This window comes from Halichoerus grypus, chromosome 10 (assembly GCF_964656455.1).
Source record: "Halichoerus grypus chromosome 10, mHalGry1.hap1.1, whole genome shotgun sequence".
NCBI classification, from domain to species: Eukaryota; Metazoa; Chordata; class Mammalia; order Carnivora; family Phocidae; genus Halichoerus; species Halichoerus grypus.
In genome coordinates, this window is record NC_135721.1 from 44,330,652 (window position 1) to 44,474,830 (window position 144,179).

The window sequence follows — 144,179 nt, forward strand, 5'->3', positions numbered from 1 at the left end:
TTCATAAAGTACTTCAGATTTCCTGTTGCTTAAATTGCAAAAAGTAAAACAAGGCAAAGTTAAATTAAAAAAGAACTGCTGAAATTTATATATATTTCTGCTGAAATACATATATATATATGTATTTATAAATATATATATATTTTTAGTTACAAGAGATAATACTACTAAAATATTCATATAAAATTACAAAAAGAATATAAAACTAAAACATATGAATCATGGTTTTAGCTGCTCAACTTCACATTTTAAAATTACTGTATTATAACTTAATGAAAAAATTAAGAAATTAGCATTCTTACAGTCTTCGTACCATTTTTGCCATCTACAGGTTTTGACTTTTCCTCATTATTTTTGTTTTTTAAGGTTTGTACCATTTTACATTCCACTCTGTAATCATACTTACCACAGATATTAAGGCAATTCTATATTCAGTTGTACCTAATTATACCCAGTTATACCCAGTCCTTTTATCCAGCTCCTCTATTTTTCAAATTATCCTGTTTTGACTCAGTATCTGTATTTTGTTGTTAGTATTTTTAAGAAGGCTTACAACTATTATGCTCTTTTATATACTACATGCTAAAGAATTCCCATACACATGAAGAGTAACCCCTTACATTTCTCTATTTGAACATTACAGGGATGGCTCCACTGTCTTTTGTTATTAATCTTTGACCTCAGCATCTCAGTTCATATTCCCTTGCTGGGTTTGGTTGATGACTGGTTTTATTAAGATGGACACTTTATCCCCTGAATTTAATTTGCTTCTGTTTTTATTAAACTTAAAAAAAGTTACTTGGATCATATGACCTCACTGATATGAGGAATTCTTAATCTCAGGAAACAAACTGAAGGTTGCTGGAGTGGTGGGGGGTGGGAGGGATGGGGAGGCTGGGTGATAGACATTGGGGAGGGTATGTGCTATGGTGAGCGCTGTGAATTGTGTAAGACTGTTGAATCACAGATCTGTACCTCTGAAACAAATAATGCAATATATGTTAAGAAAAAAAAAAAAGAAAAAGATAGCAGGAGGGGAAGAATGAAGGGGGGGAAATCGGAGGGGGAGACAAACCATGAGTGACGATGGACTCTGAAAAACAAACTGAGGGTTCTAGAGGGAAGGGGGGTGGGGGGATGGGTTAGCCTGGTGATGGGTATTAAAGAGGGCACGTTCTGCATGGAGCACTGGGTGTTATGCACAAATGATGAATCATGGAACACTACATCAAAAACTAATGATGTAATGTATGGTGATTAACATAAAAATAAAAAAAATTTTTAAAAAGTAACTTGGTTGGCATAATATTTTGACCACATTTTCTTTCCATCAGCACTCAGTACATACTGCTCCACCTACATCTGGCTTAGAAGTTGCTCTGGAGATGCCTATGCTTGGGAGATGTCTGTGTACTAATCATTCTCACTGGGTAATGACTTAATTTTCTGCCTTGATGCCTGATTTTCTTCTTCTTTTCCTCTCTGGATTTTAATAATTTAACTGGGTATTTATCAGTGCAAACTGGTCTGTATCAAGTTTCTTGTAACTTAATGCCCTATTGATGTGACTCTAGTTTTTTTGTTTTGTTGCTACTATATATTGGTATTTTTTAGGTGCCACTTGTTGGGTTCCTGATTTAGGAAAACCTATTTTTTTTTTGTTGTTGTTGGATCATGTCTATTGATGTAATCTCTAATATTTTTTATAGTAATTTCATGTCTATTATTATAATCTCACTGTGGCTAAGACAAGCATTCTTTCTATGTGAGTAATTCAATATTCAGTCTTAAACTGATAGAGTAGGCAGTTGGTTAGACATGAGCTAGAGGCAAGGATGGTGGTTAAGAGGTTACACATTAGAAGCCCGGGGGCACAACATCACACATTACAAGACTAGGAGCACAACATCCTGACTTTGTGGCTTCCAAGTCTCCTCAACATTCTGCCTGGTGGCTTGCAAGACCCTGGGGCTAAGAGACCAAGAGCCACAGGTGTAGAACGGACACTCTCCTCTTCCACCTCTGCCCCAGGGTAACCCCAAGACTCATTATAATGCATTTGCATTGCTGTGTAGCCCAAGTCCACCACCCCACTGCTATGGGAGAAGGCTGCCCTGATGGTTCTAGTACAAACTTTGTAGGGTCGAAAACTCCCCTTGCCAATCTGTGGGATGACTCCCCCAAATGACTGGAAGCAGCCTCCATTAGAGACCACCCTGTCCATGACCCAAGACTCCACTCAGATAAAAGGAAAGGACCCCTGTAGCCTGAGGGCAGCTGCCACCTCTGGGTCTGCTCTCCCACCTTGCGACTATGCTGTCCTCAATAAGTTACTTTGCTACTTTCCTTCTGGCTGTCTTATTTGAGTGCAGATCCTCACGTAAATCTTTTGGGGGGTAGTTCAAGAAACAAGACCTTCATTCACAGGACAAAGACTCTCCCACCAGTAAAAAAGCTAGGTCAGATCTGTTTTCCGGTGATTTGAAAACATTTATGGGTTCCAAGACGGTGTTCAATATTCAATTTAATTCTGTATCTTTGTAATATTCCTTCTCACTTCATACTGTTGATTTATGATCTTTTAGTTTCTTTTTACAAAATTATTCAGGTTTTTATCAATTTCTTCAAAAGAATGAAATGCTTGCAGGGGTGTATCTTCTTTCCTTTGGGTTATAATAAATTCCAAATGCACTGTTTATCACATTATTTTGCTATTTCCTTCTTTCCTTTTCTTCATTTTCTTAACCACCTTTTTTGGTATAATTTCTTAATCTTAAATTACTGTGTTTATCTTTTTCTCTGTAAAAGATATGCTAAAATCTTAAATTTCTGTGTTTATTTCTTTTCTCTGTAAGAGGTGTGCTAAAAGTCCATCTGTTTTATTGGTTTGATCAAAGTACTCGATCTCGGGTCTACTCATCTTTTCATTTCTCACTCCTACTCCCACCCATGGCCATCTCTCTCTTCTATTTGATCTTGTACAGTTTTTAAAATTTTGCACTTCTCTATTTTCTTCATATTGCCTATTTTCCCCTCCTTCCTTTCCATGAAAAGTTTCCTGGTCTTAATGGAAGTGAAATAAATACTTAAAGAGACATCTGTGCTCCTATGTTCACTGCAGCATTATTCACAACAGCCAATGAAAACAATGAAAACAACCTACATGTCACCTGACAGATGAATGGATAAATAAATTTCCTTAATGGAATATTATTAAGGTTTAAAAAGAAGGAGATCCTGCTATGTGCAACAACATGAATGAACCTGGAGGATATCACGTTAAGTAAAAAAAGCCAGACACAAAGAAAAATACTGTACAATCTCAATTATATGTGGAATCTAAAAAAGTTGATTCATAGAAGCAGAGTAAAACAGTGGTTACTAGGGGTGGAGAGCTGTTGGTCAAAGTATATAAAATTACAGTTACATAGGATGAGTAAGTTCTAGGAATTTAATGTACAACATGAAGACTACAGTTAAAATTGTATTACATACTAGAAATTTACTAAGAAAGTAGATTTCAGGTGTTCTTACCACACACACACACACACACACACACACACACACACACACAATGGTAACTATGTAACTATGTAAGGAGTCTTAAGTCATTGCATTAATCCCAATGTTGGTAATTATTATGGCTACGCTTACAACTCTAAAATCTGTATTAATTCATTTCTTTCCAACTTGAGGATCCAATATCCACTTTCTACTGATGTCCCCAGTTTTATGAAACCACGTGTCTCAGGTGCTACATAACTAAAATTATATATCATCTCAAAACCACATTTTTCTCCAGTCATGTTAGTCACTAGTATGCTTTCATCATCCATTTAATTTCTTATATTCAGTACAGTGCTGGCCATCCTCTGCCTATGCAATCAATAACAAAGTCCCCTGGATTCTACCTGGAATAACTCGAGACTTTATATATTTCTCTACATATACACTATCAAAACTCTAGTTTAACTCCACATAGGCTTTCACCTGAAATATTGCAATAGCCTCCTCATTTGCTTTTTTTTTTCAGACACAGTGTCTCTGTAAAGTTCATTCTCCTTATTGAAGCAAGAGAGATGTTCCAAAAATGGAAACTATATCATGCTATGTTTGGGTTTTCCTTTTGCTTTTATGTAAAGAAAAACCAAGCCATTCGCATGCCCACAAGATGTTCATTGCCTGACTACCATGGACTTGCCTCCCGAATCTCAGGGTAGCTTCTTCCTTGTTGCCTTTTCCAGTTACCTTTTTGTCTGTTACAATATGCTCTTTCCCCTCTTGAGATCTTTACATAGACCTTCTTTTGGTTTACAGTTCTCTTAAACCACACATACTTAACACACACCAAACTCAAACCCCTTTTCACTCCCATTCAGCAAGTTAAAGTCAATGCATTTGTCAAATCTTAACTTAAACCTCACATATTCAGAGAGCATTTTTCTGCCAATCCTCACTAGATGAGTTCTCATTATACTCTTACACAGCACACTCTGACTTCCATAAGTCATCACAGTTCTAGTTAAATGTAATATAAAAATATTTGTTTAGTGTCTGCTTCTTAATTTAGACTATGAGTTACTTAAGAGCAGGAACAATGTCATCCTCCTGGATATATTCTCAGTACAAAGAATAACATCTGGAAGGCAGGCATGCAATATGAATTTGTAGAATGAAGAAATACAAATTTAGTGTTTGATAGATAGCCATCATTTTCTTGCTTTTAGAAAGCAAGAATACCAGCAGTCTCTCTCTACCTTCTGGAAACTACCCTCTACTCTTACCCTAAGCAAAGGTCTAGCTTTTCCATTGCTGTAAAGGCCAATAATTAAGGCATTATTCTAGTGTTATTTGCCATAGCATTTTACTGTTATTTCAACAAATCAATACATTCTGGTATAATAAAGAATGCTGAATTAATTAATTTTCTATATAGACTTTAGGCAGTGGAAAAAGTCAATTTCTTGTAGTAAAAAAAAAGTGGGGGAGGGGGTATTATGGACATGGAAAGCTAGAAATATATGTCACTTCAATAGCTGAATAGTTATTTAGTTTTAAGTAAATGAAAATACATAACCCAATGGCTTAATTACTTAAAACACTTAAGGCAATTTCATTACTTTTCCTAATTTATTTATAATCAAGTTATTTGCAATCCAATTTTATTTAAAAGAAACACATCTAGGATTTTTCCTCTATCCAATACTATGCTTTATAAGATTTCATCTGGAGAAGATTATATATAACACTTATATATTAAGCCAAAATGAGCTCTACTCTCTCATTTTACTCATTTTCAGTTAAAAGCCATTTTTTTTGTTTTAATTTGATCAAATTGTTAACATTGGTTTCACATTCTCCAAATAGATTAACCTGGCATAAATAACATGTCTTTTAAATTAATGTTGCTTCAGTTAATGATAGAGACTATTAACAACTACAGTTTTCAAGAAGTGCCATTAGATAATGAATTGGTCATTTTCCTGGTCTTAGAAATGGTCTCAGGATGGCTTATCATGATGAAGGCAATGATGTCTTCTTAGAATGAGGACTGAAGAGTAATGACAATTTTTTGACAATAATAAAGACCCAGAAAAGAATTTATCTGTGGAAATATTAGGAATATAAAGAAAAACAGAAGCTCCAAATAGTGTAACAAGAAACTGTAACAACGGGTAAATTAGGAGGAGAAAAAAATCAAGGTTTCCCATGACTGTATAGTAAATCACTCATTGAGCAGAATTTATGACACCCTGTACTCCATTACTAACTCTTTCAAAAGGCAAAATAGTTTTCTTCTTAAATTTGGGGAAATTTTACATCTTTAAATTTTAAACTTAAATTTGTTTTTTCCTCTGACTTTTGTTTCATTAATAAAGGTAATGATAATTAAGTTGTCAATTTGTCTAGATTGGGTGTCATATATATATAAATTCTTATAGATGTGAATATTGCATATTGTATTTCTATCTAGAAATTGCATTATTTCTTTATCTAGACCCTAATTAAAGTATATAAGATGGTAGTGATATTAGGATGATAATAATGATAAGAGGTTAACATCCATAAAGCAAATACTATTGTTAAAATTTGTTCTAATATAGATACTAAATCATTTGATTCTTACAATAAGCCTATGGTAAAGGTACCATTATTATCCTCATTCTCTTACATGAACACCTAATTTCAAAGATTTGCCCAAGGTCAAGCAGCTGTTAAGTATACATACAAATACATTCATGTTCAATGAATATTTTTAAGTACCTATGCTGTGTCAGGTAATATGCTATATAAGTTCACACGCTCTTTTTATCCTCACAATACACCAGAGAGGGAGATAACATTTAATTCTGACTCTTCTAAAGAAGAAATTGGGATACAGAAACATTTAAGCAGCCTACCCAACAAAAACTAGAGCAACCTGAACCCTACATCCAGATTCCAAACCTGAATTCCTATTGCTATGCAACATTGTCTCCAGATATATCTCAAATAGTATTGGGTTTTCCAAGTGATAAAACACTAATTTTCACATTTTTGTCATACCGAGGTCATATTCAACAGTATTTAATGATCTACACAATGATCTTCTGCCCAATACATGCTAAAAGAAAGCAAAGGTTTTAGGTATGTTCATTGGGTAGGATCACTGCTATGTAATCTACAGGTTCGGAAAGAAAATATCTCTAATCATGATCTGGCATTTTATTTTTCAATATGCCACATACGTTGGCCTTAAGAAATCTGTTTTATAGCAAAGAATCAAAATGTTCTCTTTCAGTGTTTTGTTAGTTTGTTCTTTAGGCTTCAGATAGCTTTTGCAGTATAGCTGAAAAAGAGAATCATAATATTTGGGAGTAAAGTTGCTGAAGTGTCCAAACTACAACCCTGTGTTATTAATGAGCTGGCACTGAATTCAATAATTTGAGAAGTGGTTCTACCTGGGAAGGATTAGCTGAGACCAACTTTATCAGTCACTACACAGTCCCACATGTGCCTTATATTAACTGGAACTAAAGAGGAAAGTTAAAGGATTGTGGCATGGAATGGCAGAATCATGGAGTAAAAACAGCATGTGACTGAGAATTCCAATTCTGGTTCTACCTCTAACATGGTCTTGTAAACTCTCCAGTCTAAATTTCCTCAAAGGCTAAAATACAGGAATCAGAGTAGACTGTATTTAAGGTCAGTCATATCCTGCTTAACAAATTATGTTTCAATAGCAATGCCAATGTTATTGGAGATGATATGGCTAATTTCCATCCCTACAGCTTTAAATGAAAATGGACAAGTAATCTGACACATCTACGCTTCGGTTTTCTGGTATAGAACATGAGAAGTAAATCCAGTCTTTTGTATACTTCTTGATCAGTGCTGTCCAGTAGAAATATAACATGAACCATCACATGATTTTTAATTTTTTAGTAGCTACATTAAAAAAGTAAAAAGAGGTGAAATTAATTTTTATAAGATACTTAATTCAATATTATCATTTCAGCATATAATCAATATAAAAATACTGATGATATATTTTATATTCTTTTAATGACACTAAGTCTTTGATATATATTTTACATTATAGCTCATCACAATTCAGTCTAGCCACATTTGAAATGCTCATTAGCCACATGTGACTAGTGGCTACTAGTGGCTAGAATTAATTACATGATCTATCACAGGATGTGACAGAGATAATGATGCAGTTAGCATTATAATTGTTTTTATGATCTGCCTTATTTATACCTTTTACTACTATGGCATTTAACAGAAGAAAACACAAAAATAGAAATTATAACTACAAATTGGAGTTTACCATTTTAAATTAGACATGTTTATAATACCACTCCCTGAAAGTGAGGGGCAATACAGTAGAGAAGATGGAGGTTAGACTTTAAAATCTGAAAAACTTGAATCAAGGCCAATGTTCTTCACACAGGAGGTGCATACATGTATGCATATATTTGTGTGCATTCCTTTCATACCGTACTCCCTCTCTGAACTGTATTTCTCTCATCTGTAAAGTGAGAATAGCAACACTTTACATGTAGGAATGTTGTAATGATTGCCTGGCATATGAAAAATTCTCCTCAAATATGATTCTCTCCCCTCAGCATACTCTCTCATCTCTTATATTTGATTCAATCTTTGTCACTCTCTAGGATCTTATAGCTGCCTAAAGAGATACGAAGCATAGTTAAACAAGTATTATATCATAAAATTTAAGTACATTGGAACTTCGTTTCATAGAATTTAAATGCTGATGGGTGTCCTTTATTCATAAATAAAAATCCATGTAACTCCATTAACCAGCTAATTTTATGAACTGCCAGAGAAGTTAGCAGTAATAACATTGATACTGATGCTAATCCTTACCTATCATTGAATGTGTACATATCTATATCTATCTATCTACCTACCTATCTACCTACGTACCTACCTACGACTCCATATTGGGAATTTTGCAGACACTTCATTTGATTCATAAAAAATCATATGGTGATATGACTATTGTTTTTTCATTTTATTAACCTAGAAACTGAGTTTTACACTTTGTCAATTTGCTAAATAACAGGTCTGCCTCTAAGCCTGTGAAGTTTAAATTTTGTCATGTTGCCTCTCAACATCCAGACAAGAATTGCATCAAAGTATCTTACTTCCTCCTTGTATCACAGAATGCTGGGGGGAAGATAGCCTAAAAGTTCATTTTACTTCAATTACTTACTCAATAGGAGAATCTACCCTTCAACATTCTGGACATTTGGTGATCTAAGAAGAGACTAAAATTGTTTTGAAATCAAATGAGGAAGGTCTTGTACTAACAGGTATACAAATATTTTATAATGGTTACTGTCCTTTAAACAGTATGCTTGATACTTGTACATAGATATAAAATTAAGAAAATATATATGAACTTAAAACATGCTGAAGTTAGCATTTTGAGTCTGTGAGGATAAAATGGTTTTTTGATGCATGGCATCTCTTGCTGGAATAGTGAGCATTATTTGAACACTTCTGCTCAGTGGCTGGCATTTTCTATGCATTGTCTCATTTGACCTTGACAATGACCATAAGGTTTTAAGTATGAATATTATTTAAAATTTACAGGTCAGATGAACAGCTTGGAAAGGTTTAGTGACTTCCTCATTCTCATGCAGAGAAAAAATTGCAGAGCCCATGTCCATACCCAGATCTCTTTGATAATAGTATTTGTTTTTTTAAAAATCAGTAAGATTTCTCCCTAATGTCTTGAAGAGAAGTCTGACTGCCCCTTGATATATAACCTTTTATACACCACTTAATTTTCCGCTTCTTTTTTAAAATATAGTTTTGTTTCTCTTTCTCTCATCTTTTCCTCTTCACTATTCTTCTTGTATTTCTTCTCCTCCTTCTTTTTGTCCTTCCACTCAATCTTCTCCCTGAACATGACTGACCCCACTGGCCCCATCATTTCCTTTATCTCCTACAGAAATTAGGGGCTTTGGTGTTGATGGTGGTTGGTGTTAGCTGTGGATCCCTCCCTGACATCATAGCTATGGTTTTTTCTTTCTATATTGGTTTGCCTGAGATATAAATATGAAGTTTCTGGCATGAAGGTGGTATGGTAGATCGTATTTACCAAAAATGGCCACACATTTCTTTTCCAGCTCATATGTAAATCTAGAATCTTGGTGATTCCCCTAAAGAGGGGGAGTTTATTGTCCTCCCAATGAACCTCGATGGATTTTTCTCATTGTTCTATGAATACAATGTGGCATAAGTGACCATGTGTGACATCTGAGAACTGGTCTTAAAGTGCTACAGTTTCTGCCAGCCTCTCTCTATTGAGATATTAGCCTTTGAAGTCTTGAGCCACCAAATAAAAGTCCAGCTACCCTCAAGCTGCTGTCCTGGAGAGAACATGTGGAAAGAACAGCCAGCTAGAAAGGGGTTTCCTAGAGGGGCCTCAGCTTTTCCAGTTTAACTGGCTGATTTAATCTTCCCATAAGTGAGGCATTTACAGAGGCATAAGTGAGAGAGCCTTCAGATGAGCCCAGCCCTGTACTGAGTGCAAACACATGAAACCCTGAGTGATGACCACCTAGCTGAGCTCAGTCAACTTGAGAACTATGAGACATAAAAAAATAAAACGGTTGATATTTGTTTTAAATCACTAAGTTTGGAGTTGATTTTTTATGAACCAATAGATAACTGGAACATACAGTAATTTCCTAACACTCATGGTGGGATATGATTTTTAAAATATATATAAAATTCCTATTATCATTTCCATGGAAATTTAGGAGAAGTGGAGTTCTTTCATTTAAGGTCCAGATTTTGTACTATAAATCTCTCTGGTTTATTTTGCTAATTAGGTAAAAAAGCTACTGGTGCATTTTTCATCTGGCCGTCATTGAATGGTACTTTGCAGACTTTGCACAGCGCTCATGTGGTTTCATAATTAAGCTTTTTAAATTAATTAGGCCGATAAAAACAATTAAATCACAGAAAGACTTCCTGGGTCACTTGGTCCAAGTTCCTTCCCACATTAATAAAGTTTTCAGAGAGAAGGCAATGACCACCAAGTGTCAGTATGTTCAGGAGATTTCAAGGTCTGGGAAAGAGAATGAGGATTCTAAATTATGCCTCTTAAACTAATGAATTCTTCACAATTTTGGGGACCTGCCATGTATACTTTTTCACTAGAAAATAACGGCATAAAATATTGAAGACGAAAAGGTGATTTTTATAAACAAATGTTGTGTTCATGAAATCTAATGCAGTCATAAATTTATGTTTAAGTCAAAGATACTAAGGGAACAAACCTAACAGTTCTATTCTGCTTGGTGCAAAAGAGTAACTGTAAATGTTTTCTGACCCTGGCTAATGAATGGCGGGATTTCAACCTTTCACACAATGAGTGTTAAGTATCCCTTTTGCCCTTGATCTGCAGCTCCAACACTGCGCTTCCCACTGGACATTCACAAATAGAAGCCCTTGCATTTTCAATTATGCTTTGTCTGCTTATGCTGCTTTGTTCATACAAGTGTAGCACAAGGCCTGTTAAGTAATACTCAGGGAATGTTAGATGATGGTGATAGTTATGATAACAGCTATGATAATAATAGAGTGTTTTTCTTAAATCTTTAGTTTTAAGAGTATTGTTCATCTGGCTCTTTTTTTAAAATTTTTAAGATAGATGTTCAGAATTTATAGAAATTTCTCAAGCTGAAAGAGCCACTGATGTTCAGTGTACTTGATGCATATTGTATAGAAATACAAGTTTATACATCAAAATATAATAAATTATGTAATATATAAAATATATCAGTGGAAGTTTCCACTAAAAATAAACAACAATGAAGTGAAGAAAGAATGTGGCCTTCTTTAACTATAAATAAATTATAACTGAATAATGCAGTCCAAATTACACAGACAAAAATACCTTTTCCCAAGAAGAAAAAATATCTTTGAATACTGAAATAAGTACAGATATAGTTCCCAGGACTGTTAGGACATTCACAAAATTCCTGTTCATAATACAACCTTAATGATTGATAAATGTCCTTTCTTTGTCTATCATTTTTTATATCTATCAACTGAGATAATTAAAAGATCCAGTCTACTTTTCATTTCATTTCATTTCTAGCACATTTCCTTTATAGCAATATTCAAACAAACACCACACAGTACTAAAACTATACAAACTTATTTTAAAAGCCACTATAGTCTGCCTTCAGCTCAGGTCATGATCTCAGGGTCCTGGGGTTGAGCCCCCGGTCATCGGGCTCCGTCCTCAGGGGGAAGTCTGCTTCTCTCTCTCCCTCTGCCCCTCCCTACCCTCATGTGCATGTACACTCTCTCTCTCTCTCAAATAAATAAATAAAATCAAAAAAGAAAAGAAAAGAAAAGCTGAAACTCATCATATATCAAGAAAACTACAAAAAAAAAACAAGGTAAGTGCTAGCAAATGATGAATGTGATTAGCTGAATCCTTTGGTTTGACTCAAATCTTACCCCATACAATATATTGTATATTGTATAGAAAAAGGAATGCCTAATTCTTTTCACTTATTCCTCATCCCCACAATTTTCAATTAGACAATGCCTCTTTTAAAAGTCATTTTAAAATTCTAAAATTATTTTTTCATAAGATTTAAATCATCTATTTGGACCCTAATTTCTAATATTCTTTAAGCATCATATTTAACAATGGCTTAATTTCATTAAGTTATCTTAAAAATCAATGTTATTCTTAAGATTAATTTATGGATAGAATATTCAAATACTCAAGTGGTTCATTCCAAGTAACTTAGTCTAAAGGGGTCAAAATAAAGAATTATTGAATTGTTGATGTTTTCTAATTATTATTTGCTAAAGAGTAGAAGACATAAAAATAATTTTATCAAATGGTTGGGAATAATTCACTAGGTTAAAGAAAAACAGGGAAAGACAATCTAAGGACAATGACCTAGTTTCATCATTAAGAACAGTAACACTTACCAGACTATATAGAAGATAGTATAACCCTAGAAGATTTTCAGCCTCATGAATGAGAAAAAATGGTACCTGCTAATGTTTACATATGATGGACCCTAGTATCACCAGGGTCTGTGTGAGGATAAAATCGCTTACCAGGAAAACTGTGAAAATGAGTATAGTTGATTCTAAAGTTTATAAAGTCTAAATTTTAACTTCTATATTACTCAATGTTTTCTCCTGATCAGAATGTGTATATAGTAAAGAGGGAAAATGAAAATAGAGATATTTGATATGGAGAATGTCTAACTTCTAGATAAATAAACCATTCACTTATTTAACAAAGATTATTGAGAAACTGTTATGTACAAAAACTGCATTAGAATTTACTGAAATTACTTCTCTCTCCATTAACTGAACCCAAACATCCTAAAATTCATGACATTTTTTTCTTGAAAACATCTAATAGAGATCATTCTTTCATTTCCTGCCCTCCATGTTCTAGGATGAAGACAGAGTTTGCTTTTTATGTGAATTCAGAACATTAACCTATGACTACTGCTCAACATTCGTTCTTCTCTTCAAACCCAGACTGATTTTATTTATTCTAACTGGTGATCTCAACAATTTAGTCAATAACCACAATAACCTTCCTGTTTTCCTCTACATTCTACTCATAATTTCCTCAGCACACGTTGGTAACTCACTCTTCTTGACCTCATCATTATCCAAGTGGAAAATTCAGTAACAACGCATTATTCTTTTTCATCACATGCCATTTCTCCTCCACCTCAGCAAAACTTGGATCTGCTCAGCATGGCTATTTCTTACAAAACATCCTCCTTTCCTTTCCCTCATCCTCCACACTAACTGAAATTAGTTTTAACCTCATTGAACTCTTTATTTTCTAAATCCATCAGTTACAGTATAACCACAAATCCTTATATCTCAGCAATTTCTGGGGCTCTTATTTCAGTTCTGACCTCCTAGGTCTTTAGAACGTACTAAATCATAGATTTTCACAATGCCTGTCTTGATAATCTTCAGGTCTAGTGCAAGCTCACTTCTCATTTCAATGCCAAGCAGTAGTGTTCATGGCCATGAACCTTCTGACTATTTCACTTTGGAATCATGACATTTAACTTTATCTTTGCCCTTGCTGGTGCTCAGAAACGTTTTACTTCCTCCATCACAGAAAAAGCAGTAAATATAACTAATCAAAATGAAGGAATTGAATTAGCTCAATTAAACATTGGTATAGATGTTTGCCAAATTGGGCTAAAGTTTGGGCAAGGTGCAATGAGACAATTGATGATAAAGACAAAAATAAATACTTTAAACTGTCACACAATCTCTCTCCCACCTCATACAATCTCCAACTGAAATCAGGCTTTCTAATTGAATATATCATCCTCTTATTTTTTTTTAAAGATTTTATTTATTTATTTGACAGAGAGAGACACAGCGAGAGAGGGAACACAAGCAGGGGGAGCGGGAGAGGGAGAAGCAGGCTTCCCGCAGAGCAGGGAGCCCGATGTGGGGCTCGATCCCAGGACCCTGGGATCATGACCTGAGCCAAAGGCAGAGGCTTAACGACTGAGCCACGCAGGCGCCCCTATCATCCTTTTATTTATCATTAGAAAAATCCAAGCAGAATTAGATAAATTCTATCTGGAGCTATCATTTTATGCTAAATCACAAAGGCTGTGTTCTAAGAATAAGGATCTTAAGAACATGTTCTAGGATGAAGACAGAGTTTGCTTTTTATGTGAATTCAGAACATTAACCTATGACTACTACTCAACATTCTTCTCTTCAAACCCAGACTGATTTTATTTATTCTAACTGGTGATCTCAACAATTTAGTCAATAACCATGTAAGTGAAAGATACTGATCATTGGGGCAAGATGAAGACAGCTGTCTGCCAGGTAAAACAGGAAAGACAGAGCTAGTTAGAAAATTAACAAAAATATATACAGAAGTGATGATTAACCTCTCATATAGATGATGAATTATAAAATGAAATATTATTAAATACATATAAATATATCTGAATAAATACCTTCGTAACTACTATATACAAGAATATCCTGATAAAGAAAATTCAAAACTTTAAATAGGATTAATTACTAAGCAAAAACATGTGCACTCCTCCAAATGACACCACTTGTCTCATAGGTTAGTTTACCAAATTTTTAAGAAGTTGATAATCTTTTTATGCACTTTTTTAGGGAATGGAAAACAAGGGAATCTTCACACAACTATTGCATTTCAAGTATCCTAAGGTTCACTTTAATTGATTATATGAAAATATTTTTGAAATTATGATGCATCTTACAACTGATGTGATAAAAAAAAGCATTTGGTCAAAGTTTAAGTGACATGATTTCATTTTTAGTAGTAATAAAATAATGGTACATCTTACAATTAAATGACATCTTAGGTTCAATGAAATAATCATAGTGCTGTAAAAGCTAATATAATAATTACACCTGTATTTTCCTAATGTTATTCCTATTCCTGTTAGTTTGAAATTACTACACACTTAATGACTTTAAGCAACATGAATTTATTATCTTACAGTTCTGGAAGTCAGAATTCTGAAATGGGTTTCACTGAGTTACAATCAAGATTTCGGCACTTCTGCATTCCTTTATTAGAGAGTCTAGGGGAGAAGCCATTCCTTTGCTTTTTCTTTTTAAGATTTTATTTATTTATTTGAGAGAGAGAGAACATGCGTGCGAGTGCATGCATGAGTTGGGGAAGGTACAGAGGGCCAAGCCAACTCCCCATTGAGAGGGAAGCCCAATGCTCAGCTCAATCCCAGGACCCTGAGATCATGACCTGAGCCGAAGTCAGATGCTTATCAACTGAGCCACCCAGGTGCCCCCATTTCCTTGCCTTTTACAGCTTCTAGAGGCTGCCCACATTCCTTGGCTCCTGGCCCCCTTCCAACTTCAAAGCCTGCAATGCCTGGTTGAGTCTTTCTCACATATCACTCTAACACTGACTTTTCCACCTTTCTTTTCCATGTTTTAAATGCTTTGTGATTATATTGGGTCCACCTGGATCATTCAGGATAATTTTCCTGTCTTAAAGTCAGCTGATTAGCAAACTTAATTCCATCTGCAACCTTCATTCTCCCTTTCCCTGTGACATAATACAGGTACACGTTCTAGGTATTAAAACATTGGCATCTTTGTGGGATGCCTGAGTGGCTCAATTGGTTAAGCATCTGCCTTTGGCTCGGGTAATGGTCTCAGGATCCTGGGATTGAGCCCCATGGTCAGGCTCCACACTCAGTGGGGAGTCTGCTTCTCCCTCTACCTTTCTCTCTCTCTCTCTCAAGTGAATGAATAAACTCTTTAAAAGAAAAATGGGCATCTCTGGGGGAGCAATTATTTTGCCTACCACAACACCTAAATTAGATAACACTAGAATAAGAAAGTGTTGACTTGCACTGAACACAGGAGCAACATAGCAAATACAGTATTACAAATCAATTACAGAACTCTATAATATATATAATATCTATATATAGTTCACATTTATACATAATCATGAATGTGTGTGTGAATGTTATGTGTATATCATGACTAGTAAAGTTTATTCTGGAAATACAAGGATAGATCAAATAATAAAGTTTATCAATATAACATCACAATTAGAAGGTTCTCAAAACACATGGAAATTTAAATTGATTGAATCAATTTATTCAGTAAAACGTAACATGAATTCATAATTTTAAAATTTATACTTGCTAATTAAAGGAGGACACAGTTACTTTTATCAGAACTACTATATCAAGCAGCCTAATTTTAAAAGTGGTACAATGTGAAGAAACAAGAAGTGCGCATCTTAGAAGTGACAGAGTGCATTGCATGGGTAGATGTTCTTTTTACTTTTACTCTCTAAATTACACTAAGAGCTGGCAACAAGAATTTTTTTAATGCAGTAAAATGAATCTAGCATCAACCTAATAGCAAATATTCCACTTACGATGAAAACCTTAGTATAGAGAATCAGCAGCAAGGTAGATGTCTGCTCTCAAATCAGTTACTCAGTTTTAGTAATGCAATTACAAGAGAAAAAGAAATGAGATATAAGAAACAATAACTTTCAAAAATTACTGAAACCCACAAAATATACCCAAGTAATTGGAATGTTGTATTAGAATAATAGATAGGAAATATTACTATTTTAATGATGTCAGTTATTCCTATTTTTTTTGCAAATTCAATGTAATTTTTAAAAATTATCAAAACAAAAAAAGCAAAAAATTTATAAAAACAAGGAATTTCATGAAAACTAAAAAGTGATCCTAAAATTCAAATGGAAGAGGCAAGTTCCCAGATGAGCTAAGATAATTTTGAAGAAGAATACATCGAGAATGTATACCTTATCAATAGCAAGACTAATGATAGACATAATTGCACAGTTTGGTATTCTCACAGTGATAGACAAGTAGATCAGTGGAATAGAATTGTGAAATAAGAAACAGATTCACACAAGTATGGAAATAACATATGACAGGGCTGACGTTGCAAATCATTGGAGAAGGAAAGTGTAAATACCAAATTCTCCAGAAAGCACCATATTTAGGAGTGAAATCTTCAAATATTTCTACTAAAATCAAAAATGAGATGGGATGTAGGCTAAAACTGATTTTATTCAACACTATACTGTAGGATTTAGAGCCTTAAGAAAAGAGACTAAAGGATAGAGAAAAGATAAAAGAATTAAAAAGAAAGAAAACTCATTTAATAAGTAAATGATAAGATTTGCTGAACAAATAGTTTAAAAGTATGCATATTTTTAGAATGAATAATAAAATTCAGCAAATTTTCTATCAATATACAGCAAAATTTTAAGTTATAAAAGTTATAAGGCATCTTGCAATAAACATGATCAAATACGTGCAAGATTTACATGGCAAAGTTATTAAACTTTATTGAAAGATTTTAAAACATAAAACCAATGGACAGATTCACCATATCAGTGTTCAGGAAGACTCAGTGTAATAAAGATATTTATTCTCTCCAAATTTAATGTGATTTCAATCACAATCCACCAGAAGTTTTCATGTAAACTGATAAGCTAATTCTACAATGCATGAGAAGTGCCAAGAGGCAGAATTGCCATGATACCCCTGGCGACAAAACTGAGTTAAGGACACTTGCCATTTCAGTTCTCACAAACTTTACAAAAGTACAGTAATAAAAACTATGGTACTGATTTAAGTGATTACTTTAGAAATATACTAGAAAATAATAAGAAATGTAGATAAATATATACTTGTACATACACCCATATATGGGTATTAGTTACTGTTTCATTTAAAGTAACAAGAAATAGAAAATGTCTAACAGTAGATGTTTGCTTTAATAAATTATAATTACATGATATACAGAAATGCCATTTAAAATCAAGAGGTAGAAGAAAAGTTTTAAATCATAAGATATTGGCCATAATGTTTAATGAAAATATGATATTACTGCAGCGCATTTTTGAAATATTAAATGTGTGCATATCTCTATGTCCATATATCTATATAGCTATGCATAGAAATGACCAAAGATACACAAACTCAGACATGTACCCATTTTCATGTCTGTGTGGTGGGACTGAAGTGTTATGCGGGCTTTTAATCTACAAGATTACTTTGCAAGTGTTCTCTTTAAGTGCATTACTCTTTAATGAAAATTCTATTATTTTGATAAAACATTTAGTGTTATGGAAAAATGCTCAGACTTTAAATTAAAGCCTTCAAAATATTTGTAGACCAATATAGAGCTTGTTATTCAAAGTTTAATATAAGCAAAATTAAAATATGTATATGTACGTTGGAGTTTAATGTTCTTTTTATAGTTATTTTCTCTATGATAATTTTAACTTGTACATTTTTTTTATTTTCATGGTTACCGTAAATGAATATTACGGCAAATTTGGTCAAGAATACTTGTTGACTGCCTGACAAAACGGGCTGGGTGCATCTATTATCAGTGGGTTCTTTGTTCAGATGATATCTATAATGACTAGGTTCTGAGAGAAGAGGCAAAATGCACAAAGAGGGAGCAAAGGCAAGGAGGATGACCAAATGAGAAATGCCTAGTAAACACTACCACATAATTATGAAGTTTTCATTTTATAACAAAAAAGAAAAGCAATTATATATAGATCTGCTTGACCTCAAGAATTTTTTTTATACTTGCAACCACATATAGCTTAAACCTTAATCACATTCATAAAGCAGTTTCCTAGACTACTTTTAACACTTTAATGCTGTTACATTTCCCTTTGTGTAAAAGAAATTAAAAGCAATGTAAAATGCATGCAGTTCTTTTGGGCATAATAAAGTGAACTCATGAAGCTGAGCCTTATTTCTCTGTTTTGTGAACTCTGACCATTTTATCTAATGATAGCTCAACCCTACCCAGAATACTTTAACAGGATTTCCAGAGAACCACTCCTTTCCCACTTTGTGGTGGAATATCATGTGGCTTGGACTTAGACAAATAATTAAACTCCAACAGGAAACATTGGTAACATTTCAAGCTGTTTTGCATCATATGCCATGAACCTTTTCTCACTATTGGAAGAAAAATATTACCCAGATCAAATTTTGCTACTTGGAATAACCCTAAGTTTAGAGAAAGAAGTTTAACTGACTGAAAAAACAAACAAAAAATTCTAAGAAATATGAAGTCTCCAGTTTGCAATAAAAACCCTAAAGAATCCAAATCCTTGAAAATACGCAGCCACATTGCTTATCACTGCTGTACAGGCACAGGTCTTTTATCTCAGTCTCTAAGACTATTGCTCTATTTTTCGCCATCAGCTTTAGGAGATCCGTACATCATACTCTTCAGCTTCTGCCAGGTTTTCTGCTGAGCATAACAGTCCCTCTAAAACCACAGCTTGGTTATCTCACTTGCACTGCAGCCTTAGTAGTTCAAAGTCCTCTAATGTTACATATCAGTTTGCTTTGCACATCTCCGAGGTTAGGGAAATATTCACAGTTCCATGTCGTTACATTATTTTTAAATTCTTTCTCTGGTTCTTCTTTGAAGACAAAACAAAACACAGAAATCCACCCAAAATTTCTGTATTATGATTAAATTCCCTTTGCCACACTTTATCATAAAGCTTTACTGGCACTCTTCACCATTAAAAGACAAATGCACAGGTACATTATACCGCTGGGAGAAGGGGGACATAAGTAAGAGAGAATACCTCAAGTTTTAAATTAATTTAATACTTATTTCCATACTAATCTAATATTAATCTAACATAATCAAACTGGTGCTATGCCACATGTAGTAATATTCCTATTTCACAGGTAAGAAAACTGAGACTTAGATTTCATAAATGAGTCAAAGTGATGAATGGCACAGCTGGAACTTGAATCATTTTCTTAATTATCAATTGGTTATTATAATCATTAAATGAAATGATAGTGATATTTGGTGTCCGTGGCTCTCTCAAGATTGCCTGGTACCAAGCTAGCTGGGACTTGTGGCTCACTTTCTCCTCAACAGGGAGACCATTTCTCTTTATATAGGGCCAACCATTTTCTCTTTATATAGGGACACTAAGTGCCATACTAATATGAGGCTTCTTGCTTGTTCATGCTCTAAAAAGGCTGAGAAGCAAAGTCGACTGTAGGGACCTCTTCCCGGAGCATGACCCAGAGTACACTATACCCTGCCTTCATCCTGTCTCTCTGGTAGATGATGCCAGCTCAGGGGACTGACTCCATGTTCCACCTTGCTAACCCTCTGCTTTTGAGTTTCTTCAATAAAGTCAATTTCCTTCATCTTTTCTTTTCTGTGAGGTATGGTTTTTGCCTTTAATCCCCAGGACATAGCATGTGAAGAATTTGGTAAGTGCTTGGTGAATGCCGGCAGTGATTGTTGTTACTATTTGTTATCATTATCAGAATGAACTATCAATTTGATTTTTTTTTAAAGATTTTATGTACTTATTTAAGAGACAGAGGAGAAAGCACGAGTGGGAGGAGGGGCAAAGGTTCCAGGATAGGGACAAGCAGACTCCACACTGAGCACGCAGTCCAATGCAGGGCTCCATCCCATGACCCTGAGATCATGACCTGAGCCGAAATCAAGAGTTGGATGCTCAACCAACTGAGCCACTCAGGTGCCCCATTTTCCTAAGTTCTTTGACTGAGGAAGTCCTTCTTACCTTTCTCTCTCCAGAAAACTCCTATATCACCTTTAAAATAGTTGAAATTTCACATCCTCTCTGACTTCCCCAGGTGAATGTAGACACCCATTTTACATATGGCTATAGTGTGTCCTAAATATACTGCAATGTTATGTGTAAACACATGACTCCTCCACTAGGCTGTGAGCACCTTCAGGTAAACGTGCAAGGTGTTTCCATGAGGATTAGAAACAGAAACGTAGAAAGGCTGTCTCTAACCAATAAAATGTAAACATTTTTTTTTTCTTTTAGTCCATTAGTAATGTTATTTAACTATTTATCTGTAATGTTTTTTTCTGTATGTTACACAGTAGAAGCACCTAAGAGATAATTTATTGATGGCAGTGTGAATCTTCTCTTCTTATTGTTTTGAATTGTCCTAACAAAGATTTAATGTCATAAAACAGGGCTTTGTAGTTACTTTAAGGATGTCTCATGAAATTCTTTTTAGTGATCTTTCAGAATAAGTATCTTTTCCCCCAAAATACAAAAGCCAAGTCACTTTCTCTAAACTGGCAGCATCCTAGTGAAAAAATAATCACGTTTGGAATAATAAATATGGAATGTTTAGATCTGGGCATATGTTATGTTCATTGCCAAGGCCCTGGCACAGCATTTGTTATCATATTGATTTTCCTCAAATCCACTCACAACCCCAGTACTATCTGAAATATACTCCACCTCTTTGACAGAACAAAGAATTATTTCTAACTGATGGAAATCAGGTGGGAAAGCATTTGTCTTTTTATTATTCTGAATAAATATTTAGTGTTCTAAAGGAAGAAATTTAAAAAATAAAATGTATTGAGTAAACTGCTGAGTATCAGAAATCATCTTCAATTAGATGTTCAAGACAGATAAATGATAATATGTAAATAGTAGACAGCCCAGACTGACTGACAATCAGATAAAGGTTTTGGTATCTCAAATATCATGATCAGGATTGCCATTGGAATATGATTTTTTTTTAAATGGTGAAAAAAATCATGTTGGATTTTTCCAAAAGCAAAGTACAATACTCCTTTTACATGGTAGTTGCCTTTCTGAAAATTCACTGTATATTAAAACAATGCAAGAAACATTAATTACATTTATGTAATGGAGTTAAATTCCATTTGCACCTGTGAGTGAATTTTTCAAAGCTACACTTTCCTTCTGAATACAGCCCTCAGCCAGGGCACATGGTTTGGCTGGTCTTTGGCATTACTTGGTCCCTTGGCCAGGTATCCTTGTGCTGTAGACAAATATTTGCAGAGGTCCTTGTTTTAGCTTCTGAAAACAGTAAAAAATTTTTCATTTACTTCAAGACATTATAAAGTCTTTTTGTAGGCTGAAGACTATTTCATTATTTCTTACCATAGGCTAGAAAATTCTTCATTATGTAGGACTTTTCTGTTCACTGAAGAGCAACTAGCATCACTGACCACAGCAGATTTAACTTCAGTAGCTCCTATTCTTGCCAACTAAAATGGATACACAGGTCTCTAAAACACACTCTATAGGGTGGTAACACACCCACTGAGAACCACTGCTTTAATCTTCACTTCATTGGTCTTCAAATAGGAGAAACCATATTCTCATATTTGGCACACCTTTGATTTTATTAAGAATTCTCTGTTTTGCTTTCACTTGAGCCTCACAATATGCAGGTAACTGACAGAAGAGATGTTCTTATTCTCAATTTAAAGACAAGAACGAGAAAGTGATTTATCTAAGTTTGTATAACTAGAGAGTTTCAAAACCACGGTAAGATTCCTGTATCCTGAAGGGATATTTTCTTATGCAGTACTTCCTCTTCAGCATATATTCGGATCTAATCACCTTAACCAGAGATTTGAGTTCTTGGCTGACTAGAATCATTCTAAAGAATATTTTAAATTCAACTGTTCTCTTGTTTTAAGTCTTGTTCGTAAGTGTTTTAATCTGATCAACCTAGCTTGCTCCTTTAGAAGCGGATATTCTCCATTACTAATACTTGTTAGTGAAGCGAACTAATGCAGTGAAAACTGTTTTTATTTTTGGATTTCAAGGAAAAAGCAGCTGTAGCTGCTGCTTTGCATTTTGGCTGATGGAAAATGAGAATGCTTGATTTGATCTAGTTAGAGTAAGATTTATGACCCCATCCTTGTTTTAATTTCACAGTCCTCTTATGCCAAATTTTGCTTTAAAAATGTTTTCTCTCCCATATTTGGATTGGTTCATTGCTTACTCACTCCCCAGCAGGAATTAATTAATGTAATTATTTTTTCATTCACTCAACAGCTTTTTTTTTTAATTGCACTCCTCCTACGTAGCAAGCATTGTGCTGGAAAATAAGGATATACAATGACCAAGATATAGTCCCAGACTCCAAAGAAAGTGTGGTCTTTAGGAAAAGATAGAGGAGTAAATAGTAATAAGCAAAGAATGGGCATTCAACCTGGTTTGGGGAAGTTAAGAAAGACTTCTCAGAGGAAATGACATCTACCCTAAGACCATAACAATGTATCAGCTTTATCCTGATTAAGATGATGAAGGATATTTTTAATAAGATAAATTATTTGCAAAGGTGTAGTGTGTGCATCTGAGGGATTCCAATTAGTTCAGTAAGACTGAAAAGGAAGAGTGAGAGGTGAAGCTTAGACACTAAACTGGACCCATATCGTGACTGGTTTTATACACTATGTCAAGGAATTTAGGCTTCACCCTTAAGCCATGGTGACATGGATGTGAAATGGTCAGATTTTTGTTTTGTAAAAATCTGGCTGGCTGGATTGTGTAATGCAGAAGTTTGGGTTGGAGGAACAGGCCTAAAGGCCACTAAAATAATACACACAAGAGATGATAGTAGACTGACAGCAAGAGTCTTAGCAGATATTAGGAAGAGAGAAGCAACAGGATCTTGTGTTTGATGAGATGAAGGCTGGGCTGTGGGTAAGGGAGAAGGAAGAAAGAAAGGAAGAAAAACAGATTTTTGAAATGACTAACAAGATTGAGAGGGATACCTTTCCCTCACATAAGAAACCCAAGTAAAACTGGTAAGGTAAGTGTTGAGTTCAGTTTTGTTTACGTAAACTGAGTTTGAAGAATCTGGGTAACATTTAATGAGCAATATCCAGTAAACATTTACATGTAGGGCCATGGAGTCCAAGAGACAGGTCCTAGCTAGAGATGTAGTTTTGAGTCATCAGGGTGTAGAGAATATAAATCAAGGTTCATGAACTCAGTTATGAGCATGAGATTTAGACCCAAATGGCTTAGGTTCAATTCATGAGTCTCTTCTATTTTTGTGACCTTGTGCAAAGTACTTAACTTTTCTCTGTTTCAGTTGCTTCATCTGTAAAACATGCATTATATAATATCTACTTGATGGTTTTCTTGAGTTATTACTCATAATACATTAAATAGTACCTAGCTTATGGTAAGAATTTAAAACATTTCTTATGTACAAGAAATGTAGCTTTCTGTTTCTATAACTCTACTTTGGTTTATTTATATAACCCCAGTGTCCAGAACAGTGTGTGGCACATACTAAGGGCTCAATAAATAATTGTTAAAAAAATAAATAAGCTACTTTTTAATATGAAATTCCATTCTGGAAGGGTGGCAAAAACCTAATCTCTAGCACATCTCTCTCCAACTTCGTTGAGGAGACACTTACATTCCTTGGTGAGTATTTAGTACTACGACATCAAAGCAGAGGTGGTGCAAGACAATAGAAGCAATTAGTACTCCAGAATACGTGCCAGAAAGAATACATTGTCTGGTCTATCTTCCTGCCTGAGCTTTTTTCCATTGGGTTCCCATGAGACATATCTAGTTCTCACCCATATTACTCATTTGTTTATTATACAGCAAATATTAACTGATCATCTAATTATGTGCTTGACATGTTCTAGGAGCAGGGGAAATAGAGTGGAACAAGGTAAAGTTCCTGTCCCTGTGGAGCCCATGTTTATATGTCTCCGTCTATTAACATGGTCACTTTAGATTCAGAAGCTCCCTCTGCTACTCTGGTGTCATTTTGGTGTTGCATGGGGTACATGTGGCTGCTTCTGCAATATTCTGGCACCAGGAATCTTTGTAGGATTGTCCATGGGCCATCTGCCTGGAGGGATCAAGCAGACGTTTTCTCTTTCTGGATCATTCCACTCCTGCTGGTGTCATGCAGGGCCCTTCTACCCTCTCACAGGCTCCCCTGCAAATGACCTCTCCTCATCTTTCACTCATCCTTCCAACTGAGGAGACTTTTTTTAAAAATCCTAGTTGGAAAGAAGCACCAGTCTCTTCTCACTTGCTGCCCCAGGCATTTTTGTATATACTGAAAACACTCCCTAACTTTCTCCAAAGCTCTTCAAGAAGAAACCAAAGACTCACAGGCATATCTGCTGGCTGCCTACCACATCTCTTTTGAGGAAGCACACTAAGAGCCACGCTCTACCAGAGAGGGCATGAGGAGAACATTTAAAAAGACAAAATACACACGGCTTTATACATTAAAACATTATTCTGTCACAGACACGTAAATGACACCTTAAACCATAAAAGTGGATGAGATTATTACTTCATTAAAAATTCAGGTTTACCAAACCTCTCATGGAATTAAATTTACTTTTACTCATTTTTTTTTCTTAAAGGCTCATTTCCCTTAAGTTTTTCTTTATGCATTAAATGTCAATATTTCATCACTACAACTTTTAAAATATTTTTTCACTTACCTTTTCTTTCTTTAAGTTTTTCTTTATGCATTAAATGTCAATATTTCATCACTATAACTTTTAAAATATTTTTTCACTTACCTTTTCTTTCTTTAAGTTTTTCTTTATGCATTAAATGTCAATATTTCATCACTACAACTTTTAAAATATTTTTTCACTTACCTTTTCTTTAAGTTTTTCTTTATGCATTAAATGCCAATATTTCATCACTATAACTTTTAAAATATTTTTTCACTTACCTTTTCTTTCTTTCTTTTTTTTTTTTTTTCTTGAGAGTTTCACCTGGCCGGCAAAAAAGTTCTGGGATGAGCAACACCTCCGTGCCCTGCTGCCAGAGACTCCCCGTCCTTGAAGCCGCCAGGGTCTGGTCCATGCCACCTGCGAAGCAAACTCCAATCCTCCTGGACACGCCTTGCCTTCCCCCCTCAGAGTCACAGTGTGGTGGCGTCTCGCCTCAAGGGCCCGCCAGGTGTGGGGTCGCCGAGCTGCAGCCAAAAACCTGCGCAGGGTCGAGACTGCCCGAGGCCGGCACGGGGAGTGAAGTGCGCATGCGCCGGCTGCAAGCCTCTCGCCTACCCGGACGCCAAGGACCGACTTACTTCTTCGTTAAATCCCATACCAATATTCCCTTTAACATGACCAATTTTTCTTTTCCTGATGCCTTGTTTCCCCAGCCCCACTCCCAGGTTTTCCACTCATTGATAAGTTTGAGTAAGTTCAGTCACTTAGCAGGTGACTTTTTAAAGAGCGTTTAAAATTCTTAATCTCTCCATCCACTATTAGTGGATAGTCAAGCCAGATTCTGGCATTTGTTACAGTCTCAGGTTTCAGAAGGGTTTTTACTCCGCCCTGCCCCTAGAGTCATCATTGAAGAATGCCAAAGCAGCGTTCAAGATCTAGTCTTTAGGCTTTTCCTTTCATAAATGAGATAATTGAGGTCAGTAGGCTCGCCCAGAGTTCTAACCAGTCTTAGTGAAAGCTGGATCTACAACCCAGGGCCCCTGCTTCCCCTTGAGGATGAACTCCAATGGGCCAGAAAGTCACAGGTAAACTGACTGAAAATAAAATAACAAGTCTCCCTTTTGTGGCACATATCAAAATGATATCTAGATTAGCAAATCTTGAAATGTTAAAAAGAAAGAGAGCAATGTGAGTACAGTTATAGCAATGTTACCCCAAACTTCCAGCATATGTACTGAATCATAGTCACTTGGCAGAGGCAAACAGTATAGTGATGGTTTGTGGATGTATGGCGCTCACTCCCTGTTGGCACTGCTGTACTCATATAAATGCAATCCTCAAAAAACTTCCTGAGATTGATAATATTATTCTTCTCATTTTACAGACTAGCAAACTAAGGAGCAGAGAGGGTAAAAACAAGTTCAAGTTCACACACAAGCAAGGAATAGAGCTAGAATTTGAACTCAGACTGGTTCCAAGCAATCCTTCTATGTTCCACAATACCTCATCATAAGAGGGATTCATTTATAAAATGATACAAAAACTATACTATGTTTAATTGTATAAATTAAATATTTAATATTTTTATTTTAAATATTTTAAATTTTAAAATAATTTTAAATTTTTAATATTTTAAATATTTAAATATTTCAAATTAAAGATTCAGTCCCTGATGAGGAAATAATACAAAGTCTATTAAGCCACAATGCAACAGTTGTTACCAGCTAAGTTAATTGGTTATAAACTAATTTCTATTTCAGTGCTTGCTAAAGGAGGGGTGGTTAATAAATTAGACTTTTTTTTCTTCATTGTAGTCTTTTATTATCTAATTACACTAATGACAAATAAAGGTATTTGGAGGCTTTTTAAAAAGGTTTATGTCATCTAAGATATTTCAGACTTGTGGAATCCACTATTTAGGCATTTTGGTAGGAGACACGGTCATCCTATTCCACTAGCATAGACAGAAGCCAGACCCTGGCTATCTCTAGGGCATAGCCAAATGAGTTCGCTCATCCATGCATGCTTCATGCCTGGATGCTGAATGCTAAGAGAATGGCACAAAGAAACAAGGACAGTTCAATCCCTTGGTGGTGCTAGTGTTGACTTCTAGGTCTCTCCAATGGGATGCCTCTTCCTGCAGAGTGATTCTGGCTCTGTTCTTCCATTGTGCAGAGCTGCTACCCAATACCCTTCTAGGAAACACCTTTTCTGATTAGAGTAACTAGAGTCAATTTCTGTTGTTTGTAACCAAGAACTATGATTTGAACATTTGAATCCTTGCTTACTGAATAACTTCTGGTTTATAATATGTCCTTAGGACCTGTATATCTCACTGCTTGATATTCAGGGCTCAGGTGCTATGAAATATTGACTTTCTTTATTGTCATTTCAACAGTAAATATAAGATTTGTCATTTTCATGTATATATTTCCCAGAAGGTAGCTTTAGTATATCATAATATATTTCCACTTATCACCTTTATTCATGTCTTATTTCTTGGAAGTTGGTGAGGGCTCAGTCAAAGGGGAGTAGGGGGTGGGTTAGCCTGGTGATGGGTATTAAAGAAGGCACATATTGAATGGAGCACTGGGTGTTATACACGAACAATGAATCATGGAACACTACATCAAAAACTAATGATGTAATGTATGGTGATAGCATAATATAATAAAATTTAAAAAAGATAATAAAAATTGTTAGCTTAACTCAGACAAAACTGTTCAAGAATAAATAAACTATTTAAAAATAAGTCCTAAATTGAATCACTAAGTTCTATACCTGAAACTAATATTGTATTACGCTGTATGTTAACTATCTGGAACTTAAGTAAAAACTTGAAAAAAAAAAGTCTCAGCTAATGTTAGTTGGTAGAGATTTTTATTTATTTGCTTATTTTTTTTTAAAGATTTTATTTATTTATTCATGAGAGACAGAGAGAGAGAGAGAGAGGCAGAGGGAGAAGCAGGCTCCCCGCGGAGCAGGGAGCCGATGTGGGACTTGATCCCAGGACCCTGGGATCATGACCTGAGCCGAAGGCAGACGCTTAACCATCTGAGCCACCCAGGCGCCCTATTTGCTTATTTTTATTTTTAAAGAGAGACTATCCATGTACCTCAAAATCAGTTTTCCCCTAACATGTTTACCCCTATGTTATAGTCTCATGTTCATGCTTTCGCATGAATATCTTAAAAACAAAACAAAACAAAACAAAAAGGAAAGAAAAGTAAATACATTTAACCTTTTAACAAAAATGTCATAGCACTTGTTTATAGAATAAGATATTCTTGGGCACCTGGGTGGCTTAGTCGTTAAGCATCTGCCTTGGGCTCAGGTCATGATCCCAGGGTCCTGGGATTTAGTCCCACATCAGTCTCCCTGCTCAGCAGGCAGTGTGCTTCTCCCTCTGCCCCTTACCTTGTTCCTTGCTTGTGTGCTCTCTCTCTCTCTCTGTGTTTCTCTTTCAAATAAATAAGTAAAATCTTTAAAAAAAAAAAGGATATTCTTAAATTATCAAACAAATAATATTATCACACAAATTTTAAATTATCATATATCCAAAAAAAAAAAAAAAAACCCACACCCCATTCTGAGGGGAATCACTTCAAGTAGAAAAAGTGAAAGTCCAGAAAATTATTTCAGAATCTTGTTTCCTGTGGTGGCTTTACCTCATTTTATTTATATTTTTATTTTAATTTAGATCACCCAATAATTTAAAAATAATATGAGTTTTTAGAGTACACTGCCACATTCCCCCCTTTTTTTTCCTGGAGTAACAGTAAACATTCCTCTGCCCAAATTAATAATCCTGTCTAGGCTACACAAACAAAGAACCAGTAAAACATTAATTTTGTTTGATCTGTATAGATATTTCATTGAAAAACAAATTATGTCATCACAGTTCCATCTCAATAGGCATGAGGGGTCAAAATGTATTTCTTATTTTATGTTTGTGTCTTCTATTTTGACCTATATTTATCCTTATCTTGGTAATTGTTTTTCGTAATAGAAATTGCACTATGAATAGTCACATTTATAAACTTATTATGCTTAAATCTTAATACATATATTTCAGTTAAACTAATCCCATAATATTAGAGCTGTCATTTTTAAAAGTCTTTGTCATATATTTGCAATACCTGTTAGATTTTTAATATTACTAAAAAAGCAACTCAGGAATAAGTAAGACACTGAGATATGGTTGATATTTCACATGGGCTTTTCACCTTATTCTGGTGACAAAGACTTTCATCTCTCATTTATTCATGTATTCAACAAGCATTTAATGAGTTGCTTCTGTGCCAGGCTTTGTTCTATGCAATACCGTGAATAAACAAGTGTTGTGAAAATTTCATTTTAGTGGAGAGAGATCGAAAATAAATGATAAACATACAAATAAGTAAATAACAAGTTTACTAGGAGGTGATAAAAGCTATCAGGAGAAGGGGGTTAGAAGTGCATTGGGAAAATGAGCAGCTTGCATTTTAAACTGGGGTAGTAAGAGTTGAGTTCAATTGTAACTGAACCAACATGAGTTCACTCATGTTGTTCACCCATGTGTGTTAGAAATTGCACCAGGTTCAGTTGTCCACAAAGAAAATTTATTTGCAGCAAATAAGGAGATCACAGGGAATGACTTCCAAAGCCGTAACTCCCTGAGAGAGGGTGAATGGGTTCCTTTTGTTTAGGGTTAAGATGAATATTTAGGTAGGGAAGCCTTGTTATCGTATGTAGAGGAGGGAATAAGGTCACACATGCGCCTTAAGGAAACATGCCTATACATACATAGATGTTATGTAAATGAGGCTGGTGCTCCTCCTTGGATAGAGATTTTAGTATTATTTTGAAGTAAAGGTGACTGTAGGTCATTCCAGAGGTCACTCCATGGTCCATCTGCGCAGGTTCCAATCAGGTTTAGCTGAAAGGGTCTGGGTGATCTGGGCCAGTGGGAAGTCTTGTCAGGGCAATCCATCACCTGGGGGGTAGTTTTAGATTTCATCTGCCTAAGTTAAGAGGAAAGCCAAATGAAAATGTTAGGGGGAAATATAAGACAAAGGTTAGTGAGTACAAGCAGGTGCGCAGTAAAGGCCAGGCCTTGTAGTCTGGTGATACAATGAGAAGGTAAGATTTTAGTCTAATTTGAGTTAGTGCAGAATTAGATGTGGTGAGTATTTGAGTTAAGAGTAACTCAGCTCAGACAGAAGAAACAGGCTGTGCAAAAGCATGAGGGCATGAATATATGTGAAGACTAGTAAGGGGGCTGGTGTGGTAGAAGTGGAGTGAAGAAGAAGGAAAGATGAAGGGAGAGGTAATAGGCCAGATCACACAGAGTCGCTAGTGACATGATTGGACTTACTGATCTGGCTCAAGTTTCTAAAAGGAGACTTTGCATTGTGAGAATATATTTTTGGAGAAGAGGAATTCCGGGAGCAGCGAGACCAATGAAGAGGCTATTGCAGTAGTCCAAACGAGAGACGATAACTGGGCCAGGTGATGAAAAGTAATCAAATTGTGGACGTATTTTGAAGTTGGAGCCAAGAGGCTTTGCTGATCACTAACAGTGGGATGTGAGAGAGATGTCAACTCCAAGGTTTTTGGCCTGAGCAAGAAATAATACATCTTAGATACTTTTTAAGGGAAATAGATGTAGATATGTTACATTCATTTCAATAGCCATTTAATGTGCCATAGTATGGGTACATTATACTTTGTTTATCTGTTTTCTTACCAATGGACAGTTGGTTACTTTCTAACACCATAAATAACAATTCAATAAAAAGTTTTTAGGTAACGTTTAAATAATTCTGCAACCTTTAAAAGTACTTGCCACATTATCTTTATTTATACAGTTCCCGAGGAATATTTGAAACATGACTTAGTTTCTAATTAATAATTTTTCATTAGCTCCAAACAGAATTCACTGACCAAAATGTCCTTAATGTTTTCTTCATCTTGACTAATCCTTAGCCAGGTTTCTTCCCGGCTGTAGACACCTGGCTCCCCTTTTCTTAAAGCATTTATTTTAGAAAACTTGTCATTGCAAGTCTTTTCTCTACCTCACTGAGATGTAAATCATTTTTTTAAATCCAAACATTTATTGATCACAAATTATGTACCAACCATTTTGCTCAGTGTCTTCCATGTGTTACATCACTTAATTCTAAGGGAAAAAAAAGAAAATCCTGTGAGTTAGATACTAATATTACCCTCATGTAGAGATTGAGAAGCAGGATTATTTCTTGAGATGTAAATCTTTTTAAAAGCCTCTTGCCACTTTCACAACTCTGGAATGTCTTTCTCCTGGAAGAGCTAAGAACCATCTCTTTGAAATGTAATCATCAAGGAAACAGCACCCCTCCTCTCCCAGTCTCTGTGGTAGAGTATGAGCCTAAATTTGGTAGGGGCCATGCTTCACATTATAAAATCACTTCCTGCCTGAGGAAAGGAGAGAAGGTACTTTTCTTTTGAGTAGGGCCAATTAGTGGTTTATGATACCCTCATCCCAGCTTTTAAAATCTCCCCAGCCCTTTCAGTGGCATTGAATTCAAACTTTAGTTCTAGCCTCTCTTCCTTATTGCAATAGCTTTGATTAAAAACTTCAGTTATGCAAATCAAGACTACAATTAGATATCACCTTACACCTGTTAGGATGGCTATTATCAAAGAGACACGAAATAACAAATGCTGGCAAGGATGTGGAGAAAAGTAACCCCTATACTTTGTTGGTGGGAATGTATATTGGTATAATCATTATAGAAAACTGTATGGAGTTTCCCCCAAAATTAAAAATAGAACTACCATATGATCCAGCAATCCCATTTCTGAGTATGTATCAAAAGAAAACAAAAGCAGTATCTCAAAGACATATCTGCATCCCCATGTTCATCGCAGCATCATTTACAATAGCCAAGATACAGGAACAACCTAAGTGTCTGTTAACAAATGAATGGATAAAGAAATTGTATATATACATATATGTATATATTATAGATATACATATATATATATATTATATATATACATATATATGTGTATATGTAATATACAGTGTAATATGTGTGTGTGTGTGTAATATATGTGTGTGTGTGTGAAATATTATTCAGCCATAAAAAAGAAGAAAATCCTGCCATCTGTGAACAATATGGAAGAAACTGGAGGACATTATGCTAAGTGAAATAAAATAAATCAGAGAAAGACAAATACTGTATGATATCACTTATATATAAAATCTAAACAAACAAACAAAAGTTGAACTCATAGAAATAGAAAGTAGAATTGTAGTTGTCAGGGTCTGGGGGGTGGGGGAAATGGGGAGATAGTGGTCAAAAGTTACAAAATTTTAGTTAGAAGACAAATCCTGTGAGCCTCATGTACAGCATGGTAGCTATAGTTAATACTCCATTGTGTACATCAAATTTGCCATGAGAGTGGATCTTAAGTTTTCTCATTTAAAAAAGCAACCATATGGGATGGTAATACATTAATTTAATTAACTTGATTGTGGCAATCATTTCATAATGTATACATATATCAAATAATGACATTGTATACTTTAAATAAAAACAATTTTACTTGCCTATCATGCTTCATAATTCTGGGAAAATATTCAAAAAATAAAAACATCTTTGCCCGTTTAACTTTGTCCAGTGCAATCATACATTTCTCAAGGTCAAAGCTGAGAGCCTCTTCAGAAAGAAAACATTACCCTAAATAACAGCCTCCCTTGATCATTCCACTTTCCATCTTTTCCTGTGCCATCTCCAGAAAAATAATCGTATTGAATATCTTCATTAAAAAAGAATTATGAGTGTAGTATAATCTATGTTTATGGAGTTAAGAAGAGCCTTACATTATAAAGTTCCTCAAAAAAAAAAAAAAAAATCAGTGTCCAGAAATGATTATTCAGTAAATAGAGTGAGCCAGGATCAAAATTGCTGCTTCAAGAGTGGTAATTAATTAGCTTATTATTATTACTAATTCTCAATAATGTATATATCACTCCTGTGTTAATGCTTTGAAAATAAAGTTAAGAGTACCTGGAAATATTATTTAAATGTACTCTCAAACCATACTGCTCAAAAGTTAGCATTAACTCAGAGCATTAATATCCATACAGTTTACTCCACTATTTTGGTAATTGGAGAAAGAAACATACAAAATCTTTATATAAGCTCTGTACAGCTTTAAAAATATTAAATTTTATACCATAATAACTTAGGTCGTAGAAATTTTAACACAGTAGAAACCATCTACAACCATTGTTTAAAGGGAAACTGCTTCTTACTATTAAAGGTCATAAGAAATTTAAGTTTTATTCTTAATACTTAATGCACTGTACTACATTATAAAATATGGCAGCCCTATATATAATAAGTTGCTTTTAGATATTATTTACAAGTTTATTCTAAAACAGTGGTAACTAAAGTGACTCCTGTTTTAAATTTCACAGTACTTCATGTGCATATGAACATATTCTGTAATCTTCTTTAATTGTGAGAGGAAGAACTATTCACTAAGAAATAAAAAAATCCATAAAAAAGTATAAAATAAAAAAATTAGAGTTCCGGAAATGATTTTGTACCCAACTGGGTACTCTGTGCAACAGGCCAAGTAACATAATGTTAAAACCAAGGGGCCAAATTGCTTCTGCTCTTTTAAAGTAAAGGTTACATTTGTAATCATTGTCTCACAGTATTTTTATAAACTGGAGTTGTTAAATTGTTTCCTAACAAAACTCAGGGACCTTTTACACAAACAATAAATGTTTTGTTTTCAAAATACAAAGTTTATTTTTGAAGTAAAGGTTTATGTTCCATGAAGTCTCTGAGCCTGAGAATGCTTTCAGCTCTGGGAAATTCTTGTTGAACAGAAGTAGCTACTATAAGCACTGAAGTACCCTCCTGGGTGTGACATTCCCAGCTTGATGACTTGATGGTTTAATTTACTTACATGATACTCTTCAAAGTGATTTTGTAGCTTTGGGTAGGAAACTGAAACCAGAGTTACTGAGCCTCAGATAAGTGAAATTTACACTTATGAACACTGAAGATTGCTATAATCATTTTCAGGGTGAAAAAAATTTAACCACTGACATCAAATCAAAACTTCAAACGTAGAGGGAAGTTTTACTCTGTGGTTTAAAAAAAGCCAATGAATAAACTGAGTTCAGTTCATAGGAAGAATTATTGGCAAATGATTTAATTAAGGTCATGTTGACAGTCTATTAACAATTAAAATAATTTGCTTAATTTGAAGGAAGACTTCCTAGAATAATAACATTCTTTCTTTCTTTGCTTAAAAGCTAATTGCTGATTTCTGCATTCAAATCTGTGCAGTGACTTCCAGTGGCATTTCATTCAAAGTCTCACTGGATCATCCAGGAAGACACTGAAGGAAGAAAATACAAAAGAGTTTTGAAGGAAAATACTCACAGATAAAGTAACTATTGCTAATTATGGAGCAGAATTGAGAATAGAGCCTATTCATTCTTCTGCTTTTGGTATTACCTGGCTTTATTATTTGAAATAGAGCTTGGAAAAGTATCAGATGGCTGGAGCCCTATCTCTATCTACCCCTTGGGGGCTCATCTGTAAACCGGGACAATGGAGAGAGCGTTGCTGCCTCCACCTTCATTTTGCCCTCACAAAAAATGTATATTGATACAGAGACAACAAATTTCATGCAATTCAAAGAAGAATTCAGAACAGCAAATGCTAAAAAATTGTAGGTTAACAAGGAGGAAATATTCTATTATCAGCAACAAATCTGTCCTTAGGGCAATATATACACTTGTAATTAGTATTGTCATATGAGAGAATAAAAAATAATGAATACAAGAATTTAGGAAGAGATAAGTCAAAAAAACCTAAAGCAGAGGAATAGATTAGATTAAAGCAAATTATTTAGAAACTAGGATAATTTAATCGATAATCGTTTTCTCATAAAAAATTTATAAAAGATAAATTTTCTTCAACTAGTAAGGTAAACATAGAGAAACTGAAATGTAAATATGACCTTACTAATTAAAAGTAAACTTAGAATCTAATTTAGAGAAAGTACTGCCCAAATGCACTTCTAATAGTTTGGAAAGTTTATGTGAAATAGATTTTTGTAAGTATCACCAAATATGTCTAAAGAAGCAAAAGAGCTCTCAAATAGGTTTCTATTTCATAGACACCATACAATTTTTAAGAACTATCTTTGAAATAGATGGTTTCGCTGGAAAATTCTATCAAAACTTTGAGGAATACAATATTTGTTGCTTATGCAAACAGTTTGTGAGCAGCTACATAAACAGAGAAATCCTCACAGTGCAATTTCTGAAACTAAACTTATAAGTATAAAATTTGAGTAAGGTAACATAATGAGGAGTTCTAAAAAAGTTTTAGTTTTGGAATCCTATCCTAAATAATGGTAAATTATATTTCATAAAATAGTGAAATCATAACACAGCATGACTAAGTAAGGAGGTTTTATTTCTCTGAGAGAGCAATGTGTAGCAGAAGGGTTAGCCAATCTCCAAGAACTTGGTGTTCGTAGTTATAAATTACTGAGGAGTTGGGAATATTTGTAACTGCAGAAAAAACAAAAACAAAAACAAAACAAAACAAAAAAGCCAATCTTATGTGTGTGATACCTAATAAAAGACTATGTAATATATCTCTTCAATTAGAATAAGCAGATAAATTAATCTGTCATAGTGGAAATCTAGAGGCAGTTTCAAGTATCTTTAAAATTTTAGTACAAAATAATCCTAATACTTTTAAATAATGTAAAAATATTTTTATACAATTAAGAGTATTGAGCCAAAAGACTTATTTGGGTGGGACGGGGGGAGTTGGAATCATGCTTTGTTCTTTAATATTCTAAGGGGTAGGGGCACCTGTGTGGCTCAGTCGGTTAAGCCACTGCCTTTGGCTCAGGTCATGATCCCAGGGTTCTGGGACCTAGCTCCCCATTGGGCTCCTTGCTCAGCGGGGAGCCTGCTTCTCTCTCTGCTTGCCACTCCCCCTGCTTGTGCTCTCTCTTTCTCTTTCTCTGAAAAATAAATAAATAAAAGCTTTAAAAAAATATCCAAAGGGTAAAAAAAAATATATAAAACCCTATAGCACAAAATAGATTCAGGTCTTTGAATGGTGCAGGTCTTTCTAAGCATGACTCCACCTGCGAAAACAGACTATATAATTGACTCCATACAATTTTTTTTAACTTCCATGTATTAAATTAATTTTAAATATATTAAAAATTTCATGAAAAACTTGTAAAATACATTTGCATGAAGGTCAATTTACTTGTATTTTTTAAAATAAAATCTTACCAAATTCTTGCTAAGGGCTGCTGTTCTGAGAACTTTACATGGCTTACTGCAACTAGTGATCACTCATAGCTAGTTGCCCCCTCAGTCCCCTCCCCAGATATTCACCAGAGGAAACTGGAGTTCAGAAAGATTTAGGAAACATGCTAATGTTATCCAGCCAATTAGAAAAGTCTGGATTCAATCTCCAGTAGCCAGCCAATCTGGATCCAAACCTTGCCCTCAGGGCCAGTTTAATGGGCATGTGACCTTTGTCACTGCACAGGGCTCCACACCTAGAAGAGCCCTGAGTTTAATGTTCTGCTGCTGCCATCTTGAAATTCTTAATTTTTGAACAGGAGAAGCTGCATTTTCATTTTGCACCAGAGCTTGCCAATTATGCAGGTGATCTACCTTCACTTATCCACAATACTGTGTGCATGCGCATGTGTGTGAGCGTGTGCATGTGTGTGTGAGTGTGTGTTACAAAATATTTCACCAAGATGGACTTACTGTTCCCCTTAGGTTGCCTAAACTTTAGACAGGCTTTGCTTTCCTGCCTCAGGCCCCAACTTCCCTTTTCTTAGAGCGTTTTGCCTCAGGAAACTTGTCATGGTAAATTCTCACTGCCCCTTTGAGATATAAATCTTTTAAAAAGCCTCTTGCAGGTTTTACAACCCAGGAATGTCTTCCCCAAGGACCTGGGAGCTATCCCTTTGAAATGCAGTCATCAAGGAAGACGCACCCCTACCTCCTAATTTCTGTGGAGGATAGGAGGGAACTTGCTCCAAGTAATAAAACCACAACTGTTGTGAATATAGGAGAAAGGTTACTTTTGTTTTAGGCAAGGCCATTTAGGAACACAGGTGGCCTAAGATTCCCCATTCCAACTCAAAAACTCTCCTGCCTTTTGTCTTAGCAGAGTCGTTAGGTATCTAGATTTGGTCTCTGCTTTCTCCCCTATTGAAGCAATAGTTACAGAATAAAATTAACTTTTTTGGCTTAAATTGTCTGATGCCATTTTTTTCTTCAGCATATTCTATGCGTTATTTGTAAGCTAAATGTTTTGGTTAATGATGTATTCCCATAGTCTATCTAAGGCAAATATCAATAGCAAGACCATCATTAAAAAAAAACACAAAATACTGAATACCATTTTCTGATGTGGCTAGATAATAATTTACATAGTAAAGTTTATACTGTTGGGTGTCAAAGATTTTGGAATTGTATCAGTTTTGAATAAAATTGTTATAAACTTCTGATAAATTCATGTGGAATAAAATGTGGGTAATTTCTAAAAAAATAAAATTTGGGGATAAAAAGTATTAATAGGATTTTCCAGTTTGTTTAAAAATACCGTAAAATTGTATTTTGAAGTAATTTATTTGCAACTATGCAAAAATCCTGTTTCTCATAATATTTTTGCCCACTAACTTTAACAACTGTTAATTCTAGACTGAGACAATTACTAATGTAAAGTTTGCCAAATGGTAATTTTTTTTGTTGCCATCATTCATTTTAAATTTATTGTTAGGAATTACAGCTTTTAAAAATTAAAAGTACTATCTTTAGAATAAAGTTAGCTAAGTTAAATATAAAATTTGTTTGTAGGAACAAACAAGAAGAATGGGCAGGAAAACCCTGAGAACAACAACAACAACAACAAAAAAAGGGCAAGAAAAAGGAGGTTTCTAGCTTTGTTATATATTACATTATATATACCATGAAACTTATAATATTAGTAATGGCACAGACTCAGAAAAACCAATGGAAGAGAATAGAACATTTGGAAAGAGATCTAATTACACATGCAAATTTACTAAATGATAAAGATGCCATCTCAAATTAGTGAAGGAAAGTAACTTTTCACTAAAAAAGCATATAAAAATATGTAATTGGATATAGCCTATGCATAATATATCACTATAAATTCCAAATGGATTAGAGGTTTAAGTGTAACAAATGTTACTGAAGCAGGAGAGCGAGGTTCTTGTCTCACGGAGTCTGAAGAATGACTCTCACGGACAAAGGAGAGTGAACAAAGTGATAGGGTTTTATTAAGCAAGGATACAGAAAAAGCTCACAGGGGTGAGAGGGGTCCCGACAGGGTTGCCAATGAGGGCTTTTCATTTCTGGACTTTTATTAGGACTTTACCAAGAAACTTGCCAGTGGTTAGGTCAGTGGCCTGAAAGTAGACATAAGACTTATAATTCTGTGAGAGTTTTTGTTTCTGTGACATCTATGATCTATAGATATGTATTGCAAGGTCGGGTTAATCTTTATAGTGAACTTTTCCTCTGATCAGTTTTTGTGGTTATTTTTATTTTCTGTGTTCACAATGTAATTATTAGAAAAACATTTTAACCCTAGTAATTGGGATACGGTGGTCCAAATTTTCCTGATCTCTCTCTTTGTTCTGTCTCAGAGTCTGCATACCTGAAATACCCTCCTAGCCTAGTCAGGGGCCTCCTGTCTCTCCCTGCCTATATCTTAACCCTTTCACTACTCAATACCATACAAGTATTATAAGCATTATAAGAAACACAAGAGAATTCCTCTATGAGCTGGAGTGGGAAAAACTTTCCTAACCATTTTACTAAATCCAGGGGGTTAAAAACATAGATAAATAGGATAATAATCACAAAAGAAAATTTTGCACATGTTCACACACACACACACACACACACACACACGTAGTCAGAATAAAAAATTTGTACTAAGAAAAAATATTTCACTTTACATTGGATTCAAAGTTTGCTATTCTTAATATACAAAGAACTTCTAAAAAAGAAGAAAAAACCCAAAAACCTTTTAGAAGAAATAAGTTAGAAATATGGACCCTATCCATATTTCTAAATATAATAAAATAAAACCCTATCACTTTGTTCACTCTCCTTTGTCTGTGAGAGTCATTCTTCAGACTCTGTGAGACAAGAACCTCGCTCTCCTGCTTCAGGAGAGATCATAAAAAATTAAATGCAAATAGCTATTAACCACATGATAAAATGATCACCCTGGTACATAGCAAGAGCAATACAAAGTGAAATTACAGGGGAATAACATTTTTCACCTATTAAATGGGCAGAAATTCAAAAGTTTGACAACATACTCTGCTGGCAAGACTGTGGGGAAATAGGCACTCTGATAATTGCTGGCAAGAATACAAACTGATACAACATCTAGGAGGGAAATTTGGCAATATCTAGCAAAATTACATATGCAATTACACTTTGATTAGCGATTTTACTTCTAAGAGTCCATTTCAATGACACACTGGTTAAAAAATAAAAAAGAGAGATGTACTATTTGTGATAGTAAAAGACTGGAAGCAACCCAAACTTCCATCAGTAAAAGGCTAATTGAGTAAAATATGATACAGTAACTAAATGCCATACTATGCAACTATAGAGTCAGGTATCTATATATTTTGATGGAATGGTCATTAAAATATTTTTAAATAAAAAAAGCAAGAAGAGCAAAATGTTAGATGCTATTGTTTTTTTAAAAATATGGAAATTTGAGTATATTTATGTATTTGTTTATATATATATATTTAAATGAAAGGACAATTTATACAATTGTTAAAATATTTACCTATAAGGGGGGAAAGTGGAACATATAGGAACAGAAGGTAGATAAGTTATGTAATTATAAAACAAAATTATATGGAGGGAAAAAATGCCTAAATATCAAAAATGCAAGTAAAAAGAAAGAAGAACCAAAGTGTGTATCTAGTTGGTGGAATGAGCTTACATAAACTATTTCAAATTACTTTTAAAACAAGTATTGTAACTATGTATATTCTTATGGGATATTCTAAGGATAAAAAGTGGGAAAACAGGAGTGACTGGCTGGCTCAGTGGCTGCAACATGCAACTCTTGATCTTAGGGTTTTGAGTTTGAGCCCCACGTTGGGTGTAGGGATTACCTAAAAATAAAATCTTAAAAAAAAAAAAAAAAAAGAACTGGGAAAATAAAACAATGTATCCTGTTTTGTAGGTTTTGTAATTTGTTGGTTTTGTTATTCAAATATATGTCGGATACATTTGAATTAAATTATCAGTATGAGCTCATGATGTATTTTATCTGTAAAATATTATTTACCAACCTTGTACAATGAAAAGGTATAGAATCAATGGCACTTGTGATGCCCAGAGTGAGTTCTCCAAATACCATTTCCCACTAGCAGAAAACAGGACACTTGGGAGAAATTATGAAATCCATGTTTGGGGCAGTAAATGTACAAAATAAAACTAAAAAGTGTACCAGTTTCCTCATTTGTAAAATGGGAATAATAACAGCACTTTCTCTTGGACTCATGAGAATTGAGTAAATACTCCCAACTTGTAAAATAATACAACACGTTCAGTCTCAAGGTAGCACTATAACATAGCATCCTCTACATAAATTCACAGAAAAACTGGAAGTATATAAATGAAATTGCCTTAGGTGTTAAGATGATATTTCATATTATTTTTTCACTCTTAGTTTTCTATAATTTTCTGAATGTGTATATTAATATAAGATGACATATTAGTATAAACATTTAATATATAAATGATAAAAATAATGGTGATGTTAATGTAAAAATGAGAGAACTAATTTGAATGCACAAGAATATATGGGTTGCATATATTTTCAATATCTTTGCAAGACAGAAGTGGAGAGAAAGGGTGTGTGCTTTAAAATCAAAATGGGGGGACTCCTGGGTGGCTCAGTCAGTTAAGCATCCGCCTTTGGCTGAGGACCCTCGGATCAAGTCCCACAGGGGCTCCTTGCTCAGCGGGGAGCCTGCTTCTCCCTCTGCCTGCTGCTCCCCCTGCTTGTGCTCTCTCTTTCTCTCTCTGGCAAATAAATAAATAAATAAAATCTTTAAAATAATAAAATAAAATCAAAATGGGTATAAATTTTATCTCAAACTGTTGGCTTCCAGAGTGGTGTTTGGCAGGTCAGATGCCTTCTTAGGGAATCATGTTTTTTTAAATGAATGACTAATTTTTATTTTTAAGTGGTGATAGTTTACCAGCATCACAAAAATGTTGTCAAGAATAACAAGGGAGGGAGAACCCAGAAGAATTCTGAGCACAGAGTAGGACATAAGTAGAAAACAGCTATTTTAATTTTTTTAAAAATAATTTTATGTAACACTTTGGGAAATTATAATTTTTTGAAAAATTATACATCTTGCCAAATAAAAAGATATTAGCATTTATACCTTTTTACTCTTAGAATTTCCTCAATTCTATTAACATAACTTTTCAAGTGCATCTTGTTTTTTTTTCCCCCTGAGAAAATAAATTTGTAAAGGTCACATTTTCTGCTATTACTTTTATCTTTATAATCACTCTGCTTATAAGAGAAGGCCACAGCAGTAAAAGCAAATGCAGCTGTGAAATTGTTCCTTTTACCCTTCACAAAATGATCACTACTTAAATGCTATACATTTAAAAAAATAATTTTTCAAATGACTGTCCCTGAAATTATTTTGGCTTTTTCAAAATTATTTGTCCTCATCACATTTGCAAGTTCTTCCTCTACAGTATCTGCCATTTAAATATGTTATTATTCATCAAGGACCAATTTTGTCCCTGTTATGTGAGGCCTTAGTGCTCAGAATTTTCTGTCTGATGGTAGCAAAGTGGAAAATTAAGCTGGAAAATTTCCATGGCCTAACCTTTTCCTATTAGCATTTTTCCCTCCTTTCTTGTTTCCTAATACCTTGGCATGCCCTGATCCTTTCAGCTAATGGAGTTGCTAATATGGAGGGGAATAAAATGACTGGGCAATTTAATCTCAAAGAAAAAATAAGTGCATTTGCTGATACTAGTATATGACTCAGAATTAAGAGAAAGTAACACACATACACACAAGCGCACACACACACACACACACACACACAACAATAAATTAAAAAATAACGCATGGGGGGGCGGAGCAAGATGGCGGAGGAGTAGGAGACCTGGATTTCGTCTCCTCTCAGGAATTCAGCTGGATAGGGATCAAACCATTTTGAACACCTACAAACTCAACAGGAGATCAAAGAAAAGAAGAGCAACAACTCTCTGAACAGAAAAGCGACCACTTTCTGGAAGGTAGGACGTGCGGAGAAGTGAATCCGAGGAGATATTCGGGAGGATAGACGGCGGGGGAGGGGCCTCCGACGGCCGCTTCTGGCAAGTGATAGAGCCACGGAGCACAAAGTCGGAACTTTTAGAAGTCTGCTCCGCTGAGGGACGTCACTCTGGTGGCGAAGTGGGGGGTGGAACCCTCGCGGGACAGTGTGGTCTCAGGACCCTCGGGGTCACAGAAAGACCGGGGGTGCCTGAGTGCGGCAGAGCTCCCAGGGATCGGAGCAGGGAAGCCGGCTGCAGAGACGGAGCCCAGGCGCGGGCTCTCAGCTCAGGGTTGCTATAAACCGTGATCTGCGGCACAGTCGGGCCACTGCTCCTCCAGCAGGGACCCAACAAGCGGCAGATCCGGGGAGACTCACCTTCTTCCCCCGGGAGGAGAGGTGCGGGAGCGCACCGCGGGGATCTGCTGGGTTTGGAGACTCCACCCGGGGTCGGGTGCCAGATAGAAAGGCGCGGTCACAGGCCAGGTGAGCGCGGAGTGCGGCCGGAGACCGGGGAGACGGGAGTGACTGACGGCTTTTCTCTGGGGGCTCGCTGAGGAGCGGGACCCCGAGTTCTCGGCTCCTCCGGGGCGGAGACTGGGAGGCCGCCATTTTCACTCTCCGCCTCCAAAGCTGTACGGAAAGCTTGCAGGGAACAAAAGCTCCGGAGAGCAAACCCGAGCAGATTACTTAGCCCGGACCGGCAAGGGCGGGGCAATTTTGCCTCCGGCAAAGACATTTGGGAACCACGGCAACAGGCCCCTCCCCCAGAAGATCAGCAAGAACAGCCAGCCAAGACCAAGTTTACCGATCAATGAGAACGGCAGAACTCCAGCGCTAGGGGAACACTGCACATAGAATTCATGGCTTTTTTACCATGATTCTTTAGTCTTTCAAAGTTAATTATTTTTTTTAACTGTCTTTTTTTCTTTTTTCCTTTTTTCTTTTTTTTTGAATTTTTATTTTTCCCTTTTTCAACCGACATCTTATCAATCCCTTTTTTAAAAAAAAACATTTTTATTTTTCATTTTTAAAGTCATATTCAATCCCTTCATAGTAGTTACCCGTATTTTTGGCATATATATATAAGTTGTTCTCTCTTTAAAATCTTGAGATAGTTTCTTCTAACAGATCAAAATATACTCTAAATCTCTAGTGTATGGTTTTTTTCTACTCCCCTGCCTGATCACATTCTCTCCCTTTTTTCTTTCTTTCTTTTTTTTTTAATCCTCTTCTTTCTTTTTTCAAACAACTTATCAAATCCTTTTTTAAAATTTTTTATAATTTCCATCTTTACAGTCATATTCCATCCCTTCATCATATCAACCCTTATTTTTGTATATATATAAGTTTTTCTTTCTTTAAAATTTTGGGAGGCACTTTCTTTTAACAGACCAAAATACACCCAAAATCTAGTGTGTGGCACTGATCTATAATCCAGCCTGATCATATTTGATCACATTCTGTTTTTGTTTTGTTTTGTTTTGTTCTGCTTTTGTTTGTTTTTATCTTTATCTTTTTCTTTTTTCTTTTTTTCTTTCCTTTTCTTTTTTCTCTCTTTCCCTTTCTTTTCCCACTGCTTCAGGTCTTTTCTGATTTGTTTAGAGTATATTTTCTGGGGACGTTGTTACCCTGCTAGCATTTTGTTCTCTCATTAATCTATTCTCCTCTGCACAAAATGACAAGACGGAAAAAATCACCTCAACAAAAAGAACAAGAGGTAGTACCGACTGCCAGGGACCTACTCAATACGGACATTAGTACGATGTCAGATCTAGAGTTCAGAATCATCACTTTAAAGATACTAGCTGGGCTTGAAAAAAACATGGAAGTTATTAGAGAAACTCTTTCTGGAGAAGTAAAAGAACTAAAATCGAACCAAGTAGAAATCAAAAAGGATATTAATGAGGTGCAATCAAATATGGGGGCGCTAACTGCTAGGATAAATGAGGCAGAAGAAAGAATCAGTGAGATAGAAGACCAAATGATGGAAAATAAAGAAGCTGAGAAAAAGAGAGATAAACAACTACTGGATCACGAGGGCAGAATTCGAGAGATAAACGATACCATAAGATGAAACAACATTAGAATAATTGGGATCCCAGAAGAAGAAGAAAGAGAGAGAGGTGCAGAAGGTATAATGGAGCAAATTATAGCAGAGAACTTCCCTAATTTGGGGAAGGAAACAGGCATCAAAATCCAGGAAGCACAGAGAACCCCTCTCAAAATCAATAAAAATAGGTCAACACCCCGACATCTAATAGTAAAACTTATGAGTCTCAGAGACAAAGAGAAAATCCTGAAAGCAGCTCGGGAGAAGAGATATGTAACCTACAATGGTAGAAACATTAGATTGGCAACAGACTTATCCACAGAGACCTGGCAGGCCAGAAAGGACTGGCAGGACATATTCAGAGCACTAAATGAGAAAAATATGCAGCCAAGAATACTATATCCAGCTAGGCTGTCATTGAAAATTGAAGGAGAGATCAAAAGCTTCCAGGACAAACAAAAACTAAAGGAATTTGCAAACACGAAACCAGCCCTACAACAAATATTGAAAGGGGTCCTCTAAGCAAAGAGAGAGCCTAAAAGCAACATAGACCAGAAAGGAACACAAACAATATACAGTAACAGTCACTTTACAGGCAATACAATGGCACTGAACTCCTATCTTTCAATAGTTACCCTGAATGTAAATGGGCTAAATGCCCCAATCAAAAGACACAGGCTATCAGATTGGATTAAAAAACAAGACCCATCGATATGCTGTCTGCAAGAGACTCATTTTAGACCCAAAGACACCCCCAGATTGAAAGTGAGGGGGTGGAAAACCATTTACCATGCTAATGGACACCAAAAGAAAGCTGGGGTGGCAATCCTTATATCAGACAAATTAGATTTTAAACCAAAGACTGTAATAAGAGATGAGGAAGGACACTATATCCTACTTAAAGGGTCTATCCAACAAGAAGATCTAACAATTGTAAATATCTATGCCCCTAATATGGGAGCAGCCAATTATATAAGGCAATTAATAAGAAAAGCAAAGAAACACATCGACAACAATACAATAATAATGGGGGACTTTAACACCCCCCTCACTGAAATGGACAGATCGTCTAAGCAAAAGATCAACAAGGAAATAAAGACTTTAAATGACACACTGGACCAAATGGACTTCACAGACATATTCAGAACATTCCATCCCAAAGCAACGGAATACACATTCTTCTCTAGTGCCCATGGAACATTCTCCAGAATAGATCACATCCTAGGTCATAAATCAGGTCTCAACTGGTACCAGAAGATTGGGATCATCCCCTGCCTATTTTCAGACCACAATGCTTTGAAACTAGAACTCAATCACAAGAGGAAAGTCAGAAAGAACTCAAATACATGGAGGCTAAAGAGCATCCTACTGAAGAATGAATGGGTCAACCAGGAAATTAAAGAAGAATTAAAAAAATTCATGGAAACCAATGAAAATGAAAACACAACTATTCAAAATCTTTGGGATACAGCAAAGGCAGTCCTAAGAGGAAAGTATATAGCAATACAAGCCTTTCTCAAGAAACAAGAAAGGTCTCAAGTACACAACCTAACCCTACACCTAAAGGAGCTGGAGAAAGAACAGCAAATAAAGCCTAAACCCAGCAGGAGAAGAGAAATAATAAAGATCAGAGCAGAAATCAATGAAATAGAAACCAAAAGAACAGTAGAACAGATCAACGAAACTAGGAGCTGGTTCTTTGAAAGAATTAACAAGATTGATAAGCCCCTGGCCAGACTTATCAAAAAGAAAAGAGAAATGACCCAAATCAACAAAATCATGAATGAAAGAGGAGAAATCACAACCAACACCAAAGAAATACAAACAATTATAAGAACATATTATGAGCAACTCTATGCCAACAAATTAGATAACCTGGAAGTAATGGATGCATTCCTAGAGATGTATCAACTACCAAACCTGAACCAGGAAGAAATAGAACACCTGAACAGACCTATAACCACTAAGGAAATAGAAGCAGTCATCAAAAATCTCCCAAAACACAAAAGCCCAGGGCCAGATGGCTTCCCAGGGGAATTCTACCAAACATTTCAAGAAGAATTAATACCTATCCTTCTGAAACTGTTCCAAAAAATAGAAATGGAAGGAAAACTTCCAAACTCATTTTATGAGGCCAGCATTACCTTGATCCCAAAACCAGACAAAGACCCCATCAAAAAGGAGAATTACAGACCAATATCCCTGATGAACATGGATGCAAAAATTCTCACCAAAATACTAGCCAATAGGATCCAACAGTACATTCAAAGGATTATTCACCACGACCAAGTCGGATTTATCCCTGGGCTGCAAGGTTGGTTCAACATCCGCAAATCAATCAACGTGATACAATACATTAACAAAAGAAAAAACAAGAATCACATGATCCTCTCAATAGATGCAGAAAAAGCATTTGACAAAGTACAGCATCCTTTCTTGATCAAAACTCTTCAGAGTATAGGGATAGAGGGTACATACCTCAATATCATAAAAGCCATCTATGAAAAACCTACAGTGAATATCATTCTCAATGGGGAAAAACTGAGAGCTTTCCCCCTAAGGTCAGGAACGCGGCAGGGATGTCCACTATCACCACTGCTATTCAACATAGTATTGGAAGTCCTAGCCACAGCAATCAGACAACAAATAGAAATCAAAGGCATCCAAATTGGCAAAGAAGAAGTCAAACTCTCACTCTTTGCAGATGATATGATACTTTATGTGGAAAATCCCAAAGACTCCACCCCAAAACTGCTAGAACTCATACAGGAATTCAGTCAAGTGGCAGGATATAAAATCAATGCACAGAAGTCAGTGGCATTCCTATACACCAACAACAAGTCAGAAGAAAGAGAAATTAAGGAGTCGATCCCATTTACAATTGCACCCAAAACCATAAGATACCTAGGAATAAATCTAACCAAAGAGGCAAAGGATCTGTACTCAGAAAACTATAAAATACTCATGAAAGAAATTGAGGAAGACACAAAGAAATGGAAAAACGTTCCATGCTCATGGATTGGAAGAACAAATATTGTGAAGATGTCAATCCTACCTAGAGCAATCTACACATTCAATGCAATCCCCATCAAAATACCATCCACTTTCTTCAAAGAAATGGAACAAATAATCCTAAAATTTGTATGGAACCAGAAAAGACCCCGCATAGCCAGAGGAATGTTGAAAAAGAAAAGCAAAGCTGGCGGCATCACAATTCCAGACTTCCAGCTCTACTACAAAGCTGTCATCATCAAGACAGTATGGTACTGGCACAAAAACAGACACATAGATCAATGGAACAGAATAGAGAGCCCAGAAATGGACCCTCAACTCTATGGTGAACTAATCTTCGACAAAGCAGGAAAGAATGTCCAATGGAAAAAAGACAGTCTCTTCAACAAATGGTGTTGGGAAAATTGGACAGCCACATGCAGAAGAATGAAACTGGACCATTTCCTTACACCACACACAAAAATAGACTCCAAATGGTTGAAAGACCTCAATGTGAGACAGGAGTCCATCAAAATCCTAAAGGAGAACACAGGCAGCAACCCTTTCGACCTCAGCCGCAGCAACTTTTTCCTAGAAACATCGCCAAAGGCAAGGGAAGCAAGGGCAAAAATGAACTATTGGGACTTCATCAAGATAAAAAGCTTTTGCAAAGCAAAGGAAACAGTCAGCAAAACCAAAAGACAACTGACAGAATGGGGGGCAGAAGACATGAACAGACATTTCTCCAAAGAAGACATCCAAATGGCCAACAGACACATGAAAAAGTGTTCAATATCGCTCGGCATCAGGGAAATCCAAATCAAAACCTCAATGAGATACCACCTCACACCAGTCAGAATGGCTAAAATTAACAAGTCAGGAAATGACAGATGTTGGCGGGGATGCGGAGAAAGGGGAACCCTCCTACACTGTTGGTGGGAATGCAAGCTGGTGCAGCCACTCTGGAAAACAGTATGGAGGTTCCTCAAAAAGTTGAAAATAGAGCTACCATATGATCCAGCAATTGCACTACTGGGTATTTACCCCAAAGATACAAAAGTAGGGACCCGAAAGGCTACGTGCACCCCGATGTTTATAGCAGCAATGTCCACAATAGCCAAACTGTGGAAAGAGCCAAGATGTCCATCAACAGATGAATGGATAAAGAAGATGTGGTATATATATACAATGGAATATTATGCAGCCATCAAAAGGAATGAGATCTTGCCATTTGCAACGACGTGGATGGAACTGGAGGGTATTATGCTGAGCGAAATAAGTCAAACAGAGAAAGACATGTATCATATGACCTCACTGATATGAGGAATTCTTAATCTCAGGAAACAAACTGAGGGTTGCTGGAGTGGGGGGTGGGGTGGGAGGGATGGGGTGACTGGGTGATGGACACTGGGGAGGGTATGTGTTCTGGTAAGCGCTGTGAATTGTGCAGGACTGTTGAATCTCAGATCTGTACCTCTGAAACAAATAATGCAATATATGTTAAGAAAGAAAAAAAGAAGAAGAAGAATGTAGCAGGAGGGGAAGAATGAAGGGGGGGAAATCGGAGGGGGAGAAGAACCATGAGAGACGATGGACTCTGAAAAACAAACTGAGGGTTCTAGAGGGGAGGGGGTTGGGAGGATGGTTTAGCCTGGTGATGGGTATTGAGGAGGGCACGTTCTGCATGGAGCACTGGGTGTTATGCACAAACAATGAATCATGGAACACTATATCTAAAACTAATGATGTAATGTATGGGGATTAACATAACAATAAAAAAATTAAAAAAAAAAATAACGCATGATTTCCTTCAGCATAGTTTTACCTGAGAACTGGTCATGAAACAAGGGGAATTATATTGATCCTGAAACAAGTGAGCATTTTAACATTGGGGATGTCACTTTAAGACTCTGGTTCTTCATTTTGTAGGTCATGAAATAAGATGCTGACAGATTTGTTTTGTTCCTTTATTTCATCCAGAGTTGCTAATGGGATACATGGTAATAAGGAATTAAGAGTAAACCCTTGAGTAAGGACAGACTTTGTAGTTCTGGGGTAGATAGAAGTTGTAGCTCACCCTGCAACAGAGCTGTGAAGTCTAATGCAGACAGAAAACGGAAGAGTGCTTCTTTCTGTATTCTTGTGTTGTCTTCCTCTCCCCCAACCCGCTCCATCCCTCCCCACTGATTAGTATTCGTATCCTTGAACCAATACCATACTGTCTTGATTATTGTGGCTTTACAGTAACTTTTGTATTCAGGTAATATAAGTGCTCTAAATTATCTTTGCTTTTGCAAAATTGTTTTGACTAATCTAGGTTGTTTGTATTTCCATATAAATATTAGGGCAAATTTATAAATTTTGATAGGATTGCTTGGAAGCTAGAGCAATTTGGGGAGGATTCTCATCTTAAGAATATTGATTCTTCCAATCAATGAACATGGAATGTCTCCATTCATTAAGATCTTTTTTAAGTTTTGCTCAGTAATGTTCTGTAGTTTTCAGTTTTAAGTTCTATATTTCAATTGTTAAAATTTATTCCTATGTATTTTATTCTTTTTGATACTATTTTAAATGGATTTTCCCCCTAATTTCATTTTCAAATTATATGTTGCTAATACTTTGAAATGCAATTAATTTTTGTATATTGATATTGAATCCTGCAACCTTGATAAACCTGTTCATTGGTTCTTGTAGTTTTCTTGCCCTTGGGATTTTCTACATATGGAAATCACATAAACTATGAAAAAAGACATTATTACTTCTTCAGATCCAAACTGCACGTTGTGAATTTTTTTTCTTTTTTGCACTGTCCCGAACCTCTAAGGCACTGTTGAAAATAAATGGTAGGAGTGGGCATCCTCAATTTGCACACCCTGCCCCCAGTCCCTGTTGGGCAAAGAACAACCTGAGCAAGGATGACTGTTGAGTGTCCCATTTTCTCATTGCTGTAATATCTTGTGTATCATATGTTTGCATGGCAATGATCCATCTGTTGGGTATAAATTTTGAACTTGGAGATTATATCCAAACATGACTAAAAGCTTAAGAATATAGATGACACTGGAATATTATGCATTTTAAAGGAAAATCTGAAATCTGAAATCTCTTCTCTTGAAATAGAGAAGAAACGGGGAGAAAGGAGGAAGGAGGGAGAAAGAGGTCCTCAAATAAGACAGAGCTATTTCAAAACAGAAAATTACTTTGTCTAGTCATACGACTTCAGGAAATTTACTTGTTTCATCTGCAAAATGGGGGAAAATACAAGTAATGATCTCATAGGCAAAATTAAAAGATTATTAATGAGATGGATGCTTCACCTAGGAATGGAACTTGATGATTCCCTACATAATTGTTAGCAGTTATTATTATTCAGCCAAGACATTACCAAGTCATCACATTACCAATTCTCCTTTAGGAAGCAATACTAAAAACTTGCTGTATCTGTTTATTCTTAGGCCTAGAAACATAACAAAGAAAATTCCTACTGAACTTAAATAGAATTTTCACTTGTATTTATTTCAAATTTCTATGGGTCAAAATAACATTTTTCCTTTTTTTACTGAGATATAATTGATATATAACATTATCTTGGTTTTAGGCATATAACATAACAATTTGATATTTGTATATATTACGAATGATCAGCACAATAAGTCTGATTAACATCCATTACCACACATAGTTATAATTTTTTTTCTTGTCATGAGAACTTTTAAGATTTATAATCTTAGCAACTTTCAAATATACAAAAAAGTAGTATAAACTATAGTCACCATGTCATACATTATATCCCATGACTTTATTTAGAGTAATATGGTTTTTAATCTGAGAAACACATTTTAGCTACACCAACAATGGAAACAGAATGTGAGTTTTGACTTTTTAAGAATTTGTAAAATCAAACATATTTCGAAAGATAATGAATATATTTATTTATTTATTTATTTATTTATTTATTTATTTTAAAGATTTTATTTATTTATTTGAGAGAGAGAATGAGATAGAGAGAGCATGAGAGGGGGGAGGGTCAGAGGGAGAAGCAGACTCCCTGCTGAACAGGGAGCCCGATGCGGGACTCGATCCCGGGACTCCAGGATCATGACCTGAGCCGAAGGCAGTCGCTTAACCAACTGAGCCACCCAGGCGCCCGATAATGAATATATTTAAGTGGCTCTTTGCCTAGGACTACTCAATAAATCTACTCTTAATTTGCCACTAGTGTGTGATATTTACAAAAATATGTTATTATTTTTAAATGACATTTCTTCTTAATGTATTACTTTTTGAGAAAAAATGTAAAAATACTAATTTATTTGTCTAGTCTAGTCAAGAATAACAAGGGAGGGGCACGTGGGTGGCTCAGAGGGTTAAGCATCTGCCTTAGGCTCATGTAATGTCTTTGGGGTCCTGGGATTGAGCCCTGCTCAGCAGGAGTCTGCTTCTCCCTCTCCCTCTGCCCTGCCCCCCTGCTTGTGCTCTCTCTCTCTCAAATGAAATCTTTAAAAAAATAAAAAGGAATAACAAAGGAAAAAAGAAAAATCAAAAAGACAAATTATATGAACAAATTGTATAACCATACTTATGGAAAGTATTAAAATGTATAAAATAATTATACATGCAAATTTGGCTGAAATAAACTATCTCATAATAAAAAAAAAGTCTCTTAAGTAGCAGAAGAATTAATATATTAGCTGATCTGATGAAAAAAATCACAGAATACACTAGAAAAAGGCAAAGATTTACCTCTAAAATGTCTAGTCCCAGATGGCTTTAAAAGGAATTTATTTCAAAATTTATAGAAAATTTTTATTTGATATGAGTTATTCAGAATACCAATGGTGAGGCATTCCTAGCCAGTTTTTATAATGTAACAATTTCTAGTAGCAACATCTAATAACAGCCACACTCCTCCAAACATACACATGGCACAGAAGGTGAATGATAATCTGGATTTAAATGAATAATCAAAATAATATAGCTACTCAGGGCCCAAATTTGGTTTTGTTTTTAGATTTTTATGAACTTAGGCCCCTAATTTTCACTAAGTCCTCAATGCCTCCACTGAACATTTATACTTTTGTAATTTGAATTAATAAATGAATATGAACAAAAATAAATACCCTAAATGGAATGAACATCATTGGGGATGAGAAGGCAATAAGCTATTTTTAACATTTCCTAGAGTACATATAAATCTTACTTCCAGAGTTATAGCACCTGTGACCACAAGGATAGATGTTTCTGTCATTTTGGGGATGTGGCGCCAAGGAACTAGTAGAGCTATGAATGTCCAATAAAAGAGCCACAGCACCCAAGCTGAAAATGTGTAGTAAGTAATGAAATTTAGTCATTGATTAAAAAAAAAAAAAACTAGCTGATCTGTTAGTAGCAAAGAAAAAGTGGCAAGATTGGAAACTATTACTCTAATTTTCAGGGCTACTTGCTTTTTAAAAAATGAGAATTTTAGAAAGTCCAATGTCTAAACCAAAGGAATAAATCTGAAATGTGCAATTTCAGGAACTCTGTCAAAGAATGGACAAAATCCTTGCCTAGCAGAAATCTTTCTTGAGTGCCTTTCAAATAAACCAATTTAGATGGCTACTTAATCCATGTACACCTTAGATTGCCTTGCTTTGGTATTTATATGATAGAGTAAATCTTCTGAATCCTCATTTGGTTCTATTTATGACACGATGTGAGGCCATTTTTTATGTTTATTATGACAATTTGAATAGTCTATGAGGTAAACGTGATTAACTACAATGCCCATCTTTAATCACTCAGGTGATAAGAGATAAAATGATGACTGATAGGGCAATTGGAAAACATTGGAGACATAAAAATTAGCAGATCTAAAAATTTGTTAAATTCAGAGTTATTTCATCCATTACCACATGAAAACACTTAGCACAAATTGAGGCTTGGTAGTTGTTGCTTCATCCTGTCAAGAGGTTTGTATAAATAACACACTAGGAGAAAGTTATTAATTATTTCCTTTCCTTCCATTTTATGATTATCTGTAAGAATTCACTTTGGTATGCAGTTTTCTTCCTTTCATTATGCATACAGAGACACACACAAAAATTATGCTCTAGCAATCACAATTTGTTTTTTACATTTTATTGTTAGCTTCCCATAGTCTAAATGCTTTGAAAAATGAATGCATAAATATTTTTATGGTTCAGTGCAAAGTCATTAAGGTGTTAAAATATTTGAAAATATTGTCTTCAGAAGGGCAGTTTGAATTTTGTTTGCTTTAAACGTCACAATAAAAAACAGAATGTCACTGAATATGATCAAAAGGCAACAAATAACATGGATTTTTAAAATGTCAGTAACTTGTATTTAGCAGTGGATACCTATTTTTTCTAAACAGGTAAAATTAGCTTTCATGCAAAACAAAACAAAAAAACCCAAAACACCAATTTATTTGTTCCTTTCCTGTTATTTAGCTTAAGCTCTGGCTATTTTAAACACAGGCATTAAAAAAATTCATTCATAGTACTTAGCTAAACCTAAGATAATCTGGCATATAAATGTGTGATAAGATACTAAATGTCAGATGAGATGGTCACTGGAAAGACTTCCTTCTGCATCAGTATGTATATTTGATATTTCTGTTATTTAACTAGAAGTCTTCATTATTTCATTGGGTTCTACTATCTCTTCCATTCTTTTCTTCTTCTATCTATCTATCTATCTATCTATCTATCTATCTATCTATCTATCTATCATCTATCTATCTATCTATCATCTATCTATCTAAAGTTTTTATTTAAATTCTAGTTAGTTAACATATAATGTAATATTGGTTTCAGAAGTAGAATCCAGTAATTCATCACTTACATGTAACACACAGTGCTTATCACAAGTGCCCTCCTCAATACCCATCACCCATTTAACCCATCCCCCACCCAACTCCCCTTCAGCAACCCTCAGTTTGTTCTCTATAGTTAAGAGTCTCTTATGGTTTGCCTCCCTTTCTCTTTTTTTCCCCTTCTCTTATGTTCATCTGTTTTGTTTCTTAAATTCCACATATGAGTGAAATCATATGGTATTTGTCTTTCTCTATTTTGTTTAGCATAATACACTCCAGCCCCATCCACGTCATTGCAAATGGCATGATCTCATTCTTTTTTATGGCTGAGTAATATTCCTTTGTACACATATATCACATCTTCTTTATGCATTCATCAGTTGATGGATGTTTGGGCTCTTTCCATAATTTGACTATTGTTGATAATGCTGCTATAAACATCGGGGTGAATGTGCCCCTTTGAATCAGTATTTTTGTATCCTTTGGGTAAATACCTAGTAGTGCAATTGCTGAGTCATAGGGTATTTCTATTTTTAACTTTTTGAGAAACCTCCATACTGTTTCCCAGAGTGGCTGCACCAGTTTGTATTCCTACCAACAGTGCAAGAGGGTGCCCCTTTTTCCACATCCTTGCCAACATCTGTCATTTCCTCTGTTGTTAATTTTAGCCAGGTGTGAAGTGGTATCTCATGGTAGTTTTGATTGTATTTCCCTGATGATGAGTGATGTTGAGCATCTTTCCATGTGTCTGTTAGCCATCTGTATGTTTTCTTTGGAAAAAATGTCTATTCTGGATATGACTATTGCATGAAATTAATTCAATTATGACTGAAGTAGGTAAAAATAATTGTTAGGAAATTAACAAAATGTTTTAAGTCAACAAAATATTTACTTTTCCTCCTTTTTATAAATCCAAAATATTTTAGAAACCCCAGATTATATTATGCACATTGCCTAAGCCATACCTTTTTCACTATTGTGCTGTCCACTTTGACATATATAGATAATGTTTCATAGATTAACAGAAAGAGATGAATTTTAAGATCAAGCAGATTTGAATTTTACAATTTCTTAACTTCTTGGAGACTCAGTTTCCCTCCTCCAAAAATAAGGTACTAAACTTTTGATTCCTAACCAGCAAAATGGGGATATTAATTTCTGACTTTAACAACATGGAAAACTAAACTAATCTACTACATCTGGGAAAACTTAACACTTTAAAGCACATACAGCAGAGTTCCACATCAACAGCAACAGAAATATACAGGTATTTGTGGGGGGGCTGAGTTTCAGAATTGGAAATGAAGGTGGATCTCAAAGTCACAGTGGGAAGTTCTTTCTGATGATTCTGTGGGCAATTGGGTGCTGAATAAATGCTCTGTGAGCAGGACCTAAGGTATTATTAATCAGTAGGGAACTGAGACTCTCAAATAAAGTCAAGTTTTTCAAGGAGAACTAAAAATAACTTTTAGAAAACTAGGAACCAGAATGAAATATCTCAATCTGATAAAGGGCACCTATAAAAATCCTATAATTGATATTATATTTGGTGGTTAAAGACTATTTCCCCCCAAGATTAGAAATATGGCTCTCATCACATCTTATTCTGCAACACACTGAATTCCTACTATAATAAGGCAAGCAAAACTGCAAAATGCATACAGCTTAGAAAAGAAAAAAATGAAGATATTCATAATCAACATGATTTTGTATTAAAATGGAAAAACTGAGTTCTTCCCTACTGTGTGTTTCTTTCCTCTGTGACTCCTTTGTTACTCACACAAAACACTTCATTTCTGACACTCTGGTCACCAAATGTGTGAGGGTTTTTCCCATATCAACAAACAATTCTTGGGTACCAGCAGGGTGTCCTGAAAATTCAACTCAAATCTGATAATAGTGTACTGGGAGATAGCTTCAGATTCCATAGGTTAAGGGCTCAGTCCCACAGACTGTTCCCACTGTACTCCAGATGTCAGTCTTAAATAGTAGGCCCCTAGGTTACCCACAATTTCTGTCCAATTTGGCTACAAATAGGAGGTTCACACAATCCTCTCCTCGAGTTTGATTAATTTGCTAGAGTGGCTCACAGACGAGGGAAACACCTACTTATTAGTTTACAGTTAATTAAAGGATATGGTAAAAGATATAGATGAAGAGTTAGTTAAAGAGATACATAGGGTGAAGTCTGGAAGGGTCCTAAGCATAAGAACTTCTGTCCCCCGTGCAGATGGGATATGTCATCCTCCCAGTGTGACTGTGTTCACTAACCTGGAAGCTCTCAGAACCCCCTACTACTTAGATTTTATGGAGGCTTACTCACATAGGCATTACAATTATTCATTCCATTTCCAGCCCCTCTCCCATCTTTTAAGAATGGTGGGTGAGGCTGAACATTCCAAGCTTCTAATCATGGCTTGGTCTTTTCGATAACAAGTTCTCATTCAGGAGCCATCCAGGAGCCCACCCAGAGTCACCTCAGTAGAATAAAAGATACTCCTAGTTCTCTCATCACTTAGGAAATCACAAGTTTCAGAAGCCCTGTGTCTGTAACTGGGAATGAAGACCAAATATATACATATTTTAGATTTTATTTATTTATCTGAGAGAAAGAGACAGGGATAGTAACAGAGAGCATGAGCTGGGAGGAGAGGGAGAAGCAGGCTCCCCACTGATCAGAGAGCCTGACATGGGCCTTGATCCCAGGACCCTGGCATCATGACCTGAGCCGAAGGCAGATGCTTAACCAACTGAGCCACCTAGGCACCCCTATATTTCTTATTATAAATCAGAGTATCACACCTATATAGAAAAATCCCAAAGCATCATCAAGAAAACTATTAGAACCAATATTTGTATTAGCAATGTTGTAGGATACAAGGTTTATACGCAAAAACCAAGTTACCATGAACAATTAGAAACTAAAATTAAAAATTAGTACCAAAAAAAAAGTACTAAAAAATAGTACTAAAAATTAGTATGTTGAATCCTACAATACACTTATGAAAGAAATTAAAGATTTCCTCAATAACTGGGGCGATATACTGTGTTTATAGTTTGGAAAAATCAATATTGTTAGGATGCCAGTTCTCTTCAAGTTTACTGATAGATTTATCAGAATTCCGATCAAAATCTCAGAATGATTTTTCATGGAAATTAGCAAGCTGATTCTAAATTTATGCAGAAAGATAAAGTAATGAGAATAGTCTAAATGATTTTGACAAATAATTACAAATACGGAAGACTCACAATTGGATATCTATATGAAAAAACAAAAATGAAAATTTCAATACCTGTCTTATATAAAAAATCAACTCATAATGTATCATATCCCTAAAAAATCCCTAAAACTATAAAACTTCTGGAGAGACATAGGAAAACATCTTTGTAACCTTAAATTAAATATTTCTAGTACATAATAACAAAAATAGACCCCTAACAGAAAAAGTAAGAAATTTGATTTCATCAAAATTATAAACTGCTGCTCTATAAAAGATAATGTTAAGAGAATGATGAGACAAGATATGAACTGGGAGAAAATATTTTCAATAATTATATGTAATAAAGAATTTATAGAAAGAAAATATAATGAATTCTCAAAATTCAATAAAGCAATATTCAAATCAATATCATATGGCAAAAGTTTTGAACAAACACTTCAGCAAAGAAGATATTCTGATGGCAAATAAGCCCATGAAAAGATGCTCAGCCTCAGTAGTCATTAAAGAAAAATGAAAATTAAAAGCACAATGATATGTTATTACACACCTTTTAGAATGGATAAATAAAAACCAAACCAAAACAAATGAACAATCAAAGAAACAGACACAAACATAACAAAACAAAAACTGTCCATACCAAGTAAAGGCATGTAATGCAAAATTGGAATTCCCATCAAGTTTTGGTGGGAATGTCACATATTATAGCCATTTTGGAAAATACTGGAAATTTTTTATATAGTTAAATATGAACTTACTACCCATGAATTAGACTTGGGATTTTATCCCTTTTCTCTGGGTACTCATGACTGGTCAAGATGGATGCAGGGAAACATGGATTTTGCATGGAAAAAATGCTATGGAATCTGAGAAATAAAGTTCATACTAAATAAAGTCAAATTAATTAATAAGGATGAATAAATGAAAATTAAAAAATAAAGATCAAGTAGTTACAAATCAAAACGAATTGGAAATATGTAATACGAAAAATATTAAAATAGTTAAAAAGAACTCAAATATGGGTACCTAACAGAATGTACACAGCCAAAGATTAAATTAGTATATGGTACTATCGAAATGAGGAACTGTACTACAAAAACATTAGAAGTCCTAATTTAAAAAATAAAAATTTAAGATACATAGAAAGAAATATTATAACTATGAATCCAATAATAGGAAAAAATAAATCAAAGGGAAGATGGATTTGAAGAAATGAGGACCACAAATTTTTATAAGCAAAGAAATATGAAAAAAATCAGACAATAATAAAAGAAACAGAAATTAGAAGAATAGCATTCTAATAAAAGCCTTGGTTAAAAGAAAAAAAAATAAAGTTACATTTTCAAAGTTTTGAAGGAAATAAATTGCATCCTACTATCTTATATCTGGTTCACTATCTTCAAAATAAAAGATTGAAATACAGTATTTCAGACATAGAAGACAGGAGAACAAACAGGAAAAGGAAGAAAAGAAATCTAATAAACTATGCAACCATCCCTCACCATCCTCTTTTAGCCATACACAGTACTAAAATTCTATATGCAGTAAGGCAGGGAAACGAGGAGGTGAGAGTATGCAAGGGTGAATTTGTTGTTTAGGGAAATATTACAGATATTTAAGCATGGTTAGAGGAAAAATAAATGAAAGTATGATTGTTAGGGGAAACATCAGACAAATAGAGATGAAATGATTAATTTTCAGTCCAGCAATTACAATTCATTCTATCTAATTGAAGGCAGTAAAGAAGGAAAAAAAGGGGTGCCTGGGTGGCTCAGTCAGTTGAGCATCTGCCTTTGGCTCAGGTCATGATCCCAGGGCCCTGCTCAGTGGGGAGCGTGCTTCTCCCTCTGCCTCTGCCCCTGGTGCCTGCTTGTGCACTCGTGCTCTCTCTCTCTCAAATAAATAAATAAAATCTTAAAAAAAAGAAAAGGAAAAAAAAAAGGAGGAGCAAATGAAAATTTGCAAAATATAAAGCATGAACCAAACACATATATCTCAATATAATGGGAGTCACAAGAGATTAAATAGGTTAAATTCAACAAAATGGAGATACTCTCAAACTGGACAATCAAATGAGATTCAATACTTTGTAGTTTAAACTAACAGACTTTAAATAAAAATTGTCCAGAAAAAGTTAAAATAAAGGATTAAAAACATATTATGGGCAGTGAGAAGAAAGTTTGGATAACACATTTAGTTTCAAAGCAGAATAGAATTTAAGATGAAAAGCACAAGAAATAACATAATATTATGTTCTGATGAAATAAATATGATGAAGACAGTATTGCAATGGCTCACATATATACATCTAATAAGCTTCCTTCAAAATAATAATAACTAGCAAAGATAAGGAAAAACATAAATCAACATTAATGTTGGGATTTTAATCATTGCTAGAAAAAAAGATAAAGCCCCTCCCAAAAGGAAAAACTCCATGTGTGTGTATGGTGTGTGTATAAAACAATTAAGATCTTATCAATGGAGCTAGCTAGCTAGCTAGATAGATCACTCAATCAATCTTATATGAGATCTAGAGAAAGCACTATCTTTTTGAACCACAGGATCATTCATAAAAATCAGCTGTATAGGAGGCCAAAGTCTCAGAAATATGATAAATACCAGAGTGTACTCAGAACCACAGATGGGTTATTTATTTTTCTTTTAAATGTGTAGAAATGGCCTACATTGTTGAGAGTATTCTAAGAGTTGTGGCATACGTACAACATTTATAACAAATATTGGCATATATAGTAAGACGTATGTATTTTGGGAGTCAGAGACACATAAATCATTTTTAGATAACAGGGTGAGATGATGTTTTTTTTATCTGTTTAAGCAAGGACCACAGAGCTGGCCCACCTAATACTACCCTGTTCCCGTGTTTGCTGAGAGCTACAGTCACAGAGCTACCTTCTCCAGGGCTCACTTCTGACCTCTGCTGGCTCAGGGTGGTCCTTAAGTGGCCTAGAAGAAAGCTGTGACCTGTCTTGGCCCAGGAAGGGTGTGCACCCCCTTAGTAGCCCTATACCCCTCCTGTTACCTCCCTGAGCACCCGTATCTTGCTCTGAATGCCATGAGGGATGATGGAATGGCTAGGCTAGCCTACAGGGACCCTGGAAAACAAAACAAAACAACCCATTCTAGATCATGACAACTCAAATTCTTTCTTTATATTAATAATTTCATACAGTGTAAATAGAACACACCTCACAGAACACATTTTACAACAGTTTCTATATTTTGTTCCATTTACAGTGATAAAAGAATCTTCACGTGCCACATATAACTATTCTGATACTATTAGTCACTTAGCTTGGGAGGGTCATGCTATTAATGGTGAGTTCATTTTGTATAAGTGAACAAAACTATGTTATGTGCATATAAAGAGAAAGAAAAAACACAAAGATAAGGAATATAGAGAGCGATAGTTCAACTGAATGTGAGTTTAGTCATTGCATGTAGCTAGCAGAAGAAATAAGTTGTCTATATGCTAAGTGAAGAGCTTTGTTACCAAAAATAGAGCCATAGGAGATAGAATTTAAAAGATTGTAATTATCTATCAAAATGTGCTTTTCAGTTGCACTGAGCTCACCCTTTTTTGGGGGGGGCTTTATCTTTTTTTCTAACAGTGAGTTTCTTCTCACAAACTTGCCATTGAAACTAACATTTTTATGAAAGAAGAATGAGTCTGATGAACGAGATAGCACTGTTCGATAATCATTTCTAGAATTTTTATGTAACAGTATTTAGCGTTTTGGAAAGGCTTGGTGGCCTTGCACTGTATTTGGGGAGCAGAGCTGGTTCAGAGTAATGCCACTTGGCTAGAGCTTCAGAAACTGTTTCTTAGGTAAATCAAAAAGAGCAAGAAGCCTGAGAGAATTTGACAGAAACTACTAACATAGGGAAACACAGGTAAAGTACAATCAAGGATATTTGAAATTCTGTTAATGAGGTCAACTCTGCCATTCCCTAGTGTGTACCCCACATAGAATGTTTTTGTCATTATATCCCAAAAAAGGACAGTTTGGTTTAAAACTTTATCAACCATATATTAATAATGCAAGTCACAGAGTAGCTTTTTCAAATACCATCTTATTAAGAAGAAAGTCTTCATTTACACAAGCTGGTATTTTTGTGGTTTCATTCATTGCTGATATTAGGAGATGCACCTTATTTTTTCTGCTTGGTGGTATTATTTTGTTGTTTAATAATCAGAAGAAGGTGATTCATCTTCTGAGTTGAAGGCTAGTGCAGGAATACGAATTCTGATTGTGTAAAAATTTTAATGTTCATGTGTTCTCTTCTTTCTAACAAAGCAGAGTCGAGGGCAGCTTTGTCTATATTTAGGAAGGAGATTAAACAGCCTCTGCAATCCATTCCAAGATTTACCAATTGTATCTGACGAGCTTCTCCTTTTAATTAACCCTAATCACAACTCACTGTCTTTTTTTCAGAGATGGAGAATAACCAATCAGTATCTTTCAGCCTTTGTTTTCCTGATTTAACAACTGTGGTTCTTACAGTTCATCACTGAAGCTTGCAAGAGGTATTTTACCCTGAATTTCCAGGCTTTCTCAGAAGTATATCCGGAGTAAAACTTGATCTTTCTTTTGGAATATGTTTCCCTGTTAGTCCCTTTAAAACTTTTCTTTTTAAAATTTTAGCTCAGATATTACCACCTTTGTAAAGTTCCTTTGACTACTTTCTGGCTTAGTGTGTCTTTTTCTATGACATTATTGTACATTGAATATATTTCTGTTTTTTAGAATTATCATTTATTCTCTCAGTGTTCACGTATTTGTCTTTGAACTGTATTGTGAGCAAGTTACTTGGGAGTAGCTACCTTCTCCCCCTGAAACCTCTCCCACGCATCCCCTCCCCCACCATCTTGGGGTTCCTAGGGCTTAGAATAGGATAAAGTAATCATTTAAATATATTTTCTAATGATTGAAGAAAACACATGAAATCAGCATTCCTTTCTTTTCACATTCCCCATAATCGTGTGTGGAACTTCTCTTAACCCACCATAGATTCTTCACATCTCTACACACAGGATAAAGCAGGCAGTCAAGACTCTCCTTAACTAGGTAATCTCTATGCTAAGCCTGGAAAGCACTTTCTGATGCATAGATGGAAGTAGAATAATTTATTTCATCATTGCTCTGAAAACATCTTTACAATTATCAATGTTGTCACCAAGGAATCTGTAATTAGATATTGTAACAATATGGTCACTGTGTATTCAAGGCATATTACCTAAAAATTGAAAGTCCAGAGGAAATATACACAACTCTAAATATGTGATTTAGCAAAAATTATTTTTTCTTCAATGACGTCTTTTTAAAGTAATTTAATAAACCATCAGGTTAACTGAGTATGTAAGTTTAGCTAGCTTTTATGATTTGTAGTTTAAACTAAAACTAAATCAACTGTGTAAAAGTGGAAATGATTAAAAATATTTTATCTAAAATGAAAAAAAATATCAACTTTATGTTTTGTCTTCGAGAGACAGAGTAAATGAAAGTATTCTAATAGCTACTATAAGATGTCAGAGGAAAGCTGAATCTAAAATCCTAGTCATTAAAAATTAACAAAATCCAGGAAGATTGAAAATTTAACTTGCTTATATTAAGTTACTAATACTATGTAGCATTATTTTCTGTAACTGATATCACTTTTCATTCTCCTATACCCAAATAGGGAGGGAGCAGGATAGGGAATTGGGGGATAGATATTTATACTTGTCACTCAGTGACAAATCAGTGAGCACTGGTTTGGATTATCCTTTTGATTGAAGTCTTCCCCTTTTTGGTAAATATTGCATCAGTTAGAAATAAAATTCTGAGTTTTCCCTTCTTTCATAATATGGTGCCTGGATGTAGTGGAAATCAGTCTTCACAGTGACTGCTGGCAGGAGAGAGGAAGTACAAACCCTGCATTTCTCTACAGGGCTTCGATCTACGCAGCAGTCTCTGCCCACACTGACTCCACCTGTGACATATGAGGTCTCGTCTGGCTTTTGGGTATGTGCTGGTGTCCAGTGCTGCTGACAATTGACCATGTATTTTTCAATCTCTTGTCATTGTGTTTTCCACACATAGCAGCCTCTCCTTCCCAACCACAGGTCTCCGATAGTTCCTTACATATTTTTCACTCTTCTATATCCTGTGCACAAACCATGGAGAAGCAGCTATATTAGCCCATGTGATTTATTTCACCTATCCCCTTCCACCAGCCAGGCTTTATTGCTCTGGCACCATTTAAAACATAGCACTAAGTAAAAATGGAACGTCTCCTGAGACTTGTAGCCCACCCAAACTTTAAGCAATGCTTAGGGCAATAGGTTGCTGGCTCTAGTATTTTCAGGGTCCCCACATATGTCTGATATTTTCACTAGTTACAATTACTCACTTCTACTTCCCACTGTCTTTGAGGCTGCAAAGGTAGAATTTCTGCCTTTTGCATTTTTTTCAGCAATTTCCTTTCTATCATATTATCACTTAACTCTATCATCACTTATCATCACCCATCTTCATAGTAGCAGTTCTCAATCCTTACTGTGCAATAGAATCACCTGGAGGGCTTAATGAAACACAGATTGTTAGGCCTCACTCCTAGAGTTTCTTATTGAATCGTTCTGGGAAGAAGCCCAAGAATTTACAGGTCTAAAAATTCCAGGATGATGCTAATGTTACTCGTGGCGGGGGGGGGGGGGGGGGGGGGAGGGGGACTTGGACTGGGGAGCTCTGTGGGCTCTGAGGCCTCTGTCCAGTCTATCCCTGGGATGTCACCACAGGACCACAGGCTCTTGGTCTCTCACAAGAAAGAATTCAAGGACAGATCAGACACAATGGATGAGTGGTACAATTGGGAAAGTTTATTAAAGTAAGAGTAGATGGGAGAGAGGGCAAGCTGAAGGAGAGCTGCACACCCAGGAGTTTGGATCTCTATCTTTTATTTACAAGTGTTAACTAGGGGGTGGAATATTTATTACTTGGGGAGGGAATTTCCTTGGAAGCAGGGTTTCACAACTTTTCTCCTTTACTTAGTCATGGTTTCTGGCCTTCTTTGTCTTGGGCCAGTCGGATTTGATCCTGCTTCTGATGGCTTTGTTTTGGGAGTGCTGCCAGGATAGGTCTCTAACCTTCAATAGTTAGCCATGACTCCTCCTTTGCTAGCCTCTAGGCATCCTGTTAAAACCTAATACACGGATCATATTTTGAGAAGCCTTGACTTAGAGACAAGATGACATTCAAGTTCGTAAGCATTACTCTTTTAAAACAACTTTATTGAGGTATAGTTGATTCTGATATTGTGATTTATAATAAGAAAGATATATTTGGTCTCCATCATTTCTGGCACAGAGCTTCTAAAACCTTTGGAATATTCTAAGTGAGGGGAGAAATAAAGGTGTCTCTGTTATGCTGATGAAGTGACTTTTGGAAAGCACCTCTGGATGGGGGCTGGTGCCTGGAGAACCAACCATGTGATTAGAGAGTTGGAACTTTCAGTCCCACCCCTGACCTCCAGGGAGGGGAGAGGAGCTGGGGGTTGAATCAGTAGTCAATGGCCAATGATTTAATCAATCATGTCTATTTAATTAAGCCTCCATTAAAACCCAAACAGATGGGTATGAAGAGCTTCTCCATTGGTGAATACATGGAGATGTGGGTAGAGTGGTACTCTCCCTGAGAGCACTGAAGCGCCACACCCCTTCCCATATACCTTGACCTATATATCTCTTCATCTGGCTGTTGATTTGTATTCTTTAATAGTTCTTATAATAAACTGGTAATTTATTGAGTAAACTGGTTTCCCGAGTTCTATGAGCCACTCTAGCAAATTAATGGAAGCCAAGGAAGGGGTCATGGGAATCTCTTATTTATAGCCAGCTGGTCAGAAGCACAGGTAGCAACTTGGACTTGTGATTGGCATCTGAACTTGGGCACAGTCCAGTGGGAATGATCCCTTAAACTGTAGAATCTAGTGCTATCTCCCAGTAGGTATTTTCAGAATCGAATTGAATTGCAGGACACCCACCTGGTGTCTGAGAGTTGCTTGGCGGTGTAGGGGAAATGCCTCACACATTGGAATTGTTGACCAGAGTTGTATTGATATACAAAAAGATTGCATATCAACAAAGCCTGACTTTTAAAACTATTACCTTGCAAGGAGTTAAGAAGAAAAACAGTCAAAGTTGAGAAATGATTTTGTTTCTCTAGCTAGTAATTTCTCCTTGCTTTGCAGCATTGAAACCCATTGATTCAAAAGGAGGGAAGCCAGAGGGCAAGAGAATTTTCAGAACATGAAATATTGTAAAAAGTATTATCCTTTCTAAAAAATGAACAAAAAAACCCAAGATGGAGACTATCAAACAATACCTACATTACTGGAACTAAGGAAGGGCCACAGTCCTATGCAGTAATCTTTTAAAAAGTAGTGACCAGGGAGAGAGAGAGAGAGAGAATAGAGCAATAATAAAGCAGTTTCTACTTAGCCTTCCAAGAAGCAGTGCAGAGAAGCTAATGGGACACAATCTCACAAATGCTTCACATTTGGAAAAAAGCAGACTGAGAAAATGATGAGGCAGCCAGAAGGGAAGACCTGAAAACCCCTGAAGAATGAAGTCCTTCATCACCACAGAGTTCATCAGGCAGGGAAATTCCCAAGATGTGGGTTTTCCACATTCTGTGAGGAAAATGAGAGAGACACCAACCAGTGTAACTGTGATCTTTCAGAAATAATTATTTCTGCTCAAAACACGCGGGAACATAAGAAACTAAGCAGGATGTGATCTATGGAGGAATTGGGCAGCCTGGAGGGCAGAGGAGCCCACAAGTTAACAGTGTGGCTCAAATTTTCAAGTTCTCCTTGTCTTTTCCCTTAAGCTGCTGTGTGAGAAAAATGAAGGAGTGAAACAAAGGTTGAAAAATTGGGGAAGAATAGTATATTAATTTTGTATTGCTGTGTAATAAAATTGCCACAAACCTAGCAGCTTAAAATAACTTGAATACATTATCCAAAAGGTTTAGTGAATCAGGAGTCTGGACATGGCTTGCTGGCTCCTCTGATTTGTGCTGGTCTCACAGTCTACAGGGCGGATGTTGGCTAGCTGCATTCTCATCTGGAGGCTCAAGGAGGAAGAGTCCGCTTCCAGGATCATCCAGGTTGTTGGCAGATTTGAGTTCTTTGCTGCTGTGTGACTGAGGGCTTCAGCTTCTTGCTGGTTGTTGGTTGTAGTTTGCTTTTAGGCTGTCCACAGTTCCTTGTCATGGGGGATGTCTCAAACATCCACTTACTTCATCAAGCATGCAAGGAGAGTTTCTGGCTCCAGTGGGCTAAGATGAAATCTTATACAACAATCCTTTATCGTGGGAGTGACATCCTGTCATCTTTGCCATATTCCATTGGTTATAGGCTACTCACATATCCAGTTCAAACTCAAAGTAAGGAAATTTCTCACAGAAGTATGAAGACCAGGAGGTAGAAATCATAGGGAATCACCTTAGCATATGTCCACTACTGAATTAGGTAAATAGTGTGGGACCCAGGTCCAACATCCCCATTCCTTAAAAAAGAAGATACTCTACATCTTCATCTTTGGTATGAAATGTTTAAAGAAATTACAAAAGTCATATCAAGCAATAAGTATGACTGCCCAAAAATCCACTGGAGATTTCCCTTAAGTGCCCATTCTCCTCTCTCAGACACTGCAAAGGTAAAGGTATAACAAATAATACTTAACTCATAAACTGAATGTCTTAGGAGGAAGAAAACATGGTACTCAGTAATGTGGAATGGCGGAAATGAAATTCAGATGCACTATATTGAGGCCAAAAGGAGGCCTAGAAAAATCAAGCATCCCCTCTAGGAGAAAATATAACCCAAGAAACAAAACAAAAAATCTTGCTTAGTGAGGGTTTTGCCCTATGGAAGATCTTACAGACAGCATTACTAGAGTGAAAGGAAAAAGGAGTGAAGCAGAGAGGCAAAGACTAGGGCAATGCTTCTCAAACTTGAGGAGGTGTCCAGCATTGCTGAGGAGATTATTGAAAACAGATTGCTGAATTGAGTAGGTCTAGGGTGGGACTTTTTTTTTTTTCTTTTTTTTAAAGATTTTATTTATTTATTTGAGAGAGAGAGAATGAGAGAGAGAGCACATGAGAGGGGTGAGGGTCATAGGGAGAAGCAGGCTCCCTGCCGAGCAGGGAGCCCGATGCGGGACTCGATCCAGGGACTCCAGGATCATGACCTGAGCCGAAGGCAGTCGCTTAACCAACTGAGCCACCCAGGCGCCCTAGGGTGGGACTTAATAACATGCACTTCTATTAAGTTCCCTTACGATGCTGGTTCTGCTGATACAGGACAACACTTTGGGAACCATTATACCAGGAGTGGGTTACATTTTTTAGAATTGCATTTTATATTGTAACAAGACATCTAATATCAGTTTTCTGTCTTCTATATCAGTTTGATTCTGTAAGCTGTAGCTGATTTGAAATACTGTGCTTGCTGTATTTTTTGTTCCTGGTCATTTAAAATTTCTTTTTTTTTTCAATTTTTCTCAATAGTACACACATTGGGTATAATAAAAACACCTGATATACTGGGACACAATTATATGAGAACATATATAAATGTACTTAGTATAATACCTAGCATTCACAGACACTCAATAAATGTTGTTTTATTTCCTTCTTACCTGACCAGAAGAAGAAGGAAAAATTATATGTTGCTCTGACACCAGTTATCAAAATACTGGCCCATGTATAATTGTACCAATATCTAAAATTGAGATCTCAGAGTTTACTAAATATTTTGTTAAAACATATTTTCTCCAAGAATATGTGCCTTTCCTTTCAAACACCCTTTGAGGCTCTTTTCTGGTTAAATATGTGGAACAGAAGTCCAATTTATATTATGTGTCAGAGAATGTGTCAGAGTAAGTAAGTAAAATGACTTAATGACAAAATTATCCATTAGCAACTTCAGGATAGGTCCTATTTCTGCTTATCCTGGCCACTCCATCATAATTTAGTTTCTGATACCTTTCCCTCTGATTATGTAATTTCCTCTACTGGTCCTCAAACTAAAGTCACACCAGATTCAGCACTACCACCAAGAGCTGACTTTAAAATAAGTAACAAATTATAATACAGATAAAAGTGTATAAGTAATAATACAACAAAGTGATGAAGATTTTTCCATAGACAGCCTTATACCATCATCTTTCTCTGTTCTTACTTGAGATAATTGGTTGAGAGTAAAGGCAGTGATAATAAGGAAGGGAGCTTAATGAGCCTTAAGATTTCTGGGAGTCTACAGGATGGAGATAATGAGGTCTTCTCTACCAGCACTACAGGATTTTTGTGTGAATCAAATAAATGATGTAAAAGTTCTCTGAAAAATGTAAATGTCTGATTTTTAAATAATCACTCCATAAATAAACAAGAGAGTCTTAGTATACAGGAGGAACTAAAGGTCTACAAAGGGTTTCTCAACTTAATAGCAGAGACTCATATGACATACCGAATGAAAGAAGGAAAAAGGAAGGTTAGAACAAAAGAAATATTGGTAAAATATGAACACAAATTGATAAATAAGACTGATTTAATTTAGACCAACTATATAGACTCAAGCTATAATTGTAAGGGAACTAAATTCAAATTTTTAAAACTATGCTTTTGTAAAGCAAAAATGGATGTATTCTAAAAGAGGTAGCTGTCTCATAAAGAGAGGAAAATCCTTGGGGTGCCTGGGTGGCTCAGTCAGTTAAGCGTCTGCCTTCAGCTCAGGTCATGATCCCAGAGTCCCAGCACCGAGCCCCATGTCGGGCTCCCTGCTCAGTGGGGAGTCTGCTTCTCCCTTTGCCCCTCACCCCACTTGTGCTCTCTCTTTCTCTCTCTCAAATAAATAAATAAATAAATAAATAAAATCGTAAAAAAAAAAGAGAGAGAGGAAATCCAAAGTGAATGGATGAGCAAAGACAAGCCAAGAAAACTATAGGAAAAGGAGGACATTTCACCATATCATCAGAGGAGAGTAGAATTCTAAATAGCACGTATCAAAAAGGAATGAGCCATTTTATATGTGAGAATGGCTCTCTATTTGTATTAGTCTCTTACTGCTGCTGTAAGAAATTACCACAAATTTAGTGGCTTATGACAACCCAATTTATTTTCTTATAATTTTGGAGGTCAGAAGTCTCAAAATGGTGTTGTAGGGCTAAAATCTGCATGGCTATATTCTTTCTGGAGGGTCTAGAAGGGAAATTATTCCTTTGCCTTTTTTTTTTTTTTTTTTGCCTTTAAAAGCCTCCTATATTCCTTGCTTGTGGTTCCTTTTTCCAAATTCAAACTCAGAAGAGTAGCATCTTCCAATCTTCCTCTCTGATCTTTGTCTCTGTTGTCATATCTCCCTCTGCCTCTGATACCCCTGCTTCCCTTTTGTAAGAACTCATTTGGTTAGACTGGGCCCAATGAGATAATCTGGGTTAATGTCCTCATCTCAACAGATGTAACCTTAATCACTTCTGTATAATCCCTTCTGTCATGTAAGGTAACATAGTTATGGGTTCCTGGGGATTGGGCTGTAGACATCTTGGTGGGCCATTTTCCAGCATACCACAGTGGGGTGGATAGAAGCCATCTGAATGTTCCTCTCATCCTCTGCATATATTCTGGATACCTTGTTCTTCCTGGACAGTGAAAGTCAGTTGTTTTCATATCTTCCTAATTTCATCCATGAGAGCTTGTTAGCCACTCTAGGTAAAGGGTTCAATTCAAATACATAAATAATTGTTATAAATCTTTTAATGTCAAATGATATTAACTTATTTATTTATGAAAATCAAATGATGGAAATACAAAAAGTGACTGATGTAAAGGTAAAAAAATATCTCTTATTTCATGGTTCTCTTCTAATAGAAAAAAACAATGAATAATCAAATATTAAAAATAAAGATATATGTAATAATGTAATCATATATTATGCACTATGATAGTAATACATGGGATAATGGAAAGAGAGCAAAAGGCAAGGGCAAGATTGGTAATAGGGTTCCATAGATACATTGCTAAGATATGGCCTCTCCCTGATGGTGACATTTGACAAAAGGCCAAATGTATGTGTGAGAGCAAGTCATGTAAATATGTGAGTTCTATGAGGCAAGGACTTTCCAGATATAGTGAACAGCAAGAACAAAGGCCCTCATGGAGAACAGTCCTGGTTTATCTGAAGAACAGACAAGCCTGAGTAGCTAACAAAGTGAACAAGGAATGAATGGTAGGGAAGGTCATGAGTGACCTTGAAAGGTGTTATTATTATTATTATTTTTTTTTTTTTTCTGAGTGCTATGGAGATCCACAAGAGAACATTTAGTGAAAGAGTGTGTAAGAAGAAAACCAAGGACAATAAGCACAAGGTTTTATAAGATTTTACAATGTGAGAACAACTCTAAGATGAGTGCTCTGGGCGGCTATGGAGCTTAAAGATATTATAAAATAGATTGGGTAAGGTCAAAAGTTTAGTTTCTCTGAGAATTTTATTACAGTTCAAATTCTCAAAAGGTATGGGAAATTTTATATTAAGTTAGTAATGAGACAGGATGTAGAGGTAGTAAGACTAGGGTTCTGGTTTAGTAGCCATTGGTGGACAATTTGGGTTTATTAAGAAAGATGGAGAGGAACAATAGGGGGCTAAGATCCAGTAAGGGCTACCAAGGAAAATCTTCATTCTTTCAGAACCTTTCACAGGAGAGACATTATGTATTTTATTTTCAAAAAGATCTTGCTTTCTCTGTGGATAATTGATTGGAGGAGGCGGCAGAGTGGAAGAGGGAGACCAATTAGAGGCACTTTAATGGTCCAGGCAAGAAGTAATGGTGGCTTAGGCTAGGAAGTATTGACCCAAGTGCAATGAGACAGCTGTCCCACCCAAATGCTGTTAACTTATCTTTTTTTACAAATGAAAAAAAATATATATGACTATGTGAAAATATGCTAAGGCCTTCCTGGGGCCAATGCAAGCACAGAGCTCTTACATTTAAAATTTATGAGTTTCATAGCATATACATCTCTGTTGAGAATAGTTTAGTAATGTGATGAGGATAAAAGCCTGATAAGGCTAAGAGAACATAGGAGAGGAAGTGAAGACAACATACATAGATACCTCTTTCAAGGACTTTGCTTCAAAAAGGAGCAATGAATGGATTGGGAGCTAGCTAGTTGGGAACATGGGAGAGAAAAAGATTTATTATCATTATTATTATAATATGCTTGGAGATGTAATGAAACGTCTATATGAATCTGGAAATAATCCAGTAGAGAAGTATAAACTGATGATGTAGTAGAAAAAGAGATGTTAGAGGTACCAAACCTTTAAATAGGGCCTTGAAAAGACTATCTTTAAAGAGAAGTTGGGATACACATTAATTGACATGAAAGTGAAGACAGAGTATGTGGTTATAAAGTTAAGGAATTGGCATAGTAAGATGAAGAAGTTTCCTTCTAAATATCTCAATTTTCTAAGTCAAATACCCATATTTTAGATCATCCTCTGAGAGGTTTCAGGACCAAAAGTTATAAAATTGCAATCTGGAAAACTGGGAGAATGAATTGATAAAGAATATATAATGTAATTGCTGAAATTACTGAGGACCCACTCGATGTTTATGGGCATAAATTTAAAATGAGATCTGTCATCTTGACTTTAGTATTTCTCTAGAGAGATTCAGCCGCTTGTGTACAGTCCCAGAATTAACACAGTGATGGATTTAACCAGGATTTGGATTTTACCACGTAAGAAAACTGGATGGAAATGTGTGCAAGAGAATAGAGGGAGTATGTAAAGATAAAATTACAGAGATGAGCTACAGAATCTAAGTTGGGCAAAGAAGGAAGTGAATTTTTAGGCAGCTTATGAACAATGCAAAACAATGCAAGATTAGTGAGGCTTGGAAGGCATGGGTGAGACCAAGTAACTTTTGAATATGGTTTTATGAAAAACTATAGATAGGAGAGATTGATGAGCTGTCATGAGTGTGTCAAACTCTGTAACTAACAAAAATCATATGCATTTTTAGTGCTTATGAAGTATTAAAAAGTCATTCATACATGAGTCATAAAGAAAACTTTAATAAATTTTGAAATTAAAGAACTGAACAGAACAGATTCTTTGAAAAAAAGAATGGCATTAAAGAATTGCATTAGAATAGAAAATAAGGACAAAAGTTAAAATACAACTCTACTAGTCAATGGCTGATCTGTTTTTAAATTTATTTAATACTCTTTTTAACAGATGTTTTTAATTTTGATGAGATAGAATTCATCACATTTTGTTTTATACTTAGTGTTGTATCCCAAGAAATCTTTTTCCACTTCATGATGGCAAAGATGTTTTCCTCTGTTATGTTCTAGAATCTTTATAACTTTAGCTTTTATGTTTATGATCCATCCTCCATTAATATTCTTATAGGATGTGAGGTAGGGCCAAGGATCCCCCTACAATTCCATACAGATATCCAGTTGTTACATTACCATTTGTTGAAAAGACTCTTTTCCCCATTGAATAGTTTTGGCACTGTCCTTAAAAATAAATTGACCATGTTGATTTTGTTTTGTTTTGTTTTGTTTCTTTATTCTATAAACTTGATGTATTTATTACTCTTTGCACCAATGCTACGTTGTCTTCAGCTTCATAGTAAGTCTTGAAATCAAGTAGTGCAAATCTTTCAATTCTGTTGTTTTAAAAATTGTTTTATTCTCTGTTCCATTGATTTATGTGTCTGGTTTTGTGCCAGTACCATACTCTTTCGATCACTACGGCTTTGTAACATAACTTGAAGTCTGGAATTGTGATGCCTCCAACTTTGCTTTTCTTTTTAAAGGTTGCTTTGGCTCTTCAGGGTCTTTTGTAGTTCCATACAAATTTTAGGATTGTTTGTTCTAGCTCTACAAAAAATGTTGGTATTTTGAGAAGGATTACATTGAATGCGTAGATTGCTTTGGGTAGCATAGACATTTTAACAATATTTGTCCTTCCAATCCATGAGCATGGAATGTCTTTCCATTTCTTTATGTCATCTTCAATTTCTTTCATCAGTATTTTACAGTTTTCAGAATATAGGTCTTTCACTTCTTTGGTTAGGTTTATTCCTAGGTATCTTATGGTTTTGTTGCAACTGTAAATGGAATTGATTCCTTAATTTCTCTTTCTGCTGCTTCATTTTTGGTGGGTAGGAATGCAACAGATTTCTGTACATTGATTTTGCATCCAGCAACTTTACTGAATTCATGTATCAGTTCTAGCAATTTTTTGGTGAAGTCTTTTGGGTTTTCTATATAGAGTATCATGTCATGTGCAATAGTGAATATTTTACCTCTTCCTTGCTGATTTGGATGCATTTTATTTCTTCTTGTTGCCTGATTGCTGTGGCTAGGACTTCCAGAAATGAACCCACAATTCTATGGTCAATTAATCTTTGACAAAGCAGGAAAGAATATCCAATGGGAAAAAGACAGTCTCCTCAACAAATGGTGTCAGAAAAACTGCACAGCAACATGCAAAAGAATGAAACTGGACCACTTTCTTAAACCATACACAAAAATAAATTAAAAATGGATTAAATACTTAAATATGAGACAGGAAAAAATCAAAATCCTAGAGGAGAACATAAGCAGTAACCTCTTTGACATTGGCCCTAGCAACTTCTTACTAGATACGTCTCCTGAGGCAAGGGAAAGAAAACCAAAATTAAACTATTGGGACTTCATCAAAATAAAAAGCTTCTGCACAGCAAAGAAAACAATTAACAAAACTAAAAGCAACCTTCAGAATGGGAGAAGATATTTTCAAAAGACATATCTGATAGAGAGTTAGTATCCAAAATGTATAAAAAACCTTGTAAAACTCAACACCCAAAAAATGAATAATCCAATTAACAAATGGGCAGAAAACAAGAATAGACATTTTTCCAAAGAAGACACACATATGGCCAACAAACAATGAAAAGATGTTCAGCATCAATGATCATCAGGGAAATACAAGTCAAAACTACAATGAGTTATCACCACACACCTATCAGAATGGCTAAAAATCAACAACACAAGAAGCCACAGATTTTGGTAAGGATGTGGAGAAAGAGGAACCCTCTTACACTTTTGGTGGGAATGCAAACTGGTGCAGCCACTCTGGAAGACAGTATGGAGGTTCCTCAAAAAGTTAAAAATAGAACTACCCTATGATCCAGCAATTGTACTACTAGGTATTTACCCAAAGAATACAATTTGGGAGGGATACATGCACCCTGATGTTTATAGCAGCATTATCTACAATAGCCAAATAATAGAAACAGCCCAAGTGTCCATTGACTGATAAATGGATAAAGAAGCTGTGGTATAGGGGCACCTGGGTGGCTCAGTTGGTTAAGCGACTGCCTTCGGCTCAGGTCATGATCCTGGAGTCCCTGGATCGAGTCCTGCATCAGGCTCCCTGCTCGGCGAGGAGCCTGCTTCTCCCTCTAACCCTCCCCCCTCTCATGTACTCTCTCTCTCTCTCATTCTCGCTCTCTCAAATAAATAAATCTTTAAAAAAAAAAAGCTGTGGTATATACAGATAGCTATAGATATATGATATATATATGCAGTAGAATATGATTTAGCCATCAAAAAGAATGAAATCTTGCCATTTGCAACAATATGGATGGAGCTAGAATATATTATGCTAAGGGAAAAACTCAGTCAGAGAAAGACAAATACCATATGATTTCACTTATATGTGGAATTTAAGAAACAAAACAAACCAGCACAGGGAAAAGAAGAGAGAGAGATAGAGGCAAACCAAGAAACAGACTCCTAACTATAGAGAACAAAGTGATGGTTACCAGAGGGGAGAAGGGTCGGGGTGATGGGCTAAATAGGTGAAGGGGATTAAGGAGGGCACTTGCTGTGATGATCAACAGGTGTTGTATGTAAGTGTTAAATCACTAAACTGTGTTAAACACCTAAAACTAATATTACATTGTATGTTAACTGGAATTTAAATAAAAACTTAAAAAATTGTTTTGATCCTTATTTTTTCTCTATAAATTTTAGAATCAGTCTGTCGATTCCTAAAAGAGGAAAGAATGTGCGGTTTTGATTAGAATTGTATTTAACCTATAAATCAATTTAAGGAGAATTGTTATTATAATAAGATTGATTATTCCAATTCATAAGCACAATATATTTCTTCATTCACTTAGGATTTCTTTAAGTTCCCTGTATAATGTTTTGTATTTTTTCTGTGTATAGATTTCACATATCTTTTGCTAAACTAATTACTAAATATTTTATGTCTGCTACCAATTTGAATGGTAATTTAAAAAATTTTCCTTCTCAAATTATTTATTGTTAGCATTTAGAAATGCAATTGATTTTTGCATATAGATCTTTTCTCTGCCAGATTGATAAATTTGCTTAATTATTCTAGTAATTTTATTTTTATTTTATTTTTTAAAGATTTTATTTATTTGAGAGAGGGAGGGAGAGAGAGAGAGCTTGAACAAAAGTGGGGGGAAGGGTAGTAGGAGAGGGAGAGGGACAAGCAGGCTCCCTGCTGAGCAGGGAGCCCAACATGGGGCTTGATCCCAGGACCCTGAGATCATGACCCAAGCTGAAGTCAGATGCTTAGCCAACTGAGCTACCCAGGTGCCCCTATAATTCTAGTAATTTAAAAAATAGTTTTTTTAGGCTTTTCTACTTAAATAATCTTTCTACCTGCATGTAGACAGTTTTAATATTTTTTCTCTCCCTACAAGATTTAAGCCTTTCATTTCTTCCTTAAATTACCAAATCAGCCAGGGCCTCCAGTGCAATGTTGAAATGGAAGTGGAGAAGTGGACATCCTGGTCTTTTTCCTGATCTTAAGAAGAAAGCATTCAGTCTTTTATAAAAAGGATGGCCTAGTATAAAGTAAAATTAAAGGGCCCTCATGTTAAAAAATTATTAAGTTTTTCAAGGAAGCTACAGCATTAGACAAAGTTCTGTAATATCTCTTTTGTCATGTCTTTGTCTAATTTTGGTATTGTGGTTACACTGGCTTCATAAAATGAGTTGAGATGTTTCTTCTATTTTCTGAATTTATATAAGGTTGGTATAATTCATACATAAAAGTTTAAGACAATTCACCAATGAAGCTATCTAGGCCTGGAGATTTCTTTGTGGGGAACTTAAAATTATTATTACAATTAAATTATAATAATTAAAATTATTGCTATGAATTCATTTTCTTTAATAGACATAGGCTTATTCAGGTTTTCTATTTTTTTTTATTGTTTCAAGCTGGTAAATTGGTGTTTTTCAAGGAATTTGCATTATTCAATCAAGGGGGCAACCTTTCTCCCAGAAGGGCTTTAGCATTTCATCTCTGAAATGCTAAGATCTCTGTTTTTCGGTTCAGATTCCAAACTTCCATTCAGTCAAAAGACTGGTATCATTGATCTTATTGGAAGTTGAATTAGTTGGAGATTTGGTTATAGATTCCATAAGTCAATTCATTTTTGGCTTCAAATGTTCTGAAGGTGGATTCAGGGTTTCTCTCCCTCCAGATGAGCCCTGAGACCAAATACTCAAGGATGCTGGGTCCCTAAACCACAAGGAATCAAGTAGGCTATGTCTCACACTGTCTGCCAGATTTACAGACACTCCCAAAATGGGAGTCCTCTCTCTGCTTTTCAGCCTTGCCTCAGCTCTCTTTACTCCGCAGAATTCCCCTGAAAAAAAGCTACTTGGCAGAGGTTATCTTTGCCTTTTCTTCTCCTCTAGTTTTCAACCTGACAGGCCAGCCCACAGATTTCTCAAGGTTTCTCTTTTTTGTCCTCTGAGACACTGTCCTTCTCTGAGAGCTTATTTCTTTCTACACCTGCCGCAACCTCATCAGCTAGCCCTAAATGTGAAAGTGTCCCTTATCTTCAGGTCTGGAGGAAGGACTCCTAACTCTAGAGTTATTTCTTTTAGTTTTCTTTGAATCTACAGCTTATCACTGGTTTTATAACAAATAATGACTGTTTTTTCTGATGCTTACTGTTGTTTCAGCAAGAGTAAAATCTTTTGTGTTCTTCTACATTCTAATCGGGAATGAAAACTCTCCCTTCATATTGTTGATACCTTTCTTCATGGTGGTGATGTTTTTGCACAAACAGTTCTAGAAGATTTACATGGAGATAAATTTTAAAAATGGAAGATTTTTTTCTTTAAAAATTTTTTTTTAAAAGATTTTATTTATTTGACAGAGAGAGAGCGAGAGCAGAAACACAAGCAGGGGGAGTGGGAGAGGGAGAAGCAGGCACCCTGCTGAGCAGGGAGCCCGATGCGGGACTCGATCCCAGGACTCTGGGATCATAACCTGAGGTGAAGGCAGACCCTTAACGACTGAGCCACCCAGGCGCCCTCATTCATGACCTCTATATTATCCACTATTGAGTGTGAGTTGGATCTAGTTTTTATTTTTGAGAGAGAGAGAGAGAGAGAGAGAGAGAGACGGAGCAAGCACGGGTGGGGGAGGGGCAGAGGGAGAAGCAGACTCCCCACTGAGCAGGGAGCCCGATGCTGGGCTCCATCCCAGGACCCTGGGATCATGACCTGAGCCGAAGGCAGAAGCTTAACCAACTGAGCCACCCAGGTGCCCCAAGATTTTTTTTTTCTGATGATTAAAAATTTTTAATCATGTACATGACAGAGACATATCCAAGATCAGTAATAGTTACTTCAGTTTTTTGGCGCATCACTACCTGTTAAATAATTTCAGAAATCCTCCTTATTGTGAAATCACTAAGGGCAGTGATAACGTCACATTTAAATCTGAAGCAAATAGTCTAAAATATTATAAAAATATCTTACTTAAGGACGCCTGAGTGGCTCAGTCGGTTAAGCGTCTGCCTTCGACTCTGGTCATGATCTCAGGGTCCTGGGATAGAGTCCCACATTGGGCTCCCGGCTCCTCAGGGAGTCTGCTTCTCCCTCTCACTCTCCCTTTGTGTGTTCTCTCAAATAAATAAATAAAATCTTTAAAAAAAATCTTACTTAATAAAGTCATATGTCATGTAATGTGTTATTCCCCTTTACTTTAATATTTTGACACCACTATGTTTATACTTCCAAAAATCATTTTAGAATAATTTGCAAGAATGACCCTATATTCCATCTGTTGTAATAAAATACATACCATCAATTTTTAATATGTAATTATGGTAACTGATCATTTCTAAATTGTCAGGATGATCTACAAATTTAAATTCTTCTCACGTTCATATTTTTATTCTGCATCTTCCATTATTATGATAGTAGTAAGGTATTTAATTATATGTATTTCCATATTATTTATTAAGATGGTTTATGTGATACTGAAACTTTGCTGTTCTCAATTCTTTACTGAATTTGTATAATTCTTCACAAATGCAAGGTTTTTATTATATATCTGGAATAAAGAGTAAGAAGAATGTTCGTCTTTTACTGTCTTTCCACTTGCTTTCCTTCTCTAGTATGTGTATGTTTTGTAAATCCACAGAGACTGGAATAATTAGGCTTCCTGGACAGCTGCAATACTAAACTTTCCATAAACTGTTAGTGGAAAGATTGCTTCAAAACACTTCATTTATTTTACCTATAATTTCATCTTACAGTTTTCTATAAATCCCTATATAAATCACATGGGTTCTGCAATTTTTTAGCACTTGTTGTTTTTCCCCATTGTTTAGTAAAACTGCCAACTACAGTGTTTCTCAAAATGTGGTGAATAGCAGAAAGAATCCCATGTATGAATACAAAACAGTCTGGGTTCTCAGCACTCCCAATGACCAGGTAGAATTAAGGAAGCTCTGATAAGTTGTCATGCAGAGTGGGGCCCCTTGCCACCATTGTGTGAGGGAAAAGCAAGCAGATGGTCCATTTAGTTAAAGCTCCATGTGTTAGGGTTGTCAACCAGGCATCAGAAACATCACAACCAAGGTGATGCAAATTATCATTGTTGCAAATAACCTTGAGCATTTTATTATACAGGAATGCTTATAGGCAACTGTAGTATTTATTCTACCATAAAATTATATTTCTGTTAATACCTTAAAAATGTAGTTAAGTAAACTTCTGACTTTAAAGACCTCTGTATCTTATAATAAAGCCGAGAAGTAAAAGAAAAGGTTTTTTTTTCAACGCCTGGTTAATTTTTTTCTGCTGGAATAGTACACATATGTGATATATACTGAAATTGTTTGTTTGTTTATTTATTTAGATTCTGTTTATCCAGAGAACTCTGACTAAATCAGACTCCAAAAACAACTTGCCCAGAAAAACTATTTCTTACTTGTGGCAGGATAAATACTAGCCTCCCAGAAGATATCCATGTCCTAATCCCTGGAACCTATGAATATTACCATTTACCACATGAAAGTTCTTGAAGTGGGGAGATTATCATGGATTATCTGAGTGCGCCCTAAATGCTATCACATTTATCCTTACAATAGGGAGACCAAGGAAGCTTTAACAAGAGGAGAGGGAACATGACCACAGAGACAGAAATTTGACTGGTGTGATTACAAGCTAAGGAATGCTGACAGCCACCTGATGCTGGACTATGCAAGGCACAGAATCTGCCTTAAAGCATCCTGAGGGAGCACACCTCTGCCAATACCTTGATTTTTACTCAGTGGAACTTATTTCAGATTTCTGGCCTCCAGGACTGTGAGAGACTAAATTTGTGTTGTTGTAAGCCATAAAGTTTGTGGTAAATTGTTAGAGCAATCATAGGAAACTATCATTACTCTCACCATCAATCTGGATCTCCCTTTATGCTGATTTCTCTTTTCTATAGAGTTACTGATAGAAGGGGCGAAAAGGGGAAGGATATTACTATTTGTTGGGTACTCCTCTGTGTCTAGTGCAATGCAAGACATTCAAAATACACGGTCTCATTCCCTCATCTTCCCTGAGTATCTTTTTTTTTTTTTTTTTTTTTTTTTAAAGATTTTATTTAATTTATTTGAGAGAGAGAGAGAGAGTGAAAGAGAGAGCACAAGAGGGGGTAGGGTTAGAGGGAGAAGCAGACTCCCCACCAAGCAGGGAGCCTGATGTGGGACTCGATCCCAGGACTCCGGGATCATGACCTGAGCCGAAGGCAGCCGCCCAACGAACTGAGCCACCCAGGTGCCCCCTTCCCTGAGTATCTTACTAACATGACAAAGCAGCAATCGTGGAAATTCATGCCCCTTTAGATCATCATGCTAACACGATGACATCATTAAATTTCTTCAATGGCTATCTAGAGCCCCATACAGGCAATACAATCTGTTGGCCTTTGAGCAAATCTGGCCCAAGGAGAATTTTGTTGGCTAGTACTGTGTATTAAACTCATTTGAACTTGGAGAATTTTTAGCAAGAAATGAGCCAGGTCTCTAGTAGTTCACAGTTCCCACTACTCAATACTGATTACTACTGCCAACTTCACAGAATCAGATTTCCACCCTGGCCTCTGAAGACATTTCAACGTGCAGCTCTGTTCTGAACAGCTCAGCCCAAATTCCTACAAATGTCATACCACCTCTTTCATGATTTGTCCCTATTTACTGGTCAAAACATGGCTTTTTCTTCTTACATTTTCTTTCTTTTTTTCCCTGTTAAGTGGTTTTTATTTTTTCAGCTTTATTTAGGTATAACTGATGAATATGTATTTAAGGTGTGCAGAGTGATGTTGTGACATACATACATACATTACAAGATTACCACAATCAAGGTAATTAACATATCATCTCACAGTTATGCTCTTTTGTATGTCAAGAAAACTTAAGATCTAGCAAATTTCAAGTATACATTATTATTAACTATAGTCACCATGGTACTCAATCTTCAGAACTTATTAATCTTATAACTGAGTTTGTACACTTTGATCAAAATCTCCCCAATTGCTACCCCTTCCCCATTCCCTGGTTATCACCATTCTACTTTCTGTTTTTGTGAGTTCAACTTTTTTTAGATTCCACATGTAAGTAAGATAATGCAGTATTTCTCTTTCTGTGTCTGGTTAATTTTACTAGCATTATGTCCTACAAGTTCATCCTTGTTGTAGCAAAAGGTAGGATTTCCTTATGTTATAGCCGAATGATATTCCATTGTATACATATATTACATTTTCTTTATTCATTCATCTGCCAATGGACACTTAGGTTTCCCTATCCTGTCTATTGTAAATAATGCTGTAATGAACACAGAATACAGTTACCTCTTCAAGGTCCTAATTTCATTTCCTTTGAATATATATACCCAGAAATGAGATTGCTGGATCATATGGTAGTTCAATCTTTATTTGAAGAACTACCAAACTGTTTTCCATAGTGGCTGTACCAATTTATATTCCTAACAACAGTGTACACGGGTTTCTGTTTCCCCACACTCTTGCCAACACTTCTTATCTTTTCACTTTTTTTTTTTGAGAGGGGAGGGGGCAGAGGGAGAGAATCTCAAGCAGACTCCCCACTGAGCGCAGAGCCCCATGCAGGGTTCCATCTCATGACCCTCAGATCATGACCTGAGCCGAAATCAAGAGTCAGACACTTAACCAACTGAGCCAACCAGGTGCCCTTTCTATTCTTCTATCATAGCCCTCTTGACAGGTGTGAAGTGGTATCTCACTGTGGTTTTGATTTTTGTTTCCACGATGATTACTGATGTTAAGCATCTTTTCATATACCTCTTGGCCATTTGTGTATCTTTTTTTGAAAAAAAAAAGTCTATTTAGGTTCATTACTTATTTTAAAATCAGGTTATTTGTTTTTTTGTTTGTTTGTTTTTCTATTGGGCTGTAGGAGTTCTTTATGTATTTTGGATATTAACATGTATCAGATATATGGTTTGGAAATATTTTCTCCTGTTCCAAATGTTGCCTTTTCATCTTGTTTTTTCCTATGCTGTACATAAAATTTTAGTTTAATATAGTTCTACTTGTTCATTTTTGCTTTTGTTGCTTGTTCTTTTAGTGTTTTATCTAAGAAATCATTACTAAGACCAATGTCAAAGAGTTTTCCCCCATGTTTTCTTTTTGGACTTTCATGGATTCGGGTGTTAAGTTTAAATCTTTAATTCATTTTGAGTTGATTTTTGTGTATGGTATAAGATAAGGGACCAGTTTTGTTCTTTTGCATGTGGATAAACAGTTTTTCTAGCACCATTTATTGAACAGACTATTCTTTCACCACTGTGTATTCTTGATGTCTTTGTCGAAGGTTAATTGACCATGTCTGCATGGGTTTATTTCTGGGCGCCCTATTCTATTTCACTGGTCTATGTGCCTGTTTTTGCTGGTAGCTATTTTTATACTATCTTGATTTCTACAGCTTTGTAATATAATTTAAAATTAGGAAGCATTGTGTCTCCACCTTTATTCTTGCTAAAAGTTGCTTTAGCTATTTGAGATCTTTTATTGTTCCATACAAATTTTAGGATTATTTTTTTCCAATTCTGTGAGAAATGCCAGTGAGATTTTGATAGGAATTGCATTGGATCTGTGGATCATCTTGAATCAAATGGACATTTTAACAATATTAATTCTTCCAATCTATGAACATGGATCTCTTTCCATTTATTTGTGTCTTCTTCAATTCCTTTAATCACTATTTTGTAGTTTTCAGTGTACAGATCTTTCACCTCCTTGGTTAAACTTATCCCTAAATATTTTATTCTTTCAGATGGTATTGTAAATAAGATTATTTTCTTTCTTCCTTTTTTTTTTTTTTGGATACTTCATTGTCAGTTTATAGAATGCAACTGATGGTTGTATGTTGATTTTGTATTTTCAACTTTACTGAAGGTGTTTATTAGTTCTTACAACTTTAGGATTTTCTCTATGTAATATCATGTCATCTGCAAACAGACAATTTTACTTCTTCCTTTCTGATTTGGATGTCTTTTCCTTCTTATTCATTCCTAATTACTTGGCTAGGACTTCCATAATTTTGTGGAATTAGAAATGGTGAAAATGGACACCCTTGTCTTGTTCCTGATCTTTAGAAGAAAACCTTTCAGCTTTTCAGAGTTGACTATGGTGTTAGTTGTGGGTTTGTCATATGTGGCCTTCATTATAATGATGTACATTCCTTCTGTACCTCTTTGTTGAGAGTTTTTATCATGAAATATATTGAATTTTGTTAAATGTTTTTTCTGCATCTATTGAGATGATTGTATCATTTTTATCCTGCATTCTGTTAAAGTAATATATCATATTTATTGATTTGAATGCTGAAATATCATTGCATCCCAGGGATAAATCCCACTTATTCATGGTGTATTTTCCTTTTAATGTGCTTTTGAATTTGGTTTGCTAGTATTTTGTTAAGGATTTTTATATTATGTTCATCAAGAATATTGGCTTGTTGGGGCGCCTGGGTGGCTCAGTCGTTAAGCGTCTGCCTTCGGCTCAGGTCATGATCCCAGGGTCCTGGGATCGAGCCCCGCATCGGGCTCCCTGCTCCGCGGGAAGCCTGCTTCTCCCTCTCCCACTCCCCCTGCTTGTGTTCCCTCTCTCGCTGTCTCTCTCTGTCAAATAAATAAATAAAATCTTTAAAAAAAAAAAAAGAATATTGGCTTGTAATTTTCTTTTCTTGTAGTATCCTTGTCTGATGTTGGTACCAGAGTAATTGAGGTCCTCATAAAATGAGTTTGAAAGTGTTCCCTTCTCTTCAAATTTTTGGAAGTATTCAAGAAGAATTGATATTAATTCTTTTTTAAATGTTTGGCAGAATTCAACAGTGAAGCCAACTGGTCTTGGGCTTTTCTTTGTTGGGAGGTTTTTGACTACTGATTCAATCTCCTTACTCATTCTTGGTCTTTTCAGATTTTCTATTTCATCATGATTCACTCTTGGAAGGCTTATGCTTCTAGGCATTTATCATTTCTAGGTGTCCAAATTTTTGGTGTGTATTTGTTCATAGCGGTATCTTATAATCCCTTGTATTTCCATGCTATCACTTGTAAAATCTCCTTTTTCATTTCTGATTTTATTTATTTGACTCCTCTTTTCTACCCTTAGTCTAGTTAAAGCTTTGTCAATTTTACTTATCTTAAAAAAAAAAAACAAACAAAACAACTCTTAGTTTTTTTTTTTATCTTTTATATTGTTCTGTGGTTTCTATTTCATTTATTTTCACTCTGATATTTGTCATTATCCTTCTTCTACAAACCTTGGGCTTAGTGTGTTCCTTTTTCAGTTCCTTAAGATGTAATTTTAAGAGTTTAATTGAGATCCTTCTTTCTTCTTAATGTAGACATTTATTGCTATAAAATTCCCTTTAACTGAATCTCATAAGTTTTAGGATGCTGTGTTCCTACTTTCATTTGTCTCAAGATCTTTTCTGATTTCTATTTTGATTTCTTTGACCTATTGGTTTTTCAACATTGTTGTTTAATTTCCATATATTTGTGAATTTTCCAGTTTTCCTCCTATTATTTATTTCTAGTTTAATACCATTTCATAGGGGCATATGCAAGAAGCTGACCATGGGAAGGGGCAAGAGTAAGACACGTAGAATGTTTGGGGGTACCCATGGGCCATTTGGAGGGTCTTTAGATGAGGTATTCCATATAGCTTGTGGGTGGGAATCTGGATACACTCCATGAGGATGTTAATAGGATCTGTGGCCATTTGTTCAGTTGGGAGCACTTTTTGCTCTAAGTTCTCACCTCCCTTCCCTGATCCCAGTCTCTCCCAACTATTTAGCTTATTGATCTCAGTATTCTGGGTGAGACCAAAAAAAAAAAAAAAAAAAAAAAAGGTGGGTCTCTTAGGGAGCATCCTGCACAGTGGAAGATGCCAGGTGCTCACTCACTATGTTTTCACTTTTTCTTTTTTTTTTTTTTTTTTTTTTTTTTTTTAAAGATTTTATTTATTTATTTGAGACAGAGAGAGAGAGCACATGAGAGGGGTGAGGGTCATAGGGAGAAGCAGGCTCCCCGCCGAGCAGGGAGCCCGATGCGGGACTTGATCCAGGGACTCCAGGATCATGACCTGAGCCAAAGGCAGTCGCTTAACCAACTGAGCCACCCAGGCGCCCTATGTTTTCACTTTTTCCATGGGGGAAGTCACAGACCCAGGGGTCTCTCTTGGCACTGAGCTATGCTGCTTTGGGGGAGAGGTAATGTAGGTAAAGTAAAACTGTTCTTCTTACTTTCTTCAACGTATCTATTCTTGGATTGTTGCTCCAGGTGGTATGCTGGAACTTCTCCTCTGGGCTCCTGGGTTCCCACAAAGTTACATTAGTATATGGATAATTGTCAAAACTGATGTTTTCTGGGAGTATAATGACTGAAAACACCTAATCTGCCATCTACTCCCCTCTCACATTTTCAAGTGCATATTTTTTCAGCCATAAAATACAACCACATTTCTGATCTTCTACACAATGTCTCACATGCTGTTCCAACGGCATGGAATATCTTCTTTGCTCCTGATTCCAATTCATGTCAGGACTCAGTTTAAATTTTATCTGTACTATAAAAACTTGTTCTGCTGGCTTCCACCTGAATTATGTGTGCCTTCTATATGCTCTCATATCATGTATCACTCTATTATAATTCTTAGTATTATGTATGGTTTATAGTAATTATTTATTCTGCAGTAACAAACAGGAAGCTATTTAAAGCAGAGACATACCTTGTTTGTGTTCCCAACACCTAACGTGGTACCTAGAGCATATGGTGTATTTAAATTTGTTGAACAATTTTGGTTCACATAATAACCTATATGAGGTAGATATGATGTGGAAATTTTCCTATTTTACATGTGGAAAAGTTCCTATTTGGGATATGCCACTGCACTGACTTCAGTAAATCACACTCTATTCACTGTGATTGGATTTTTATTTTCAATGGTTAATTATATATTTTTTTGTGGAAACATCTAAGCAGTGATCATGGAAATTCATGCCTCTCCAAATAACAAAGAAATTGGAAAATTCCAACTCCTAAATAATCTTCTTTCTGCTTTCAAGTGTTCTCCGGGTAAAACAGTGAACGATATTCCTCAAGTAGTTGACCCAGGAGCTCTGGATGTGGGAGTAAGAGGAGGAGAGGAATACTCTGAGATTTAGATGACTGGGTAAGCTATGCTTGGATGCAGGGTATTTTCAAAGTCCCATCTTGCTGCAGATGCCATGTTGAGTAAAGTTGAAGATATTGCTGTGATTGGCTTCCAGGGGAAGCTATCATATTTTTCAGTATTTGTGTTCTTGTGAAATTGGACTTCTATCACTAAGGTGAAAAGAAATGTTTTGTATAGTAATGAAGTTCCTACTGTACCACTTACTCTTTTAGTAGTCCCATTCTAATACATAGGGCAAATGGACTTATATTCTATCAGGAGTTGGCAAACTTTTTCTGTAAAAAAACAAATAGTAACTATTTTCAACTTTGTGGGTCACACATCCCAGGCTATATTACAACTACTTGACTCAGTTGTGGTAGTCCAAAAGTAGCCACAGACTAATATACAAATAAATAGGGATGTCTGTGTTCCAATAACACTTCATTTGCAAAAACAGGTGAGAGGCAATTTTGGCCTGCCCACAGGCCATAGTTTGCCAACTCATGGTTTAGAAGTATCACAGAAGATATCAGCTTTTTCTCGATGCCTTTGTCTAGGACTAAATGTTCTAAATGCAGGTCTGCAATATCTATAAACTAGAATTATCTCAAACCTAAATCTTGAACAAAACCCAAAAACATATTTTTTAAAATGTGTAAATAGCAAAACAAAATAAAAATTTCTATCTTAACAGATAGGTATGAAATAGAAAAAATCACTCTGAGAAAGCAAAGCAAATGTTATCCAGTTAAATAATGTCATTGCAAGATAAAAACAAAAATATATTTTTCTATTCTAAACCAAAATTGATTAGAAGAATCCCACAAGTAAATGTCATGGTCAAATTTCTTGATTTACATAAAATGGAGCAGAAAAAAAATCTGCAATCTTACAGGAGTAAACAAAATTAAGTTAATGTTGGAATTTTCCTACAGCATTATGTCATAAAATAATGAAAAAAATTTGCAGTGTTCTAAGAAAACAAGTGCCTGAATAGATTTTTAAAAATAAGGCTAGTTTATAATTTTTGTAAAGACTAAAGAACAGGAATTTCTGAACTACTAAGCACTCAAAGTATCTTTAAGTAATTCTTGATGTCAGCAAAATGAATGATTTTATAAGTAAGATATGGTATAAAAGAAAGTGTAATAAGTAGTAAAATCAGAAACATTACCTAAATCATTTATGTTAATATAGTTATGAAAATAATACACAAAGCAAGGTTTTTTAAAAGAGAGAAGAATGTATAATGTCATAAACAACCATCTGGATTAATAAATTTACATCATTAAAAATATTGGAAATGGACATAAAAAAGGATAAATAAGCCTGTAAAATAGATTTCCCTAAAGAATAATACAATGTAATAATCATCATATAATTTTATAGTCCCGAGATTTTGATAAAGAACATGAATTTCAACCATCTTTACTTTAGGTTCACCATAGTAGAATAAAAATAAAATTTATAGTTCCCAAATCATTTGAAAAAATGCATTTGTCCAAATTATACAGTAAAAACACCCTCCCAAATTATCTGTCAAAGTAGAAATAAAATCTGCATACAGAGAATAAAAAAATGTGATTAAGACAATATATCTAAAATTATGAGATGAAGTACAACCAAAATAATAGGCACAAGGTAATTTACAAAAAATAAGTGTTTTTTTTTTTTTAAGATTTCATTTACTAATTTGACAGAGAGAGAGAGAGAGAGAGACAGCGAGAGAGGGAACGCAAGCAGGGGGAGAGGGAGAAGCAGGCTCCCCGATGAGCAGGGAGCCCAATGCGGGACTCGATCCCAAGACTCTGGGATCATGACCTGAGCTGAAGGCAGACGCCCAATGACTGAGCCACCCAGGCACCCCCCAAAAAATAAGATTCTTAATATTCATCCCAAGAGCATGGTAAAATAAGGTATTAAATGATCTATGATGAAAAAAATTAATAAAAATGGATAAATTTGTTATTCAAAAAATGTAGAAAAGTAAATATGAGATCTGGTTTTCTTATTCATAAAGGAATTATAGAGATTTCTTAAAAGACTAAGCAAGAAAAATGAGATAACAGTAAATCTTAAAACAACATATGGGACTTTGTATCCTCTTCGTGTGTCCTATTCTTAGAATATTAGCTGCAAAGATGCTTCCTCTCCCCTCTTCCCCTTTCTATATGATGTGAAAGATTAAAGTAGATTTCTCTGAAAAATTGAAATGAAATGCCCCTAGCATATAAAATATCCTTGCAATAGATCACCCACAATAGAAGGAGACTAATTCATTATGTGTCTTCTCAATTGTTAAGCTCATAATGTAAATTTATTACATGATTAACTGGATTTCATCTTCATATGTTTGCCCAATTTTCTCTTGCGTTATTTATCTTCCTTTTTTTGCTGAATTGTAGGGGTAATATATATTTAAGATACTGATTTTTGCCTACATTTTTTATAGCAAATGTCTTTCCCAGGTTGATATTTCTCCATTTCTATTTTTTATGACCAGAAGTTCTTATTTAAGAAACAAATATATATGTAAATATGTATATATACAATACCAATCTTTTCCTTAATGATTTTTGCTTTTGGTGATGTTAATAAATCCTTCTTTACTCAAAGGAAAAAGTGTTCATTTAGGTTGACTTTTAAAATATTCAAAGTTTTGATTTTCACATTTAAATATTTATTTCATCAAAAACTGGCAAAAATATTTTACAACAAAGTACACTATTGTGAAACATCAGAATAACAATTGAAAAGAAGGCTTAAACATGTTCACAGAAAACTTTAAAAAACCCGAACACTTTACATAAAGGAAAGTGACTCAGAATAGCACCAGACTCGTAAACATCAACTCAGGATGCAAAAAGACTGTGGAGCAATGCTTCAAAATTACTAGGGAAAATAATTTTCAATCAAGTTTTTTTTTTTTTTTTTTTTTTTTAAAGATTTTATTTATTTATTTGACAGAGACACAGCGAGAGAGGGAACACAAGCAGGGGGAGCGGGAGAGGGAGAAGCAGGCTTCCCGCGGAGCAGGGAGCCCGATGTGGGGCTCGATCCCAGGACCCTGGGATCATGACCTGAGCCGAAGGCAGACGCTCAACGACTGAGCCACCCAGGCGCCCCTCAATCAAGTTTTTTTTTTCTCATCTCATTTTTTTTCCTCAACTATCAAATATTAGATGAGAATAAAGGAACTTTCAGACATGCAAGAAATAAAAAACTGTACCTACCACATACTTTTTCTCAGAATACTGCTGGAAGATGTGCTTTAGCAGGATGAAAGACTGAATCAAGACAAAAGAAGATATGGGATCCAGGGAACATATTATGAAGCACAAAGTACTGAGAAAGTCCCAGGATGATCATCATCTTCCAGTCCTTGAGAGCAACCAGTCCAGGCTAGAGGAGGTGAATGGAAGGCAGTGAGAGAATGACTTACATCAAAATTCAAAAAAATAAATTGTATATTATCTGGTTAACATTTAGAAAAAATATCTCCTACATTTTGTTAGATTGGTTGAACTCTTTACATGTAATTAAAAGTAGATACCATAGAAAGCTAAGCAAATTTCAGTATAAAAAGTAGAAATAAACTTCAAAAATAATTTTTTCAACTGTACAGAACACTGTAATCATGGTCTACCACTCTGTACAGAAGTATATATTACTTAATGGAAAAGTATTTGCATTTAAGTAAAAATTTAAGTAAAAATTTTTGTATTTAGAGATTTGAAGCAACCTACACAATGGGAGAAAATATTTGCAAATCATGTATCTGATAAAAGATTAATATCTGGATTATATAAGGAACTCATATAATTCAAAAAAATTTGTTAAAAAACATGAATGGTCCTTGGGGCATTATGTGAAGTGAAATAAGTCAAATGGAGAAAGACAAATACTGTATGATCTTATTTATATGTGGGAATAAAAAAGCAAACTCACAGAGGTAGAGGGGGTTGGAGGATGGGCAAAATGGGTGAAAGAAGTCAAAAGGTACAAGCTTCCAGTTATAAGATAAATAAATCCTTAGGATGTACGGTATCATATATTTGAAAGTTGCTAAGAGAGTAGACTTTTAAAGTTCTAGTCACAAGAAAGAAAAATGTGTAACTATGTGTGGTGATGGATGTTAACCAAACTATTGTGGTGATCATTTTGCAATATACATACATATCAGATTGTTATATTGTACACCTAAAACTAATACAATGTTATATGTCAATTATATCCCAATTAAAAAAAAAAAGAAAAGAAACAGCTGAATAAGCAAATGTAATGCCCACTCTGCTCAACAAACAGCAGTGGTCTTAGGCTCCATTAGACAATCAAATTTACCATACATAATTAGGTTTATTAGCTATAAGAAAGGATTTAGGGTGGGCAAAACACAGCATGCAGGAAAATAGCATGGAAGAAGATTCTCTTCTTAGGGACATATGTCAACTATGCCAAAGCTCGTCCATCTTTGGGAGGCATATGGTCATGAAAGACATGGCAGAATATGAGAGGAATGCATGTCTGAGAAACCAGTGATTGTTGGGGCCCATTCATATTTTTCTTTGTTTTGGCTGAATTATTGAATCAAGACTGGGTTTGTGGCTTAAGCCAACCATAAGGATGATGTATTACCTAAAATTGAACAGAAAAGCCTTAGATATGATGAGTTTTGCATCTAGAATTAGGAGATTTATCCCAGGTAAATACAGTGTTCCATTTCAATTTTTAAACAGTTTTATTTAGATATGATTGACATATAACAATGTACATTTTAAAGAAAAATTTAATGTTTTGACATATGTATACACCAGTGAAATCATAACCACAATCAAGATAATGAACGTATCCATCACTCCTAGAAGATTCTTTTTTGGAGTTCCCAGTCAACCACTGATATATTTTCTGTCACTATAGATCGGTTTGTATATTCTAGAATTTTATATACATGGAGACATACTTAATGCTTTTTTTTTTTTTGGTCTGGTTTCTTTCATTCACCATAAATATTTTGAGGTTCATCTATATCAGTAGTTCATTTTTTTTATTGCTGAGTAACAGTCTATTGTATGAATATATCATCATTAGTTTGTCCATTCACTTGTTAATGGACTGTTTGGTTTCCAGATTTTGGCTATTTAAATAGAGCTGCTATGAACATTTGTATGTAAGTCTTTGTATAGAAATTTGTTTTCATTTATTTGATAATTTATGTAGGTGCGAGACAGCTGCATCATATGGTAGAATAGTTAGCTTTTTAGAAAGCAGCATATGGGAATTCTAGTTGCTCTACATTTCTGCCAACACTTGGTGTGATTAGTCTTTTTAATTTTAGACATTTCAATAGCTATGTAATGAAATGTAAATGAGGTTTTAATTAGGACTTCCCTAAAGAAAAATGATTTTCAATATTTTCTCATGTGTTTATTTGCCAACTTCATTGATAAAAGATCTGTTCAATTTTTGTCTATTTTTAAATGTTTTTTGTTTATTTTTAAATTTTCTTATTATTGTGATCTGAAAGTTATTTTTATATTCTAGATGCAAATATTTTTATCAGATATATGATTTGCAAATATTTTCTCCCAGACTGTGGCTTGTTTGTCATTCTACTAACAGTGTCATTTGAAGAACAGAATTATTTTGATGAAGTCCAGTTTAACCATTTGTTCCTTCATGGATAGAGCTTTTGGTATTGTAGCTAGGATATATCTGCCTAACTCGAGTTTACAAAGATTTTCTCCTATAATTTCTTCAACAGGTTTATAGTTTTTGGTTTTATATTTGTACCTTTGATCCATTTTAAATTAATTTTTGTATATGGTATGAGGTATGAATTAAAGTTCATTTTTTCTGCCTAGAATATCTCATTGTTTTAGCACCATTTATTGAAAAGTTGGTCCATTATCTACTGAATTTCCTTTGAATCTTCATTTAAAATTGATTAAGCACATATATTTATCTACCTTTATTCTGCCAATCTATTTGTATAACTAGTATTTAATACCACATTATCTTGTTTAATAAACTTTTTAATTAATCTTTCAAATTTGCTTTTTTCTTAAAGTTGTTCTGGCTAAGCCTACATTTTTTAAAAAATTTCAATATGAATGTTAGAATCAGTTTATCAATTTCTACAAAATAAAGATATCTTTTGCATGAAACCTGTAGGTGAAATTGGGGACACATAACATCTTAACAATATTGATTATTATACCAGTGAAGTTTTGCCTCCCTTTATAATTCACATTACAAATCAAACAGACTATTTTACTGAGTGACTCTAAAGAATAATGCACTCCTATTTTACAATGTTAAATGTAACTATTTTGGTGAGACATTTAACTCTGTGGCCTATTTATGCTAATTAATTTCTTGGAATTTATGATAAAATGTACAAAACATATATATTAAAGAAATTCTATGTATTTCATTTTACTTCAAGATAACATACTAAATAAAAATTAGAGTGTTTTCACGCCACTTGTATTTGAAACTTGAGGCTATCCCTTAATGTCTCAGCATAATTCCCAGTGGCTCAATTCTAAAGATCTATCCATTAATATTCTTAAATGGATCTTTTTCAAGCTTGGCAGCAGGGCTCAAATGCATTTTGTTGTAGTAATGAAATATTTTGCATAAGTGGAAAAATCACTGTTATTGCTTGAGATTTTACACCAATTGCAATCATTTTGAAAGTATTGACAATTTGTATCATGTAAAGTAATCATGCTCTATGAAGCTGTGACCTATTAAAAAGTTTTCCTGGATGATACTTTTTCAAAACTCTTTTCAGTGGTGTCTGAGGTTTTGATCTATATGATGCTTAAGGGAGGTTATTATTCTAAAAATAAATGATCAGTTAAAATATTTACTTTGGGAAAGTTGCATTTGAGATAACTAAGTAAAAATTTCTGGCCCAGGGACAATCTTAGCAAATTCCTACTTTCTCTCACCTGTGTCAGCATCAGAAACTTAGAACTGTGGGAATGGATCATTGAGTGACAGCAGAGAAGTGAATTCCAATTACTCTTGTAGGGAGGGTCCTGATATTGGGTATCATTTGAGTTTGTGTCACAATAGATTTTATTTAGCTCCTGATTGGAAACATTATATAAGTGGCCCAAATGCTGTTTAGACCCTGATGTATTTGACAGAGACCATAAAATTATTCAGCTTTAGTCTGCACCTCCCATCTTCTGAGCCTCACTTCTATTCTCAATGGGCTATTCATCAAGGACTGCCTTATCCCAGCCTTCCTGACTCTGCACTTCTATTTATTTTCCCCAGTTATAAACTTAAGCCTGTATTAGTCTGCTATAACAAAATACCATAGACTAGGCGGCTTAAAAACAGATATTTATTAGTTCTGGAAGCTGGGATGTCCAAGATCAAGGGGCCAGCTCATTTGATTTTGGTAAGGGCTCCCTCATTGGCTTATAGATGGCCACCTTCTCACTGTATCCTCACCTGGTGGAAAGAGAGCAATCTCTCTTCTTATAAAGCTATTCCTATCATGAGGACCCCACATTTACAACCTCATCTAACTCTAATTACCTCCTTAAAGTCCCATCTTCAAATACAAACATACTGGGGTTAAGGCTTCAACAATTCAGTCCCAAGCAAAATTGTTGGGATGTGATTGTAGTAGTGAATGAAGGCTGGATTTTTCTTGTCCCCTTATATATCTGACAGTGGCAGGCAGGCTGGCTCTTTGAGCTTCCTCTGTTTGTTCTAGACCTAACAGGCACCTGTTTTCTTGTACTTTAGGAGATATACTTGTTCTGTGGCCAAGCACACTGGTAAATGGTGTGCTATACGGTGTTATATGATAGTATATGGTGAGTGTCATTGAAGTGAATTTGAGACAATATCTAAATGTCCCAAATGCCATATCACAAATAATAAAACAAACAACAAAATACTAGAATTAGTAGCAGCAAATCATATATTAATCCAGTCTCTTTAAAACTACTTATTAACAGCTTATTAACACTGTTTATTTGCCCACTTAATCTCTACCACTATATTATGAGCAGAGGGTGGAAAGTGAATAAATTATAATCCTCACTTTAAAGAATTTAAAGTATTCTGTAAAATTAAGTATATTAAATTAGAGGGAACAGAATCTCATTAAGAAAAGCATAATCATAGTAAACACAGCAAGAATTTATTTAGAGCCTAGCATACGACAACCATAACAGAAATTTAAAAATTTCCTCTTTGAACCTCTCACATATCATATGATAGAGGCATTATTGTATCTACTTTATTTAATAAGCTATTAAAAAAAAAGAGGTTGAAGCACATAAGGAGGGTCACATACCAAAAAGGATGGAGCCAGGATTCAAGCATATGTATTGTCTACTAACTTCCACAGCTTAACTTCTTCTTTGTTTACTATGTGTGCTATGGAATAAAAGAGATTACAAATGTGAAATATTTATTGAAATACTGAATTTACAGAAACAATTATGATTATAATTCTCTCACTAGTTTTATAGATTCTTTGGTTATGCAGTTAACACCTTAAAAATAAATGTATCATAAATTCATTGAATAGCCACTATTGATTTAATTATGATATTTTATTCTTACCTTCAAGTATGATGGGTTATTTGCTATTTTTAGTTGCTTAAATATTTGAATACAGAATACAAGAGTTCACCTTGAGCAGGCAATTACAGAGAACCTAGATTGCATCTATAGCAATAGAGTCATGATTTTAGGTATATAAAAGGACTATAAAATGAAGTTTTTGCAAGGAATTCAGAGTAATTCATTGGAGAGATAAGACTTTAAATCATAAAAACAGAATATAGAAAGAGAATTTAGAAGTTATCCAGTGAAACTTTAATTTTACAAATGGGAAAACTGAAGCTCAGATGTATTGATCATCTAAGATTAGAGTCAGTAGTGATTGAATTTGGACATAACACAAGCCTGCTGATTTGTAGTGGAGTTTTCCTTCCATGACCCCATTTGAAATAAAGATCAATAAAAATTATTATGATGTATAATACCTTTACATATGTTAATTATCAGAGTCTTTCCATTCTAATTTGTACCATACCATTTTCACTGGTGGCTTTTTCTTCACTATTATTTATGTATTCACAATAAAAAGCTACTAAAATGCCATGCTTTATTTAATGATTTATTCTTTATGGCTGTTACAGTTTTCATTTAAAAATCTTTTTTTGTGGTTCATGATAAGGTTTTTTTTTTTTTTTTTTAAGATTTTAAAGCCAGCCTGCATAATGTAGAATAAAACCTAATTTGGTTTCTTGAGTGGAAGGTATATTTGAATTAAAACACATTATTCCATCTTGCCACCTCAACTAAAGCAAGAATTTAGAGAAATGCTCATAAAGGACCCTTTCTGTGGATATAGCTACACTGTTGCAGATTGAGCCCCTTGCGAATATTTAGTCCTGTATTTTTCCACAATTACTTTTTTTAGCTTTAGCTTTTTTTGAGCTTTTTTCCCTGATAATACAAGTTAAATTGCTCAACATGATTGTTAAAAGATTCTTACATTTCCCCAAATAATTCTTCATCACATATGTAAATTTCAGAAGCTGTGAAAATGAATATAAATTAGAACATCTGAAGAGAATGAATTATGTAAAACAATTCATTAAATGTATTATACAAAATTGCTACTTTCTTTGGAGTTTAGAGGAAAGATGAAGGCATTTCCTAGAGCTCCCATCTATTACATGGTTAAATTTATATTCTTTTAGGGAGCTGGAGTCACTGTTTCCTGTTGCAAAGCCAGGTATGGGTTATCATAATTACTGGCATCACAGATTTATTTTTAATTATTCATAAAAGTGATCTAAACAATGGAATCCCCAAATGAAAACACACAGTGCTGTTTTAGAAGCCGTCTGTGACTGTTTGAAGCACCAGTGAGATGCCAATTTTGTTTTTCATGCCAACGCAGGAACATATCAAATTGATGGGATATATATTTTTCAACATATGATTTTTTTTTCCAGCAGGGATATTTAAACATCATATGTATATGATATAAAAATATCAATGCTGCTGTGATGGGTTAATGGGAAGCAAACATAATGGAGACTTTGAAAGTAAGTTAATATGAACTCATTTGATATAATTCAGCAATAATTATCCTCCACTCCAAGTTTGAAATTGGGGAAACACAGAAAAAGAACGGCTCAGAGTCTAAATAGTCAACTGAAGGCAAGTTACTTCCCTATAGTAGATGTTTAAGGAATGTAGTATTAAGCACTCTTTAAATATGGAGATTATTTGTTGATGGATTGACCATAAAAGGAATAAGCCTTTCATAGTTTCTCTCTGACTGATATTTATTCCGTATCTTGGTATTTGATCTCAAAATGTCTATTCATATTGAGTGAAGTGTGGGATGTGAGCTAAGTCTGCAAGGATACCCAGTGGGGACTTTTTTCTCTGTAGTGTTTTCCTTTGTTCCTTGAAACATTTGAATCAGATTTCCATCTCTCTCTTTTTTTTTTTTTTTACCTTTTTCTTCTTTATTTGTTTGGTCTGGATTTTATACTCCACTTACAATGAGACTATTTTTTTTATTATTAAACTTATAGCCACAGAGAAATCAACCTCGTTCTATTTGATATTGCTAGATTTGTCCTTGGGTTTTCCATTGTTATTGATTTTTGAGCAGAGAAAAGAGATCCAGAATGAGAGATTTCCATTTATTAGTGATTGTAATGGAGCTCTACCATAGTCTCCTCTATTGATCTCATACCACATAGAAACACCATGTCTCAGTTGGAGGCCAGGAGTCATTGTAATATTTTCTTTCTGGCCTTATTGAATCTAAGTCTAAAAGAAACTGCTTAAAGCAGAATCTGTACGTGGAATCATGATTTAGTTTTTAAAAACTACTCTGAGAGTTCATCCATTTTAATATATTCCTTTGTCTCTATCAGCCAGTATTTGGGAAGAGAATTTAAATGCTTGCCCTCAAGTTGTCATTTTTCCTAAAGTATAATTTATCTTGTTTTGATGTCTCATCATCAAACACAAACATCTATTATTGGTCTGTGCCACGTTAATACAGTGACAGTCCCAGGAGCTATTGAGGTTTATGGAACTATTTTATCTTCCTATAAATTGTCCCAGAGCAGTGTGCTTTTCCTTGCTTCTAGGCTGTCACTTCTCAGTATTCTCTGTGTCTCCAGATACCAGTCAATCTTGGTCTCCTATTTTCATGATTCTAATATGCTGAGGGATTAGAGAACAGCTATTAAATTTGTCTTTTCTTAAAGTGAGTTTCACAAAGACTCTTCCAGAATAAAGAGCATTTTTAACATGCAAAGTGTTATGTCTACCTCAGTTGGTTTTTAATAAGGCTTGGTTTTTCTTGGCTATTGTCACATGAAGTTTTGACCAAAGACTCACGCCTAGTTTGGGGAAGTATTATTCTATAGTTCTTAATTATGATAGGGTCTTTTACACATAAAATTTTCATCTGGTTTAATAAACAATCTTATAATTATTTATTATGCACTGTCATCAGGCCACATTTTGCTAGATAATGGGGACACACAGATAAACAAAGTATATCCATGTTTTGTGAGCAGCTCGACCATAAATGCCCTCTCTTCTCCCCTAATGAGGACAATCTACCTTACTGAGTCCATGGGTTCAAATGCTAATCTCAACCACAAATGCTATCCAAGACATACTTGACACAATCTTTAATCTGGGCAGTCCAGTTGACACAGAAAATTAACCATCACAGATACCTAACATTTAGGTAAATGCAATGGGATAAACAATGCAAATGCAAACTGAGACACAGATAATAAGAAATGATAATATGAGGAAGACAGGGTAATGTTTGTTTTTGAACTTAGTGGCTGACTAGAATTTCAATGATTTATAGAAAGGAGATATTCAGGAGGACAATTTATAGCTCCTGGAAGGCAAATAATTCTGAGCAGAGTGGGAATACTTGGATAAAATTGAGCACATAGACTGGGATCAATAGAATGCTTCTATATTTCAAAGTTTTTAAATAAGATAATTCTGTGCTTTAGAATGAGCATTAAGTAGAAATATATTAGTGAAAGTGAATTATATTAGTAAAGTAATATGGTAAAAAACAACCTACTAAAACTAAATCATGAAGAAATAGAAAATCTGAACCAACCAATAATAAGTACGGAGACTGAATCAGTAATCTAAAACTTCTAAACAAAGAAAATCCCAGGATTAGATAGTTTCACAGGTTAATTCTAGAAAACAATTAAAGAAGAATTAATGCCAGTCCTTTCAAACTCTTCCTAAAAATTGAGGAGGAGCAAACATTCCCAAACTTGTTTAACCAGGCTAGCATTACTCTAATACCAAAGCCCGATAAGGACACTACAAGAAAAGAAAATTATAAGCTCCAAACCATGATGAACATAGATATAAAAATCCTTAACAATGGGGCGCCTGGGTGGCGCAGTCATTAAGTGTCTGCCTTTAGCTCAGGTCATGATCCCAGGGTCCTGGGATCGAGCCCCACATCGGGCTCCCTGCTCAGCAGGAAGCCTGCTTCTCCCTCTCCCACTCCCCCTGCTTGTGTTCCCTCTCTTGCTGTGTCTCTCTCTGTCAAATAAATAAATAAAATCTTTAAAAAAATTAAAAAATTAAAAATAAAAATCCTCAACAAAATACTAGCAAACCAAATTCAATAGCACAGTAACAGTGTCATATGCCATGATGAAGTGGGATTTATCCCTGAGATGCAAGGACAGTTCAACCTATGAAAATCAATTAATGTGACATATTACATTATCAGAATGAAGGAAAATAATCATATGATTATCTCAGATGCACAAAAAACACTTGGCAAGATTCAATATCCTTTCATGATAAAAACTCACAACAAATTATGTATAGAGGGACAAAACAAGCAGTTACCAACATACTCAATGGTGAAAGTTGAAAGGTTTTCCTCTAAGATCAGGAAAAAGACAAGGGCGTCCATTCTTACCACTACTATTCAACATAGGAAATCCTAATGAGAGTATTAGACAAGAAAAAGAAATAAAAAGGTATGCAAATCAGAAAAGAAGAAATTAAATAGTCTCTATTTGTAGATAACATGATCTTATATATATAAAACCCTAACTGGTCCACCAAAACAAACAAACAAACAAATAACCAAACAAAAATTTGTTAGAACTAATAAATGAATTCAGTAAAGTTGCAGGATACAAAATCCACCTACAAAAGTCAATTGTGTTTCTATACAATAACAATGAACTTCGTGGAAAAGACGTTAAGAAAACAATCCCATTTACAATAGCATCAAAATAACAAAATACTCAGGGATAAGTTTAACCAATGAGATGAAAGAGCTGTACACTGAAAACTTTAAGACATTGATGAAAGAAACTGAAGACACAAATAAATGGAAAAATGTTCCATGTTCATGGTTTGGAAGATTTGATATTGTTAAAATGTTATACTACACAAAATTATTTGCAGATTCAATGCAATCCTGACCAAAATCCCAATCACATTTTTTAAAGAAATAGAAAAAAATATCCCCAAATTAGTATGGAACCACCAAATATGTCAAATAGCCTAAGCAATCTTAAGAAAGAATAAAGCTGGAGATACCACACTTCTTAATTTCAAAACCATATTATCATGATATTACTTGATATAACATTACGATATTACAAAATTATATTGTCAAAACAGTATTGAACTGGCATAAAAACAAACACACAGATCAATGGGACAGAATAGAAAGCCAAGAAATAAATCTATAAATACATAGTCAATTAATCTTTGACAAGGGTGCCAAATAATACACAATGGGGAAAGGATAGTCTACTCAACAAATGGTTTTGTGAAAACTGCATATCCACATGCAAAAGAATGAAACTGGACTCTTAACCACTCACAAAAATTAACTCAGAAAACTTAAAGACTTAAATGTAAGATCTGTGACTATAAAACTCCTAAAAGACAACATAAGGCAAAAGCTTCATAACATCAGTCTTGGCAGTGATTTCTTGGATATGACATCAAAAACATGGGCAATAAAGCAAAAATAAACAAGTGGGACTACATCAAAATAAAAAGTTTCTGCACAGCAAAGGAGCTGATAAAGTATATAAGAAACTTATACAACTCAATGGCAAAAAAACAAATAATCCAATTAAAAATGGACAAAAGACATGAACAGACATTTCCCCAAAAATGATATACAAATGGCCAACAAGTACCTAAAAAGATGTCCAACATTAGTAATCATTACGGAAATATAAATCAAAATCACAATAAGATATCACATCTTAGAATGCTATTTTCAAAATGACAAGTGGTAATAAGTGTTGGTGAGGGTGTGGAGAAAAGGGAACACTTGCACACTGTTGGTGGGAATGCAAATTGGTGTAGTCACTATGGAAAACAATATGGAGGTTCCTCAAAAAATTAAAAATAGAACTGCCATGTGATCCAGAATTCCATTACTCTGTACATATCCAAAGGAAATGAAATCAGTGTCTTAAAGAGTTATCTGTATTTCTGTGTTCATTGAAGCATAGGTTAACCAATAAGGAATATATTGCGCTAATACTTTTAATTTTCACAGAATATGAAAAAATAAGATCCATCAGTGCAAACTATATTTAGAAAACTATATTTCTTCCATTAAAAGTTTAACTATTTAATACATTAAACACTAGAGTGTCCCATTTTTGCAGTAATATTTGAAGAATCTATCTTAATTATTGGCTAAAACTGACTCTTTTACAAGATGTTAATTATATATTTTCAGTAGATGGGGTAGTACATGTGACAACTAAAAAAACTAAGATGCCTAATTAGGAATGAATAGAGAAAATACCATGACAAATAATGCTGTTTAAAGCTGAATTATGGTAATTTTGACATTTAGTGCATTAGAGGGTGGGAGCTTCTAATTAGACAAATATGTATCCATTTTAGAAAATTTTAAAAATACAAAAAAGTTTAAAAATATTGCATTAAAACATATTGAATCTAATTCAAACCATCCAGAAGTAATTGTTATTTTTATGTATGTCTTTTATAACCATTACCAAAAGCAATTATGCTGTCATTTGCAACTTGTCACTTTAACATTATAATATACAGGAAATTTTTGTTTGTGTCATTAAATTTTCTTCAGTGACATATTTTAATGTCTACATATTTTATTGCATCAACATAACCTAGTGTATTGAACTAGTTTTTTAGTATTGTTTTTTGAAATTGTTATTGTATTTTTTCACTATTCTGAGTACCACTAATTGCCTTTAAATTTTAAAGTTTTGTAAATATTTATATTAGTTCTGTGTGATAAATTATTGAAATCAGAATTGTTCACATATGGTATGCACATTGTATTAGTTTCCTATTGCTACTGTAATAAATCACTATAAACTTTAGTGGCCTAAAGGAGCACAAATTTGTTATCTTGTTCTTTAGGACATCAGAAGTGAAATGGGTTTCACTGGACTAAAGTCAAGGTATCAATGTGGTAACATTGGCCCTGCCTGGGAATTCAGAATAATCCTCTAAGATCAGCTAATTAGCAAAATTAATTCTACCTGCAACTTTAATTCACTCTTATTATATAACACCATGTTCACAGGTTCCAGAGATTAGGTCATCTATTACATCTTTAGGAGACCTATTATAGTGCCTCCTACACATATTTAAAATAATTTCTAATGGTGATTTTCAATTTTTTAAAAAATTATTTATTTATTTATTTGAGAGAGAAAGAGAGTAAGAGAGCACAAGCAGGGGAAGTAGCAGAGGGAGAGAGAGAAGCAGGCTCCCTGCTCAGGAGCCCGATGTGGGGCTCAATCCCAGGACTTTGGGATCATGACCTGAGCCCAAGACAGACACTTAACCAACTGAACCACCCAGGCACCCCATAATGGTTATTTTCAAATTAACCCAAGTAAATTTTATATTCAGGAAATTCTAAAGCTTTTGACATTTTGTTGTAACTTGATTCTTCTTTCTCTAATTGCAGACTTATTGAGATATAATTCACATACATAAAGTTCACCTTTTTTAAAGTGTGAAATTCAGTTATTTTATTTAGTATAGTCATAATGCTGTACAACTACTACTTTGTTCTGGTTTTTATCAACCCCAAAAGAAAAAGCCCCTATCCATTAGGAGTCACTCTACAGTCCTCCCTCTTCCACACATGTATACAAACATACTGGTGTCATGTCTAGCTCATTACAACTTACCATATTTATTATTTACTTATATTTATTTCAGACCATAATTTAGGGGTACATTTTGCATTTCAATATTCAATGCATTTGAAGTTTATTTTGGTATATGCTATGAGGTAGAGATGTACTTTACTATTTTCTAAGATATAATAATTGTTGCTGCACCATTTATAAGAATGAAAAATCATTACTCCATCAAAGTAAATTGTAGCCAACATAAAATCTTAGTGGAGAGGGATCTTTTCTTGGATATCTATTAGCTCATGTTAAATAGCCTATGTAATTTTGGTAAGATTAGCATTTTCTTTTAATCATTATAGATAGTATACAATATAATTTCAATATTAAAATATATATTTAGTTTTGATTTCAACTTTTTAGTGAGTGTTTTCCTACATTACATACTCCAGAAGAAATATATGATCACTTTTTTTCAAATTAAAATGCACTTGAACAAATGGTAAAGAAATACTTAAAAATTTAAATATAACTTTAAGCTATTTGATTAATTCAGAAGATGGTATCTCTTCAACATTGTCTTCACATTCAGCAGCATTTTAAGTCTCAATTTATTCAATCTTTTTCTTCTGTCTTTTAATATTTTTCATCATATAGCTCTGAACATTTCTTTAATGGCTATACTTAGGTAGTTAGTATTTGTTTATTTGAATGCTGTTTAGAAGATCAGGGAGGTTTCAGCAAGTAAATGACATTTGATTTTTAAGCAGGACCTAAAGAATACTTATGATTTGGTTATATGGACATGGGGAAAGATAGCAGAAATTGCCCTTAAAAACCTCAGGGGAGAGCATATGTGTATGTATTTATAAATGTATACATATCTAGATAGTAGAGTATGTGAATGGATTCATTCTTTTGAAATTATTTAGTAAAAACTTTGGCATCATAATTAGAAATTACATTTTGGCAACTGTACCTGATCTTTGTCATTATGCAAATTTTAAATGGTTGGTTTCTGCAGTTTCTTGTAGATAATTTGTAGAAATAATGAATAAGAATTGTTAAGTCACTTAGTATTTAATTTTGGATGACCTTTATTTCCATTACATTCACGCAATGTGTTTAATGATCTATTTATAAGACTGTATTAATTTTCTCCACTTAACAGTGCAGTGAAATAATTCTGTAAGACAAAACAAATCAATAACATAAAAGTTCAAATCTTGAATTAAAATGAATTCTTTGTCTAATAAGTAATGTTACTGTCAGATATTTTGTTAAAATATTCTGACCTATAGGTATCCACAATTTTGTGTGGTTTAAATAACCAGAACCTGAAATTTCATTATAATTGTTATTCATTTTTTGATCAAGTTAAGAGCTAAGTATTTTTCAGAAATAAAAATAAAAATAGACCAGTAGGATAATAAACCATCTTAACAGTTTTCTAATATGGATCATTTTCTTTGAGGAAATCAAAATAATTTTTCTCAAGTCAAAAGAGTAACATTCTCTGAGCAAGAAAAAAATGACAAATTTTATCAAAAATAATTTTTCTTTTATAATCATTAAAATTTATAATAAATAATCCATGTAGGACAATTCTTAACAGAGAAGAGGAAATAAAACTCAGTGCATCTAACTATAATAGGATTAATTGGCACAATTATCAATTGAATACACTAAAGCAAAATCAAGATGATTGAATTTAAAGCAAAATCTAAGTGTTTTTTATCATGACAAAAAAGCAATAAAGAGAAATAAGAATATTAAAAAGCACAAAATAAAAGGAATAACTTGAGATACTCAGATAATACAAAATAGAACTTGGAGTATCAATATCCGGAAAAGGGAAAATTCGGGGCACCTGGGTGGCTCAGTCGTTGAGCGTCTGCCTTCGGCTCAGGTCATGATCCCAGGGTCCTGGATCGAGCCCCACATGGGGCTCCCTGCTTGGCGGAAAGCCTGCTTCTCCCTCTCCCACTCCTTCTGCTCGTGTTCTCTCTCTCTCTGTCAAATAAATAAATAAATAAAAATCTTAAAAAAAAAAATTTAAAAAAAAAAGGGAAATTCAAGGAAAAAATCAAGAAATAAAAAAATGAGGGGCGCCTGGGTGGCTCAGGCGTTAAGCATCTGCCTTCGGCTCAGGTCATGATCCCAGGGTCCTGGGATCGAGCCCCGCATCGGGCTCCCTGCTCTGCGGGAAGCCTGCTTCTCCCTCTCCCATTCCCCTTGCTTGTGTTCCCTCTCTCGCTGTGTCTCTCTCTCTGTCAAATAAATGAAATCTTTAAAAAAAAAAAAAAAAAAGAAATAAAAAAATGAGAAATTACATGATCCTATGTAAAATTCATAGGGTCATTAATCTTTTACCTAATAGTACTTTTCTATTTTATGGCCCAACATAATACATTTGATGAACACATACATTTGTGCTATAAAATAGATAGAAACTTTTGTGAAGACATAGATAATCAAATAGAAACACTAAAATAGTCCAAATTTTTAACAGATTTAACATGGCTATTGACACAGCAAAAAAGATCTGAACATTTTATTAATGATATTAATCTATTAATAATTTGAACTCTAACAACAGAGAAGAAACTCTTTTCATGTGGCTATGGAACATTTGCAAAATACTTATTTGTTTTAATCCACAAATTAGAAGAAAATAAATTTCCAAATGAAGAATTTTATACATTTTATAGACTATAATCTGTGACTGTATAGTGACATAGAGCCAAAGTTAATCACATAAATTTAAATAATCACACACAAAAATGTCCAATAACAGTGTAAAACATTCTCCTGAATAACTTTTTGGTAAAATAACAAGTTAAAAACAAAACAAATCAAAATAATTATTAATTATGGAGATCACATACACTTAAATGGTATAAATAAACAAGCTGCTTTTCCATATAACATAAAATTTTGGAAAATTAAAATTAGGAAATAAAATGCTGTATAAAAGAAAATGTCTGCCGCTAGTCATGACAGAGTAAGTATCTGCAATATCTAGATACGTCTGGATGGAGAGTACACAGCTGGGAAAGAGGAGTTGAAGAAAACAAGTTCAAGTTCGTTTAGCCTGAGATCTGATGCTTTTGGCATGTAGTGCAGTCAGTGTGGGTGCTGATGGGGAAAAAACTCACAATATTTCTGTCCTGGGGAACTAGAAAAGTAAATCTAGAAAGCTGTGATCCCTGGAAATAATGGGGACATCTCAGAAAATAAATAGGAGAGGAGAATACACAATTTCTGTCAATCCACATTTCTGATTGTCCTCAAAATCATACATGCACAGAACAAGACTACCTTAGCTAGGGACAGAAGATCTGAGTTGAGACTGTAGGTGCCACCCAAGGAAAGCTGAATTTGCAACTCATATCCAACCAAAATAATTGACTAGTAAAAGAGACAATCTCTTCAGAGAAAAATAGCACAACCTCAGGATAAAATCCAGCAGTATCTGACATATGAAGAAAGACAGTGGAATACACTCTCAAGAGGAAAGGTAACAAACTGAGACCACCTCTGAGATGACTCAAACAAATGTAAAGAATTCCCAGGGGTGCCTGGGTGGCTCAGTCGTTAAGCTTCTGCCTTCGGCTCAGGTCATGATCTCAGGGTCCTGGGATCGAGTCCTGCGTCAGGCTCCCTGTTCGGTGGGAAGCCTGCTTCTCCCTCTCCCACTCCCCCTGCTTGTGTTTCCTCTCTCGCTGTATCTCTCTCTGTCAAATAAATAAATAAAATCTTTAAAAAATAAAAAAAACATAAGAATTCGCAGCAGGAAAATAAAAAATTTTTAAAAGAGCCAAACAGATGTTCTAGATTTGAAAAATAGAGTATCAGAAATAAATTCACTGCATATATTTAACATATATATAAACAGAAGTTATAAAGGAAAGAGTTAATGAACTTGAGAATAGATCAGTAGAAATCATCTAATGTGAAGAACAGAGAGAACAAAAATGTTGAATTGAAGACAAAGTCTTAGGTCTGTATTAATCAGCTTGAACTGCCATAGAAACATGATTAATATAAAATATGATTAATATGATAAAATATGATAAAATATGATTAATGAAAACCAAACATGCCAAGGCATTTTATAGGAAAATCACTAAAAGCCAAAGAAAAAAGCTAAAGGTAAAAGCAGCAAGAGAAAAAGTATATGAGAACAATGAGATTCATTGAATTGCTTTCTCATCAGCTACTACAGATGACAGAGGAGAATGCAACAATATCTTAAAGTGTTGAAAGAAAAAGAAATAACCTGTCAATCAAAATCCTATATCCAATGAAATATGTTTCAAGAATGAAGGCAAAATAAAATTTCTGATATAAGAATACCAAGAGGATGGATTGCCAGAGACCTATACTATAAGATATCCTAAATGAAGGAAGTAATCAACAATATGGAGGATTAGTAGGTCCCAACACTTGTTTCCCCCACAAAAACCACAAAAACAATAAATAAACTACTAAAAACTGACATATAGCTCTGGGAAAGATGTGGGCTACAATAAAGAAGCAGGAGAAATGCTGAAGAACTAAAAAACCAGAGGGTGGCTTCATAGAAAAGCCCAGGAAGCATTTTACCTATATTAAGCCATCCCCCAGTCCAGAGGAGCTCAACCATTAGGAGGGATGCCCTCAGAGGGATTTCAATCACAATGAAAAGGAGAGCTGGAGAAACCCAGTAAGCATCACCGCCAAAGACATTTGCAGCCTTTGCTACTAAGGACTCCCGCAGTCTTCACCAACACTGAACCCAGCTGACAGAGCTTCCAGCTCTCCCTGGCTCCGTGTCTTCTCCTAGTAGCTAAAGCTGTCACTGCAGTGTGATATGCCCCTCAGCTGTGACCTGCTCCCTGAGATCTGGGTGCCACAGCCTTGGCATCTTTGGGGCTGGAGCTGCTATTGTTCTGAGCCCCACCTCTAGGTCGCAGGTCATGACTTTGACCCAAAATGACCTGGGCTGAGCTGCCCCTGCTCTGCATCCCTCTTCCCAGGTCTCTACATGTGGCCATCACAGAGCTGTGCTGCTGCCATTTTGTGACTATACCCTGATACTAGACTTGGGACTTTGACTCACTATCCGCAGCCCACACTGCTACTGCACCTTGCTCGTTGGCCCCAAGACACCACAGCTACCTGTCTTCCCAGGGCCCATGCCGCTGCCGCATTCCATTCCCCCACCCCTCCACCCCCCACCCGAGTCACTGTGGAGAGTCCCAGAAACCCAGACCCTGGTTATACAGGAGATCTGTACACAGCCATGTCTCAGGCTGAAGCAAGTGCTCCCAGGTCTTGGTAGTTCCACATGTACCTGATTCCAGAACCCTGGCTCCACTGCCGCTCTATGTGTGTGCCAGACAGGGTGCCAAGAGAGATCCCCTCAGCTAGAACTACTTCCCATTGGTGAAAAAAAGGAAGAGAACCCTAGCAGCCTTCATCTCTGAGGACCCCAATAGCCCTAGCTATCACTGCCATACATGAGACTCCATAGTCATGGCCACAGAAGATGCCTATGGTCTTTGCTAACACTGATTTCAACTGATGGAGCTGCACGGAGACTATGCTGCTGTGCCCTCCTCAGAATCAGAAATACTGCACTGCACCCCATCCAGCCAGTGCCCTCACAGCAAGCCACCTTTAGGTGAAAGTCTTTCCCCACCAAAGCCAGTATGAAAAGACTGAAGGAGTTGTTGGTCCCTCAGATGTGCAGACATAAATGCAAAGCTATCAGAAACATGATTAGTGAGAGTTTGCTTCTGGGCTCTCTATCCTGTTTCTTTGGTCTATTTTAATGCCAATACCATACTGCTTTGATTACTATGGCTTTGTAATATAGTCTGAAATCAGGAAGTGTGATGTTCTTTGTTCTTCTTTCTCAGTATTGCTTTGGCTCTTCAGGGATTTTTGTGGTTCCATAAGAATTTTAGGATTTTTTTTTCTATTTTTGTGATAAAATGCCATTAGAATTCTATTCGGGATTGCACTGAATCTATACATAGCTTAGGGTACTATGATATTTTAACAATATCAATTCTTTGAATCCAAGAACATGGGCTATCTTTCCATTTATGTATGTCTTCTTCATTTCTTTTATCAATGCCTTATAGTTTTCAGTGTACAGATCTTTCATCTCCTTGGTTACATCTATCTTCAAGTATTTTATTGTTTTTTAATGCTATTGTAAATAAAATTATTTTCTTTGTTTTCTTTTATTTCTTTTGTTAGTGTATAAAAACACTGCTGTTTTATATGTTGAATTGTATCATGCAACCTTATCATTTTTTAGTTCTAACAGTTGTTTGATTAAATCTTTAGGATTTTCTCTCTATAAAAGATCATGTCTTGTGTAAACAGAGGCAATTTTACTTCCTCCTTTCCATTTTGTATGCTTTGTATTTCTTTTTCTTGCCTAATTGCTATGGTTAGACTTCCAGGTACTATATTGAAGAGAGTGGCAAAAGTGGGCATCCTTGCCTTACTCCTGATCTTAGAGGAAAAGCTTTCAACCATTCACCACTGAGTATGATGTTAGTTGTGGCTTGCAGATGACAAATGAAAGGACACTATTGCAAGAGTTATACAGTATAAATGAAATGTAATATCACTTTAATTTATATTGTGATGAATATACTCAATAAACCATAGACACTATTAAAATAATAATCAGGGCTTTAGCTAATAAGCCAAGATAATTTGGAATAATAAAAATACTCAATTAATCCAAAAAAGGGTAAAAGACAGTGGGCCATATAGAAAACAAAAAGACTTATAGACTTAAATCTAATCATCTTAAGAATCATAATAAATGTAAACCAGGGTTCAACAAATCTTTTCTGTAAAAGGCCAGATAGGAAGTATTTTAGGCTCTTTAAGCCATGTATTAAAAGCTGAACTCTGCTATTACAACACAAACGCAGCTGTAAGTGATGTGTAACTGCATGTATGCTGGCTGGATCTGGTCCACAGGTCAGGTTTGCCCCAGGGGCAAGAGGTTTCTGACTCCCAGTCTAAACATGCCACTTAAAACGCAGAGATTGGGGCGCCTGGGTGGCTCAGTTGGTTAAGCCACTGCCTTCGGCTCAGATCATGATCCTGGAGTCCCGGGATCGAGTCCCACATCCGGCTCCCTGCTCCGCGGGGAGTCTGCTTCTCCCTCTGACCCTCCCCCTTCTCATGCTCTCTCTCTCAAATAAATAAATAAAATCTTTAAAAAAAACAAAAACAAAAACAAAAACAAACAAAAAAAACCGCAGAGATTGTCTGACTGAATAAGTAGCAAGAGATAACCTTTTCTGCTTACAAGAAATGTGCTTTAAAGATACAAATAGATTAAAAATAAAATAATGGATGGGCGCCTGGGTGGCTCAGTTGGTTAAGCGACTGCCTTTGGCTCAGGTCATGATCCTGGAGTCCCGGGATCGAGTCCCACATCAGGCTCCCTGCTCAGCAGGGAGTCTGCTTCTCCCTCTGACCCTCCTCCCTCTCATGCTCTCTGTCGCTCATTGTCTCTCTCGCAAATAAATAAAATCTTAAAAAAAAAATTAAAAAAAAAATAAAATAAAATAATGGAAAAGGATAAAGTATGCTAATGTGAATCAAAGGAAAGCTGGGGTGGTTAGATCTCATTAGTCCATTTTGCACTGTAACTCCAAAATAACTTTCAAAATTTGTTATGTGGCAACAAAAGACTTGGAAATCTCTCTTGCTTTTCTTGGATCACTCTCCTCAAGGGCAGGGTGACCTTGCAGGTAGTTGGAGGCATGCAGAGACTTTATTTCTCCATCAAGGAAAAGCATTCCGAAGTGGTAGTGGTGGGCTAGGAGACAAAACACATTGCTCTCCCCTGTGACTTTTTTTCAAATCAATTTAATAAATCCTTTCTCCAATATATCGAGGAGCTTAGAATATCTGAAAACATCAGGTCTAGAAGTGAAGCTTGTCCTTGGAGATGTGTGGCTATTTTCTATTAGATTGCCTTTTGAAAAAAACACAGCTCTTGAAATCATCAATTTTATTCTTTTTCTTGGTTTGTAATTATTTTCTGTTTGCCTTTATTATTTCCTTTCTCCTACATTTATTATGTTCATTTCATTATTCTGTTTTTAATTGGTTAAAAACTTGATTCCATGTATTGCAATTCTTTCATTTCATAATTAAAATACTTGAATTTTGCATTAAATATATTTTGATTTTCTTTTCAGTTTTGCTATTTTCTAAGTAATCTGTAATGGAAGAAGTTCTGCTAATATCAACAATGTATTTAAAAGGTTGTTTTTATTTAACTTCCAAATGTTTTTACTGTGATTTTTGTGGATTGCATTTGGAATTTTATTATTCTTTGTTAATTAGTTTTATTGTGGTCACAGTATAGCATACATCAAATTTTAAAAATTTAATGAAGTTTAATTTGTTTCTTAGTTTACAAAAAAATCTTATAAAATTTCAAACACATTAAAAAACAAAATGTATTTTTGGCAGACTATAATTGAATGTATTAGTGCCTAGTACATAATAAATATTCTAATATTTCCCACTGCTGTACTAAAACGTCATTTTAATTCTCATGCTTTTAGTTATTGCAATCAATTTTAAAGATTAAAAATATGTTACTAATGGTAAATTGTATATTATGTGTATTTTACCATCATAAAAATATACAGATGAAAAGATGCCTTATGTGCACTCCATTATATGAAAGAACCATATTACATTTAAAATTGTGTGCACGCATTTGTGTGTTACAACTATCCATCATGATTTTTGCTGTTAATTATTCCTTTATTAAACAGTTTTAATTTTTTCTGTGTTCTGACATATGTCTCATGATTATTATAGTAATAATAATTAATATTTATTGACTATCTACTATGAACCAGGATTTTAGTAAACCCTGGAGATAAAGACTTGGCCAGGACAGGCAATGTTTCTATTCTCACAAAACATACCATCTAGTAGGGAAAAAGAAACAAACACATATACATTGTGTGTGTTTGTGTGTGTACGCGCACGTGCACGCCTATGCATAAATCTGTGTATATACAGATTTATCTGCTTGTGTTTATTTATGTATGGTATATTTGTATGTGTGTCTGCATGTATTTGTTTAAATACACATGTTTGTAAGTACACACCTATAATTTATGCATACAAGTATTATTTATTTATGAAATGTTGGATAGCACTTTTCAATACATAAATACTTGGAAAAACATAAGGTAAGGTAAAGAAATAGAGTATAATAGACTTGAAGGCTTTTAGATGAAGGGAAGACTTCTTGTAACAGGTGACATTTAAATGGAGTCCTGAATGAAGAAAAGTCAATTATGGGAAAACCTAGGGCACAAGCATTCCAGACCAAGGAAGCAGCTGATGCAAAAGCCTGTAGGTGAGAGTGAGCTTACAGAGTGGTAAGAATAGCAAGAAGGTCAGAGTAACTATAGTAATCATTACAGTAGCAGGATATAAAATCATAGATTAATATTATCAGTTTAATGTGTTAAGTAAATCTCTGTGACAATAACCAAAGCTGGAAAAACAGTTTGAAAGCTATCGTATTTGTCTGGGTGAGCAATGATACTTGCTTGGAATAGGTGGTAACAGTGGGGGTGAGGAAGCGCAGTTACTTTCAAGATAAAGCTGACAGCTCCAGCCGATTCATTGCATATATAGGATAAGAGCAATAGTGGAATTAAGGATTTTAGTCTGAGCAACTGATTCAAAGGTGATACCATTTTTTGAAACGGGGAACAACAGAAGAAAGACAAAGACATATATTTGAGCAAAGGCAAGATTTCTGTTTTTTTTTGTTTTTTATTTTTTGAGTTCTATATGTGAAATTTGAGATGCATAGTATATATGCCAAGTGGAGAAGCCAAATAGGCAGTTGGATAGATGGCTCTGGAGGTCAAGAGGAAGGTTAAGAGAGAGGTCAGAGCTGGTGATAGAAGTTTGGAAATACAGAGGGTGCAGATGGAATTTAAAGCCTTAGGGCTTAATGAGATCACCAAGGGAGAGGATGTCTGAGGATGAAGTTTGGGCATCTATTGAAGGAGAGCAAGAGAAATCTAGAAAGAAAAGCAAATGAGATAGAAAAAAAACAGGAGAATATTGTGTCCAATTTCAGAAAAGGATGGGAGAGGAGAAAGAGGAAAGGATGTGAGGTAAAGTAAGGGAAGGAATAAGGAGGAGAAGGAGAGGCAAGGAGGAGAGAAGAGATTACTTGCAATTATGATGTGGGAAGTTTTTTTTTTTTTTTTTTAAAGATTTTATTTATTTATTTGACAGAGAGAGACACAGCGAGAGCAGGAACACAAGCAGGGGGAGTGGGAGAGGGAGAAGCAGGCTTCCCGCCGAGCAGGGAGCCCGATGTGGGATTCGATCCCAGGACCCTGAGATCATGACCTGAGCCGAAGGCAGACGCTTAACGACTGAGCCACCCAGGCGCCCCAATGTGGGAAGTTTTTAATGTTGAATCACTGATGGTCAGAATGTGGACAATCAACTTTAAGAGGTTTGCTTTATGTGTACTGCTACTTCTAATGTCCAATTTGGTAGAAATCAATGTCTATATATACCACAGACCTATGAACTTTGATTTCTTGTTTCTGATTTGATGAAAAATGTGAGTAAGTATTTGTTTGTGTTTTACTTTTGAAATAAATTAAGATCCATTATTAAATGGATTGATTCTAGGCTCTGGTCCCACATTGATTATTTCAAAATTTTAATCACCCATTAAGTCATTAGGTGATTGTTTTGCCAATGGGTGATGATGTAATTAATGATTTAAGTGTGTTTCATCAATCATATTCAGAAAGTCAATTCCTAATTCTCTCAAAATGCAACTCAAATTCTTAATTCCTTTTATTCTGTCTTATCTGGTGATAAAAAATAGTTCAGTGTTCTCTTGGAAGTGGATGAGGATGCTTTATTTATTTATTTATTTTTAAAGCTGGTAAGTGATATAAGCAGGCACCCAGTTTTTATATGGAAAATGTTTGTAGGATTAATTGAAGTCATATCAACGTTAGAATAATTCCTGGAATATTCCATGATACGTTTCCTGAGGAAAATTATTTCTCCATTTGTGCAGCCTTGCAGCCAGTTGCCTGTAATAATTACTGTACTGTATTCTGTTATTTGCTGACATGTTATTCCTATGACACTTGATATTTTGAGTATGTTTATGGAGATCAATGATGTGAAATATATGCAAAGGACTTAGTACTCTATATTTTTGCTTTTATCAGTGTCCAAATTACAGAAATACCTCAGATTTATAAAGGCTCATAGCCTACATGCAAAACTGTTGATTCAACACATGGAGAGACATTTAAATATGATTTTCGAATCTCTCAATATTCCTCTCCTATTCCTCATGAAAACATGGAGTTTCCAGTTTTGAAAGCTGTGACATATCAGGCCTCAATCACCTGGTTTAATAATGGATATGACAGTTTTTTCTTTAAAAGGGGCTTTGTGATATCTTTCATTGGTCTCTAATGCTTTAAGTTTGAGCCTTTTCAAAATTGAGAGTTTCACAGAGTTTTGTTTTGTTTTCATTTTTAGTAAGAAGATATTTAATTCTAAGGATGGATAAAATGAAAACCAAATGTTTACAGATAAGGGGGATTTCCAATGATAGAAAATGGAATGAGATGCATAAATTATACCAAAGAAGAGGGGAATCTAGGGAAGAGATGTTTTAGTTAATCTTTTAGTGGTCTGAGCAATAGATAATCCTAATAATATCTGTTAATTCTTTATTGAGACCTTACTATGTGCCAATCACTGCTCTAAGTATTTTATATGAATTAATTCATTTAAGCCAGGGTTTCTTGTTCTCTGCACTGTTGACATTTTGGGCCAAATAATTCTTTGTTGTCTGGGGTTGGGAAGGGGGAGTGAGGGGGGGTTGTCCTGTGCATGCAGAATGTTCCGCAGTCCTTACACTCCAGCCAACAGATGGCAGTAGCAACCCCATTATCCTCAGATGTAACAACCAAAAATATCTCTAGACATTTGTCAAAGTCTCCTGGGGAACAAAATTCCTTCCTGAGATCCACTGATGTAAGCACTGAAACAATTTTTTGAAATACTTATTTTTGTTCTTTCCATATTACCTTTAGTGAAATGTAGATAAAGAGAATTTCAGTACCTTTCCCAAAATTACTCAGCCAGTAATCAGATACCTAGGATTTAAATCCAAGCACTCATGTTCTTAAGTACTGTACTATACTATTTCTCATACTTTCTCCAAGGTAAGCAAGAGCTTATGCAACTGAAAAAAGAAATTAACTAAAGAAGGCTTTGCTCAAATGCCGGTTTGTGGTATTCCCTATGTATGCCACATTTATTCTAAGAAGTGAGAAATTATAGTTGGGTAGTGTCTGAGAAAGATTCAAGATGTCTCTTGAGCTGAACCTGGATGGGTAGGTGGGCCAAAAACCAGTAAAAGACAGTGATTTAGAAAACCGTACCTTGTTACATGGTAATCTTACATGTAACCATTTCCTAGATATTTGTGAGTTGCATGCCTTTCCCTAGGTTTAATTCAAATGAAAAATAAAACAAAAATAACAACAACAAAATATTCAAAAAGTCCCAAGGCCAAAAGAAGTGTCAGTCATATTTGTTTTTTTTTTACTATACAAGTTATATCATCTGGCTCCCCCATAATTCATACTACAGTCTGGGGCTTTAAGATATTATAAGTGGTGGTATAAAAGTTGCACTTGTTGATTTTATAACAGTCCTCTTTTGTTATGTTGGTTTCAAAAGCTGTTCATACACTTATGTAGACTATAATTTTTCAGTCAGAGTAGTTATGAGCCCCCAGAGTATTCTAAATGACCCAAAGCACTTGCTTTTAGTTCCTAACTGACATGCATGGAAAACATTAGGGGCATTTATAGGGGATAGTAACACATCTCCTACAAAATATTCTGGGAAATCAATTAATGAGGAGCTACAATGTCAATCCACTTTGGGATGGGATGCAGCCAATTCTTGAGTAATGTGTGTTCTAAACATAAAAGGCTTCCTGTACTCCCTTTTAATTTCAGGAATTTCTATCACTTGCTATTAGTGCTGACAGATTTCTGTCTGTGGTTAAGTATGGAATGAGATCAGCATGTAACTTCTCTGAATTTCATGTCCTTGATAATTGCACTTGCAGTTATAAGTGGAGAAGAGATTACACATACCTGAAGGTAAATGTTAATCTACATGTTCAAACAGCAAATAAACTACTTGGGCCAGTTTTCTATTTGCAAGCTGGCAACCAGGAGATCCTGGAGACCTAACAGACGTCGTAATCTCAGTTCCACAACTATCTACCTGGGCCATCCTGAGAACATGACTTGACTTCTCTGAAATATAATGTCTTCATCTGTAACACAGGAGTTTGATTATTGGGTTTTAAATTTCTAAAATGTAGTATTTTATGATTAATCATTTTCTTCTATGTGATGTCTTACTTTGCCATGGTTTCAGATAATTTCTAAAAAAAAAATTTAAGCTAGAATTGTTTGCAGGAAGAGATGATAACCAACACAGTACAGTTGAAAATTCTGATGAACACTGAGTCATGAATCTTTCACAATATCTGAAATTTCAGTCTTAACTTTTTAAGTTTCTTCTGTTTTAAGGACATTGAATTTTTGTAGATTTGTTCTTAGACTCTGTAGTTGGGATATGGATTTTGCTATTATATTACCCTATATTTTCATTAATGAAAAGTTGAGGCCTTGAGGGAATCAGGAAATTGCTAAGAACATACAAAACTCCCCCATAGACTTCCCAGAGACCCTAAAACCCAAACAACCCGGAATGAGGTATGGATAAAAATAAGTATTAAACATAGGCCAGAACCTAAATTTCATATTGGACACTTTTCATTGGTTTTTAAGTCAATTTCATATTGGGACTTAGAATTTCTGATTTTAGGCAGATATTATTTACCCTAAGACTAAAATAGGACAATTGATTCTGAAGAAACTGAAGAATCTGTCTTAAAATGTCTAGGACTCCTAATAGGGAAGACAAAGCCAGAAAGTAAAGTCATCCTCAGAAGAAGACATATTGGAACACGTCTGTAGGAAGCCCACAAGTCACACTTCTACAGAGGCTGCCCATACTACACAAGTAAGTCTTTTCTCGTTAATGGAATACTTCAAAGATACAAAAGAGTTACATGTAGAATAATGTACACCAAGCAAATATCACTCAGATTAAAAAATACAAACTATTTTTCCATATTCACTACAGATATTTTTAAAGAAATAAACATTACAAATAGACACGTTTCTCTGGATTCTTTCTGAATCTCCTTTAGGTCCAGTGAAGTCATTGCTACCCTGATGTTTCAATGTATTTGTGATCCCTCATTGCCCATAATATCCCTACACTTTAGCCAGCATAGGCTAAGATACAAATTAATATTGATTTATATGTTATTAAAATTTATATTAAAACAGCACTTTGCAATTTGTTGCAACCATTTAACATCAGATTTTTTAGTATAATCCAGTTTATACATATATATTTAATTCAATAATTGCATTCTTTATAGCACTTCATTGTATGAATATACTGTAATTTATGCATTCAAATATTCGTAGGTTTTGAGATTATTTCTAATTTATTGGTTTAGCAGAGATTGCTGCAATGAGCATCTTTGTATGTAGATTTTTATTCATTGTGTAAAGGATTCATATAAGGAACAAATATCAAAGTGGAATTTCTGATCATAAAGCATATATATTTTTAACTTTAATAGAGGTTTACAGATTAGCTTTCCAAAGTGATTGCTGTAGTTTGCACTTTCCACAATAGAGTATTAAAATTCTCCCTCTCTCTCATCCTTGTCAATAATTGGTGTTATCAGGAAAAAAAAAGTAATTGGTATAATCAGACTTTCAGTTTCTCCATTCTAAGAGCTTTAAGATCTAATCTTGATATTCATATCTCACTTTGATATTCCATGTATTTTGATATTTGATATTCTCATAAAATTTAAATTGTAAACAATCAGTTATTGTAATATTTATTTCTGCATTTAGCTAAGAGCTATTTGGAAAACTAAAAAAAAAAAAAAGGACTTCCCTCCTGCAGGAAGCAGGTGGGCGGCAGAGCAAAGCCCACATCCACATCCCTGGGAATCTCCCATGGCAAGGGCTGACTACTGACTCTGGGCCTGCCCAGGCCAACCATGCCCCTTCCTGGAGGACTAGGGGCTTGTGTACTCTGAGGTTGTTTGGTCCTCTCTGTGACCTGAGAGCAGCAGCCCTAGGGCCCATTACACCAGACCTTGACTTTAGAATAGAAAATGACCCATCACCTTTGGGAAGATTTACTGGCTATTTATACAAGGTTTCATAAATAATACAAAATAAAAAAAGAATTTTCTCAACTTTCTTCCCAACATCTTACAAGAAAACTTACTTTGCCACATCTAGACATTCTGTGTGTAAAATGATTAGGGACATATGATAAGTAGAATTAGAAAATCACATGTCCTTGAAATTGCTAGAACTGATACAGGAATTCAGCAAAGTTGTAGGATATAAAATCAATGCACAGAAGTCTGTTGAATTTCTATACACTAACAATGAAGCAGCAGAAAGAGAACTCATGGAATTGTTTCCATTTACAATTGCACTAAGAACCATAAGATACCTAGGAATAAACCTAACCAGAGAGGTAAAAGATCTGTACTCTGAAAACTACAGAAAACTTATGAAAGAAATTGAGGAAGACACAAAGAAATGGAAAAGCATTTCATGCTAATGGACTGGAAGAACAAATATTGTTATAATGTCCATGCTACCTAGAGCAATCTATACATTCAAAGCAATCCCTATCAAAATAGCATCAGCATTTTTCAAAGAGCTGGAACAAACAATCCTAATACTTACATAGAACCACAAAAGACCCTGAATAGCCAAAGTATGTTGAAAAAGAAAACCAAAGGTGGAGGCATCATAATTCCAGACTTCAAGCTCTATTACAAAGCTGTCATCATCAAGACAATATGGTACTGGCACAAAAATAGACACATATATCACCAGAATAGAGAACCCAGAAATGGACCCTCAACTCCATGGTCAACTAATCTTTGACAAAGCAGGAAAGAATATTTAATGTAAAAAAGTCTCTTCAACAAAAGGTGCTGGGAAAACTGGACAGCCACATGCAGAAGAATGAAACTGGACCATTTCCTCACACCACACATAAAAATAGACTCAGAATGGACGAAAGACCTAAATGTGAGATAGGAATCCATCAAAATCCTTGAGGAGAACACAGACAGCAACATCCTCGACCTCTTCAACCTCAGCCGCAGCAACTTCTTCCTAGAAACATTGCCAAAGGCAAGGGAAGCAAGGGCAAAAATGAACTATTGGGACTTCATCGGGATAAAAAAGCTTTTGCACAGCAAAGGAAACAATCAACAAAACTAAAAGGCAACCTACTGAACGGGAGAAGATATTCACAAATGACATTTCAGATAAAGAGCTAGCATCCAAAATCTATGAAGAACTTATCAAACTCAACAACTAAAGAGCAAAAAACCCAGTTAAGAAATGGGCTGAAGACATGAACACACTTTCTCCAAAGAAGCCATATAAATGGATAACAGACACATGTAAAAATGGTCAACATCACTTGGCATCAGGAAAATACAAATCAAAACCACAAAGAGATACCAACTCACACCAGGCAGAATGGCTAAAATTAACAAGTCAGGAAATAACAGATGGTGAGGATGTGGAGAATGGTGAACCCCCTTACACTTTTGGTAGGAATGCAAAGTGGTGCAGCCACTTTGGAAAATAGAATGGTGGTTCTGCAAAAAGTTAAAAATAGAGCTACCCTATGCCCCAGCAACTGCACTCCTAGGCATTTATCCAAAGGATACAAACATAATGATTCAAAGGGGCTCATGCACCCTAATGTTTATAGCAGCAATGTCCACAATAGCCAAACTATGGAAAGAGCCCAGATGTCCATCAACAGATGAATGGATAAAGAAGATGTGGTACACACACACACACACACTCACGCACAAACAGTAGAATATTACTCACCCATCAAAAAGAATGAAATCTTGCCATTTGCAATAGCACATATGGAACTAGAGGGTATTATGCTAAGTGAAATAATCAGTCAGAGAAAGACAAATATATGATTTCACTCATAAGTGGAATTTAAGAAACAAAACAGATGAAGATTGGGGAAGGGAAAGAAAAATAAAATAGGATAAAAACAGGGAGGCAAAGCATAAGAGACTCTCAACTCTAGGAAACAAACTGAGGGTTGCTGGAGGGGAGGTGTGTGGGGCTGTGGGGTAATTGTGTGATAGGCATTAATAAGGGCACTTGATGTAATGAGCACTGGGTGTTATATGCAACTGATGAATCACTAAATTCTATCCCTGAAACTAATAAACTAATAATACACTATATGTTAACTAAATTGAATTTAAATAAAAAGTTAAAAAAAAGAAAATCACATATCTTGTAAGTGCCCTTTTGTTTAAAAAAATCATAGAAAAGAAATGCCTCTGGAGATGACTCTTGGAAATGGAATTGTTAGACCTCTTCTAGACGTGATGTTAGGAGATGAAGCAGGAGGTGGTAAGAGAAAAAGGGTTCTATGCCAGACTGCTCATATTTAGAAGACATTTTCATATTGTAATTATTGTTTTGTGTGTATATTTTTTTCCTCACTACTGTATATATAGTTGACAATTTTAAGTATTTAAAAAATGTATATTTAATGTTTCTAGATGTTTTGAAGTACCTGATACATGTTAAAAGATGTAGTAAAATACACATTTTGTAAATATTCTTTTGTTAAAATTCAAATGAAATACAGTTAGTCCTTTGGGGCACCTGGGTGGCTCAGTCAGTTAAGCGTCTCATTTCAGCTCAGGTCATGAACTCAGGGTCCTGGGATCAAGCCCTGGGTGGAGCTCCCGCTCAGTGGAGAGTCTGCTTGTCCCTTTCCTTGTCCCTCTGCCCCTCCCCCTGCTTGTGCTCTCTCTCTCTCAAATAAATAAATAAAATCTTAAAAAAAGAGAAAAGAAATACAGCTGACCCTTGAGCAACACCAGTGTTGGGGCACCAACCTCTCCTTCAGTCAGAAATCCATGTATAACTTTTGACTCCCCAAAACTTAACTACTAATAGCCTACTGTTGATAAGAAGTTTAATGATAAACAGTTAATTAACACATATTTTGTATGTTATATGTATTATATACTGTATCCTTACAATAAAGTAAGCTTTAAAAGAAATGTTATTAAGCAAATCATAAGGAAGAGAAAATAAATTTACAGTATTGTACTGTATTCACTGAAAAAAAAAATGCATGGAAGCAGACCCGTGCAGTTCAAAACCATGTTGTTCAAGGGCAAACGGTATTGTCTTTTGGATATGGGTTTACTCCACATGGACATAACATGAATAGATGTGGTATGTTATTAACTCCCAACTCCTGCACTCCCAACTGCTATCTTTTGGGCTGGCCAAGCCTCTTGGGAATGCTCTCTTTCTATCTACTGCTGTAGCAACCAACCTCTGAAGCCTTGCCAGGGGCGGGGAGAGAAGCTGGCATTAACCTGCAAGCTGGTGGCTTATGAATCTTTGACCTGGCCCTAGTGAGTCCAGGGGTTTAATTTTATTCCTTACTTTTCTTTTTGTGGAAATTAGTTCCCTCCCTCCATTTGCTGTGTGAATGCTATGGTCATTTCTCCAATTGTCAGAAATGAAATTGAGCCCTGGCTCACAATTAGCCATTCTGGGAAGTATAGAATTTGTTACCCTTTCAAAAGCGGCAACCCTAAAATGTCTAAATAGAAAAGGCTGAGGAACACAGATGAGTATTGATATAGGTGGATAGATAATCTCTTTTGCAGCTGCAATTCCATAGTTAGACAAAATGAAACAAAGAAAAATCACAAATTTTATGTTTTTTTGTGGTAGGTTTGGTAGGGTTGAAAGAGGTTAAAGAGGCAAAAGCCATGCTTCAGCATTGTAGAGCTTCCCAGACAGCCTTCAAGAAGACATGGAAAATAGGAAATTTACATGTATCATCCAAGGAAGAACTTTTCTGGAAATATATTATCTAATAATTTCTAGAATTAGAGAGAGGACATTCCTCAGGTTACAGTTCAACTTATTAGAGCAGCACAGGGTAGATCTGTTACAATGGATACTTCAAGGAGAATTTTTATGAGGGGCAGGGATAGTGGAGGGAGGGATTCCTACTAGAAACAAAGCTCTCAGATCTCATCAGCCAGTTACAGAATAGAGGTCTGAGCAGTAAGCCTTGAAAAATATCTCTGAGAATTTGGAGGTGAGGATATATAAGTAATGTGCTATTTTCCTGTACTTTGTACATGTGAATAATAATGTGGATTTTAGTTCACAGTGTTTTTTTTTCTCTTGGAATCTTAGAGCTGTGCTCCGGGCTGATGCTTTTGCCTTGATTTTGCCATTTTGCTCAGTTGTTCCTTTGTTTTCCTTTTTTTATTTATTCTTGACACTTGCATGATTTATTTCCTTGATCTTGAAATTAAAATAATTCAGTAAGAAATGTTTCAGAGGAACTTCTATTATTAAGTTTGGCTTGTAGAAATGACCTATTTTCCTTAGATAAGGAAATAGTTCCCCAATTATTACTTTAAATATGTCTCCTTATCTGTTCATTTCTCTCTTTGAAATTTATAATATTCATATATTGAATTTCTTAGCTCTTTCTCTTTTATACTTCAGATTCATCTCTTTATTCTCTGAGTTTAATTTTGTTTTCTATAGTAAACTGTATGCCATTCATTATCTCAATTTTATTTTTGAATGTTGTATTTATGTTTTTTTTTTTTTTTTAAAGATTTTATTTATTTATTTGACACAGAGAGAGAGAGACAGCGAGAGAGGGAACACAAGCAGGGGGAGTGGGAGAGGGAGAAGCAGGCTTCCCGCGGAGCAGGGAGCCCGATGGAGGGCTCCATCCCAGGTCCCTGGGATCATGACCTAGGCCAAAGGCAGACGCTTAATGACGGAACCACCCAGGTGCCCCTGTATTTATGTTTTCATATCAGAGAAATCTTCCCTGATTTCTGAGTCATCACATTTTGTAGCTATATTGACCTTCAGACCTTGTTGAGAAACAATGTTTAAAATAGATGGTTTCAATGTTCTTGTTTCTTTTTGTCAGTTTCTTTCATAGCTCTGGTACCTTTTGGACGAAATTTGTTTGTAGACCTAAAAGGACACTCTAAGTCACTGCCTTTTCTTTCTTTCTTTTTTTTTTTTTTTTGCCATTTTCCTATTTGTTTTAAATTAAGTGTTCATTTTATTGTTTTAATATACACAAGCAGAAATTTAAGACAAGGATGAATCTCCAGTATCTTATGTTACCTACAAGATAGAAGGCTCTAAAACAATTAGAATTTAATTTTTAAAAAAGTATTCTGGTACAAAAAGAGATGGCAATGCCATCTCTTGCATTATAGGTGTTTTTGATAGTTCTTTAGAGGGTATGGTTTATTATGTTTAAAAAAGAGTGTGAATTGAGGGGGCTTTATAATTATGTCATTCTCATATCAGAGGTCCCTATTTTAAGAAGGACATATATTGACCAGAAGGGAGGAAGCAACAAAACCGATGAAGGTATACTGAATTATATCTAGGTAACCCAGAGAGAGTAAGGCAGGGGAATAATAGAGCAGTTGTCATCAACTACTTGAAAGGGATAATATATTTATTCTACTGTGCTCCAAATGGCAGAAATTACAGTGAGAATATTTTGTTTAATAAAAGGAAAACATTCACAATACTTAGAACTTTTTGTTCCTGGAGTTGTTGAAGCTGGGGTTAGTTTGAATATGGGAGAGATTGTATGGTGTTGAGTGGGAGATTTTTTATAAGATCTCGTAACAGTCCTTTTCCTCCTGAGCTCCTGTGGTGATTCCACTAAATATCATGTTTAATTCCACCAGAGTTTTAAGGTTAGAGAGCATTTGTTCTATTCCATTCAAATAAACCTTTATAATTAAAGGAGTATTTGAATTGTGAAATCTGCAAAGTTAAATTTCATTGCATTTAATTTAGTAAAATTAAAATGCCTAGTGACATCCTGGTTAGAACATTAACCATATTTAGACTGGTAATTAATGTCTAATTGGACAGTAGTACTCAATTTAGTAGTAATGAAATAATGGCTAAAAATACCAATGGTATTTAAAAAGATATGTGATATATATCCTGAAGCAATTTTCTTAAATGCCAATTATAATTTGACATTTAGAGACTGAGCAATGTGATTGCTGATGAAAGTTGTACTGTGATACTATGGCATATGGCTATGCATTCTTATTTGAGAGATATAAAAATATTTTGTGTAATTTATAGGTATTCAAAAAATAAATATTTTACTACTGAGAAGAAGGAATTTTTAAGCCAAAAATATACTTGTATAACATAGAAACAGAGAAATAAATGACTTTTTAAAAATATTGTTATTTTATAAAGATAAATTTACCTTTACTTGAAGTTGAGCATGTTTAGAAGGCTTTTGTCATACAACTAAAGCAACACATTCTGTATAATTTTATATCTTATTTATGCAAAGAATTTGAGTTGGAATTTGATTTCTAGTACCAATTATGAAACAATTATATATTGTCAGTTAAACATACACTTATATGCTTTAATTGACAACTGAGAAAAAATACTATCTTTGTATAATATTTGATGAATCTGGTCAGAATGTGTTTTAGAAAGAAACTTATCATAATGTTTCTCAAAGTTGAGCCAAGGAGTAATTTATTCATCAGAATTTTCCTGAGAAACCGAACCAATAGAACATATATATCATCCAAAAGAAAACCACAGGCCCATATGGCATCACTCGGATCAGACCAAGTCATCAAAACTGGGTTTAAGGGGCGCCTGGGTGGTTCAGTCATTAAGCGTCTGCCTTCGGCTCAGGTCATGATCCCAGGGTCCTGGGATCAAGCCCCGCATCGGGCTCTCTGCTAGACGGGAAGCCTGCTTCTCCCTCTCCCACTCCCCCTGCTTGTGTTCCCTCTCTCGCTGTCTCTCTCTCTGTCAAATAAATAAATAAATCTTAGAACAAACAAACAAACAAACAAACCTGGGTTTAATACCTAACCTAACTACAGTTTCAACATCCCCCAGAAATGTAAGTCTTAACCAGTCAGGAATTTTCTGATCAGCACCAATGAGGTAATCTGTGGCCTTTCCATCCCTCAAAGGAACATGAAGTAATTTGCATAATAAGGTCCTCTTCCCTTCCCCCCTAAAGAAAGGTGATCTTGCTTGGAACAATCCTTTCTTTCCTTTTTTGAAAAACTTTTTTGCCACACCCTCTCTTCTATAAAAACCTTCCATTTTGAACAACACCTCAGAGTGCCCCTCCATTTGTAAGATGGGATGCTGCCTGATTCATGAATTGTTTCATAAAGCCAATTAGGTCTTCAAATCTACTTTGTTGAGTTTTGCTTTTTAACTATATATATGTACACATGAATATATACACGCACACAGAGAGAAAGAGATCGGTTTATTTTGAAGAATTGCCTCATGTAATCATAGAGGCTGACAAGTCCTGAGATCTGCAGGTAAGTCAGCAAACTGGCATCTCAGGAAAGTGGGGGTATTATTTCAGTCTGAAGGCCACAGTTTCACAGCCCAAGAAAAGCCAATGCTTTAGTTTGAATCAGAGACAGGAAAAACCCGATGTCCCAGGTTAAAGGCAGTCTGGCAGGAATTCTCTCTTACTCAGGGGACGGTAAGCCTTTTTGCTCTATTCAAGTCTTCAACTGACTGAATGAGGAGTATGTACTTTAGGGAAGGTATCTGTTTTACTCAGTCCACTGATTTAAATGTTAATTTCATCTAAAGATATCCTCACAGAAACACCAAGAATAATGTTTGACAAAATATCTGAGCACCCCATGGCCCAGTCAATTAAACACATGTAACTAACTATAACGGGTAGTATTTTCAGTCAAGGCCGAACATATTCTTGGAAAATATTTGAACTGAATCCAACAGGATTCTTTATGTTGTTCTTAAAGCACATTGGAAACTTTTGGACAAACTACTACTCTAAGCTATCACAATCATTTAAAAATCAAAACCAATCAACTAACCAAACAAAAAGAAACTGTAAGTAAAGCCCACAAAGGTGACCTAACTTTAATGCCCAAGGTAAATTTTTTTTTTAAGTACAATATAAAATTGTCAGCCCCTGTCATCATCATCATCATTTTGATATAGTTCATTTTATTTAGAAACAGTATGACATTGTTTCTGGGATAAAAATCTATATCCATATTAAAGCATTTTGACTCCAGAATATTTCTTCGATTTTAATTAGAATTATGATTATGTGATCTATCAAGAATTGGGGACATAAGATCCTAAAGAGTATTGCATTAGGCAAAGATTTTGTGTAACTAGTTGTACTGATCATTTAGCATATACTTTCAAAAATAATAATTTCAGAAGATGAAACCTTGTGTCTCAAAAGGTAAACACTGTACTTCAAAGTTAACATAACTTTCTCTTTGAGTTCATTTCCAGTGCATTTATCGGGCAATTGCAGAGGAACATGACAATTAGTATTCAATATAGAGGTAAAAAATAATGCCGTTAACACAACATTTAGCGTTTAAATATATGCTATTTATGTTTGCTATTGTTTCACATATATTATTTTGAATATTCAGGCTTCAAAGTGTGGCTCATACCAAGTGCTATGCTCAACACGTAATAGGGGATCAATTAATATTGGCCATTTGATAAGGCTCTGGACATGTATCTGTGACATTTCTGTATGTAAGTGAATTTTTTTTATTCCAAAACAGTTATGCACAGCAATAAGTCACTGGACCAACAAATAGTAACATAAATGGCTGTGATTTAACCCAAGAGCAAGTAAACTCTAGAAGATATTTCTTGTTCCCTAAAGCTGGATCTATCTAAAATAAAATCATGGGTGTTCTACCAGAGGAATACTCTTCAGACATTGTATGCTAGAACAGACAACACATTTAAGTCAGCATTGAGCATAAGGAATATAGGCAGAAGACATTCAACAGTAAATATTAGAGTGAATTTAGAGCGATTATTAACCAGATTGTTAGTGAAAATCAGTTGGGGCTAGAAAAATGTGGATTGGATTATAGGATGTTCTGTCAAGAAGAGTAAATTAATCTAATTCAGTTAATTAATTCTGGAATCTTGGTGATATGAGACTCCTTTTTTTTTTTTTTTTTAAAGACTTTATTTATTTATTTGAGAGAGAGAATGAGAGATAGAGAGCACGAGAGGGAAGAGGGTCAGAGGGAGAAGCAGACCCCCCGCTGAGCAGGGAGCCCGATGTGGGACTCGATCCCGGGACTCCAGGATCATGACCTGAGCCGAAGGCAGTCGCTTAACCAACTGAGCCACCCAGGCGCCCTGAGACTCCTTTTAAAAGCTGTATTGCAGGGTGCATTTCTACCAATCCTGGAGAAGCTATCTGATCTTGACAGGAATTATCCTTAGGAGGAAAAAAAAAAAGGCCGAAGTCTTGCTTCGCTTCTGGAGTTACTGTCTCCCTCTGATTTCAATCTTCCTTTTCATTATGTCAGGCAAGAACACTGCATTACACCATCAATAAAAGAGAAGGATGTGCATGGACATTTTTTTCCCCTCTCAGCTGACAGAACAGGAAAAGGTGGTGCTTGCATGTAAAGTAAAATGGAGTTTTGATAGCTCCAGTAAATTTGATTAAGGTTACATGATAAATTGGACTGGTAAGGCTCACAAGTTGATATGGGTTTTTGCTTAAACTGTATTTTTCTCATTTATATTTAAAGGCTGTATAATGTAAAGGAAAGTGCCTCAAAGTAGAAATTCAGGGACTTAAACTCTACACCTTGATCTTTTTTTTTTTTAAAGATTTTTATTTATTTATTTGAGAGAGAGAGAGACAGCAAGAGAGGGAACACAAGCAGGGGGAGTGGGAGAGGGAGAAGCAGGCTTCCCATGGAGCAGGGAGCCTGATGCGGGGCTTGATCCCAAGACCCTGGGATCATGACCTGAGCCGAAGGCAGACGCTTAACAACTTAGCCACCCAGGTGCCCCGACATCTTGATCTTCCACTAGCAATTTAGATTCATTCTACATACATTTCTGCCATAGACTGAATGGTTGAGTGCCCCTCTCCCCCCAAATTCATAAGTTGAAATAACTATTCCCAATATTAGGTTTTTGGGGGTTGGGGCCTATGAGAAGTGATTAGGTCATAGGGAGTCCTCATGAATGGGATTAGTGGATTTATAAGAGACACCAGAGAGGTCCGTAGCCTCTTGTATCACATAAGGATTCAGTAAGAAAATACTGCTACCTATGAACCAGGAAGTGGGCTTTCATCTGCTCCTGAATCTGCCAGTGTCTTGATCTTGGACTTCTCAGCCTCCAGAACTGTGAGAAATAAATGTTTGTTATTTAAGCCACCCAGTCTATAGTATTTTTTGTTATAGCAATCTAAACAGACTAATGCAGTTTCCTTATTTATAAAATAAAGGCAATAACACCTCTAGAAGCTATGTTCCAAAACTTAAACACACTAATAATTTCTTGGGAGGTGCAGTCACAGGGGAGTAAAAGTGATGGGGAAAGGGAAGTGAGGCAGGTTAGCAGGGAAAGTAAATGCAATGTGAGGCATTACTGAGCTAGCCACAACTTCATGAGTAGACATGGGCATTTGTGAGATCAAGTGGGTCATCTTCAAACATGTCATGTGTTACCTTTTAACACTGGGTCACTGTGGAGAAACAAGGGAGATACATTTATCTGCTAGGCCTCCTTATGTCTTGTCTCTCGTCAGTCAAAATTTGCCTTAAAGCACATTAATTCCACTATGCTTTCAAGTTGAGTTGACTTCCCCCATGCATGTGCTTGAGAAACTAGATCTTACGACTCACAGTGCAATCTTTCATATGAGACTCTCAGTGAAGAGAGAAGCCACATCCATCCATTCTAGATGGCTAGGACCTGCATGCTTGAACTAAAGTGTCTCTTGTCGCAATGGGCACAATGGATACTGTCAAAACCCAATCCTCTGGTGAAGGAGGCTACCAGAGCAGGGGATATTCAGCCAAAGGGCTGTGATAGTGGCACCCAGGGCTCTCTGGTGAGCGAGAGGCCAAGGTCCCAGGAGTTCGGTGAGTCTGAGTAAATCGGGCTTATATCTTGAACTGTAACATATACTTTAAGAAACAATGGCTTAATCTTTCTAAAAATTGTCAATATTTATTCTTTTGAGTAATGTCTAGGAAATTACACTGTTTCTATGCGACCAGCTGGCATTTTGAAATCTGTAGGTTTTGGGGAACAAAGTGTTCTCTATCTCTTTTATATTACTCTGAGAGTTTATGAAGTCTACATGGTTCTGGCAGAACTCATATATTAGCAAGTAAAAGTTGTCCTAATTTTGTCAGTCAGGAAAAATAAAGTAATGAGGATTCTGGCAGCATCAGGTGACATCCATTGACAATGCTTGAAACAATTTAATTTGCCATTTGTGGACTGTACAAGGATGCATTTGCTCCACTTATTAAAGATCATGTCTGGTCCTGAATCGAGAGTCCTTTAACATTTCCAGGATGGGCTGGAAAAAAATTGTTCATAAAAATATAGGGCATTAAGTAGGATAGTCCCACATGATACATATTATCTTTTCATTTGGGTTAGAGAATCAAATTTCCCAAAACTGACCTGAGGCTTAATTAAATGATTCACTCACCTGACAAGAATGCACATATCTGCAACTTCCTGGGTAATGGAGAAAAGTAGATTTTTATCTGAATAATTTTTAATTGATAATAAGGATTCTACTGAGAAAATAGGACTAAGGAGGCATTCTCAGGGAAGAAGGGGCAGAGAAAGGAGTGCCACACCTGATCATACTTGCTGGTAAAGCTGGAATTCATATTTCCCTCCTTCTCTCCCTCCCTCCCTTCCTTCCTTCTCTTTACCAACTATAGTTCATATCACATGAATGTAGAACATCCACATTGGAGGATAAGGGACTGTGGAAATCAGCAAGGCTAGAAAACTCAGCTTCAACTTGAAGTTGTCTCTGAGTGATGCCATCAAGTCAGAATGGAATGAGACTAATATATATTATGTTTCTGGGGGTAAAATGACAGAAAGTAAATTGTACATTTTTCTTTTAATAATTTTTCATTTCCTTTTTATTGTATTAGTTAAGGATGTTAGTTAAAAATCCTTCGAAAAGAACATCTTCCTCCAGGTAAAAGTAACAACAGGGGTTTTGTAGCATTATGAGCCTGGGAGCTGAAAACACCTCAGGAATAGGACTGGCAATAAATTAGAGTGAATTCTTAACAAATTTTCAACTGCAACCAAATGACTCAGAGTTTTTCCCTTTGTAAGTAAGGGTCAAAGCTTACCAGATAAAGAGTATTATTTCCTGGGAAGCAGGAATGCTGCTGTGCATCCCCTAATGTTTGTGAATCACTACTTACACAGTCTATTTGTTTGAGAAACTAGTGTCTTTCTTGTATAAATAAACTGTTTACTTGGGACAATAGCTTAAAAATTTTTTAAGCGTTAATATTTGTAAGTCAAATATGTTTGAATATATGTGTGCATGTGTTAAAACTGGTCTTATACTAGGTATTGTAATAGAAAAATTTAACATGCTAATGATAATTTTCCTTAGTATACTGTAATAATTTAAAGCTAATTTGAAGGGGTGCCTGGGTGGCTCAGTCATTAACCATCTGCCTTCGGCTCAGGTCATGGTACCGGGGTCCTGGGACCAAGCCCCACATCGGGCTCCCTGCTCGGCCGGAAGACTGCTTCTCCTTCTCCCACTCCCCCTGCTTGTGTTCCCTCTCTTGCTGTGTCTCTCTCTGTCAAATAAATAAATAAAACCTTTAAAAAAAAATAAAGCTAATTTGAAGTTGTTAACTTGAGGATTTTTGTCTTGTTTTGTTTTCTCCTGGTTGTTTTAACTATAGAGGATGATGATTCTGTACACTACAGCACCAAAGAAAAGAACTGTGGGCATTATATCAATACAAGTTTTATAAATTGAGTTTTATGTTATAGTACCAATTTTGCACTTTAACTATACATTTCCCCATTTTATCTACTTTCACCTAAGTAGGACATTCTCTCACAATACCAGTAAGAGGTATGTTATGGACTTACTGTGTCTCCTCAAAGGAGATATGTTGGAATCCTAACCAACACCCCCACCCCCCCGTACTTCAGTGTGACCTTATTTAAAGATAGGGTATGTACAGAATTAATTAAGTTAAAATGAGGTCATTAGAGTGGGCCCTAATCCATTATGACTTGTTTCCTTATAAAAAGGGCAATCTTGGATACAGATGCACGTAGAGGGAAGATGATGTCAGTACATAGGGAGGATACCATTTACAGGCCAGAAAATGCCTGAGGCTACCAGAAAGTAAATGAGAGAGAGGCATGGAACAGTTTTACTCTCACAGCCCTCAGAAGGAACCAACCCTGCTGACATTTTGATTTTGAACTCAGCCTTCAGAACTGTGTGGCAATACATTTCTGTTATTTAAGCCATCTAGTTTGTGGTATTTATAGTAGCCCCACGAAACTAATACAAGAAACTTGTCCAACGTCATTCTCAAGATGATGTATTTGGGGTTCTGGGTACTCCATAGATCATCCTTGGAAATGACGTACCCAATGTCACTGTTACTGAGTTTAAGAAAATATGACTACTTTGAGTTTATTATCATATACGAATGTTCTGCCTTGGGGTAAATATGGACAAAAATATTTACTTACTCTGTGTATGAAGTTTTCTCAGTTGAAAAAGAAGTCCAACATATAAGAAAATAGCAAAAGTGATGGGAAGAAAGAAAAGGGAGTATACAGTTGTAAAATTCTCTATAGAAGAATTCTAAGATGACCCACAGATTTCTGTTCCCTGGTGCACAAATCCTATGTAATCCTCACCCCTTAAATACGAAGAAGACTTGTTAATAAAATATAGTTTACTCCCATGATTATGCTGTTATATAGGAAGAGGAATTTTGCAAATGTAATTAAGTTTCTTAATCATTTAAGTATACTGGGTGAAAATCCTTAAGGCCAACACCACTTGTAGGCAAGTATCTTTGATTTGGAATTTGTAGAAATAACAAGCTCTTTCTTATACTCTTCTAAATGTATGTTCTTTGATAGCTATAGGTTTATGTTCAATGATGATGAGTGATATATGAAGAGGGTCTAGAAAATGATATGTTGTGAACAAGCAGATATTACATATGTGTATTGTTTTCAAATTTTACACACTTTCTGGAGCTTGAGGCATTATTTTACCTGCTCTTATACTGCTGGCAGGCATCATGAGCTCAAGAAAGTTTCCAAGATTCTGTAAGCAAATTATTTTTCATCTTCCTTGACTTAATCTCGCATTTCTAGGAAGCCATGGCAAGTAAAAGGTCACTGGTAGTGGCAATGCAATCTATATTAGATTTTCAGATAATCCTTGACTATTCTGAATAATAACTGATGCCTGTCTAGTTTCCTAAAATTAGGTCCAACAGAAATGTCCTTCTTCCCATTTCTTATTCATAATGTCAGCTACTTTTATAACAGCTGCATTTGGAATATATTCATCTTGTCATAAAAAGCAAATCTACCATCTATTGCTGAATGTAAGACAGCAAGGAGGTTTGATGGTATTCATAGACCATATCATGCTTCTTTTGAGATGTCTTTGCCATCAGAAAATAATGTGAATAGTTTGAAAAGGTTCACTGGCAAACCTCTCGCCTGTTACTGAAATGTAGTTTATCTCCGCATTCATATTGATTTTCCTAAAGAGAGCTGAAGTTTGAAATTTACTTAATACTTAGATTTTGTACTTCTGTAAGAATTATAAATATGTTATTATTAGAAACTCTTCAAATATTAAATGACACATTCTGAAAATGTATAATTATGAATTTCAAGTATGGTTTTGAAAATAATTCAGAAGAATTATATCTTAAATTTGATTTTTCAGTGTATTGCATTTTTACAGTGAGAAGAATGGCTACAAAATGATATGAAATAAAATTTCAATCTTTAACTTACCTAAAAGGCAGTTTTCAGTCCATCAAAATAACAGACAAGGGAAAAAGATCTAGAGATGGTGTTTTAGATGTACTTCCAGAAGTACTATAATTATATAAAATGCAATATTTTCTTTATCTTGCTTCTTTTATTTAGCAGATTAATGAATGAAAGAAGCTAATATATAAAGCTTTTAAGTAAAAATAAGATACTGGCCAACTTAAGGCTATGAATATAAAACTTTTTCAGAAAAACATGTAGCTTTTGTGCCCAGTGGGTCATCTTTCCCCAATGCGCACTCTAAGGAATAAAGAATTTGTATCTTATAGAATTCTTTTTTGCCCATAATACAGGATTATGTTACAAAAAACTAAGTTTGTTATTTGGTTTTAATAAAGCTCTAACCTTGGGGCGCCTGGGTGGCTCAGTCGTTAAGCATCTGCCTTCGGCTCAGGTCATGATCCCAGGGTCCTGGGATCGAGCCCCACATCGGGCTCCCTGCTCGGCGGGAAGCCTGCTTCTCCCTCTCACACTCCCCCTGCTTGTGTTCCCTCTCTCGCTGTGTTTCTCTCTGTCAAATAAATAAATAAAATCTTAAAAAAAAAATAAAGCTCTAAACTCTCCCATTCTGGGGTCTAATAGTCTACTGTGCAACAGTGTGGATAGAGCTAGAGGATATTATGCTGAGTGATCTAGTCAGTCAGAGAAAGAAAAATACCGATGATTTCACTCATATTGGAATAGTTCACTCATAATGGAATTTAGGAAACAACACAGATGAACATAGGGAAAGGGAAGGAAAAATAAAAGAAGATAAAAAAAGAAAGGGAGGCAAATCGTAAGAAACTTAACTCTAGGAAACAAACTGAGGGTTGCTGGAGGGGAAGTGGGCGGGGGGGATGGGGTAATTGGGTGATGGGCATTAAGGAGGGCATTTGATGTAATGAGCACTGGGTGTTATATGAAACTGATGAATCACTAAATTATACCCCTGAAACTAGTAATACACTATATGTTAATTAAATTGAATTTTAAAAAATGTCATAAATCAACATGATGATTTAAAGGGGATTGGGAAGAAGTCAAAATTCTTACTATAGCTCACAAATCAAAATAAATCTCTTCACTTTTTGGAATCTTTAGAAACATAACTTTCTTATATCAAATGAAAGACAATTTTATAGGAATTCTAAAGAAAGGGGTAATATTATGAATATTTTGAAGTTCCTAAGCAATTTGATGTATTAGAACATTTGTAACTACAAATGGCTGGTAGATTTTCAAGGTAATCATCAAGAAAAATAAATTCAAACCCGGACTGTGGAGGGAATAAACAAGACTGTTTACTACTATCAAACTCTAAGTCATTATTTAGAGCTTAGCCAGACTGGCACTTTGTCATATTTGTTCTTTGTTGCTGTAAGCTTCAGAAATCAGGTGACTTTACTAATTCTTTTAAGAGGTTACTACTAACTTTATAAGCTTTTCAGGTTTTAGTTTCTTTTTCTTCTGTCTTTTCTGACTCCTAAAGCAGGTTAATAAGCATGATCTAAAAGACATGAAATCATTAAAACTTAACCCTTCTAAACTTTGGTTGTCAAGGTGATGTTTATTATTACTAGAAAATGTTTTGATGTTATTGCAGTCCATTTTAATTTAGACCATAATGAGGAAGGGACTTTTCTTTTTAAGTATCTCTTTCATTAATCCATTTGACTCTATCTTAGCCATTACCAATATAATATGAGATACTCTCCATTTATCTAATGAAATAGCTGCCTAAATGGTTTCCCTCCATCTATACAAATTATCTACACACTTTTTGGATCATTAATCCTTAGAGAAAATTATTTCTGAGCAATGCCTCAATATATGCCTTTTGGTTATTTAAAAAGTATAAAAATAGATATTTAAAAGAATGAGACTACCTAAATAGTAGCTCTAACTTTTTTTCTTTCCTTCTAATATATCAGCTTGCATACCTTACTTTGTAGACCACTGCTACAGAGTGGATTCTGCTATTGGCACAGTACTTTATTTTAAAAATAATCATGCTGCTTACTTCACTAAAATCTTTCAGTACTATCCTACTTCTCTCAGAATAAAAGGCTTACATGCTTACTCTGGCTATAAAGCCCTGCATTTTTTGACTGGGTCCAAACTCTTCAGCATTGCCTTCTATCACTCTGCATCTCTAGGTGCATTCTACCGTGGCTTCTATCCATTTCTTGGCCCTTTCATGTTCCTATCTGCTACAAGGTCCTCATTCAGGCTGGACAGGGGAATCACATCCATGTGCAGACTGCAGAACCGACTGAGAAGAGGCTTCAGCAAAGACCAGGAGACTGGTTAGGGGATGTTATCATAATGCTGGAGAGAGATGGTATTGGCCTGACCTGCAGCAGTGGAGGGGAATGAAGAGAAGGTAAATTTGGGAAATATTTAGGATTTGGAGGTGTCAGAACCTGGTAGTTGACTGAATATGGCTTGTGAAGTGAATGCTGATTTAAGAGTGATTTTCTAGTTCTAGGCTTGGGGCCTTTTATTGAGATAGGGAAGTTGGGAGGGAAAACAGATTTGGAGAGGAAAGATCATGTTTAATTTTGGACATGCTGATTTTAAGATTTTTATGGCAACAATCAACTGTGTGTGAAATACAGAGAAGATGCTAGCTTAGATATTTGGATTTTTTAAATAATCAGCAAGTAATAATTGGAACTATACAAATAGATGTGATCATTCCATTTTAACATTAAAATGGCAAAGGAAGAAAGGGACATCAACACTTGACAGATAAGAAAATGAAGAACTCACAAATGAAGTTGTGAAAAGGTCTAAGGGATGAGAAAAAAGAGTGAAAAGTGTGAAAATCCTGAAAAGCACTGTGCATGAAAGCCAAAGGAAGTGCCTTTTACAAAGGCTGGGTGATAAGGTGAGAACTAAATGTTACTATGAGGTCAGATAGCTTTAAAATTGGAAAACATATGTATTAGATAATCTAAAAGGACTTTGTTGTGACCAGGCCAAGACCATAGGCAACAGAGTTATGGCAAAGCCTCTTGTAACCTGGTATGTGCTTGTGTATGTGTTTTATATATATAATTTTTATCAAAATATAATTAAATATATATAATTAGATGAAAATTTATCTATTTAAATAGATGAAAAATTAGGGAAAATAAAAATAGATGTAGAAAAGTAAGATAAAGGTGGGGTAAACTTAATGAATAAATATTTGCAGAATTTTTTTTTGCTTTTGATGACATGGGCTACAAATTTGGTTCTGAGCTTCCAGAAAACAAAAATAAACAGACAAAAAAAAAAAAAAATATATATATATATATATATATATGATAAGGTATAAGATACAATGAGTTCATTAGTAAAAAACATAAAAGTGGCTCAGAGGAAATATATATAAATAAATAGCATATACATAATTAATATTATTTTATATATAGACATATTTATACTTTACGTATATATGATATATAATAAAACTGATTATTTATTTTAATTTATTTATTTATTTTTGGTCCAGAGATTTGCTGTGTTATAGCATAATGAACCATGACAAAAATATTCCTTTTCCTAACAATATTCCTCACTGTTAAACATAAACTGAAAAAGCAATTTTATAACAACAGGCCGAAAATTTCAACACCATTCTTAGCCTGACTTTCCTTAAAGGTAAAATTTGAAATATATAGATAAATGAATGCACCTCTTATATTTTAAAAGCAATTATTTTTGACACTTTCTGTCTCTCCTGAGATTTTCATAAAAGGTGGGTAGATGAGATTTCAGATTATGTGCTTTGGCAAGAATCTGGAGTACAAGTTGCAAGTTTTCTGATTAGGAGTGGATTTATACAAATTAGTGGCAAATAGAAGAAGCCAGCATATTCCTATACAAATTCAGGAGCCTAATCAGTTGTAAATGATTGACTAGTCTGATTCACTATAGAATTGGATGCAAAGAGCATTTGTGGACAAAGTAGTCTTCAGAAATAATTATGGATGATTGAAATCGCCACAGTCTATGTCATAGAATTCACCCACACTATTTACAGTCTCAAGTTTTTCGTAGCAGATATTTTCTACTGCTCATCCAAGCATTCCCAAATCATGCAATTTCCTGCTAAAGTTGAGCAGATACATTTCTTAGAAAGTGTTCTTCTAAGTAAGTCTATGATTTAAACTAATTTACAGAATTGCAATCAAATATTTAAGTCAATAACTTTTAAGGTAATGTTTGTCAAAAATGTTGATTTTATTATTGAGGAACTATTTGGGAATCCCTGATTAGACAATTGCCCAATGATGTCATTCTTGTATGTAACAATAAAATTATATCATAAGCTTGGCGAAAATGTGTTTATTCATAGTGACAGGCTGGTATGCATCCCGTTTATCCAAAATTAATTTTGAATAATCAAGGTAAAAATTAAATGAAGGCGGGTTTCCAAAATACATAATCTTTCACACCACCTAACATTATTATTTGATTTGTTAGGACACTATACCTGTAGACATTGACACTCAAGTGATGTTAAAGTATAGGTCTTATAAAAGCCCCATTAACCAGCATCGTAAAAATGGTTCACAGATTATAGACATAACCAGTTCTATTGCATGCAGGTGTAATGAGTAAAATTCAATAAAATTTTCAAAGTCTTATATTTTCCCTGACATATGTCTTTAACAGGTGAAAGAGAAAGTAACAGGGCTTAATAATGAAATACCCCTACTGAAAACCTGCTGACTCTTCATGAAAAACATAGGCTTCAGTATTTTCAGTGGTATTTATTGAACATCCATATGTTTCAAACATCTGGAACAGATTCATGACAATGAATCAATCAAAATCTCATGTAATTTTATTATTATTTTCAACAAGCAAGTCATTTGGATAAGACACTGCACTCATTCACTCATTGATTCATTAATTCATTTGTTCATTTATTCCATACAAAGCTGAGTTTCTTTTTTTTTTTTTTAAAGATTTTATTTATTTATTTGAGAGAGAGCATGAGAGGGGAGAGGGTCAGAGGGAGAAGCAGACTCCCCACTGAGTGGGGAGCCCGATGTGGGACTCGATCCCGGGACTCCAGGATCACGACCTGAGCTGAAGGCAGTTGCTTAACCAACTGAGCCACCCAGGCGCCCCAAAGTGGAGTTTCTTATTTTGTGCCAGTGACTGGGCTGGGTGAAGTTATAGAGATATAGCAGTTAAAAAACATTTCTTTAGCTCTATTGGAGCTTACAGTTTAATAAATCATTTAACTCAAAGATTTTTAGGTGATTTTTATGTGACAGGTACTGTGCTAAATATTTTACATAAATTACTTCGTAATTCTCTTAGTAAATCCTTGAATGGATATTACGTTTTGTGCATATTTTCTTGTTCAACATATTGAGATGCAGAGAATTTGAGTACAATTCACCCAATTCACATAGTTAGCAAATGTCAGGGCTGGTGTTTAAACCTGAGTAGTCAGATTCTAGAGTGTACACATTTTGTCAATGCTATGTACATGATTTGAGGGCAAACCAAACAAAGCCTGCAAACTCTGAAATATTCTAAAATATTTTTGAGGAAAAATGATGTAACAATATATTCTAGAATTTGAGAAAGATGATTTAAATTTGTATGTACCTCTGGATCTGGGAATTTTTTGCACTGCAACTTTAAGGAAGTTTTTTAAGCTTTTTGAGTTTTAACCCCATCTCCTATTAAAATTTGATAGTAAAATGTCCAAAGCAGAGCTTTTGTAGATATGCAGAGATATAATAAATGTGACATTGAGTTTCAAATAAATGCTAAATCAATTCTAATTCAATATCGTAAGACAAACTGGTTCTAATTATTTTTTTTAATATTTATTCTAATTCTAATTATTATTTTAATTATTTTCTCCTTGTGAAAAAGCTATACTGGAAGGGGATCTGCAGAGGACTGGACATCTAGATTAAAACAAACAAACAAACAAACAAAAATACTGAAGGAGAAATTGGAAGCTACCTAAGACAAACTCCTAACTTCTTATTTTGCTTAAGGAAGGACCTGCAAATGATGACTAATAGTCCAGGCCATTCTCTTAATAGAGGTCTACAAAATTTTTAATTGAATTACTCTTCAGCCCAACTTGAAGTAATTTGGGTATCTGGAGTTTTCTCCTGGGATATATTTCTATGCTTTTTTGATATTTGGAGTGAAGTCTATGTCGAAAAAATGTGTCATTTATATTCTGAATCCTAACTGAGATGAATCAGTTTGGTATATATTTTCAATTAGCTTAATGCAGTTAGGATAATCTCAATGGAAAGCTTTTGTAAGAAAGTGTCTTTGAACAATTAACTTTGAAGAAACATACTGAAAATGTTTACAGAAAATAATAAAACACTAATATACATTCCCAGTGTTATATTCCGTTATCTTCCTACAATTGCTCACTCTCTCATTTTATTATTAAAATTCTATCAAAGACATAACAATAACCACAACAAAAGTACAAAAGCTCACAACACTAAACTATAAAACTGATAATCAACGTAATTTGAGAAACTGGAACGATGCTCTAATGAACATACCTGGTTTAAAAAGAGAAAAAACAAATTTATGTTTTATCTCAGTAGCTGCCCAGAAATCTCTTGAAACTCTCACCATCCTGAAATAATATTGTAAATTACATTTTCCATTTGCAGACTCAGAAACCTGTGTTCTGCAGCTCTAGAAAATGGAGCAGCTATTCATTTGTGAGCCAGGTGGAGGACTGGTGCCCCCTCTTCCTCCTGCTGCCATCTGTTCCTAGATACTCAATTCTCAGAAAACAACTTGGCAGGGCACAGGGATCAAGTAAGGGCTGAATTTAATGTTTTTTTTTTGGATGGTGGCTCCTACAAATAGTAGGCTTTGTTATAAGCAAGACAGAGCAAAAGTCTGTAACATTTTATGTACAGAATTGTAGCCTTCCAGGTAGTGTAAGTAAGTTTGGAGCACTCTTTTCAAATTTTTGATCATCCCATTTTTAAAAAGTGACTATACTTTGTTATTTGCATATTTATGAATCTTATAGGTATGATTTTATTGTAATATATTATTTACATTATGAAATGTGAAAAATGTGAGTTCAAGATCTAAATAAAAGTTTAAAAATCTGTTATACTGTTTAATGGTATAACACTTCAATAATTTTAGTGAGAGAAATTTGATTAAATTTATTTTGTAATTTGAAAATACTGACTGGATGCTTTGTGATACAATGGCTCCAATGTCTGGTTCTGAGTTAACTTAATTTCTCTATGCGGTTTGCTATTTGCCAACTGAAAATGATAGTCCATAAAGGGACATAGATCTAAATGAAAATAATATTTCAGCCATGCTACATAATAATTTAGTTTACTTATTTTTCTCTCTTTTTAACTATTGTTCAAACTTTTATGTAAAAATCTGTTTGGAAAATTTCTATTATAATGTCAAAAAACTTTTCTTACAAAGCAAATGAAACATATTGCATTCTTATGTTTTTAAGAGGCTGAAAAACCAGAGTAAAACTTCACTAGAAGGACCTTCACTGGATAATTTTGAATAGGGTAGAATTTTTTATTTGTTAAATGTGGAGATGTGACTTTTTTTTTTTTTTTTGAGATGTGACTTTTTATAGATGATACAGTTGCTTGGTTTTTGGTAACAGAATCATTTAAAATGGAAAGATTGTCAAGCATTGGCAAACTCTGCATAGGATGGGTTTCCTTTTAAATATTTTTTTTTTAAAGATTTTTTATTTATTTATTTGAGAGAGAGAGAATGAGAGAGAGCAAGCACATGAGAGGGGGGAGGGTCAGAGGGAGCAGCAGACTCCCTGCCGATCAGGGAGCCCGATGCGGGACTCAATCCAGGGACTCCAGGATCATGACCTGAGCCGAAGGCAGTCGCTTAACCAACTGAGCCACCCAGGCGCCCCAGGATGGGTTTCCTTTTAAAAAGGGACTTTCTTATTTGTGGTAAAAATGTCACTTAACTTAAAAGAGTAGATTAGGTGAGATTTTTTTATTTGCAGATATATCCTCTAGGAGTTAAAGAAGCATTGGGGGGAAAAAATGAGAGCATGCCAAAAGAACACAGAAGCCAACCTGAAGGAGCTGAACGTTTCAAAGCTGGAACAATCTGAGTGACAAAATAAATAATCATAGCACTGGGTTATGACCCATAGAATAAGTAAATATATATGAGTTCATATGGATATAAATATGTAGTTAAAAAAATAAATGAGAAAGAAACAGATGGCAGCTCCTCATCCTTATATAAGAATTCCAAATGATAATAAAAAAGGAATGTGGAAAGTCCAAAATTATCATTATGGGTACAACACAGTGATAATTGTTGCAAGCAAGATCCACTGATGCATGCCAAAATCAGTAGGCAAAAATGGGAGGAGAAAAAGGATATCTGCAGTCTCAAGGTAAAAGAAAGTAATATTTATCAAAGGGAAAATTGTTAACAATATAGTAGAAGAACTTAGTTCATACCACCTTAACTAGTTGGTCAAAGTAAACATCACAGTAATAAGACACACTGACATCGTGCCCTTGATATACTCTACTAAAAAAGACATGACATTACTTGTCTTGTATTCTTGACAAAAGTTCATAATATCATTCTAATCACAAGGAAACATCAGGCTAACCCAAACTGACTAATATTCATCAAAAGTGCTGGGGTCAGGAAAAGCAAGGAAAGACAGAGAAACTGTCACAGACTGGAGGAGACTAAGGCAACATGGAAACTAAATACAATATGAAATCCTGTATTGGATGCTGGAACAGAAAAAATATTTTAGGGGGCGCCTGGGTGGCTCAGTCGTTAAGCGTCTGCCTTCGGCTCAGGTCATGATCCCAGGATCCTGGGATCGAGTCCCACATCGGGCTCCCTGCTTGGTGGGAAGCCTGCTTCTCCCTCTCCCAGTCCCCCTGCTTGTGTTCCCTCTCTCGCTGTGTCTCTCTCTGTCAAATAAATAAATAAAATCTTTAAAAAAAAAAAAAAAATATTTTAGGGAAAAAATGGTGAAATTCAAATAAGGTCTGTAGTTTAGTTAAGACGATTGTACTAATGTTTAATTCATTGTTTTGATAATTTTCTATGGTTATATATCCTAAATGTATACACAAATATGGCTAAAAGGGACAAGAATTTCAGGTAAACTGGTAACTATATAAATTAGTAACTAAACACAAGCCATGTGTAGATGTAGATCAAAAGTGACCATGACCAAAGAGCCTTCAAATTATACCCAGGTTGATCCCAGTCACCATTGCTCTGTTCTACCTGCCAGTGAATTCTCTCCCATGTAAGCACCCTTTCAGGTTAAAAGGCTTAACAACCACTCCTGGTGGTTAAAAGATTTAAATGCATCTATTCTGGGAACCAATGGCGAATCCCAAATTTCTTTATTCATCTTCTCTTCTCTGGTCCTCAAGGAGCAATAACCATCTTAGAGGTCTTCTCAGATAAGACCAATTACACTCCCAAACATTCCTGTTCTTATACATATCCTCCAACTGCTATGCAAAACCTTTAGGATAGCAGTGGGAAGAAACTCCAAGAATATCTTGATTTTGCAAAATGATAGAATCTTCACATTACAGAAGAAGCTTGAGACTATAGTTTAATCTTTTTTATTTTTTTATTATGTTAATCACCATACATTACATCATTAGTTTTTGATGTAGTGTTCCATGATTCACTGTTTGCATATAACACCCAGTGCTCCATGCAGAACGTGCCCTCTTTAATACCCATCACCAGGCTAACCCATCCCCCCACCTCCCTCCCCTCTAGAACCCTCAGTTTGTTTCTCAGAGTCCATAGTCTCTCATGGTTTGTCTCCCCCACCGTAAATCTCTTATTTTATATTAAAAGTCCCTGGAGTAGTTATGTGATACACCTAAGGTGATATAGGTGATCAATGATAGATTTCCTCTAATGACTGAGTCACTAGATTTTCTTGACACCACTAGCTCTTCCTCTCTAAACAGCAAGTAAATTCCTTTTTGATTCCAATGTTATATTTACTATTCTCTTCCTTCTTTTTTTCTCCTCAGCATCTCATAGTTTTCCTCAGGACAGCAATTCTTACAGTGTGGCACTCACTTCAGAGGGCTTGTGAGGTCAAAACTACTTTCCTAATAATACTAAGATGTCTTTTCATTCGTCCTTTTATGAATGTCCAGGGAGATATCCAGAGACTGCATGGTGTAAGATATTGAAATACAGAGAATGCAGAAGCAGATATGAGAATTTAGAGAATCCAGAAACCTGACATTAAAGATTTCCAAAAATGTAAAAAAAAAGTCACCATTTTCATGGGTTCTTGTTTTGGAAAATGTAGACATTTTGCACTAAAATAGTTTGTTTTTGTTAGTATATAATGAGTTACAGTGTTATTTTAGAGTGAATTTCTATGTAAATATTTTTAAAGTTCCTCAGTTTTAATTCCTAATGTAAATATCAGTACATATAACTTATATAAACAAAAGCTCTTTGGAGTCCTCAATAAATTTAAGAGTAAGTGCCAGATAAAAAAGCTTGAGGATCATTTCTCTTATGTAGTTATTTCCCATCCCAGGAAGGAAAAAACCAAAAAAACACATGGAAATGTGTCCTAATCATAGAAGAAACATGACAACTAATTAAAAAGCATTTATTAATAGAACTTTTAAAATACTGTCTGACCCACTACATTTAAGATGTGTGAAGAAAGTCATTTTGTATTATTTCCTATACTATATCCTTGGCAGTAGCCTCTATTTTGTTACTTTGGGCAAGTGGCTTAACATCTAGATCTTAAACATCCTATTTTGTAAACTAGGG